At 38.1% G+C, this 144,179-nt stretch overlaps 1 protein-coding gene and 1 non-coding gene across 2 annotated transcripts; one reads left to right on the top strand and one right to left on the bottom strand.

Moving 5' to 3' along the window:
* Positions 1-34,684: 34,684 nt before the first annotated feature.
* Positions 34,685-131,631, bottom strand: Dkk2 (dickkopf WNT signaling pathway inhibitor 2). The gene is made up of 4 exons (XM_042701890.1): positions 131,402-131,631; positions 38,822-38,972; positions 37,586-37,741; positions 34,685-36,644 (listed from the first exon to the last, which is right to left on the bottom strand). The coding sequence occupies exons 1-4, from the start codon at positions 131,621-131,623 to the stop codon at positions 36,394-36,396; spliced, it is 780 nt and encodes a 259-aa protein (XP_042557824.1). The 5' UTR covers positions 131,624-131,631; the 3' UTR covers positions 34,685-36,393.
* On the top strand, positions 43,393-43,589 carry LOC122127275. Its single transcript, XR_006151111.1, has one exon. It is a non-coding gene; the product is annotated as a U2 spliceosomal RNA (small nuclear RNA).
* Positions 131,632-144,179: the final 12,548 nt, after the last annotated feature.

Genomic DNA, 144,179 nt, shown 5'->3' with positions numbered 1-144,179 from the left:
GAATACCAGCTAACCACGGAGACATTATTTTTTAATTAGCAAGAGATCCAACTACTGAAGTTGGAAAAAAAAATATTCGGTAGATCCAAGTAAAAGACTGTTCAGAGTTCAACGAGAAAGAAAGAGGAAATTTGTAATTTCATAAATGATCACTTTCCTCCTCTTTTTTTGGGGGGGGGGGCTAAAAATCTTATACCATGAGATCACACTAAGATATTTACATGTGGTATTCATTTAAATTAATATGAACTCCCTAAAATGACCAAGACATGACACTCTTTTGCTTAGCCTCTTCCTACTTAGTCAGAAAATAGTTAAGCAGCTAGAAGAAGATGGCTAGAGAAAATTTGGGGTCCAAAAGGATAGCAGATGTCCTGGGGTTTTTCCCCCAAAACTATATCATTTGCCTTCGTTTGACTCCATTTAATTAGTTTAACTTTCCTAAGAGAAAAATCTGCCAAATGTCCTGAAATCAAGTGAAAACCATATGTGAGAAAGAAGCAGGTTATACTAAGTGGGCCTGGAATGTAGAAGTGGGAAGGAAGCTCTTACAAAAAGGCTAAGAAGATAATGAAAAACACAGAGAAATTATTTCAAATATTGCATGCTTATGAAAGAGATTTTCCTGGAGAGGGAAAAGGATTATCAACCAGTATTATTTGGAGGAGACAAATATCTATGATCATCTGTGGTTATTTTTCGTAATGTAATTCATATTATGTGACAGTCATTAAGACCACATCTGTACTTCTCATGCAGTTATTTCTTTCATTAAAATTAACATTTGAGGCATAAGCATGAAAAGACCTTTTTTCTCCTTATTAGCTTAACAAATAACATGATAGATAAATATCAAGTTATTATATATTTTAGAGAACAAAACGCAAGAAAATATATTTTTTAAATCTTGGTGAAACAGAGTAATAGTCAATTCTGAAAATGACCTCCTATAAAATCCAGAAGAAAAAAAAATTGAAAGAAAAACATTTTCAAGTGTTTCATGCTGTATCTGAAGAGAGCAGAAAACCTGGAATCTAGTCCTATAGGAGAAAAGAAGTGAAAAGATAATAGGTTGACTAACCTTCTCCCTTTTTCTGACCTTTTCAAAGTTACGGCTTATTTTCTGATCAGTAAAAGGAGGGCATAGGGTAGAAAATGAGACAATGAAGCTGAACTTAATGCTCAACATGGCCTGGCATTCTCAGAGATAAAGAAAATTCTGGAAGAAGCTGAAGTGTTTGAGTTTTTTGTGTATGCATTGCACTTTTTCATTCTCTTTGAAGTTTCTTTGAAAGTCTACCCCTTGCAACTGTTCAAAGAAAATCAAGGCACTTTTATTGAAGTACTTGAAAGAGCCGTAATTTCTCAATTCAAAACACATTTTACAAATCACTTTTTAAAAAACTGCATTATACATGTTACAATGGGAAATTACGTTGTGGCACGGCTGCCATTCTGACAGCTTAGCTCTATAGAGATATCCACTTGAGCACATTATAGGACAGTCATCTCTCTTGCTTTATTTGTATTTGCTAGTATGAAATACTAATTAATTTATTGTATTTCCTCAATTCAAAAATTACCACTAAACCAAAGAAACATAGGCCCTATGGTTTCCCTTATTTGCAATAACTAGTATACGTCTAGGATAATCTTACCAGACAAGCAAAAAAGGTCAAAAGCTATGTACATATGACCTTATAAGATGATGCTAAGCAAAGTGAACCCCAAGAAGTTTTCTCTTTGTTGCTGTTGTTTTTAATGTACTATGTAATTTTTTGTTTCTTTTGTATGTTCTTCCCCTATGGTATAACCCCTGTTGTCACTGTATTTGATTCCCGTGCCCAGCACCTTGTATATACATTTTTCTAATTTGGGGAGGCGAACGGAAATAGCAAAATGCTGAAACAAGGATACAGGCTGACCTATTGTAACAATGAGATGTACAAGACACTATGTTGAAAACGAACTTTACAACTTCTTGGTGGGGAGGGTGAGGGAGTTGGGGAGGTGGGGAGGGAAGGGATAGTAGGGAAAAAACAAAGGAGGGGGTAACAATGCTGGGTAGGAAATGGACTCATTACCTTACTCATGTGACTGTAACACCTCTGTGCACTATCATTACAATAATTTTTTAATTGATGAAAATCACTAATTAAAAAAAAAAAATCACCTCTGAAGGGGACCATGGACACGAACAGTGACCAGGGTTCCACTGGAAAAAACAAACCTCTTCCCCAACCCCTACACACAAGGATAGAGCAGCTAACAATGTTCATACTGGGCTAAAAATGATACTCCAGCCTTCCAGAATTCTAACCACCAGCTATTCGTTCGCTACTTTACTCTCCATAGCTTAAATTTGAAGCTATACCACTAATTCAGGAATAGTCCTTCAAAGAAAAAAAGAAAAGAAACAATTCTAGAAATGTGGCTTTCACTTAAGATATACAAGCTGAAAAGAACCCTTCCTTACAGCAAAAGCAGATGACCAAATAAAACCCACACAGGTCATCTGAAAAATAACAATAACAAATTCTAAACAAACATAGAAAAATCAACCAAACAAACAAAAAACCCAAACATTTGTCCTGTACTCATCATAAAGTTAAGTTACAAGGCAATCAAATTGCTTTGTACATAAAGAAGGCTGTTACCTCAGAAAACAAATATTGCCCTATCAATTGCTTAACTTGGACAGATGCTAGGAGTCAAGTATGCCAGGGAGAAGAGTCAAGAAAGCACGAGAAATTGTCAAAGACCAAATTTGAATATCCCGAGCAAACAAAGTCAGCTCCCTCTGAGCTGCAGGAACACAGAGACTTTCCAGATACTCACAGACTTTCTTCCACATAACTCAGAGAGTATTCACAAGAAATACCTAATACAGATGAGGATCCAGAAGAAACCCTCCCTAGTGATCTGGGGTGGCTGGGTGGGAGGGGGGGTGGAGGGGGGATTAGTAGCAGTACTTCCAAGAAGAAATCCTTGACTATCAAACAAGGACATCGCTATGTGACAAACACCTTCAGAACTGAGGAGAAGAGCAACTAAACTGACAGGAAAAGTGAAAAGATCAATCTATTACCAAGAAACAAGAGGCCAGCCTTGAAAGCATAATAATGTTTAATTTTAGCTGTGGAACTTGATATTTTAAAAGCTGAAAAATGTCATAGAGTTTAAGGTAATTTTTGCAATGACACCACAGCTTGGTATGAAACTTAACTTCCTCACCGAGAGCTGACTTGCCAAATGACTCACAAGCTACTCTGTCATTGTTTCAATACTCAGTCTTTAAAATCTAGCCACAACACATTTGTGAAAGGAATCTTCCAAGATGACTCCATGTTAAAAAGTAAAAGAACTTAATTCAGGGAATGAAGCAACTTAGCTCTCTAAGGAAATCTGACCAATTAGAAGAGAATAAAAGCTTTAAAAAAAATTTAATGACTACAGTGATGAGCATATCCATTGATGCTATGCCTTTGATTCATTTTTGCTTGCTTTCTTTATTTCTTTCTTCTTTCATTCCTTTCTCCTCCTTCTTTCTTTTCTTTTCCTTCCTTCCTTCCTCCTTCCTTTCTCTCTCTCTCTCTCTCTTTCTTTCTTTTCTTTTCTTTTTTTTTGGGTCAGGTCGTGGGGCCTGAACTCTGGGCCTGGGCGCTGTCCCTCAGCTCTTCACCTCAAGGCTAGCGCTCTACCACTTGAGCCACAGCGCCACTTCTGACTTTTTTCTTTTTGCTTATGTGGTGCTGAGGAATTGAACCCAGGGCCTCATGCATGCAAAGCAAGCACTCTACCACTGAGCCAACTTCCCAGCCCTTCTCTTTCTTTCTTGCTGACACTTTTTTCTTTCTTTCTCTCTATCCTTCCTTCCTTTATCTTGTTTTCATTCTTTCTCTCTCTTAATCATTATGGGGAAATGATAACTTAGAAACATTTAAGAGGAATCTGGACAGCAGAGCACCATGCCCTATCATCTGTGTCTTCTACTTAGTGATGGGAAAGCCACAGTGACCTACCTGACCTACCTGCTAATGGTCAGAGGTTAGACCAGCTCCTTCTTTGCCCCTCCCCTTTGGCTTGCTCAACTTTTTTACTCCTGATGGTCACCAGAGAGCCCTAAAATTTCTGGGTAAGTTATACAACATTATCTGAAATTTCTCCTCCAATAGTATTCCTCAAATTTACCAAAAAATACTTTGAGGAAACCATGTTTGATGGTTCTTTTGGGGGGGCAGTTTGGACTAAAAACAAGGTATATTAAATAGCCTTCAAGGCTTGGTTTATAGATAGATAGATAGATAGATAGATAGATAGATAGATAGATAGATAGATAGATAGATAGACAGATATAAGATACTGTACAGAGGGGTTTCAGTTACATGAGTAAGGTAATGAGTACATTTCCTCTTGAGCATTGTTACACCCTCCTTTGTCCCCAGCCATCCCTTTGCTCTACACCTTTCCATTTCCTCCCTCCCCCCAAGTTGTAAAGTTTGTTTTTAACATAGTGTCTTGTATATCTCATTGTTGCAATGGGTCAACCTGTATCCTTGTTTCAGCATTTTGTTATTTCCCTTCCCCTCCCCAAATTAAAAATAATGTATATACAAGATGCAGGGCACTGGAGTCAAATACAGTGACAACAGGGGTTATACCATGAGGAGGAAGAACATACAAAAGAAACAAAAAAAAATTCACATAGTACATTAATACCAACAGCAACAAAGGAAAAAACCTCTCGTGTCTCTGTCCTGGGGTTCATTTAGCTTAGCAACATCTTATATGGTCATATGTGCATAGCTTTTGACCTTTTCTACTTGTCTGGTAAAGTTATCCCAATTTATTGAAACCTTTGTTAAATGATACGATCTCAGAAGTCCAGTTCCCTCATCTGTAACATTGGCGCGACGCTTTCCTTTGTAAGTTCTTAGGGTGACTGTAAGATGCTGTGTATCCTCTGTGGGGAGGGCTTTGTGTTTGTGTTCTTTGCTGTAGCTCCAGCATGTATTGGCAGATGATTAATTCCTATTTGTTGAATGAGTGAAATAGAAGACAACCAAGTATTTGAGCATGACTCAGAACTTAAAATTTTATGCAAGTGCTAATTGTTGTCAATACTTCAACCAAAACTATCATACAAAATCACAGTGACATTTTTTTCACCACGCTAAATTGATTTTCGACACTTTTACACATGAGAGGATTATTTTGAAAAGCTGTACAACATTTTCGTGTAAATTTCAGTCATCACTCTAGAAAGAAAAATACAAAGACTGTCAGTTCCCCTCGTTGGAGTGATGGTTTGGTCAGATGAAGACAGGGAGATATTTTTCTCTCATGGCTTATTGTACAACTGAATGTACCATAATGATTTCCTCCAAAGAATGTGGCATTGGCCTAACTCCAAATTTTGAAAAGTTCTAAAAGTCTAGACATACTTTCTGTTAATGGCAGTATTTTTTATTGTTGTTCTCAAAGATGGGTGCTAGGGGCTCTTGCCTATAATCCTAGCTGCTTGAGAGGCTAAAATCTCAAGGATTATGTCTTAAAACCAACCTGGATATAAAAGTCTGCAGGCTTCATTTTCAAAATAACCAGACAAAAAAAAATTGGTAGGGGTTTATCTCGAGTGGTAGAGCACCAGCTGAGCAAGAAATCACGTGGGTGTGAAGCATGGAGTCCAAACCCTAGCACCACCAAAAATAAAATAAAACAATAGTGAAGGTAAGACATGACAAGGGAAAGAAGTCAATCTAGTGATCAGAGGAAGAAATGTAGGAAAATGCTATAGAGTGGAAAGAAATGGAGGGAAAGGAAGTGGCGCTGTAGCTCAAGTGGTAGAGCGCTCGCCTTGAGCTGAAGAGCTGAGGGACAGTGCCCAAGCCCAGAGTTCAAGCCCCACAACCGACCAAAAAAAAAAAAAAGAAGTGGAGGGAAAGAATAAGACGTGTCACAATTCAACCCATGACTGAGGAATGATTGCTGATCATCCTTACATTAGCCACTGATTCAGCTCAGGGTCTTGATATCCCTAGAAATTAAAAATCCATGAGACCAGGCTTACCTTTCCCCAGAGAGAAAATACTTGAGGCCAGAGAAATGAAAGAAATTCTATGGAGAGACAAGACTTCCACACGGCAATGTGTACCTAAAGATGAGTTTACCAGTTGTGCACCTCAGGAGGGAGAGTTTCGTATTTATGGTGATGCAGCTGGCGGCACAAATATCTGGGGATTGAGCGGGTTTTAAGAATGGAAGCTCCCACTGAAAATAAATTGGCTTGAAACTGCACTTATCTTAAAGTTAATCCAAACTGTCACAGACTTATCATACGGGAATGAAATGGCAAAGCCAATTGAATGTGAAGAAGACCTGAGGAATGCCATATACCCTTAGTATTCCATGGCACAAGCCTTCAATTCCACCAGTCTCTCTAATGTCCAAAGCCACTTTGTGGTAACTCCACATGCCAGAGGTCTCCAGCTCTACCGGAGCTTTCCTGAACTTAATAGCCAGGAATGAGCTATTAACTTAGGATCATAACTAAAATTAATATGGAGTACGGAGAAGCAAAACTCTGGGGGAGTCATTATCTGTCTTCCAGATGCAGGGGGTAAGGAGAGTATGGGAGTAAGTGTGCATCTTAGAGATATTCATATTCTTTTGGCCCCAGTCCAGATCCTGACTAATAATTTTGAAATGCTGAGGACAGAAGTTAAACAGGCATCTAGATCCACGTCCACCAGGGAGCCCTTGATCAGCTAGCGGCAGCCAGCCGTGAGAAAAGCTTTGAATCTTGAAGCTAGGCCAAGAAAATAAAACCCAATGGGTCTGGGCCTGTTGTAGGTACTAATGGAAGGACAGCGTACATTCAGAGTAAAGGCCAACAACTGTGTATCTTCAATTGACTGAGAGGTGAGGCAAACTTAACTCATGCAGATTGTAGAAACCTCATGTCTTTGATTGGCCCAGGAACAAGGATAAAAAATGAACGAGGCCATAGCCTCATTTTTATTTCTGCTTTTCCTACCCAGATACTGGTAAGAGATGGACCTGCCGATATGTGGACTTTCCATCTTTTTGAAAACTGCTTTAATGCTCAAGTCATTGCTGCGTTCTCGTATTTTATTCAATAAAATCCATGTCATAGTAGTTAAGGTATGACAAGAATAAATTGCTGGACATATGTTAAATGAACTGATAAATTATGAAAAGTCTTGAGCATAAGGAAGTTAAATGGTTAAAAGCTCTGGACGAAAGTGATAAATAAAAGATGATAGATTACATCTTGATGCTCCAACAATAAAGGGATAATGAACGGGCAATGGAAGTATAGAGGTTATTACATTGCTACTTTCTTGATACCTTTTTTGGGGGCGTGGGAGGGAAATACTGGGATTTGAACTTAGTCCTTTTGCTTGTGAGACACACATTCCAACATTTGAGGCCCTAACATTTCAGTTATTTTTGAAATAGGATCTTGTGTTTATGCCCAGGCTGGTCTATACTGCAATCTTACATATTCTTCCAGACTAGGTGAAAAAATAGGCTCATGTCAACTTTTATTGGTTGAGATGGAGCTTCACCAACTTTTTGCTTACACTGCCTCCAATGTCTTCCTTTGGATGTTCACTTCCCAAATAGCTGCGATTATAGGGTTGAGCCATGACTCCTGGCTTCTTGACACTCCTTTATCATATTTTCTTCTTCTGAGAACTTTGGAATCCATATTTATTTTGTTTATGGTAACTTTTTTAGCATTAAGTTAGCAGAAGTATAGCTTTTTGAACTTTTCAATAATGAAAAGTGTACCTTGTGAATGTTTCATTTTGGAAATCAGACTACTACCTATTATGCATTCCGTCATGAATTTTGAGTGGTAAAATGTTTGAGTTGGTTTAATTTTTTATGTTTTATATAACATTTAAATTCTATAAAAAGTTAACACTATTAGGAGAGCTGTTCCTCTTTGGGCTTTTTTGTTATATTACAAATGATACACTTATTATGTAGTTAGTAAATGTTAGGCATTTGAGTTATTTCCTTCTTTCCATTCAGGATTTTTGAGGTTGATGCTATTGTTAGGCTCTATCTTCTGCCAAGGAGGAAAACGTGAAGTGACAAATTCATTGTTACAGAGTAAGAAAGTGGTAAAAACCACAGTGGAAATGAGGAGCTGTCTGCTTCAGGCCCCAAATCTGCTACTACATTGTACTCTGGTAGAAGAAACAAATTTTGCTTTTTTAAAAATAGATGTTTGTTAATTGTAAAAATACTGTACAAAGGGGTTACAGATACATGAGTAAGGTAATAAGTACATTTCCTATCAAGCATTGTTACTTCTTCCTTTGTTTTTCCCCTACCATCCTTTCCCTCCCCACCTCCCCAACTCCTCCCTCCCCCCACCAAGTTGTAATGTTCATTTTCAACATAGTGTCCTGTACATCTCATTGTTACAATGGGTCAACTTGTATCCTTATTTAACAAAATTCTTAAATGTTGCTTTTATCCTCTCTATTGCTGCTGCTTTTGACTTGTGCTAGCATCATTCTCTCATATTGTGCGATGGCTCTCTCTTTTGGAATGATAACAAACCCTATCCGGAGTTCTCAAGGTTCAAATTCACTGGAAGTTTGCTTCTAAGATGCACCGGTGAAATCCACACCTCTACTCTTTATTCTCAGGTCAGTGGTCCCAAAGGAGAATTCCATGTACCTTGTCAATTGTTTATCCCAGCTAACACATTCTGCTAACAGGACACCGTTGTTTCATTTATTTTGTTTCTCAATTCTGAAATGCTGGCGAGGTTGGGAAATGTGTAGCAAAGCTTTCTTCGTGGAGGATAGGTACATAAACCCAGCTACTCCAGCTAACCCATTGGTGTGTTTACTTTCTTAGAAATAGAGAGACATCCTAGGGAAATGTAAAACCCTATCAGTGTAAACCAGAATGATTTGAAGGGAGGGTGGAGACATATGTGGGATTAGAGTCTTATGTTATATCCAGGTAAGAATGTGAATTAACAGATAAATTGGGGATGCTGGGAGTCATTCTTGTACCATAAGGAAAATGATTCTCTGAAGAATAACTCAAGAGAGAAAAAGAAGATGGTAAGGGCATGAAGACAGCTGTTGTATTGTTAATATGGTAAAGCCTCTGGACACCCTTATGTTTGAGTAACTGCATTATTTGACAAATGCTCTAAATGGCCAGGTTGGTGAGAAGGGATCATCAACGATGATATAATTGATCAGCTTCAGTCAGGGTTTTAGGCCATGATGAGCTATGTAAAATTAATATTTAAAAATAAAGAGGACTAATTTGGGCATCATTCAATGGCTTATACTTGTAACCATGAACAGATGTGCAAGCCATCTCAGAAGATTTAAAAAATGGAGCATACATGACCGGATAACACAAAGAGCCATACCTTAGCACATAAAAATTGTACCTTATTTTAGTTTGCAATCAGTAGTACAGCAATACTCACAATTATTTGTACTTCCAGAACATATATGTGTCTTGATGTGGAAATCTAGTTGATTAGTGAGAATCACACTTACCTGGTTGAAATCTTTTAATCCCTACTACCTGTGTTATCCTATAACATGGAAGTGTGCTCTTTTCCTTTCCTTGGATCTATCATTAAAGCTGTTCACACCATCTTAAAAACATATTTGCAATCCAATTCTGTGTCACCACTTGCCCTACAGTAACCATGATGCAGTTCATCAGTGATTACTTGATTGTTTGCTCAGCGTTCCTCTGGCTTCCATTCTTGACCCTACAGTCTGCACTCATCACTCCACAAGCAGTGTTTAAGATACAAGGAAAGTCTTCATCTTCTTGGCTCTTTGAGAGTAAAAGCAGTATCTTTGCAATGATCCACATCTATCGCTGTGCATTTCTTGTAGAGTCTGAGACTTCTCCTATAAGAGAACATGGTGTGGCTGCCACTTCTTTTGCACGTAATGTCTTTTATTTTTTTCCCAATGCTTTCCTTTATAGCTGTGACCACCATTCTGTGCCACCACATCCAGCTTCTTGGTTGAATCTGAGTCTCATAAACTTAGGGATAATTTTCAGTTGTAATCCTTTAGCTCTCCTCTTTCTGAATAGCCTGGATTACAGACATAAGCCACCATTCCCAGGCCTCCTTTGCCTTTTCACTCATTTCACTTTTCGGTAATAGCCCACCTCAACCAATAGGCTTTATGTAAAAATGGAGTTCCAATCTTGTTTTGTATTGTTTCATTTTGTTCTGTTGTGCTAGTCCTGGGGTTATACGCCAGGCCTAGATACTGTCCTTGGGCTTCATTGTTCAGGATTAGCACTCTACCACTTGAGCCACAGATCTACATTTGGCTGGTTTAGTGCTTAATTGGAGATAAGAATCTCATGGACTTTCTTGCCTAGGCTGGCTTTGAATTGTGATCCTCAGATCTCAGCCTCTAGGATTACAGGCATAAGCCTTCAGTGCCTCACAAGAGTTCACATCTTTTGAGACCTAAAAGTGAAAAGTAAACCATAGACTAATAGACAAAAATTACTTTTTAAAAAGTGCTTTTATTTTTTAATTTAATGTTCTTGTAAAGATGCTGTACAGAGGGGTTACAGTTACATGAGTAAGGCAATGAGTACTACATGAGTAAGGCAATGAGTACTACATGAGTAAGGCAATGAGTACTACATGAGTAAGGCAATGAGCACATTACTTGTTGATCATTGTTACCCCTTCCCTTCTTGTTGTCCCACTATCCCTTCCCTACCCCACCTCTCGCACTCCTCCCTACCACCACTCCCCCCAAGTGGTAAAGTTTGTTTCCAATATACTGTCCTGTGGGTATCATTGTTGCAATGGGTCATCCTGTGGCCTTGTTTCAGCATTTTTGTTAACAAAAAGTGCTCTTTAAAAGTACTTTTTGTAACTTCAAGGTTACAGTAGTCTAATTAGAACTAAAAAAAAAAAAACCTAAATGACTCAATAACCCAATTAATAAATGGGCAAGGAGCTAAATAGATACTTCTCAGAAGATTTAAAAATAGCTAATAGACATATGAAGAAATACTCAACATCTCTGACCAAAAAGACCATGAAAATTTAAAAAAAAGAAAACACTGAAATTGTGTCTCACCTCAGTAAGACTGGCCATCATCAAGAATAACAACTTGTGCTGGTATGGATGTGGGAGAAAAGGGCCCCTAAGTCACTGTTGGTGGGAATGTAAACTTGTGCAATCATTCTGGAAAGCAGTTTGGAAATTTCTCAGAAAACTAAACATAGAACTATTCTGTGATGCAGTGATACCACTCTTGGGTAATCTTATTCAGAAGGTTACAAGTGAGGATGCAGTAAAGTCACTTGTACAACCATGTTCATTGCTGCACTAGTCTCCAAAACCAAGTTATGAAAACAGCCCAAATTGTAGTATGTCTGTGTGTGTGCATGCCTGAGTGTGTATGTATATTTTACTCATCTATCAGGAGGAATATTACGTCATTTCCAGAAAAATAATAGACTTGGAAAAAGCTATGTTAGGTAAAAATAAACCAGCCCCAGAAAGAAAAAGGATACATGTTTTTCTCTCCTATGTGAAAGCTACATTTAGTTTCTAAATATATATGTAAGCATACATAGTATCATGTGTATAATATACACAAATGTATTAACTCAAGTATGATATATGCAGGGGAGGATTCCAATGCTGTAACTCCTTTGAACAACATACAGTCTAATAAAAAGAATACCAAGAAGCTGGAACTGGAGGTGTTGGGGAGGGGGATTAAGGAGTGGGAGGAGAGGAATAAAGAGAGAATGCAGTCAAAATGTACATAGATGAAATGGAACTAGGAAAACTGAGCGGACAAATGAAATTGGAAGAGAGAGAAGGGAAAATGATGAAAGGTGCAAAATTGATCACAATACATTGTACTCAAGAACTGATGTTGAAATCCCTTTGTAAAACTATTTAAAGGTAACAAAAGTAATAAAAATAAAACTGAAGGTGAAATCTGTACCCATCAAAATTAATTAATTGGAATGGTACATGGGAAATTCAAATGGCTAACATAGCATAGCTAGCGAGACATGAGAAAAGTGCAAATTAAAGAACACATTTAACATATACATTCTAATATTTATGATTGAGAATATGATAAAGGAATAATTCCCTCTGTAACCTAGTATGGGCAGTCTAGGAGGAAACAGCTCTTAATGAAATTGAATACTGATATATTTTAGATTGAATAGACACATATGGACATGTAGTTCATAGTACATACTCTGAATAGGAAGAAAACCTGAGTAGGTTTGTTACAGTTGAAATTGCATAGTGAAAGATGGGAGACAATCTGTAACTCTATAGTAAAATAATATGTGCATGGAATGTATTGGAAGTACATTCCAAGGACCAGTAAATCCGATGCACAAAAGTTATTTAACCTCAATTTTTACCTATGAAAAGAAAATACTGTAATAGAGTTACTGAAATTATAAATACATTACTACAGTACATGTAAGGAGTTTACTATCTCATAAAACCATAGCTACTCAAGCAATAGTAGTTAGTGCCATTTTATCATAGCTTATAATACTATTTTATCATGTTAGGTGAAAAAGTTAGAAATGAAGTGAAAAGATTAAAAAGAAACAACAATTAAAAGCCAGACATCCCCACTTCGGTGAAGTTGGCTGATTGTGAAATCAATTTGAAGTTGGAGATTTTCAGGAGTTAATTCCACCCCTCCCCCTTTCTTCTTGGCCTCTTAACAACATCTCAAAAAAACCTTTGAAGGTCTTGAATGCCTTCTCTCCCATTATTCACAAATCTTGAAGATGTTGACAAGTTCTAAGTAGATTATGCTTTCCACGTTGTCCTCACAGATTCTTCTCCAAGTGGGGAACTGCACGACGGCAGTCAGAGCTGAGCGGTAAGCATGCACCACCGCCCTCTACTGGATGAACGTTGAGTGTCCTGTTACCCGCAGGGTCTGATTTTCCTGAGTTCTGAAGTTAAACTTAGCAGTATTATTACCTCAAAAGCAATGTCAACAATACATAATCTAAGCTCTCTAGAATTTGGATGCTAGAGTACACAGTTGACATCTTTTCGAATTTATTGTAGAGTAGGAGCTCTTCATGCATGCCATTGTAACAAGTTCATGCAGTTAAGCTAAGCCTGTTTGAGATGGGCATGTGTTTGCAGTGACTTTCACTTTGTTTTGTGATTGCTCTTTTCAATAAGAATGACAATAGATGCATTCATTCCAACGCTGAAATCTGAATTTACTCTTCCCATCTCAGATGCATTGATATTTTTAAAGTATTATGCTTTTTGTTTTCCCCCTACTTAAATCGGTTTCTAGAATTGACATTTGTCCAAAGACGGCATTTGGAAACCAGGAAATGGCAATTTTGGCCTTCATCACTCTATAACAACCTTAATCCTAAACTTTTTGTTTGAGTAAGGTGTATCAGCTTCCCACACAAGGCAGACAAGTTCTCTCTCTCATACTGAAGCAGCAAGTAATAAAAGATAAAGAATTTAAACTGTTATAAGGCTATGAATCTCATAATTAAAAAAAATATTTACAGTGAATATCCTTAATTGTTTCCCAACTATTTATTATAGGAAAAAATAAAAGCTTCAAGTTCACTGCTCAAATTTATCTCCCACCTTGGCACTGAATGCTCATGACTGTAATCCTAGTTACTCAGAGGCTGAGATCTGAGGATTGAAATGTTAAGCCAGCCAATGAAAAAGAAGTCTATGAGATTCTTATCTCCAATGAACCTCCAAAAGTTCAGAAGTAGAGCTGCAGCACATGTGGTAGAAAGTTAGCCTTGGATGAAAAACTGAAGGGCCATTGCCCAGTCCCTAAGTTCAAGCCTCAGAAATATGCACATATACACATACACAGAAAAATGTAGCATATGTCTGAGACAAGCAGAAAAGGTCAGATAAGTTGATGTTAGGTGAAATGAACCCCAAGATAAGTATTCAAATGTTTTTGCTTTCATGCAATTGTTTCTAACATATTTATAAGATGATTTCTATGTTGCTTTGTACGTCCCTCCTCCACGGTATAACCCCTGCTTTCACTGTATTTGATGTTGGTACAATTTGAGGAGGGGAAGGGAAAAAATCGTTTAACTAGGGATACAGGTGGATCCATTGCAACAATGAGATGTACAAATTGTTATGTCGAAAAACAAACTTTACAACTTTGGCCGGATTGGGGGGGGGGGGGGAGCGTGAGGAAGGGATGGGAAGGGGAAACAAAGGAGGAGGCAACAATGCTTGATAAGAAATGTACTCATTATCTTGCCCATGTCATTATAACCCTTCTGTATGGTATTTTCACAATAAAAAATGTAGCTCCCTAAAATGGGTTAACTTGGGTTAACTGGGTTAAAATGTATCTCTATACAGAACTTGCTAATCAGATTGCAGTTTTACCTTTAAATAGTTTTAAGTCTGTGGGGAGATTCTCTAATGTCTGCCTTGGAGAACAGACAAGCAGTCTTTCTTGGCACACACAGTTGGCAACATCACTGTCAGTGATGTATCTCAGCATGGTTGCTTTAGTTCTATTAAAAATTAATTACAGTAAAATAGTGTTAAGCTGCTAGGCTTGTTGATGAGTTGGGAGATAATTAATGATCCATGTTAGGGAAGATCTCTCCTCTCCAGAATCTTCCACTCTGACACTTAGACGTTCAGTGCCAGAATGCAAATCTCAAGGAAAAACTACAAGAAGGCAGAAAGAACAAGAAGGGATCTTACACAATGAAGTGAGAGGAATAGAGCCAGTTTGTTTGGAATGGTATAGGATTGCACAAGTGGGGGTCTCTTCAGGGTGAGATGTCGAGCCATGGTTGTGGAGATGAACTGGAGAAAACATTTAGCTTGCCATCCTTGTTTTGGAAAGAAGTGAGAGAGGTGAAATTTTCAACTCTTTGGGAAATATCTTCCTAGGTAATTTAGATGAAGTTCTACCTGGCAAAAGAAAAGAGATCAGTGGAAAACCTCCATGTAACTTCATTATGAGAATAACATTTCAATTTGATCATTTACCTATTACAGATTTCTGAGACTGTAACTAAATATAGCTTAAGTTTTATTGGCTGACTCTCAGGAAAAAATGACTTATAAAATTGCCCCAAATTGCCATTGCATAACTTTAAAGAGGGAGTGGTAGAAATTATAGTCAATATGACCTTCTTAGTTTTTTTAATGTGTATGTCTGTGTATGCACACGTGTGTGTGTGTGTGTGTGTGTGTGTGTGTGTGTGTGTGTGTGTGTGTGTGTGTGTACGTACTCATAGAGATACTAGGACTTGAATTCAGAGCCTGGAAGTTGTCCCTTGACCACTTAACCATTTGAACCACAGCTTCACTTCTGGATTTTTTTTTTCTGGTTAAGTAGAGATAAGAGACTCACAGACTTATCTGTCCAGGCTGATGTCAAACCATGATCCTCAGATCTCAGCCTTCTGATTACAGGCTAGGATTACAGGCATGAGCCATTACCTGGGCTTGGCAGTATGACCTTCTGACTGTTTTATTAGTGGTCCCCTTTGGTCAACTTGCTTGCTATTTTTTCGTGTTTTGAAAGACTAGGACCATGGAGACATTTGAAAATCCATACAAATGCTTGAGGCTGGGAGGCATAGTGTTGGTGAAGAGAGTATTTTGTGTTAGTGATCTTTCCAGTTTCTTCTAGCAAGAGGCCCCCTGAAGCTACAAGAGGCATTGAGGAACAAGAAAACAAGATCTTATTAGAAGTCAGGCAATGAGCTCAACTAGGAAGCTGGCTAGCAAAGACACAATGCTGTAGTTTCCTCATCAGCAACCGATGGAACAGATAGGGAAATTTTACTGACTTGTGTGAGACTTCAGTTAAACAGTTCATTGTAAAACAGTTTCAAATGTATTTGTTAACATATAGTAATTGTACAAAGAGGTTTCATTTAAAAGTTTACGTATATACATACATGCATACATACAACAGTTTTATGATTACGTTCACACACTCTATTAATATTTCTTATTCTTGCTCCTTCTTGTTAATACTTGTGATACTAGTATTTGAACTCTGAACTTCATGTTTTCTAGATAGGTGCTGTACCACTGAGGTACCACCTTCAGTCGGTCTATTTTATAACATTTTAATGGGATTCATTATTCCATTTTTCATATAAGTCAATACAAATTTTCTTACTTGAGTTGATGCAGCTCAGTGGTAGAACACTTGCCTACATTTCACAAGACACTTGGTTCAATCCACAGTATGTAAAAAAAATTCTAAGTATAAGTGAAATTCAGTCTAACCATTGTTTATTTCTTAGCAGCATGGTCTAAAACTAGATCACTAGCTGGGTGTCAGTGGCTCATGCCTATAAACCTGGCTACTCAGAAGGCTGAGATCTGAAGATTTTGGTTAAAAGGCAGCCCAAGAAGACAAAACTGGGAGTCTCTTAACTGCAATTAACCAGAAGAAAAAAAACTCAAGTGGTAGAAGCCTAGTGTCAGCGAAAAAGCTGAAAGAGAACCCAAGGCCCTGAGTTCAAGCATCAGAACTTGCATAAATAATAATAACAACAACAACAGCAACACAAACACACCCCGGATGTAGATCCCATATACCATGAGTTTATTTAAACTTCTCATTCTTTCCACCCACTGCATGGTTATGATTCCCCCTCCCCCTGCTATGACCACAAGGTGATCTGTCAAAAGATTCTTCTCTTTTTCCAGATGCAAGTTCAGTAGAAAGCAAAACCACACAAGTCTCCAGTATCTAAAGAAAGCCTTTGGCACTCACTGGCTGATACTGTCCAAACTTTTAGAGCTGGGAAATGTGTTTTCTACAGTCTCCTTTCCTGAATGGGTCCAGCTTAGAATAGCCTGAAAGAGAAACTTGACTAAACTGTAGACAGCAAAAACAAAGCAACCACCATCAAGGACGGTGAAGGTCAGATTCAAGGATGCACATCAGGTCAAGTTTATGCTCACTGTACTCACTCTGAATTCATTATCTATTCCACTTTGAGTCCTGCTGCCCAAAGTGGTCTCAGGTCACCACAATACAAACCCAAAGAGCTGTATTTGTAGACAGTAAAAAAAAAAAAAAAAACCTATCCCTGAATCTCCCAGTGCATGGTACCACTATGGCTGCTGGATTACTTGCCTTTTATTCCAACTTCATAGACTTTCATGGTTTCCCACAAGTGACTATAAGAAATCGCTATAATCAGTTACTCATAATCCTCATTGAATCCCTGAACCATAAAGAATAAAATGGGAATTTACCTATCATGATATTTTGGAAAAATTGACCCACATGATCATACCTCTTCTTTCATTTTCTCTTCTATTTCTTCAGAGTTTTAGATCAGTCTTTGAAATAACTCCTGTTTTCTAGAAAGAAACTCCATAATACTGAAACAAACAATCAAAAGTAACAAAACAGACTTTCCTGAAATGTGTGCTTGGTATGACCTAATTAAAGCTTCTAACTATGCAGAAGTTAAATGAGTGTCTTATTCATTGATTCATAGGACATATTGACTAGTATGACTAAATTCTTGAGAAAGAAGACAATGAACAATATTGTGTTCATTACTCTCATAAGATTTAAATCTAAATATTAATTACTTATAATGATTAATAGTATAATGTAAGCTGTGGTCAGGTGAGTTATAGAGAAGACCGTCCCAGACCAACAAAGATGAGATTCTCAAGTATTTCCTAAAAGAAGTAGAATCCATATTGACAGTTGAAGGATTGATAGGAGGAAGTCTGTTTTGCTAGTTTTGATTGTTTGGCTTTTAGTCAGTCCTCAGTAAAAAATTGTTAAATGAATAAATATGCAGAAGTTATTTATAGATTCTTCAGCTGTGTGAGCTGGAAAATTTTCTTTTTGTGTTTTGAGAAAAAAATCTTTCGCTTTAATTTGGATTTCTGAGGCTACATCTAACAGATTCCTAATAGAGTGAAAAGATATCATCAAGCACATGGAATAGAAAGCCAAAAGAGAGGAGATTCGTATAACAGAATTCAAGGCAGAAATACCACATCATATAATACCAAAGATTGCATAAGACACAAGTTGGAAGACCTGTCCATCATGTACCTGCTAATTCAAGGTGTGTGACTTTTTCTCATGACAGTTTTCTAGGGTATCTTTATATAATATGCTTAATTTATTATAGACTTCATTGTATCATAGGTTTTTATCTTGTGATTTGTTTTCACGTTTACTTGTATCCTTTTTCATAGTAGGATTGAATCCCACCCCAAAGAACTTCTGAGTAATTGTACTAAATGATATAACTTTATTCACCCAGATCGCCTCACCAGAACTGAGCATGATAGGTAGAAAGAGAGACAGAGACTTGTAGAGATAGGGGTAGAAAAAGATAAGGATACTTCAGGATATAGAGATAAAATCTCTTCTCATCTATGTTGAGAAAGTAAGCTTGATCTACAAGCAAAAGCCATTTACTTTAAACATTCACAGTGACTTCAGGGAGTTTCTTCTTTTAGTAATTTTAGAAACCATGGGGACCACGTAAGGCCTTTAGATGAATATCATGAATTAAAAGAAAGAAGAAAACCAGTATGCGTTGGGGAGGGGAGTATTTTATAATGACAAGTGTTAGTTTTTTAAAGATGAGCCGCTGGGATTTCCATATCAGACAAGCAGAATTAAACCCCCGTGTATTAACACACTAATGCATTCTAAAGGTTTCTAACAGTATTGTAGAGTGGGGGTGGGGGGTGTTGGTTGTGTATGATCTCTGTCTGGGAGCCTTCAGGTGCATAATTTCTAATAAAGATGACTGCGGCTCACTCTTCCTTATACCCAAAGGAATAGATCTGCTGAATAAAATTTCTCAGCTTATTCATCATATCTCCTTGAGGACTCTGATGTGAAGGCAGCCCATGCAATCATTCTATTTTTCTAAATGATAAATATTATGTGTCTTTATGTTCCCCCAAAGATATCATCAGGCCTTGAGAAGGACGCCTTCAAACCCTGAGCCCACCACGTCCTGGTCAAAGTGAGAAAAGGGTCCTGGCCACCACCTTTCCAGAGGTGACCACGAGAGTCCCTTCCACTCATCCAGAGATGAAGTCTGTCAGTAAGAAGGAAAAAATATGTCCCTGGGGCTCATTTCCACACTGAGTCCTTTTGTAAAAAAGATAGAACAAAGACTGTATTTGGACCAAAGTTGAGGTCCTTTACTTATAGGCTGGGAACTTGAATTCTCTGGGAATTATGCCAAGACCACCAGACACACTGAACTCATGACTCTTCACCATCACATCATCAGAACGTGTTTTAGTCCCTGTGGTCAGTCCTGGATTCTGACCAATACAAGTCAGGTGAAAGGTTACTAACTTACAATTTTATTTTGAGTTTTTTTTTTCTCCTCTCACTCTAGCCCCTTCTCATTGTACTATTAATTAAATTGTGTTTTATCACTCTTTAAGACAAGGTCATACGTTACTCTGTACTGGACTCTAGGCTACTGGCTGTTTGCTTATCTTTTATCCCTTCAGTATTTAACTTGAAATCGATACACTTTATTTAAGAGAATGGAGTGTATAGGAAACCTAATAAATAAGAAAATATGTGCAACTTTAAAATATGATTCTCACAATGAATACATATATGGAAAATTGAATATATATAAATGATTTTCACATTGAATATTTTGAATACATGTGTATGTCCATATATATACACATATATATTCAATATATACTGCAGATGAAAAATTTCTGATTCTTCCTCTGGTCTTATCTTTTTGAAAAACAAAAATTAAATGAACATGGTAGCTCCATTTTCCTTGGCTAATTAGAGAAACACCAGTAAGAAATCATTATACAAGATAAGAAACACAATCAAGTTTAGTGACACATTAAATTCAGTAATAACCCTCATATTTTTGCATGTACAATTTCAAATGTGCTGCAGATATTATCAAGTAGTTCTTCATTTCTTTCTGATGCTTCATTTCTCCTCCACAAAATGAGCTTAGAAAATGATGAGCCTTCATAGACATGGATTTGGACAGCATTTTTTATTATTAGAGTTAATAAATATTTATTAAGAACCCATTTTATGCTAGAAATACAGATGGAAAACAAATTAAGTTTTTTCTACCAATTGAGTATTTTTCCCTTTAGTGCTGTGAGGCTCAGCTGGCTGGTGAAGAATTGAAAGACATAGGAATAGTTTGTTAAAGCTTTTAGATTCTGTGGCCTTAAAAAGTTGAAAATCTTCCAGTTTTTTACATTTCCAACTTAATGTACAGCAACAAAATTTATCAACTACTAAAAGGTGAACATATTTTTGCCAGGTAGTGGTAGAAGTATATACGTGTTATTTTTTGTTGACTTGTTTATTTTTTATCTATTTTAGAGGACAAAGAGTAAGTAACTTTTGAGAATTTATGGACAGAGCAGCATTTCTCCAGTTTTTGGACATTCATTTGAAAATGTGAATACTGACCCCATACAATTATCAAACCTGGAGAGACATTGTCTTTGTGCTGATAAAAATACTAACAGGAGAGTAAGGGAAACGGTGACATTATCTAAAAAGAAATGTACTCTTTACCTGACTTATGCTACTATAAACCGTCTGTCCATCATCTTTAGGATAACAATTAAAATTTAAAAATAATGCTGATAGAGCAAAGTGACACCTGCCCAGGGGCTTCCCTGAATGTATCTGTAAGCATGCTCACTCAGAGCTCAAATGCCTTAACCATGTTTACCTCAGCCAAATCCTTGGTCTCTTCCCAAAGAATGCTTTTTTTTTCCCTGAAGAAAGAAGCTGAGAATTTTCTAGTTATCATACTTTAAAAAGACTTAGAACTTCTGGCATCTACTCCCAGCTATACCATCAGATCATGAAGCGATTTTTACTAAGCCAGCTTTTCTGTGGTATCATGAACATGGTTAACAATAATCAGTAAAGAGATGAGGGAAGGGATAACTTGTTGGAGAAGAAATGTACTTATTACCTAACTTATGTAACTGTAACCCCTCTGTACATCACCTTGACTATTTAAACAAAGAGCAAAAGAAAAAAAAAGAACTAGGATACATGGTTAACATTGTTCTAAGCATCTTGCCTGCAAGGTGTTGTACATTCTCGAGGGGGGACGGGGAGAGAAGGGTTAGTGCATGACGTCATTGTCTCCAACATATGCCCAAATGTCAAGAAAGGAGGGTGGGTGACTGAGGCAAGAGTACCTTCTTGGAGGGCGTCATCAGGGATTGAGGAAAGGGTGCACAGCGAAGTAGTGGCAGGTTATTCTCTTACCATACAACACCACTTTTGCATCATGTCATTCTGACAAGTGGAATTTAAAAACTATTTCCAGCAAGGTGTGAGATACACTGGAAATGTTGGGTGAAAGGACACGGGAAAGTGATTGGGGACCTGGAAATATGGACTTGATTTGAACCCTGGGATGAAAATCCTCTTGTCTGGGTTGTTTCCATGGCTTGTAATATTATAGTGTTGACATTTGCATTCTCCAGCTCCAGATTAGCTGGAGGGGAAGGAAGGGTTCAGGTCAATTGCTTCAGTGAACACATAAACCATGACATCGCCTATGAGATAACTCTGATTAAAAGACTAGAAACCCTAAGTCCATTTTGCCTCTCAACATGGGTAACAGAATTATCCACAATTGTGACATTTGCCTGAATACAAAGGAGAAATTTGTCTTCATCATCAACTGCCTCCTGGTTTGGGGTTGAGAGAAGTCATAATTTTCAGATGGTGATGTCAGATCCATTCCCACAACAGAGATCAGACAATACCACAGACACCGATTTATGATTGCATGGGAGAAATCTCATATTTTCAAATATTTATCTTTAACAATGGGCTACTGACAGGGAGAGAAAGCTACCAGTCACAAAGGGAAAGGCACGTTGCCAAAGGTGAGCAATGCATCGATGTAGGTGTTGGCTACTTGTGTCTCTCACTTTCTTTCGAAACCTCTACCTCTCTCATAAACTTAATACTAACCGTTATAAACTAACCTCAGACAAAATGGTGTTGTGGCTCACTGGAGTAGGAGAATTTACTGAAATGTTTATTGAGTTAACAATAAAAGAATGATAAAATGGCTTTATTTCTACCAATGTACTATCTATAACAAAGACTGAGTATTTGATATCTAACTATACCTAATAGTTGAATGAAATAAAACAAAAAAAAATGTCATTTTGCCCCTACTCTGTAAAAGTTGATCAAAGCAGCTCACTTTATAGTTATCGCATTATACAAGTGTTCGCATGCTGAAAGTCATGTGAAAATAATTTCTAATAATTTCATCACAATGCACTTAGAAAATCCAAAATACCATGCATCTTGATCATTGAATTCATAAACTTACATGTTGTATAACACTTTTGTATACTTAAAGATATGAAAAATAAATGATATTATTGAACATAAAACCAAAAAGGGGGAAAAGGGAAAAAGCACAAAAGAAATTCCAGACTAAATTAATTTAAGAAATATGCCTCAATCTCAGAATTTTATGGTGAGTCAAGGATTTTTATTATGGTTGTTAGTTATTGTTGCTTGAAATACTAAGTTCTATCTTACTCCTGAAAGTATTCATGGGGATTTGCAAATATACACACAATATAGTCGGATGAAGTAAACATGCAATAAAAGTCAAGAGAATGGAAACAAAGTATGGAATTAGGATGGGTAATACTTGGTTAACACTTTCATAGACTGTTTTCCAGAGGGATGTCTCATCTTTCCAAAGGACAAAAACAAATGGGAAAACAGTACCAATTACAAGATTTGAGTGTCTCTAAGGATTCATTCATAAAGACAAATAAAGTAACACTGAGTTTCTTGATTCAGCTAAAACACAGCTTTCAAAGATTATACCACTAGGTAAACTTAAGCAGTAAGAGAGATTATAATAAATGGTATTGCCTTCTTGTCTTCTCTCTCCTGGAACAAACTAATACATATCTCTCATTATTCTACAGCAGAAAGGATCATGCTGGCCTATGGAAGGTTTGGCTAGCTCCTCTTTTTTTTATTAGAGCCCCAAAGTAATCAACTCAATGGCATAACATAAATTCATTTCTGGGATACTCATAAGCTTGACATCTTCTGAATTCACTAATAGATATTTATTGAGTGTCTCTTAGAGATCTGGGTATTATAGTGGCTATTTGAATACAGTATGATATTTAGCTGAGGCTCAACTAACTTACGGGATATATTAGAAGTGAAAATATGCTACTAAGGCTTCTGGACTAATAATGGGGTTATGACCAATACACCATTGTGAGTTAAAAGCCTACTTTCCATCATAGTTCAGCAATACAGTAGCATATTGGTTGCCCCTCAACAATGATTATGCAGCTGACTGTGATCTACCACTGCTTGACATGAGCGCTAACATAATTAAATCTGTCTGTCTGTCTGTCTGTCTGGCTGTCTGTCTGGCTGTGTCTATCTGTCTATCAAAGTATGATACCAAATATCACTAGATGAGAAAAAAATCAAGGTTTCATAATGGAAGGCAAGTGGCTTTCTCACCATGGCAAAGTGGGAATTCTTTAATTCGAACAAGGATGCAATCACAAAATTACCCTAATGTTTGCAATCCAAAAGATTAGAAGTCAAGGCACAGTCAAGCACGGGTACATCCATTTTATTGCTGCACTATTCACCATAGCCAAGTTCTTGAAATAGCCCAGGTGCCCTACAATAAATGAATGGATAAAGGAAATAAATGTAAGTACATGCCTTGATGAACATTGTTACCCCCCCTCCCTCATTTTTCTCCCACTTTCCCTCAGGTACTCACTCCCTTACGTATGGAACTGTAGCCCCTCTGTACATCACCTTGACAATAAGATTAAATTTAAAAAAGAAAATAAATGTGAGATAGGAAGGTAGATAGATAGATTGATTGTAGATGATGGCTAGCTAGCTAGATATCCAGATGTAGATATATTTATATATATGTATATGTATGGGAGTTTTATTCATCCATGAGGAAGAATAATATGTCATATGCAGCAAAATGGATAGAGTTGGAAAAATATATTAAGAGAAGTAAGTCAGTCTCAGAGATACAAAGGGTTCTGTTTTCTCTCATATGTGGAAGTTGGTTCTAAATTATAATCATACATGAAAACATGCATAGGGTCATGTATGCCTGCATACACAAATAAATTGGATTGGTGTATCAGGAAGCCAAAACATGTTTTGTCAGTGGGTCATGGGAGGGCAGACAAAAGGAGAATGGAAGGGTAGGAAAACACAGTCACAATATTCATTGGACATATGTGAAAATAGAACCATGCTAACTTGAGAGGATGAATGGGATTGGGAGAGATGAAGGAAAATAATGGAAGGGTTGGCATTAAGATGTATTTTGCTAATAAACTGACATGCTGAATTGAAATCTTTTTGCATAACTAGTTAAGGATAATTGTACATTTTTTACATTAAATCAGTTCAAATTCAGAAGCTTAGAAAGGGGTTAACATTATTAAATATATAGCTTACAGAAACATTTAAATGTGTCTTCCCGTACCTTAAGCATAGAGTTACTGTGAGAATTCAGCAAGGACGCTTCTATAGAGTGTGTGTGTGTGTGTCATAGAACAAGTGTTCAGTACATGTTCTTATAGCAAAAATCTGTGGAGTATCATGCAGTAAAAAACTTCAATATGAATTTGGAGAAGGAAAGCTTCACTGGGGTCAGAAGAGGTCTGAGAAATGTTGGAGCGGGAGAGGAGGCAAGTCCTCAGCTGTGGGGCTACTAAATGGAATGGAGAGTTATAAAGTTCTTGGTGTACCATAAATTTAAAATCTAATGGAGGAGAGAAGAGCAGCCCCAATCTGTATACGCACAAAGCACAAGTGTCAGAAACATGGAAAGAATGCTTAGGTCTCTAGAGAGGTACATAGAAGTGCTAAAAACACAGGCGAGTGAAATGGATCAAGAGTGGGTGTGAGTTATTAAAATGACTGCAGTGGAGCTAAGTATATTGCACTACTTAGGGGACCAGACTGTTCCATTCATCCTTCCCAAATTAAATTTCACTTTTCTCCTAGGAATCTTTTGAGGGTAATGGTTCCAAAGGGAGGATTTGTCTTTTATTTATTTATTTCTGAGAAAAACACACCTTCTACACATAGAAAACACACACACACACACACACACACACACACACACACACACCAAAAATGAAGCATCAAGTGCCTATGTTTATGTACTTTTTTAAGACATAGCTGGGACAGTGTGCAGGCCCAGATTTCAGGCACCATGACCAATCAAAACAAACAAACAAACAAAAACAAAAAACAACCACAAATAAGACATAGCTACTTTTTGTCTTATCATTAAAAGAACTGAAAGAGTGTGAAAGAAATTTTGGAAAATGTTTACAAGTACACGGTAATGGAAAGATAATTTTCAACAACAAAAATTTAAGGCTATTCTAAAGTAACTGCTTGACAATTCCTTGTCAATATTTTTTTTCTTTCATGCGATTGTTTCTATCACATTTATAAGATTATTTCTTTGTTGCTTTGTATGTCCCTCCCCCACAGTATAACCCCTGCTTTCACTGTATTTCATGTCGGTATAAGTTATGGAGGGGAAGGGGAAAAACAAATCATTTAAATAGGGATACAGGTGGACCCATTGCAACAATGAGAAGTACAAGTCATTATGTCGAAAACGAACTTTACAACTTTGGTGGGGGGCGGCGGGGAGGATTGGGTGGGGGGAAGGATGGGAAGGGATGGGAAGGGGAAACAAAGGAGGAGGCTACAATGCTTGATAAGAAATGTACTCATTTCTTGCCCATGTAATTGTAACCCCTCTCTACAGTATTTTCACAATAAAAAATATTTTTTAATGATCACGATGATATATTTTGGCTATGTTAGTGCACTTTTCTCAATGAAGAACACCTATTACTCTAATTAAAATAACACCATCTGGTTTTCATACTGTGCAATAACTCTCGTACCTCTTAATCCTGGGATGAAGCAGCATTCACAATCTGAACCCTACAACAGTCATTCAGGAATCATTCACTTGCTGCTACAATGTACGGATTTACTGATCAATGAGGCTGGTGCTGGAGTTTAAAGAAAAGAAAGAGAAACTAGAGGAAAGAAAGATGAGACAAGACAATAGATTTTCCCCTTAGAAAGGAGCCTTCAGGTTCTAGAGGACGGATATTTTTTTAAGGTAACACTCGATAAGCCTCTCTGTAATGAGGAGAACAGGCTGTGTAATTCTTGTAAGGATGTGTATGTGGAATTTATAATTAAGACTGGAAACGGCATGGGTTTGATGAAACAAAGTGGGTGAGTTCAAGGAACCAGAAATACAATAATCGTGGTGGAATAGAGAAAGCAAGAGATAGGAAGCCAGGTCAAGAAACTGAACTTCAAGAAAGGTCTATCTGGGCTGGGCAGGTGGCTCAGTGGTACAGTGCTTGCCTTGCATGCCTGAGGCCCTGGGTTCGATTCCTCAGCACCACATAAGCAAAAAGAAAAAAACCGAAAGTGGCGCTGTGGCTCAAGTGGTAGAGCGCTAGCCTTGAGCTGAAGAGCTGAGGAACAGTGCCCAGGCCCAGAGTTCAGGCCCCATGACCGGACCAAAAAAAAAAAGAAAGAAAGAAAAAGAAAAGAAAAAGAAAGGTCTATCTTCACCAAAGACTGAGAGACCTTAGAGTATTTGTAAATGAAGAATGGTGTGATAACCCCCCCCCCATAATGAATAACATAGTTTTATGAAGCAAAAAGGATACTCAAAACATTAAGGAATGATGGGAAATCAAGTGAGAGAACTCTTGTATTTATCAGACAGAAGTCAGGCTCACAATTTTCCTGTAGCTCAGATTTTTTTTTTGCTCTGCTTTGCTTTCCAAGAGAATATAAAAATCCATACTTTGTAGAATAATTTTTCAATTTTCTAAATGTTGGCAAATAATGCCCATTTTCCTAGAAGCACTTGTAGACCAAACTAAACATGTTAGGAAACCCAATGAAGCTCTGGTTTTGTTGATTTACCATTCTTACAATGTTACCATATTGACTTTCATAGATTATAGAAGAGGACAATGAGAAGGAATGACAGACTAACAGATCAGGTCAGATTAGGGCAGTAAACAAATGAAAGATCAGGATTGCATGGCTGAGGAGCCACAGATAGAGAGGACAAAGAGAATTATTTTTTTGTATGATGATGTGAGCAGGGTTAGGAAAAAGCAATGGTCTGTTGAAGATCCATGCTTAAGACTCATAGGCATCACTACTGGGCCTAGAGGAAAAATCCATCTAGGTGTTTGAAAAAGCCACTTTCTAAGTATATCAATTAGATTAGGGCAAGAGCCAAGAGGATGTATTCTTTGAACCCTTCATTCTCATCATTAGAACTTTTGCAACTGTTTTCCTATGGCCCACCTCAGAAAGAAGCTCAAGATGCAGTAAAACCTCAGATCCTGAAGCAGTTTCTCAATCAATCTCCTACACTATTCAAACAATCAGGTTACTTTCATTGTTTTCACACATATACTTAATTTTAGTAATTTCAGCAATTATAACCTTTAATAGAGGTCTTTCCAACTTGAACTACTTTTACGGAAACCAGTTAAAATTGATTAGCTTATAAGCTGTGAGAGTGTCGGTTTAAACGTGCATATGGCTAGGAAAGGAAAGCAAATATGTAAATTTTGGTTTTTCTGAAGTGGATTCTTCACATTGTTGCTTTCCTTTAAGGAAAGAAACACTTTTTTTGTTAGCATATATTAATTATGCAAAAGGGTAGCCCTATGATATTTCAGTGTGCTCATATAGTATACATTAGTCAAATTCACCCACTCTATTGCTCTTTCTTCCCCTCTTTTTAAATAGTCTAACAGTTCCATGTTTCTATTTTCAAATGTGTGCATCAGGCCTCTCTTAAAATGAATGCCATAGTGATAGTATATTGGGGAGTTTTCTCCTCAAAGAAAATTTTTAAATCCCTTAAAAGATGTAAAGCAAGAGTCTCTGTGCTTTGCACTGTAGCATTATAAAAGGCAGTGTCACTGTATTTGCAGCTTGTGGGCTTTGAAGACATCAGTGTGTGTTTAACAACTTCAATGTTGCTCCGTCTTACTGCAGCCTAAATCAGCTTTAAGTATGGCATACAATTGGGCACACAATCAAGGGCTGTTGGGACAGACAAGATCACAGCTGGAAGAAATGATAGACGGTGGGTTGAAACTGTAATGGAAGAAGACAAAATGATCTTCATTTCCAGTTCTGTCTGAAAAGCTTAAATAGATCTTAGAATATCTTACATGTGCTAGCTGATCTGATGTTCTCCATCTGTTAAAGGGCCCTGGAGGCTGACTGGCCATTAAACACACAATGATGACTGGTGTAGCAGGTGCAGTGAAGTGGGAAGGTGTGGAACAAATAAAACAAGTCCATGGCATCTATAAGAGACGTTGACCCTCCAGGAAATTTTAAAAGGTTGTGTGCTGTGGTATTCATGACGTATGTGTGAGAGGTATAATGGCAAGTGTGTTTCTCCTGAAAGTACTTCAATTACTTGCATATTGTTATTCCTTTAGAATTCCCAGGCCCTGCACTCTACGATTACTTAATACTCAAAGAGAACTCTTGAGTTACTTTGACAAATTGGCCTTTCATGCAATTCACTGGCCTGATGTCAGTGGAAGTGTTGCCTGAGCTACACCCTTTGTTGAAGTAATTTTCTAAACCTACTGCTGTGAGTCAACTATTTTCTTCCTGTAAGTTTTCTTTGACACCCTTTGACATATGTATCACATTGAAGCTTCCTATTAGCACCTTTTAGGATTTCCATCGCTTGACTAGATGCACCTTTCCCGCACTCTCACTTTTAACTGCCCAGTCCTTGTGCCCTGACCTCAGGCTTACCAGCTCTATATCATCCTGGCCTCCCTGCGTGTCCTCAACCACTCCCTTAGTGCCTCCAACAAACCTTTCTGTTGATGCAGTATCTCCTTCCTTCAGAGAGGCCTATGAAGGACTGCTTTCAAAAGTCTTGTCAAGCAATTCTTTTATATATCCTAAATACAAGGGCCCCATATAGAAGAGAGGCATTTTCAAACTTTTCTTATCAGCTATTTCTTTCTGTGCTCCTAATTGTTCTGCTAGACTTAAAGAGATTTTCTTTCTTTTTTGCTTCTTTCTTCCTCCCTCCCTTCCCCTTCTTTCTTTCTTTCTTTCTTGCTTGCTTTCTTTCTCTCTCTCTCTCTCTCTCTCTCTCTCGTTCTTTCTTTCTCTCTTTCTTTCTTTCTTTTCTTTACTGGGGCTTGAACTCAGGGACTGGGTGCTGTTCCTCAGATTTTTCTCAAGGCTGGTGCTCTACCACTTGAGTCACAATTTCACTTCCAGCTTTCCTGTTGGTTAATTGAGCATAATAGTCTCATGGAGTTTTCTGCCCTGACTGGCTTGGAATCATGATCCTTAGATCCCAGCCTCCTGAGTAACTAGGATTACAGCAAGAGAGCTTTTCTTTTTTTCTTTTGGGTCTGGTCATGGGGCCTGAACTCTGGGCCTGGGCGCTGTCCCTCAGCTCTTCAGCTCAAGGCTAGCACTCTACCAGTTGAGCCACAGCGCCACTTCCGGCTTTTTTCTTACGTGGTGCTGAGGAATCGAACCCAGGGCCTCGAGCATGCAAGGCAAGTGCTCTACCACTGAGCTACCTTCCCAGCCCAACAAGAGAGCTTTTCTTTAGCAACCTTCATCTAGTTAGTAGCCAATGCCATGGTGCTGCCGCTTACATAACTTAAGTCCAGCTAGTTCTAAAGGCCATCCACAAATCAGCCTGGGCAATCCTTGGAAAATATAAATTGACTTATGCTGCTTCTCTTCTCCAAAGCTCTGTATCTTTTTAACATAAAATATATGATCACTGATAAATATATGATCACTGATAAGGTTAAACACAGTCTTCCCTAGTTCCTTCTCCAGCCTTGTCTTCTGTCTTTTTTTTTTTTTTTTTTTTTTTTTTGCTTTTCCTACCATCACCTTCTTCCAATTCTCAGTGCTTCCATTTTTTTTCTTTCTCTGACTAGCTCAGTGTTTCTCAAGACTTTTTCATTACCAATCCTTTGGCTGACTGGTTTCCGCTCAAAGGCTGCCTTCCCTAAGATTACCTTCCCTGACTAGAGACTCTAAGACAACACTAATCAATTTTCCCTTCTCCTTTTTTCACTTGGCTTCAGTTTTCTTCCTGCTTAACTTTCTCTCTTGTAATGTCAAGGTGTTTAGTTTTTCTTTCTTTCTATTCCTGGTACTAAAACAACAACTGAAATGACAAGGTGAGAGTGTAGACATGATTGCTTTGATTCTTGGCCTTAATTGACTAGCCCACAGAACTGCTGAGCTCTTGCAGAATATGGTTGGAGTTGTATTAGTCATCTTTGCATTACTACAGTGAAATTGAGCAGGATCGATCTTTGAAAAGGGAAAATGTTTAGTGTGAAGTTTGGGCTCTTCAAGAGCATTGTGCTTGAATTTGGTAAAAGTTTGGTAAAGACTTTGTGGCAAATGGCAGATGGCAGGAGAGCTTGACAGAATGAGTGCTCACATTTTGATACAGAAATGAATGAGGAGGGCTAGGAGGGCTGGGAATGTGCTTGCCTAGCATACATGAAGCCCTGGGTTCGACTCTTCAGTACCACATAAACAGAAAAAGCCAGAAGTGATGCTGGGGCTCAAGTGGTAGAGTGCTGGCCTTGAGCAAAAGAAGCTCAGGGACAGTACCCAAGCCCTGAGTTCAAGGCCCAGGACTGGAAAACATAAAAAAGAAAGAAATGACCCACAGTCTCTTCTGGAGGCATGCCCACACCATGACCTAAGGCTCTCCCACCAATCTCCACTCCTGAAAGTCCATACCACCATTTTTGAGACTAAGTTCCCAACAATGGGACACAACCATAGCAGAACTATCTGCTAGGATCTTAAGGATTGAACCTTGTGCTAAGATAATTTCCCAAGCATCAATAGCAATTTGATTTCAGTCATCTGTGGATATGTTCCCACAATTTAAGCCCTTGCAAGGATGAAGCATAAAACAATAAAACCTCAATGTGACACAACTCTTAAAAGAGATTTTGGGGTCCTTAGACAGAGTCAATTCTGCAATAGGCACTGGTGTGCTTTGGATATGCTATATGGATAAGAAAGGAGTCCTATGAGGCTCTACCATGACAAATCTCTAACGCTGACCAGCTTTACATGTGGAGGACAATGCCCCAAACACCACTTACTCTGTAAAAGAAGACTGAATAGCACAGGTGCTGCTTCTCCTACCTGTCTATGCATTCAAATACGCTGTCATATTGATGGGATATTTTTTCCCAAGGAAGTTTAACCTCATTAACTCATTATGAGTTCCAGATACCAGGTATAGATTGACTGGCATTTTTTTAAGTAAAGATAAAGATTTTTCTCATCTCTTCATTCCTTCCTTCATGTGCCTAAGGTATCGGCTCTAAGAACTAGAGATTGACTTGTTTTTCTAAATGCCATAGCACTTTTGGCTTAACCCTTTTGTGCTCTGCAAGTTTACTGTCCTTCAACACAAGTAAGGTTTATCAGAGACTACTGTTGAATTAATTACATCTTCTGAGGTCCCAACAAAGGCCCACTCCTTCTTGTGACTATTTAAACCACCATTGCTGAAGGAGTTCTAGTTCACACCTGCACCAAGGAACCCTCTGGCAAAGGCAGGGGTAAATACATAGTAATAGAGAAAATAGAATTTGAAGAAGTTGAACCCTAATTTTTTTGTTTTCTCCCTAAAAGAAAATAATGATTACAAACATTACTTAGGACTTCAACTTGTTTAACTTTAACATACAAGAAGACTTAATTTTTGTAGTTTAATTTCTCCCCAGGGAATACATCTCAAACCAAAACAGAGAGGCTGTGAATTCCTTCTGAGGACAATCCTCAGGGTACTACTGACTTATCAATAAGCCACATCTCTTACAAGTCTATACCATCTTTCAATATTGTCACCCAAGAGACTCATTTCCCTACATATGAACCTTTGAGGGGACAGGCAATATTCAAGTCAGAAGTCAGAACACTGCCCTGCTGATCAGGTTTTTGCTGTTGTTGGTGTTGTTATTTGTTTGTTTTGTTTTTTGTCAGTTGTGGGGCTTAAACTTGGCCTGGGTGCTGTCCCTGAGCTTTTACACTCAAGGCCAGTGCTCTACCACTTTGAGCCACAGTTCCACTTCCAGTTTTCTGGTGGTTAATTGGAGATAAGAGTCTCCTGGACATTCCTGTCCAGGCTGGCTTTAAACCATGATCCTAAGATCTCAGCCTCTGACTAGCTAAGATTACAGGTGTGATCCACAAGTGCTCAGCTCAGGGTTTGTTTTAAGCCAGTGTCTTCACCATATAATAATCTGAGGAACAATGTCTTCAGGGATTATGTTAAGGTTAACAGAATCACAATATTTCTCTCTCTACTTCCCTCACTCATTCCTGTTATATGATATGAATTGTCTAGTTTGAGACTATTGTTGAATAACATTTTTGAAGAAAGCTGGGTACTGTGGTTAACATCTGTAATCCTAACTACTCACAAGGCTGAGAACTGAGATCTTCTCACTTCAATCCACCCTCTTTGGTGCCAATCTACTACAAAAGAAATATGTTATTCTGTTCTGTCACTATCAGAACTTATTTGTGGTGTTCAGTATCAGGATTGGCCTTGTCCATAGATCCATGTTATATTCTTTAATATTAGTTTCATCTGCAACAGAGTAATCTACCATCTGGCCTTTTAAAAAGCCCCTTTTCCTTAAATGGCCTGAAGTCAAATAAAAAGAAAAGTAAAAGTAAAAGACTATGGAGACAATTAGGTATTTGATTTCTTTGGCTTAAGAGGGAAGTAAGGACAATGTGTCACTTCTCAGATTGTGTCACTGTGTGTATTGGAAAAGAGAACCATCTGGTTGCTACATTGTTAAATAAACATATCAAACAGGAGATACAAACATTTCAATTGAAGGGAATAGCTAACTAGGCATTTCCCCATATGACTAACAAAATTAATGTGAAACTTCTTCAGCAGGACTAGAGGCATCTGCAGCTCTTACCTCCAGCTCTGGGACTGTCCTGGCTTCATTAAATTACCCTGCCTACACTTAATCCATCCTATATGTCATAGGATAAGTACTTTCTATATTCCAGCCCATTCACATCTTAACACAATGTGAACTTTTACAACCATCCGTAGTCTCATGGCTGGTGAGTATACTTGTTCAAATACATAACTCAGAAAGCAGAGGAAAGATGTGCTTCTTTGAAAGTAGATTTGAGATCACAGCACCCTGGTAATGTGCTCCATTAACATCTATAGATAGACATCTTTAGTTTTGTGCCATATGGAGCTGTAACACTTCCAGAAGCATGCTGGTACATCTGTGTTGGCAAATTTCCACCAAGAGGGAAGACTGTGGGGATATACTACCAGTCATCAAGTATTTGGAAGAAATTTAAAATGTCCTTTTCCTAAGACTTTCCAAAAGGCAAAGGAAGAATAAATTGCTGGCACTTGCAAGCCAGACTACTTTGGTTTAATAAAAAAAATAACTTTTAACAATTATAGCTGTCCTACCATGAAATGAGCTGCCTCATTAGTAGGAAGAAGGCTTGGAACTTATGGAGCTATCATTTGAAGGACTCCAACCCAACCTGAAAAATTCAGACCAAATCCAGTTGCACTCTGTGATTCTACAAATGCCTTTCCCATAAGCAAAACACATGGAAATTTGAATTCAATTTTTGGAAGAGAAACATTTAATATATTTTATCTTATTATACATTTCCCCTAAATTACAAAGTCAACAGCTGCAAATATATTCTGCTACAAAGCTTTCTGTAAGAAATATATCTATAAGAAAATACATCTCATTAACATTTCCTGTAAATAAATTACTTCAAATAATAACTTTTGAAAAAGACGTATATAAGGGAAATAATGTGGAAAACAGATTGCAAATGTAATTGTCCTAGAGGAAATATTTCACTGAAATGTTGCATTTTCATCTCAACAAACTTACACCACTTGCTTGCACAAATCGTGGCTCTTGGATTAACCAAATTGTAATTTTGGTTTTGCAGGTATGAAAACTGTAAAATCCTACTTATCTTGGTGAATGTGGGGTGGGGGGGGGGGGGAAGCTGAAATTCTGAATAGATACATAGACCCAGATTCAATGTCTAACTGGGAGAATGTGAATTTGAGACCTCAGAGAGGGCTTAAGTAGAAGAGTAGTGACTTGTGATCTACAAAAATGAAAAAGGAACAGCAACTAGATAATCTCTTTCCCTTTTTATGTTCTAGGCATAATAAGCACTGAGATATTTTTAAGTCAAGTGAGTTTTGTTTTAATTTAGAACATGTGGCATCCATAGAGTAGCAATACCTAGATTTAACGAATTATTATCTTTTTAACCTTAATGGCTACAGAAAATGTTAATTATATCTTTGACAATCAAACAGCTGCTTGCCAGGAAAGATTAGTGAAGAAAAGTTAGATGATACCACTGGTCACTTAAATGCTTAAGGAGGATTTCCTTCTTTGTGAAGAACATCTATAACTAAGTTGTTTATTCATAACTGAATTTAAGAAGAAATAGCTTCTCTTCCTGCAACACTCCTGGCAAATTCCTTAAATTACAGCAAAATATTCAAATTTATGTACAGGATGGGACACTCTACTCCAATTTCTAGATTTCTTTCCCTTAGCTATGTTTTCACATGTTTTTTACATGATAGAATATCTTAATAATTTGTACTTATTTGTAACATGTAAAGAATCAATGTCAAACATCAATAAGATAGGTGCATTTTGCCTTTACTTTGATCATTTGGTTGGTATTGACAGACCTCCTGTGTCTGTAGTTTTATTAATTGCACTAAATCTTTTAATTACTTGCACAGTATTTTTAAAGATAAAAATACATTTTATTTAGCAGAAAAAAAATACTAAAGGAGGGCAGTGGAATATCCTATTTCTCCCAACTTTCAAGTCCCATTTGCCAAATCTCCTATGTTATTTTACAACCGTAAAAATATAAAATAAGTATTTTGGGGATAGAAGGGGCAAGTAACCTCACAGTGATCTCCTCTGGATAGTCAATATTCCAGTAGCAATCTCCATGGAGAACTTCCATTTTAGTTTGTGTTGCCTCTGGCCTCAAAGCTGATAAGTCAGCGTGTGCTTCCGACAAAGGATCTGAGGGCAACTTCCCTTCTTTCCTTACTGTCCTTCTTCATGGTTCAGCTATCTATTGCCCAAGTGTCTGTCATCTGTTTCATTCTACTCTGCTGGGAAGCATGTAAAACTTAAATGTATTTACCAGTCAACTTCTATAAAATGTAGGTTACATCAAAGCTGTTTAAAAATAGCTTTCCTTCCCACTCATTTTGGACATCTTTAATATTTTTTTTTGCAATCTCTGAAAATTCTGCACTGTGCATGTATTGCACTAGTCACAATTAATATGTAAGGTTTGGAAAAGAAAACATACATATTCACAGTAGGAATCGCATCCAATCAGCATAAATACAATGTTATTGCTTCAGAATTAAGGATCTGTTTTTGTCTTAAAGGGATTCTTATGAAATACAGGTGACATTTTAAAAAATTAAAAATGGAAACAAGCAATTTGAGGATAAGCAAGTCTGATTTCCTTTAAAGGCCTTGAAAAACTTCTGTCATGATCTTAACATTACATGGAAAAATACTGATTGCTTTTTAAAATCTTGTCTCCAAAGACCTTTAATTGAGTGGTCAGAGTTTCAAATTAACTACACAAATTAATTATGTTGTATGTTTTCACTTCCTGTTTATTAGCTCATCATGTTTTAGCTTATCTGATATCAAGGAATCATGGAGTTATTTTGTGAAACTCTAACTCTGAATGGGAATATAGCTTTAGATTATTTGCGTAAGTAATCAGCAATTTAAAGGAACTTTCTTAGCTTCTGGAAAGGCACATGGTATTTGTCAGTAATTTCCACTGTGTGCTTTTTATTTTTTTTAATAACAGCATTTTCACAAATGTGTACATTATTTACAGAAAGAAATTGCATAATGGAAAGACGCCCATTCTGATCCAGTTAGTTCTCCTTTCCTTTATCTGTCTGTGATCTCTCTTCTTACCCTATCCCTCCCTCCAGCCATTCCTCTGCATTCCAAGCCTTATTTTCCACCATGCCATAATGCATTAAATACACAGATTCACAGTCTGTTACTGCGGATTTTTTTCCCCCAGTGGTGATCAGATTTTCTGACACACATGGAGTCTGGCTTTGGAAGAGTAAGTGGCATCTTTCCATACTTTGCAAGTCAGACCCTTCGCACAGTCACACCGCTGGAAGATTTCCAGCCCATGAGAGCCTTTCTTGCGCTGTTTGGTGCAGACTTCCCCTTGGTGCAGCACTGGTTTGCAGATTTTGGTCCAGAAATGACGAGCACAGCAAAACCCTTCAATGCAGTCTGATGATCGCAGGCAGGGGTCCCCTTCATGCCCTATGGAGAACATGGCCAAAGACACTTGAGAAATTATTACCCTTTTGTGACCAGTAGTATGGCTGATACTATCACTCACACTATCTTATGGGCTTCTACCATTTATAATGAAAAGTCTGGTGTACCATTTGGCTCTCCTGTTAGTCAGGAAAATGCATTTGTGGTAAGTTTCCACTTGGTACCATCTGACTGTCAAGTTTCTTCTTAAAATTGCTATTTTTGTTTTCTTCCAAGAATTGTACAAAGGGATCACTCTGTCAGTTTATAAATACAATGCATCCTGGCCAGTAACACCCTTTCCATTCCTCATCCCCCAATTTCTCCCAGACCTACCTATTCCCTCCATTTCCCTGGTTCCTTTTTCACATATGTACACTGAATATTATGATTGCATTCTCCCTGGCTTCCTCTCTTCTGAATATCAAGTTGAATAAAAACCAAGTCTGTGCTTCATCTAATTTTTACCTTCTCATGCTAGTTCCCTAATCATTGTCCTTTTCTCTATTGCATGAATGAACAACAACAACAAAAAAAAACCTTAAACTAAAAGTTGGACTTAAAACTAATCAATTTGTTCCCTTTGGGAGCAGATCTAAGAAAACCTCAGATTCAAAGAGAAAGTAGAATTTCTCAGGGACATCTAACACCAGCTATCAGAGTCCAGCCAGGACACTTTTGAGTCCTTGAAACAGAAAGTCTTTGGCTTTATGGGTAGAGGGTGAATGAAGAATTACCAGAGAATGAGGCAAAGCCACTATTGCATTTAGGCTGGAGGACCAGAACAGCAGGTGGTATTCACATCCAAGGATGGAGTCCCTATCCAAGGCTGGAATTCATTCCAGGCCTATCTGGAAGGAGCTAAAGCTTCACAGAGACTCAACCCTGCTATACCACTAACGGAAAGAAAAGAAAAAGAAACCTGGAAACATAAAGAGTCATACCTTTGATGTGTGATATTTTGGTGTGTGGTCTCCCTAGATTCTGCCATCCCAGGTCATGGTTGGAGAAATGGCCATGGCTTCGATCTCTGTGCCGGGTACCATCCAGAGCTGGGATGTGAGGGGTAAGGATGCTCTCTGTGACTGGAATGCAGATTCCTAGAGATGGGGATATAAGCAATGAAATCACTTCACTTCCATGTCCTGATGTAAGATAGGAAACCATTTATCTATTTGTGTCTTTGTTGGCCTACTGTTTCTCTCTAACACACACTCTCTCATACTCTTTCTCCATCCATTTATTCTTTGAATTACTTACTGAGAGCATAAAATACTCTTGCTCTGAAGCCTGCCCTCCTTCATCTAAATCTGGTTTCTTTCAAAAATCAAAGAACTTTGGGCAAAAGGATAAAAATGGGAATGAAGACAGAATTAACCACATTGAGTTATGGTAACTGTAAATGAAGTGCTTAGAATAGTAATTTGATAGTAGAAGTTATGTTAGCTCTTGAGTTTTAAAATCATGTGACCAGACATCTAGTCTTTGGATCTGGGGTTCTGGGTTCACAAACAGCACCTTCTTAGTCTATACTGCATCCCTCCCTAACAGTGTGAAGTCATTTTTCCTTCACATCTTGTCCAAGGCACTTACAGTTGGCATGAATATGAGCCTCATTAAATTCTTTTATATGACTCAGTAATATGTGTTCATTATCACCTTCTGCAAGTAAAATTTCTATTGTATATTGCTTGTAATGCTCCATTTCATCATGAATGCTGAGTTGACTTCCTGCACTTACTGACATTCGTGAAGCCAGTCTGGGGGCTAAAACCAAGAACCAATCACCCCATCACCAGATGAGCATGCCACAGGCCATCTTAAACATAAACCTGCTATGGGACTGGGAAAAGGACTCAGGGCTTCATTATTGAGTCACAGCTGGTTCCTCTTTGGCTCTTTTGCATGCCTTCACTTATGTATTCTGCACTTGTGGGTAGTTTGCAGTGTTTGTAGATGAGAGTACAGCATAAAACACAGAAGGTGGGCAGAGCCCAGGAAAACTAAAGTTCGGGAGGCGATCCAGGTGACCTCATGCTACATAAATCATGATCCCATTCCTTCCCAACTCTAAAGAGGGACTTGTACTTCAAGAGCCTGAGACAGAAGTTAGACTACACTTGTGGACAGGCTTCCTGCATGGGAAAGGCAGCCTGTGGCCATGCAGCGGTGTCTCTCACCGTTGTTACAGCGGTTACCAGGGCAACACATGCCATCTCTGTGACAGCGCTTCTTTTTCCTCCGGCACACCATGCAGGCCGACGATCCTTGGTGGGGACTGTGACAGTATCTTCCCACTTCACATTCCTTGTCGCTGCTACAAGGATAGGCCTGTGAGGGAGCAGGACAAGACAAAAAGCAAGGGATGAGGTCCTGTTACACTTCCAAGAGACAGAAGACTCCAGCAAATCACGATGGACACGAAGAAACAGATGCCCTTCCTCAAAGAAGCTACACCATGACAACAATGCTCTGAGGTTAGACGTTTCACAGTGGCACTTTGCTGAGGAGTTTAGAGATAGTGATTGTAGATGATGATAAACATGCAGTCAACACTGTTCATGAACTTTGTTGTTGATGACTAACGAAACCTTAAGGGTGACTTTTAATCCAAGGGCTGGTAGCCCACACTGGTAACTCTAGCTGTTCAGGAGACAGAGATCTGAGTTCTTGTCAGTCCAGGTAGGAAAATCTGTGAGACTTTTTTTTAATGCCAGTCATGGGCTTGAATTCAGGGCCTGGGCACTGTCCCTAAGGTTCTCTTGCTCAAGGCTAGCACTCTACCACTTGAGCCACAACACAATTTCTGGCTTTTTCTATCTATATGGTACTGAGGAATTAAACCCAGGGCTTCATGCATGTTAGGCAAGCACTCTGCCACTGAGCCACATTCCCAGCCCTCTGTGAAACTCTCATCTCCAATTCACTACCAAAAAGCCAGAAGTGGAGTCTTGCTCAAGTGGTAGAGCACTTGCCTTGAGCACAAACACTCGGGGAAAGTGCCTAGGCCCTGAGTTCGAGCCTCAGTACTCTCTCTCTCTCTTTCTCTCTCTCTCTCTCTCTCTCTCACACACACACATACACACACTCACAAAGTGACTTCGAGGGCTCAGAAACAGTTGCACCTGTTGTATTGTCACTATTCAAAAAACACTATTCATAAACAGACATCCTAGGCACTGGAGTTTCCATGAACCAGAGCTATGCCAGAACTTAAAACGTATCTCCTTGACATTGACCATAAACTGACATGTTGAAGGGAAGCCCCTTTGTACAATGACTTAAAGATAATTAAAAGACCTCCCCCTCAAAAAAACTCTTATCTCCTGTCCAATTATGAAATAAGTATTTTAAGAGCAATTCCAAAACTTCTTGCCTGCACAAAAGCAAAGAGGAGAAACTTTTCCAGAAGAGAAAGGAATGAAATATTTGGCACAAATAAACCCAACGAACAGACACTTCCTTTCTCTTCCTGCTTTGGTGAGCCCTTAGCACGGCTCTAAGCAACCTGGATTCCAATTACACCAGCCATTCTAATTACAATAGTCCAGCAGCGACTACACTTTCAATTAATAAAGACAGTGCTCTTCACATGTTTCTCTACTAAGTGCCATGTTTGGAAAGCTACCTAAGGAGTATCAGATATTATCTCAAAATACACATATAAAGAATACAAACCCCAGTTAGGTATTTCTTGCCCCTAGGAAGTTTCTGAAACATTTAAAATGTCCTTGGTTTTAGGAGACTGAGCCCTTTTACCACATATCAAATGGATTAATATTTTGAGACTGGGAGACTTATTTACAAATCTTTTATTACTTGTTCCAATATTTCTATAGTAACAGAATTATTTTTAAATTGATAGCAATTGATAGCAGCATAGTATATATACATATATATATATATATATATACATATATATATATATATATATACATATATATATATATATATATATCTGTATTTGTTTACTGGGGCTTGAATTTGATGCCTGGATGATGTCCCTGAGTTATTTTTTTTTAATTTTAATTTAATTTTATTTTTTATCTCAAAGCTAGTAAGCTAGAGCTCCATTTCCAGCTTTTTGGGTGCTTACTTAGAGAAAAAAGTCTCATGGAATTTCCTGCCTGGGCTGGCTTGGAACTGTGAGCCTCAGATCTCAGATCTTAGTCTCTTGGATAGCTAGAATTATAAATATAGCCCTAGGTAGTTGGCTGTTTGTAGATATTTTATGCACTCTGCATAATTAAGCTTGAATGAGAATGAGTTTGCTTTTAAGTTGGATCAGATGGCCTAACTGTGCATAAGATACTTATTCCTTTCCTCTTCTTCTTTTTCTCTCCCTTCCTTTTTTTTCCAATCCTCCAACATTTCCCCCCTTCCCATCCCAAGCATGTGTGTATATACACATTCAGCCTCACATGCTTTCATTTATATCTGATCATCTTCTGTTAGGGAGAAGATATATCGATGAAGTTTATCTGTAAATCTGGGGACAACAATATATTTGAGCAACACACACAATGTGTTGTTCACCCTTGAAAGAATGACATAGAAAACCACTAGCTTTAGATTGAAAGTGATTTTTAACGGGTTACACAGTGGCAATGTTTAATGCACCCATTATAATTGGAGCCAGATAAAGCTGTGAGGTAAATTTGCATGTTGTTGTCCCATTCTGCATTTCAATCCCTAGGCTACAGAGAATCTGGATGGGGTTGAATTCTGAGTAGTAAGCCATTTTTCAACAACCCGAGACTGATGAAAACAAAGCAAATGTCACTTCCGGCCTTACCACACTCCTTCCCCACAGCCAGTGTCCCTTTCATATTTCAACCCATTAATTTTCATTGAAATTCAATTCACATGTTTCTGATTCATTTACATCTATTTCACCAAATTGTTTCGCAAGAAGCATTTGATGTCTTACAAATTTCTTTCCCTTCTTCAAAAATAGGACATGTCCTTTCAGCGGAAATAAACATGTGTCACCTAAAACATCATGTGCTATTTACAACTCAAACAATAAGTCTCTAAATGATTCTGAATATAGAATAACCCTTACTTATGTCTCTAAAAATTAGCCTAGGTAACAGAGAGCAAGTCATTGACTAAAAGTGGGCATTGATATATGGGGAATAAAATGATAGAAGATACGTCATCCTTTCCCCATTCACACATTGTTGGGAAAATGGAAAATATTGAAATGGCAAATAATTAACTAAGGCAGGCAATATTAGAAGTGGTATACAGAATAGTCCATTATTTGAGTTCAATCATATTATGGCCTTGCAATTTAAATTTTAAAAAGGAAACTCCTTTTATGTAAGACAAAATCTATTCAAGAACGTGTCACTTTATTGTGGCCAATATAACTTTTAATTAGCTTGAAGTAGGAATGATACAAGCAAAGAAAATATGTAGGAACTTTTTAGCATCTACAAGTGATGACCATTGTGAACTCATACTTAGAGTTGTATCCCAGGACATAAAATGTAAGAGGAAGACTTTGGGAATTTAAAAAATATAACGTTAATAGGGTTAAGTGCAAATTTATATCACATAGCTTCTAGCTGGCTTATGAAACTCTTGGTTCCAATAAACAACCTTTACATATGAATGTAATCAAGTAGGGATAAAGTAAATTGACTGAAGCAAGTTTGAGGGAAGATAATGGGATTTGGAGGCAGACCCTGCCTGGGATTGCTGCTTCCTGCACTGTTGTATTCAGCCACAAAGCTTTTCACAGCCTCACCATCAGCCTGAAAACATAGAAGATGAGAAAATGTGTGTGTGTGTAATCCATTCATGACAATTCTCAGTTCTCTGTCTTCAGCAGTAATACATTTTTTTTCTCGGTAAAGAATTTTAAACAAAGCATTTTCAGCTTAAATAAGATGGCTTTGTAAGATGTCCTTTTCCCACCATTAATTTCTTTAAAGTGTTTGGGAATAATACTGCAATAGAAAAGACAGAGAGGGAGAGACGGACAGACCAAGCTAGAAATGGCAGACATGTGGCTCGTAGTACTTCTGAGAGCCTGAAGAAGAATTGATTATGGCAGTAAGTGGGTTGTTGGTGGGTGTTCTATACATTAATACAATTCCCATTCAGAAACTGTTTCTTAGAAATCTTTATTTCCAATTTACTTTAGCCTCCACATGCTGTTTCTTGTTCACATTTCACGATAACTTTGTGGCAAATAAAAAAATGATTTTTGAAGCCAAGAGTGGAAGTATATGCCCAATACTCTGGAGGCAGAAAAAGGAGGATTTTGAGTTAGAGGCCAGTTCTAGCCTGACTAGACATAGTCTGACTATGTCTCAAAATAAAGTAACAGAAAATGGATTAGGCTTGTAGCTTCCTGGTAGATCTCTTGTTTACCATGTGTAAGGAAGGTCCTGGGGGCTACCTCTAGCACCAGAAACACAAAGGAAAAGTAAGGTAAGTTTGAATACTTTAGGATACATTTCTATTTAACAAAATCAATCGTAGGCTTACGTGGCATACATTTTAAAAGTGAATTAAAGGGCTGGTTTTTAAAAGTCACATGGGGAATTATTAAAAATGAATTTTTTAATTAACTTTTTTATTGTGAAAATACTGTACAAAGGGGTTACAGTTTCATGAGCAAGGTAATGAGGACATTTCTTATCCAGCATTGTTGCCTCCTCCTTTGTTTATCCCCTACCATCCCATCCTTTCCCTCTCACCTCCTCTAGAGCTACACCCCCACCCCCCACCCCCCACCATTGCTTCTTGGCCTTTTGGCTAAGATCAAGTGTAGTATCTGTTCTTATCAGTTTAATAATGGATTTTTATTTTTATTTATTTATTTTTCTTGTTTTTTTTTTTTTCTGTGTGTGTGAAAATACCCTACAGAGGGGTTACAATTACATGGGCAAGGTAATGACTACATTTCTTATTAAGCATTGTTGCCTCCTCCTTTGTTTCCCCTTCCCATCCCTTCCCATCTCCCCCCCCCATCCCCCGTACCCCCTACCCCCACCCCAGCCAAAGTTATAAAGTTTGTTTTTCAACATAACGACTTGTACATCTCATTGTTGCAAATGGATTTTTATAGCTCCGTATTCTTTTAGCCTTCTGCTGAACAGACCAACTTCTCTCCTTTGTGTAGGCATCAGAGCCAGACTTTACAAAAGACTGAAAATCAAGTGAAGAAATTAAAGTAAGATCTTGTTAGTACATCTGTCTTACTAAAGTTTCCACGATTGATCCTGAAATTAGATTTTATAAGTACCAAGGGAATCTGAGCTTCATGGGGCAGCATTCACTACTCAGCTATGGCCACAATGAAATTAATATGGAACACCTAATTATCACAGATGACTCATTATAAATAAAGAATGTATCAGAGCTGTCCAAGATCAACCAAAAAACAAAACAAAACAAAAGACATTTGCTCAACACTTCTCCCCCACTCCCAGCTTTCTAAGCTAAAAATAGAGTGATTTCCAGAAGTAGTAATACTCATGATCATTACAACCAGGAACTAAATAAAGAGAGCAGGAATTGAGCATGGTGTAGAAATCATGGTGTGGAAATCATGTGTGTTATGAACAAGTTTCATTGTGGTATTTCCATACCATAGTGCACAAAGAACATTTCTAAATCTATTTTCTGTAGATTTAGAAATTCTGTGCTGGCTTGGAGTCCTTATTTACAGTTCTAGCAATCATATGAGGAAAAAGTAGCCTTTGAAAATACATAGTGTGCTCAGTGGCAGGGAATTTAGGGAATCTGGGACCTGCCCTGGTATTCGGGTCTCACAGTGATGTCTCATGACTGGAGCGTAAGTCATCCTGAGGTTGGATGCACACACACACAAGGTGATTCACTGGTGATCTATGTGTTGAATTCCGAGATTAGGAAAATAAAGTTGGCCACATTTCTTTTTAACACCAGCAACATGTCCTGCTGCAGCTGTTGGAAAGCCAGAGAGCTGGCAGGAAACACTGACAAAGCTGTAAACACATTTTCTCATTCCATTTCCCATTCCATCCCATCCCATTTTAACTCAATGTAAATCATTGTTATAAACAGAATCCCACCATGCAAATAAGGATAATTAAATGTATTCTAACGTGTCCAGTAAAATGAAACATTGTTGAACGAATTGAGTTTTATTCCCTCCCCTCCCCCAATTATTCTCAATACTGTAGGGATAAAAAGCTTATTATTTCAAGGCTTATGTTTAGGGTTGAGTGTATTGTTATTTTTAAAAAGCTGCCCATCCCTTGAAACATGAATAAATGCAATCCAATACAATCTGTTTGTTTCTAAGAATAACAGGTATTAAAACAACTTTAACCATTGACTAGACCTTTGGCTACAATCAAAACCTTAGTTTAATTCCCTAGGTTTTAAAGATAATAATACTGCTCCTGTGTAACAAGGAGGAAGGGAGAGAGAAAGAGGAAGAGAGAGAGAGAGGAAGGGAGAGAGAGAGAGGAAGAGAGAGAGAGGAAGGGAGAGAGAGAAAGGAAGGGAGAGTGACAGAGACAGACACAGAAAGACAGAGAAAGGGAGAGAGAGGAGAGAGAAAGGGAGAGAGAGAGAGAGAGAGAGAGAGAGAGAGAGAGAGAGAGAGAGATCACAGTGTTAATGTGGAATGACCACCCATCTGGATTCTTGCAAGAAATCGTCCTAGTTTTGTTGTTGTTGTTGTTGTTTCAATGGGGACTGTCCTTTGTCCCCGCAAGCACTGTTTGTAACAATCTCTCGGAAGTTTTCTGGAGCCAGGAAAACATCATCAGCTGGGCAGGCAGAAGAAAGCCTGCAGGGGAAGATCCAGCTGTGGGAATAAAAACATTTGAGTGGAGAGAGGGAGGAACTGAGAAGGGCCGGGAATCACAATACATCCCGGGTCAGAGTAGAAGGTTGGCAATTACTTTGGGGAAAACAGAGGAGAAGGAGGCCCTAAGACCTTAGAGAAAAGATTAATTTCCCTGAGTCGGACAATACAGAATAGATCTATATCACCACGAATGAACAGGCACACTACTCTTATGGCGGTCATTTCAGAATCAAACAGTGGGGGATCAGGAACCTGTAACTCTATCTGGCTGCGGGCAGTGTGCAAGCCTGGCCACAGGCTGTGTCTCCACAGCCTTTCTTTTGTCTACAATTAACTTGTAGGAGTTGGGGAGTGTGAGAAGCACGGCTGAAGATTCATGAAGGCCAGGCCTGGAGGACTGAGCCATGTAGGGGAGAAACTACAAATACGTCATGATCTGAAGGAGGTACAGCTCCAGGTTCATGAAGGCAGTGGCTTGGTCATTGTTTGACATTCAGCAAATGTTGATTCCGCCTCTGTTTACTGAACAGCAACTATGATTCAACTTTTGACGACCATTTCATTGGTCTGCAAATGTTTTGCCTGTTACCTTGAAGATAATTTTGGAAAAATATGCATCCTGCCACACATTTGGGATTGTTCAGTATTTGTTTGTTTTATTAATAGGATATGTCATGTTAAATATCCTATGAGAAGTTCTGAGTAATTTTTTTATTATTTTTATTATTTAGTTATTTATTGTTGGTCATGGGGCCTGAACTCTGGACCTGGGGACTGTCCTTCAGCCCTTCAGCTCTTCAGCACGAGCTGAGCACTCTACCACTTGAGCCACAGCACCACTTCCAGTTTTCTGAGTGGTTTATTGGAGATAAGAGTCTTGCAGACTTCCTTGTCCCAGCTGGCTTTGAACCACGATCTTCAGATATCAACCCCCTGAGTAGCTAGGATTACAGGTGTGAGCCTCTGGTGACCGGTTCAGAGTAATTTTAAATGATTCAGTGAAATCACTTTGGGACTACCTCCTGGTCAAGCATATTGATCTTAAAATTCATCACAATGTGCTTATGCATAATCATTTCCCTGAAAAATAGATAGCAAGAAACCTATTCGGTTAAATTTTGAAAGACATCACCTCTATTTTAGAGGTTTTTACATCGAGAATTTTCCATGAGTTATGCTTCACTTAAGAATTAAGGGTCAGAATTGAAAAGAGTTTTGAAGACATCATTGTCAATATCAAAATGTCAATTATTATTTTTCTTTGTCATCCATAAAGTTATTTTTTTTTAAGTTTTGCCCTTTTCCACCATTTATAAAGTGGCAAAAGAATGATCACAAGCACAGGCATATTAATAGATAATTTTAAGAAGAAAGAAAAAGGAAGTTGAGATCTTGCTGTGCACCCCATAGAAAAACTTTGAGCACAATTGACACTTATTCATTTTGACTGTAAGGTCATTAGAATGTAAGGTCATTTGAGTGTTTGTGTATGTGTGCATGCCAGTACTAGGGCTTGAACTAAGGTCTTCATACTCATACTGTATTAGGCTTATTTGTTCAAAGCTATGCCCTACCACTTGAGCCATATCTCCACTTCTGTTTTTTGGTGGCTAACTGGAAATAAGAGACTCATGAACTTTTTTTCTTTTTGAGGCCTGGGCTGGCTTCAAACCATGATCCTCAGATCTCAGTCTCCCAAGTAGCTAGTATTACAGATAGGAGCCTGTGTATTTTTTTTTCTTTGTCGGTCGTGGGGTCTGAACTCTGGGCCTGTGCACTGTCCCTCAGCTCTTCAGCTCAAGGCTAGCACTCTACCACTTGAGCCACAGCACAACTTCTGGCTTTTTCTGCTTATGTGGTGCTGAAGAATCGAACCCAGCGCTTCATACATGCAAGGCAAGCACTATACAACTGAGCTAACTTCCCAGCCCCCAGCCAATGTATTTTTTTGATACACATGTTCAAAGCCAAGCAGATATCCACTAACACAATCTGAATTATAATTAGTATTAATGAGTTTTTTCCAGTGGCCTATTAGCTTCCCTAATGTAGTTACAAAGCTTATCTTAAGCCTTAGAAAACAATAACTCTATGAAATATAGGCACCAGTACTCCCTGGCTTTGGCTGTTCTACCCTGTTCTCTGTATGTCATTAAGCAGAAAAAAGATTCTAGGGAATTCTCTACTTTGAACATGGCCCACATTCTCAACTCTGACCTGTACATTACTGCTATTGATCATGAAGTAAATGCAGACAGCTAACCTTTTCCATATGGTTGTAGTACATAGCAAAATCTACAGGATGTGGTTTACCTGCCTCTTGAATTTTGTTTTTTTTAACCCATCTCCCTAATTTAAAATACATAGGACAAAACACTACTCTACCAATGCTCAAAAAGAAGTAACTCAGGATTTACAGTATTGTTGGAAACCTTTATAATTCGTATGGAATCATGAAGTCATTTATAGTTTTGTGACTGGTTGAATATAACTGTTCTAATTTAAACAGCTGAAGAAACTGCCACAATTCTAAAGTTTCTTCTAACTCTAGGAATCTCTGTAACATCCAGTTTTCACTGTAGCATTGCAAATTTACCTGACCTCGTGACATTGACATTCAAAAATCTTCACATGCTAGGAAAAATTTGGATGTGATGCTATAATTTGAATTATACCTCCAAATTTACTTGGTTTTGTGATCCCAAGCTAAGTTAGCCTGTTTCCTTCTTGATAACATGGATATGTAATTTCTAACTTCAGCAACAGTTCCCTACTTAGCTAATCATAAAAATTCCACACCATGTCTTTTTTTTCTTCTTTCTTTTTTTATGTTTTTTTTTAAAATTTTTTTAAAATTTTTATTTATTTTTTATTGTGAAAATACTGTACAGAGGGGTTACAATTAGATGGCAAGATAATGGGTACATTTCTTATCAAGCATTGTAGCCTCAAAACTACTTATTTGCAAACTCTTTTCCTAGAGATTCTATTTTTATAAGTCTGGATGAGATCCAGGAATCTGTATTTTAATAACTTTTTTCCCCTGGTGAACAATCAGGTCAGATAAATACTGTTTTACATCACTGCTTCAAAGATGAATGATGTCTCTTACTCATGTGTCACACAGATTATGCTGCTTTATATAAGACAGAGACTCAATATTATCTCCAAATAGACGTGGGTCTAAGTGGGAGATTGGTTTCCTGATGATACAAGTCTAAGAGACTCAGAGACCACAACTATTTTCCAGGACGGTTCATCTTCATTCCTGCTAGCCACTAGGTTTAGGGTGGGCTTGAGAATTCCTAGAGCTGTATGAAAAAGTAAAATAACACATAACAAACAACCAGTGAACTTTGGGATGAATCCACTGTGGACTTTGAGCTGTTAGCACGTGCACGATGGCTGGCTGGCTTTCTCTCTGCATGTGGAATACACCTGTGTCATATTGGCAGTGCCTAATTTGCTGTTTTCTTTTTCTCTCACATCCCGTGAATCTTCTGAAACATACTTTTCTTCTTCATACCAAGTAGGAAAATACTTGATGTGCATTCTTTATTCATTTATACACCTTGCATAGCATCTTTTTTTTTCCAATGCAAATGCCATTTAAATTTAAAAAAACTGATATCCAGGGAGGTATGAAAGCTTTAACATTCTAAGCACTGCTTAAATAAAAACAAGCATCTTTATGTAATAGGCCTCAGTTGCTAAAAATGTCTGTGATCAAAATGTAAATGTTTGTTTTAAATGTTTTATAAGTTAGTAGATTTACAAATGAGCATGTGAGATCCCTCTATGCATGTATGTGTATGTGTGTATGTGTGTGTGTTTATGTTTAAAGATATTTCTGTAAACAAAGTGAAGAAATATGCAAGAGTTTTCCCATGGGAATATATACATTGTTATTGAGAATAGAAGAGAGAAAGTTCACTTACATATGATTTCTTATTGAAATTTGCACTGAATGCATGCATCATCAAAAAAAATACAAATTTTGAAAGAGCTAATTATGAGTCAATGTGAATTTTATTATTTCATGATAAATTGTGCCCTATGGTCTTGTGTTAAGAAAGCGTCGATGAACTTGGATTTCCTAGATTATTGTCTTTTCACAAGAAGTATCCACACCTAGCCTAAAGTCTCTCATTAAAAAAGAAGGAGGCAACAATACTCTATAAAAAATGTACTCATTGGGGCTGGGAAGGTGGCTCAGTGGTAGAGCGCTTGCCTTGCATGCATGAGGCCCTGGGTTCGATTCCTCAGCACCACATAGCAAAAAGAAAAAAGCCAGAAGTGGCACTGTGGCTCAAGTGGTAGAGTGCTAGCCTTGAGCTGAAGAGCTGAGGGACAGCGCCCAGGCCCAGAGTTCAGGCCCCACGACCGGACCCCCCCCCCAAAAAATGTACTCATTACCTTGCTCATGTAATTGTAACCCCTCTGTATGGTATTTTCCACGATAAAAAAAAAACTTGTTAGTAATAATATAAAAAATCTGATTTTTTTCATAAATGTAACCTTATTAGTGCAATAAGATTATTGCACAAAAGATAACTATACACACAAAAATATGAAAAGCTCACTTAACTGAGCTAATGTTTACTGTCTTGGCTGATTTCACATGGAATAGAACATTCACTGAAACAACTTTCTAATCTTGTTTAATTCTCTTTCATTTCCTTTAGGAATTAGGCTAGACTAATGGTCAAGTGGTCACTAGCCAGTTTTTATTCTGATTTTGAGGAAACAGATGATGGAAGTAGATAAAGTTTGAGACTGCTTCATTATAGTTAAGAAGATTGGCAGGAGACAAGCACAGCAAAATATAATTCTCAGTATTCATTCTTCAGTGACAGAGCTTTTATTTTCTCTTTAAGATATTTTAAGCCATAGGTAAACATTGCTTGAAAATTAGAAAATACTCTCATTTGATCTTAAAGGTAAACAAGAAACCAGGTAGTGTTTTATCCCTCCAGGTTGTCTCTACGGAGAAGAAGAGAATGGTTTGAAAGAAAGCTGGCCCTTAGGGCTGGGAAGATGGCTCAGTGGTAGAGTGCTTGCCTTGCATGCATGAGGCCCTGGGTTCGATTCCTCAGCACCACATAAGTAGAAAAAGCTAGAAGTGGCACTATGGCTCAAGTGGTAGAGCACTAGCCTTGAGCTGAAGAGCTCAGGGACAGCCTCTGGCCCCGTGACTGATAAAAACAAAACAACAAGAAGAAAGCTGGCCCCATCTGATTAGAGTTTTAAAGCAATCTGTTTTACTCAAAACAGATTGAACCAACTAAGAAACCTTTTGATTAACAATGTAGATCAAAAAGGTAGTTCACAGTTCCATCACAAGTAAGCTTGTGAGTACTTTGGGACCCTAATTATTACATCTCTAAGCTATAAAAGGAATCCAAATTATAACTGCAACAGTACAAAGACTTTAACCCTTAAGCATAAAAGAAACCACTGGTCAGGTAATAAGAGGACATTAGATGATCCATAATTTGATTGTCCTTAGTTTTTTCCCCATTCTTCAGTCTGATTCCTGAATTTCGAATCTCAAGTCTATGCTTATCTAACTTATAATCAGTTGGAAGTTGAGCTCAATTACTATGTTTTGTTCTCCAGTGTGTGGAACATGGTCAATAGTGAAGGGCGATCACATGTAGCAATGTGTGCAAAGAGCAGTGTAAGTATGATTCTATGGTCAAGTTAATCATTTCTAGGTTCCAAAAGTCAGGAAGCTCAGAAAATTTAAACCGATCCCAAAGCCTCGACCTAAGGATAGTGTCAAAGCATCCCAGTGAAGAGTTGCTTCACTTCCTGACAAATGAAATATTTACAATGGCCAAGGCTACTCATTTATTTTGGACATTTTCAAGATGGTTGAGTAGAAGAGCCTTAGCAAGGAGAATATTGTGAGTTTTAGTTTCAGATGAGAACAAAAACATGGCCATATGCTGTTTATTAAAATAAAAACATTTTTTCCAAAAGAAATCATTAGTATCTCAGTACACACATGAACAAGTTACTTCTCAGCCTCCTACTCCTATGAAGCCATTTAAATTCTTACTAGGAGAAGGAAGGCAAGGGAAGCAAACAAAATGAGTAAATCTGAGTCTGGTGAGCTGATATAAAGATATCACTCATTGGATTAAAACCAATTTTCATCAAAATATTCCCTGTAAATGTTTTCCTGGAGGATTGGAGGAGGAGGAAATTATGAGCCAGATGATAGATGCTTTGGTGTGTGGGACCCTTTTGTTCAAATATCAGCCTCAGAAATGCAGTCCATCTTGTGATGACATACTCAATGTGTTAGTAATCGCAAAGAAAACATATTGAAGAGGTTGGTTTGGTCCCCTACACCACCCACATCTCTCTCCATCTGCTTTGGTGTGGTGACCAGTACAGTCACATAAGTACAAGAGAGGTCAAATGATTTGGTACCAGATGGAGGGAAAAAAATGAAATCATGTCTCAGGGATGTTACTATTCTTTCCTCCCATTGGTCCTTCCTACTGGTGCAAAGATTATACTCTTCCATATTTCTGATGCTTCTTTTATGGACCCTCATACATTATCAGGGATCCCCAGATGTTAGGCATTGAACGTTTTTTTTAATACCTCCATGTCTGACCTCACGTTCCAGCAACCTTTGTAGTAAGGATGGGTCTTTAAAATGTGAGCTGAAAGAGGGAGAATGGGAAAAAGACATGAAGCATAGCCACAAAATGAAGCTTCCTTCTCAGAGATTAAGATTGAAATGGATGCTCTGACTCAACTCTTCATTAGGAGGGAGACTAGGCTGAGTGAACAAAACTTATTAGCAGCAAGAATCATTCTAAAGTCCTGTACTTTTCAAAAAGTCTTTCGTATACCATATCTAACATACATGTAACTACAAGAAGATTTTTTGCTGTATGAAATCTGTCCTTGTTTATTTTAACTAGAGGAAAAAGGTATATTATGAAAAAGATCCTCAGATCTCAGCCTCCTGAGAAGCTAGGATTACAGGTGTCAGCTACCAGTGCTCAGCTGAGTTAAATCTGTTATGAGTCAATTTTCACAAAAAATAATGTAGATGGTACTTCTGTTTTAACCAAAGTCATTTCAAGTAGTGTCCATGATTATTGTAGACATTTATGTAACACCCATAATTAAGCCCACATTTACTGGAATTTTAGAAAATTGTATACATTTTCATTCCCTGTGCCAAGGTGTAAGACTGAGGGTATATTTCAGTGCCTAAGGTCCTGGGTTCAATCTCCAGCACCAAAAAGTGAATTTTTAAGACATTAAATGAATTTTAAAAATCCACAGAAATTTGTCAAAACTCTTTCAGCCTAATCTGAGTTCACATTTGATCTCTGAAGAGATTATATGAGCTGATACACTGTGCAAACAGCAAGAATTAAGAACTTTGCTTTGTAGGTTAAATGATTTAAATTCCATGTTTGTTACATGTCACTGTGTGTGCATTTGAAAAGGTTAAGTCCTTGTAAGATCGCTGCTGAAAATAGAGACTTAGAGTTCTTAGATTCTCTTGTACCTTAGAAAGCAGAAAGACACAGCCACACCTGAGCACAGCAGGTATCAGACGGGATGGATCACAGTCTGACTGTACCATTTCCTGGGTTTAAATGAGATCACCAGAACTTTATGCACACAAACAAGTCAAGTTGTTTCCACATTAACATTAGGTGAAATGCTTTTCATTACAAAAACCAGGGCTAGCCAGGCTCCTGTCTAAGACCAGATCAAAAGCGTGACAGTCTGTTCATGTGCTGCTTTTCCTCTGCCTGCCAGGAGCACAGTACTGCTTAATACCTACAGATCAATTGCTGCCTGCGATTTTAAGTAGGATGGTTTCAATAGCCAAGAACGGGCCCTGGCAATAAGACTGCTCATCTGGTGGTAATGAAAATTGAAGCTGTACTGCTATCAATGGCATGCTGAAAACCATTTACAACTTGCAAATGATGCTTCCATAAAATAAAGATCAGCAGAGTCACTCCAAAGTCTAGTCCTTCTTAGAGAACCTTCCAAAAACAACAAACAAACAACAACAAAAACCACATGGGTTTTTCAAAACAGATTCACAGAATGATTCACTTGGAGGAAGAATCAATTACTAATTATATAATACTAATTATTAATATTTAACCACAACTGATAGAGACATTTGTGCCTTCAAAGCATTAACAAATGAACTCTGTCTCCAACAACCAACACATGTTTGGAGAGCTCTAAGAAGTTCTAAGAACTTCCAAATCTACATGACAGTCAGGTGTGCAGAAGCATCTTTCCGTGGGTAGATAGACATGCTTGGATATTCATGCATGCGGTAACAACACACATTCACAACTCAGTGTCTGGCTGGTTCACTGCTGATTCTTCAACCAATACCCAATCAAAGGCAAAAATATGTTCCAAATGATAGAACGGGGATGGTTTTCATTGAGGAGGACAAACTGTCTGGGAATTTGGATGCATAACCTGGGTGTGGTAAAGATGAGCTCCACATATTTCTCCCTGCAGTTCAGTACTGCTACATAGTCATAGATCCTGAAATTCACCATCACACCAGCCAAAAAAGACTCCTCCTACTGAGCAGATGCCCCTGTTTCCTGGGCTTTGCTACAGACTGCACAGATTTCCATGAGATCCTGGAAATAGTAGGCTCCTGGAAACTGCAGATATTTTGCAGCTGTGCCTGTTACAAAATGATTTCACAATGTGCCTAGGCATGTTACTTATTGGTTTATTTTGGCATTACATGACAGAGGAAGACAGATCAACCACTGGTCTTTTTGACAATGTACAAATTTTAATTGCAACTGCTTTTCCTTGGTGATTTCCAAACTTCTAAAAATTCAGGATTTCTCCTTCACTGGATATCTAATGATACAAAAGGGGTTATTGTTAATTGTTAAATTTAATGGTTTTGTTTCAGCTATCTTTTTATTTTAGTTAGCACAAATTAATTCTACATGGAATTTTCATTGGAGTATTTCTCAATGGATAATCAAGTTTACCCCTGCTATCACCTCCTTTTTAAACAACTTTGACAATGTTCATTATTACATTTTCTCATTCATTACCCTTCAATCTCTCCTTAATCCCTCTCCCCTCCCAATGGTCCTTCCCAGATCTACCACCATTTCATACTTATGTGCATGCACACGCATGCCTGCATGCACGTGAGCACCAGGCCTGAAGACTTAACTCATTCCCTGTCCAGTGTCCTTGAGCTAGTTTTGCTCAAGCCTAGCACTTGAGCCACAGCTCCACCTTCAGATTATTGGAGGCTCACAGACTTTCCTGCTCAGGCTGGCTTCCAACCACAATCTTCATATCTCAGCTTCATGTTACATGCATGAGCCATTGGCACCCAGCTATGATGTCTCTCCTGAATATGAGATCCTGAATATGAGAGAGAATATATATTTGTCCGCTGTAGTCTGGGTTATTCGATTTAACATGATTTCCAGTTCCCTCCATTTTCATGCAAACCACGTAATTTGTGGTTGAATGATTCTCCATTGTGGATATAGACACCACTTTTTATTCATAAATTCATGGATACATAGGCTGATTGCATGATTTGTCTATGGTGAATAATGTTTTTATAAAAATAGATTTGCCGGGAGAGGGGGAGTGCAGTCGTGGAGATGGGAGGGCAGGGATGGTAGGGGAAAAACAAAGGAAGCAACATTAGAAATGTACTCATTACCTTTCTCATGTAATTGTAACTCCTCTGTACAGTATTTTTACAATAAAAAACTTATTAAAATAGATTTGCAGGTATCATTTACATTCACTATGATGTTATGCTAGGGAGTGGTATAGCAGTATTTTGTTTTCTTTTTTTGCTTGTTTTTTGCCAGTCCTATGGCTTAAACTTAGGGCTTGGGCACTGTCCTTGAGCGCCTCTTTTTGCTCAAGGCTAGCACCCTACCATTTGAGCCACAGAACCATTTCCTACTTTTTCTGTTTATATGATACTGAGGAATTGAACCCAGGGCTTCATGTATGCTAAACACTCTATGACTAAGCCACATTCCCAGCCCTAGCAGTTAGTTATTTCTTTTCAGTTTTCTTTTAAGAAATGTGTGGCTAAAATAATGTAAAAATAAAGAATAAATAATAAAATAATGACAAATAAAACATGTATGCATTATAATGTTATCTAGAATTTATTTTACTATGCTCCCTGGGAGGTAAGGATCAGTTGGAAAATGTGGATAAAACAAGATGAGCTAAAGCTTCTTGAATCTTCAGACTATCAAAGAATTCACAGTATTATGCCTCTACTTTTGTGTCTGCTTAAAATTTCCATTAAAGAGGCAAAAGAATGTTTCCAAGACAGGTAGAACTTCAGGATTCGTTGTCAATGATCATCCATCTTCAGACATAATGTTTCTTCCAGCCCACAAGGTTTGGGTAGCATCCTGAGAAAGTAGCCTCAACATTTTCTCCTAGGTCCATCTTCTGCTTGAAAACACCAAGAAGCTGAAAAGATCTCTGATGGTCTATAAAACTTCTGTGCCTTCACAGACTGGAACATTCACAATCCATTGCTTGGTACTCTAGCTGGTGTTCTTCAAATCCCTAAAGGTGAAATTCTCCTGAGCATTAAGGGAGATATCCCTTCTAACCAAGAGGATCTGTTGACTATTTTTCTAAAAGACTAACTCATACAGTCTTCTTAGCAGAGATGAAAAAGGCATGATCAGCACCCTCGAGACTGATAGAATACAAGACATTACTACTCTAAGTGGTCACAAGCAAAGTGGTAATAGGAAGCCATCTTTCTAGGAGGTTACATCAGAACTACATTATGCTGCAGAGGGAAAACAAGGGTTGTAGAGGAGAATTGGTGTATCAGATTGAGCGAAATATTTCTAGGTATAAGTAGTGTCTTGATTTAAAGTGTGTGTGTGTGTGTGTGTGTGTGTGTGTGTGTGTGTGTGTGTGTGTGTGTTTGTCAGTCCTGGGGTTTGAATTAGGGCTTGGGCACTGTTCTTGAGTGTTTTTGCTCAAGGCTAGAACTCTATCACTTGAGCTACCTTTCTACCCTTTTTATTTGTGGGGAGGGGGTGTGGTGGGGGGTGATTAATTGGAGATAAGAGTCTCAGGACTTTCTTGCTGGCTTGGAACCAAAATCTCAGATCTCAGCCTCTTGAGTAGCTCAGATTACAGGCATGAGCCACTGGTGCCTGACTACATTTTTAATGACTCCACCATGAAACCTGTGATCACTAGGCAGCTGAGGTGGGCATTATGAACTTCCAGCTCGTAGGGGAAAAAAAACCATTCAATGACAAATTGTGAGTAAATGTTGGAGCTATACAGAGAACATAGGTTTCCCAATTCTAAATCCACTAACAGAGGATAGATTCTCAAACATTACCCCTCTGGTAGATATGTCAAACGCAGATTGCAGGGTTTCACCTTCAAAGCCTCTAATTCAGTTAGTATGTAATGAGACCTGAGCATCTATAGTTCTAGTAACTTCTCTAGGGGCAGCACTGTTGAGAACCATTATCGGAAGTTTACATACTCAACGTAAGCTTATGAGAGGCACTTTCTTTCTCTACGTCAAAAGTTTCCTTGGGCCAAATCACTAACAAAATGAGATCATGTATGTGAAAATACGTTTTCATATTAAAAATGATCATATAAATTAGAATTTTATTCTTTGAAAAAGATCAATCCTTCTTTTGGAAATGTCTGAAGAAACAGGTAGATGGTGAATATTTGTAGGCAAGAGATGGAGGTTATTTACTCTTATGGTATTGACGGTGTGACTGGCATATATTGATCATAAACTGCTTGTTGAATTGTGAAATAACAAGTAAAGGTAAAAGGACTTGTTTAGCATTATTTGAAATACTTCTTAAATACATGGTTGGAGAATGGATAGAATAGAGCCTGTCTGAAAAGCTCAAGTCCCTGAGTTCAAACCTCAGTACTGCCAAAAAACAAAGCAACCAAGTACATAGCTGGGAAACTACAAAACTCTACCTGTGCACAGAGCTTTTTCTGTTGGTTCAAGCGTATCTAAGGTTCCAGGCCAGATTCCTAGTCTAACTATACTAAAAAGTAGTTGTTGTTTGTTTTTTTTAATGCACAGACCACATTGCCTGGAACTCCCCTTCTCTCCCCTCCTCTCCTGTCCTCAATCTCTGTTGTATAAGTTGATGTTGATGTTTTAGCATCAACTCAAAACCATCCCCCTTCCTCTCATACATGTATATAGACAGCCCTGTGAAATAGCCAACATCTGCCCACCAGATCTGTGTGTGCCCTCCTGGCCATTGAGTTTGAGCTTGGGTGAGGTGGAGCATTACAGAAGAGTTAACAGTGGGATTGACAATGGTATACTTTCTAATGTGCTGGGATCCTTTAATCTTTCTACCTTTGAAGTCTGAGATTTCCTCCTGCAGGCAGTGACAGTGGGACTCAATGCCACACCAGGAAGCCATTCTCCAGTAAAGGCGTCTGTGTTACAAACACCTGCGACATCCTTGGAACCAGGTGACTTGAATTACTGACACATGGCTAGATCTTGGCTCTGTGTGTGGGTGGTGATTTTGATTTATCTTAACCTTCTGTAAAAAATATGATAGCTCTGGTCTCCCTGCTGTGATTTCTGCTATTTGATTCCCATATATCAAATAAAGGCAAAAATCATCTGGGGAAGACAACCTTCGTGACTCTTATGGATATATAAGCAGTTGTTTGCTAACAGAGAAGCTTTGTATAGGTGCTATAACATGGATTCAAGTAGAGAGATTTTGTGGTCAATTTGACTGTGTGCTAAGAGACAGGATGTTGGGTTCATGCTCTGACTGATAATTAGTGTGTTTACTTGGTACATTATCAGTTAACATTTGTATGTGTCTCATTTTTCATCTATAAAACAAAGATCTGGTTTGTTTGGTTTTTTACAAGCTATTTCATTTAATTAAAAAGATTCCATATTTCCTGGGATCTCATGATCATGAATCTATTTTCCTTTTGTATTATTGAAATCATATAAATTGGTACCCATCTGGGATCCAGGACTTCAGGAAAAACAACAACAACTTACTCAGCCCCATGAATATTTAAATGAGGCTAAATGCAAAGGATTGTCCTTGACTGGTTTGTTCTCAGTAATTTGCACCGACTTCCCTTTATGGGCAATCGTTTTCCCTCTTTTGGCACATGTCACTGGCTCTCACCTTTGTCATGAGGGACCCCTCACCTTCTCTCTCCTTCCTAATAACGATTCTCAAAAGCTCTGGGCTCCAGTTTCTTATGTTGCTATGCAACCCTTCACTCCAGAATTCTGTCTACTTCTATGGCTTTGTATAGCTGATACGGATGGCATTTGAAACAAGAATGATTGTAACTTGTCCTCTGAGACTCAAGAGCAATCCTATTGGCCACGGAAGTCCTCTGATATTCCAAATGCCACGTGCCTGCCATGCACACTTACTAGGATTCAGTCAAAGGCGACTCTTCCTCACGACTTTCCGGTGTCTCTCATTGTTGCAAAAGGTGGAAATATGGGAGGGTTTGGAAGATTTAAAAAGGTACCAACAACTGTGTCTCCAAGTGGTAGACTTCACAGTCTTATAATCTTATTAGTACAAAAGTTTATTATAACTGTCAATGAGTTAAATCTTTTAGGTTTATCTTAAACTAAAAGAAAATATCTTTTTAGTTCTGGTCAATTTCTCCATAAGAAAGTATTTCTAAGCTGGGTGCCAGTGGCTCACACCTGTAATCCTAGCTACTCAGGAGGCTGAGATCTGAGGATCACAGTTCAAAGCCAGCCTGGGCAGGAAAGTCGGTGAGACTCATCTCCAATAAACCACTAGAATGATTTGGAAGTGGCACTGTGGCTCAAGCGGTAGAGCATTCACCTTAAGCTGAAGAGCTGAGGGACAGCGCCCAAGCCCAGAGTTCAAGCCCCACGACTGACAAAAAAAAAATGTATTTCTATTTTAGTTATCATCTAGTTATCATTTACGGTGGAAATCAATAAATCAGGATTGTTTTTTAATGGTACTGGGTTTGAACATAGAACCACAAGCTTAATAAGCATGTACTCTCCCGCTTGAACCATGCCCACAGTCAGGAATGTTTTAGTTGCCCAAATTAATAAACGTTCCAACTTAAAAGAAATGAATACCAAGAACCTACACTGTGCCTCTATAAATTTTCACAACTGATAATAATTTCACATTCTTTTAAATGACAAGCAATAGCAAAGCCAAAAATTTTTTTGTATTAAGATAATGAATTCAAATGGGTGCTACTTCAGTGTGTATTTATTGAATCCATAAAAAGCTGAAACAAGGCCACAGGATGACCCATTGCAACAATGATACCCGCAAGACAGTATATTGGAAATGAACTATACAACTTCGGGTGTGGAGCAGTGAGGGAGGTGGGGGATGGAAAGGATAGGAAAACAACAGGGGAGAGGGTAACAATGCTGGACAAGAAATATATTCATTACATTACTCATGTAACTAACCCCTCTGTGCAGCATCTTTACAATAAAATAAAATTAAAAACATAAAAACCACCTTCTCAAAAATAAAACAAGCCTAAAATATTTAAAAGTATAGGCATACTATCTTTAAGTTAATGAGTAGAAAATAAAAGTCAATCACTTTTCTTTTCCTTCTTTCCTTCCTTCCTTCCTTCCCTCCCCTCCTCCCTCCCTCCCTCTCTCCTTCCTTCCTTCCTTCCTTCTTTCCTTTCTCTCTTTCTTTCTTTCTTTCTTTTTCCCTTTCCTTCCTTCCTTCCTTCCTTCCTTCTTTCCTTCCTTCCTTCCTTCTTTTTTCTTTCTTTCTTTTTCTGTGCTGGAGTTTGAATTCAAAATATTTCACTCTCCAGGCAGAGGCTTAAGCTAATTAATTCCCTACTCCTTGAATGCTTTAGTTATGTTTCAGGTACATTTGCATTTTTTGTCCCGGACCACCATTGTCTCAGCTTTAATTTTCTGTAGCTGGCATCACAGACACAGAACACCAACCATGGCTTTTTGTTGTTGTTGTTGTTGTTTAGATAAAGTCTCACTTTTTCCCTGTGCTGTCCTCACACCACAGTCTTTGTCTCCCCAGCTCCTGGAATTACTCAAAAGGCATGAGAAGTTTCTAATCTTCCAGCACATTCTCCTGAGTAGTTAACCATAACAGAACTACAAACACAGTTACCACTTCTGATAGAATTTGAAGAGACTCCAAAAACAAGTCTAATTTTACTAGTCTAAATTCTCCCAAACCGAATCTTTCCTTTCCTAACATGTGGTGGTTGACTTGCTTTTTAAAAAAATTAATAATAATGTAAAAACTTAAAGCACAGTCTTCATTGTATACTTTAGGACAGAGATCATCTTTTATCTATTTTTTAATCCCTGATATATTTCTGTCTTCTGCAAGTTGCATCTAATTTCCTGCTTTGGCATAGTTATTTCTCAGTGCTCTTCCTAGGTAACCACTTTTATTTTGTGGTATTCCCATTTGTGTTTCAACTCCTTGTTCGAATTTTCTGTAGACAACCAGCTGTTGAGCTTAAGAACACCAGATGTTAGTGGAAGATTTGAGATGCTGTTACTATGGCAACCCACATGAAGTTCTGGCCTTCCCCATCTCTGTGTTCCCAACTCCAAGGAGGAAATGGAACTTCACCTTTCTCTATGGAAATGAAACAGACAAACACACACATATAGCATACATTTTTAAATAGTCTGGAATGTCCTTCTTGTGCAAGTCTCTTCATACCGTCTTTTACTTTCTGTTCTATGTAAGAAGTGTTCAATGAGACTCTAGGCTAGAGAAGGCCTTAACCATTAGCACTCAGAAAATGGACTACATTTGAGTTACCCCACTCAGTGGAAGAAAGGGGAAAGCTTTGAAGACTTCCAATTTTTATTTCCCTTCTCTGTGAAGCCCACAAGCCACTAGAAGAGAGTTTTTCTGTGTCTATATAATTAATATAATCTGTGAGATTTGTTACAGGAACGAGAAACTATTAACATTCTAAAATCACACCATTCTAGGATATTGAGCTTATGGTAATGTAATATGTTTCAAAACATGTTCAGGTAACAAAATAAAATATCTGACCTCCAGATCTCTACTGTCTTACTTTCTGATTCTAAACAACTATAAGCTCTTCATATATAGTTCTTGAGATAACCCTGTTATGTGTTGTGGAAAAGAAAATAAAGGTTTTCAAAAACACTGAGTTCTGTCTCTTACAAATGACCAGAATCACCTTCATTTTTCACAAATATATAATAATAATAATCACTACTCTTCTATGTACTACACCATGTAATGATGTAATTTTCAATGTGCATTTACTATTTTCATTGTTTTGCACAAAGCCCTGGAAAAATTGTCTCCTCTCATATTGTTGTTTCTGTGTGGTGCGGCTAAATTTTCACACAGAAGGTTCTGAAGGCCTTTGAGCTATCGGCTATGCGTATGGATTTCAAAGGTTTTGAGTTGTTTTATTTATTCATTCTTTCCTCATCTATTACTATTACTTACTTATGCTTTTACTTGAAGACTATCAAAAAGTTTATTTTCTCACAGAAAAGGAGAGGGAATTGATGGTTACATTTTTGATCGAGAGACAGTACATTCTCTACTCCATTATTCCATTACTTCAAAAGACAGCCTAAAACAGATGTCAGAAACTTCCCATTATTATGTGACAGAGAAAAGCAGGTTTGTGGCAATTTATGGTGTACAGAAATCACCTTCAGTGTCACAGAAGGCAATGGTTGCTGGGCCCACAATAGAAATTTTTCTGGATTAGAGGAGTTTCCCCATTGTAGACTATGACCTTGCAAGTTCATAATTAATAACACGGCTTCAATTAAGAGCCTTGAGAAATTGTTCAGTGGGTCAACTTCACACGTCTTCTCAATGGAAATTTGTTTTATTCATGAATCAAGTAAAAAGAACAAGACATATTGTGCTAGATTTTCATGGTAATAATCTTAAAAACAGCAACTTACTGGAAATATAATTGGCTGTTATTTTCTCTTTTAAATTTTACTGATACCCTTTTCCAAAGCTAAAGGCCTAAAGGCTGGTAGCTTTTTATTTTATTTATTATTTTTTGTGCTGTTCGTGGGGGTTGAATTAAAAGCCTAGAATCTGCCTCTGAGCAATTTTGCTCAAGGCTGATGCTCTACCACTTGAGCCACTGCGCTCCACTTCTGGCTTTTCTTTGGTGCCTAACTGAAGATAAGAGTCTCATAAACTTTCCTGCCTGAGTGACTTATAACCATAGTCCTCAGATCTTGGCCTCCCGAATAGGATTATAAATGTGAGCCACTGGTGCCTGGCTGGTAGCTTTTTCATACTTTTTGCCTATATTTTCTTCTCTATCCATCTGAAGTCAAAAAAAAAATAATGTCTTACAGCCCAAACTCTCTGTAACCCAGATAAAGTAATGTTCTAGGAATGGGAGTCACTGGGCTTGGCAATTACCTCCACTCCATGGAGGTCTGTGAGATAACCATTTTCCTCACAGGGACACACCCCCAAATATACTTTAGAACTTCATCTTTGGAGTCCCCACACGTGGTCTTTTCATACCTCACAATACAAAGGTAAAATCAACTCAGCCCTGTTTTCTCGGGGCCAACAAAGGTACTATGTCATGAAAACCTTTGGCAAAATTGCAGCTACAGCTGGATCTACCAAATGGTTTTAGTTGCCATCATAAATATATAAGGAGAGCAAATGGAAAGCAGGTCTTTATAGGGAGCTATTTTTTGCTAGAATCCTGATAGAAATGGAAACACTACATTTAAGCCATAATATAGCCCGGTAGAGAATTCAGTGAATATTACTATTCTCTAGAATCCTCTCTTCTGTGCTGTCCTTCTGTACCCCAACTCCGGAAAGAGATCTTTCACTTCTGTATTCATTGAACAATGGCTTTCTCCTTCCTGTAACACTTATCAGATTCTATTAGTGACATTGACCATATTCCCTAACTACACCTAAGGTATCTAGCTCATCTCTGCAAGTGAATATGAACTGGTTTCGGCCATGCGGAGGAGAATAATAGGTGAATTACTATTAATTGCACACATGAATTCTGTATTCCAACAATAATTTAATCAAAGGATTAAGAAAACACAGTTCGTCTTAAGATGATGCTCAAGTCTAATCTTAAAAGATACTATGAGTTCTTCCAAAGTTGACCTAGCCACCTTTATTGAGGTAAGAAAACTATTTAGAATTGCCTCCATTGTGAATTACTTTTGCCATGTCTATGCCCTACAAGAGACACTGTTAGTGGGAAAATACTATATATTTAAAGCTCTGTTATGTAGAGATTGTTTTATAGAGTCTTAAGATGGTACGTTTTTCTGTCTTTTTTTGGCGCGGAGGGGGGGAGTGGGGGGGGTAGGGGTTGGGGGGAAGGGGGGGAGAGGACCGTGGGGTCGGTCTTGGGGCCTGAACTCTGGCCCTGGGCGCTGTCCCTCAGCTCTTCAGCTCAAAGCTAGCGCTCTACCACTTGAGCCCCAATGCCACTTCTGGCCTTTTCTGCTTATTGGTGCTGAGGAATCGAACCCATGGCCTCATGCATGCAAGGCAAGCGCTCTACCACTGAGCCACCTTCCCAGTCCCCGTTTTCTTTTCTTCGTTGAGTGTTTCATTAACTACCTACTAACTATCCCTAATTCAAGTATGAGTCCTTGGCACAATCTTTTCTAAAATAATCACTCAAAAATAGATGCTGGAATCCATAAGAATATGCCTGAATGAAACATTTCTTATAATCTACACTATTTGCATCTGTTTCTAAGAAACAAGGATAAAACTGTTATAATTACTCTCTACCCCATAGAAACTAAATAATAGTAATAAAAACCTACCTGTAGTGAATACATGGTAGGCACTGAGAGACAAGTCTAAACTCATGGTCACATACCTGTCTCTCCACATTTTCAATGGGATATAGTTGTTAAAATCTTAATCAAGGAAGATAAAACCTGCACGTCAGAGCACCTGCGTGTCATACCTTAGTATCCAGTTCAACAACCTGCCCTCATTCCAAACACATCCAATTTCCTAGTTTTTCCTCCATACTTAAATAAAATAAAATAATGTATAATATACAATGAGTTACATATGATAAATATTATACAATGAGTTATAATTAAGAGCTTAATATATAAAAGAACACTAAGCACAGACTTGTTTACATTTCTTTTCTTAGTAGTTGTTCAAATCCAGGACATCATATTTTGGAAAATAAAAAATAGAAGCTCTATTGCTATGTTTGATTTTCTGAAATCATAGCATGTCTTTAAAAACACTTTTTTTTGCCTGCATTGGAAAATATTCCAAATATATAAAAAGATATTCCTAGTGGATTAGGAATGAGATTTCCCAAGTTACTACATCACATGAAAAAGAAATATCTTGAGTCGGTGCCAATGGCACAAACTTGTAATCCTAGCTACTACTCAGTAAGCTGCGATGTGAGGCTTACCGTTCAAAACTAGTCTGGATACAAAAGTCCATGAGACGCTAATCTCCATTTAACCAGCAAAAAGACTGAGGTAGAGCTGTACACATAGTAAAGCATCAGTCTTGAGTTAAAAATCTAAGACACAGTGCCCAGCCCCTGAATTCAAGCCCTCTTATTAGCATACAGCTCCCCAAATTATTGTTGTTTCCAGTGGAAGGAAATTACCTCTTTGCCTTCCATGTAAATATTTTCATTTACTTGGGAAGTTGACTAGATTCTTCATGCCTTTTTTAAAATTTTATTTATTTGTTTATTTTTGGTACCAGTGGTCTTGGTGCTTGGACCTGAACTTTTTTTTCACCCAAGACTAGCATTCCACCTGTTAAGCCACATCTCCACTTCCAGCTATATTTTGTCAATTGAAGGTAAGAGTCTCATGGACTTTCCTGCCTGGGCTTACTTTAAACACAATCTTCAGATCTCCAGATCTCAGCCTTCTGAATATTTAGGATTACAGATGTGAGCCACTGATGCTCAGCTTCTTTATGTCTTGTTAAAATATATTTTTTCCTAAGAAGACAGACATTAACTGACTCTTAAATTATCAATTTGTAAAATTCCCACAATAACTCCACTTCTGAAACAAAATAGTCAGACATTCAAGACAACTTCAATGTGTATGATAAAGGAATATAATAAAAACCAAAAATATGAGCAAGTCCACAATTACAAATCTCACACAGTAAAGTATAATTTAAAAAGTTAAGGCTCATGGTCTCCCTGATAAGTGGATGTTAAATCCAAAATGTTAGGTGATATGACAAAATTAACAGAACTTAAGAAACAAAGAACTTCCACTCATCTGGTCGAACCACTACTGAATAACCCCATGCTGCTGATCACATGTATGGTATATATGTGTACATCGTTATATGTTATAAACCATGATAGACAATTTGCTCCAGGAAAGTTAGAATGAGTTTGTGACTTTAAATGAGCATCATTATCCCACAATTCTGTGAAATTTGGGAAATTATGTAATCACTTAATCACAAAAAAAAAAAAAAAAAAGCCACCAGAAAACTAGAAGTGGTGCTATGGCTCAAGTGGTACAGCATGAGCCTTGAGCTGAATTGCTCAGGGACAGCTCCCAGGCCGAGAGCTCAAGCCCCAGGACTGACGAGAGAGAGAGAGAGAGAGAGAGAGAGAGAGAGAGAGAGAGAGAGAGAGAGAGAGAGAGAGAGAGAGAGAGATCTTTCATGTGATTGTTTCTAACATATTTATAAGATTCTGTCTTTGTTGCTTTGTATGTCCTTCCCCCACAGTGTAACTCCTGCTTTCACTATATATGATGTTGGTGTATGTGAAGGGGAAGGGAAAAAAACAAATCATTAAAACAGGGATACAGGAGGACCCATTGCAACAATGAGATGTACAAGTCCTTATGTCGAAAACGAACTTTACGACTTTGGTGGGGGGGACGGTGGGGAGGATACGAAGGGATGGGAAGGGGAAACAGAGGAGGAGGCAACAATGCTTGATAAGAAATGTACTCATTATCTTACCCATGTAATTGTAACCCCTCTGTACAGTATTTTCACAATAAAAAAAGAAGAAAAAGTTGAGTGACAAATTTCACTCTTCTATGTCACTCATTCATTCATGTCTGCATTCCTTCAGCAACTACAGTTTCCGATTGTGAAACATATTTCAACATCCATCCTTCCAGAAAATGTATACATCTTTAACTGACCTTGTATAAATTGAAATTCAAGATTTGTTAAATACGATTTCGAAGTTAACAACATATCATCAATTTCTGATATAATTTTCTCAGTGTCATGAAAACTAAACTGGGGTTGCTAGCTTAAACAAACAAAAAAACATAAAATTACTTTTGCAAAGAATGAAAACCCAGGATGTCTAGATATATATTATAAATATTCATTATATATTCACTTGTATATATTCATTTTATGAAAAATGGTTTACATCTCAAAAAATTACATAGCTTTAAAACACACAGCATGGAATTTCAGAATGTTTCATGTTTGATTCATATTGTCAATAGTGTACATTTTTCTTTGTATTAGTTATAATTTATAATTTGGAGAAATGTTTATATAGCTGAATTATCTGTTTTTCTAAAAAGTTAATCTTCAACAATAGCAGTATCTATAAGAGAATAATAAAGTTGATTTTCTTATTTTCCTATATTTTTCTTTCTCTTCGGTTTATTACTATAAGTTTTTTTCTATGTAAAGAACAGGGTTGGATGACATGAACATTGTATATTTATGATTCATTACAATTATACATATTTAGGGAAATCTAACCACTTGAGTTTCACTTTCCCCTTTATAACTTTATACATGACTAACTTAACTTTCAAGAATTTATCTTAATAAATATTTAAGACTTTTCTTTGAAGGTTAACTAATACTTTCAACAAGGAGGGTGCTTACATGAATGTTAAAAACTCATTTTGACCTTAATTCCATGTACACATTGCTCGTGACTTTCCTCTTTTTTCTCTGGAAACTCCAAGGGTTGGCTATACTGCCTGCTCTAAAATAACAATTCAAAACTCACTCCATCTTTCAGGGAGGAGAAAGTGTTTTGGCTGTTGAAAAGTTGCTACATGTTGTGGATTAGCTCTTTTGCAAAATTTTCAGAGCCGGAAAATAGTTAATAGATGTTCTCAGCAAGCACGTTTTATGGGCTTTCTCTTTCTAATGCCACAATTTAATTGCCATCAGTTGTAAGTTAGGTAGACAAAAATAAACACCTTTTGCAGATTTATCGACACTCAAAATAGTCTTCCTGAATTTTTTTCCTCCTAAATACATCATTTATATAACCCTGTTATTCCCTAATTTATATTTACTTTTTATTTTTTGGCGCAATTCAAGGAGACAAAGAAATCAGCAGTCTATTACACAACGACATATGTGCTATGTGCATTCCGATGCCAGGCCTTGTGAAGCTGTGTGACTGAGCAAGTTGTATCACCTCTCTGTGCCTCTGTGAAATCTGACCATGGGGAGTTTCTGTGAGATCAATGATATACAACACACTAAGCATTAGCTCGTGCTCTTATTAGTCTTGTCATCAGAGCATGGCTTAAGAAAATAAGTCTACAGAGAATCTTAAAGTCTCTGTCACTCAAACTCTCATTTATTTTCTCATCGAACATTAGACTAAGTCTCAACCTGAAATCCTTTTTCTTGACTGGACATGATATCCTTATTTTTCTTTTACTGTAAGTACATGTCCTCCAACTGGGAATGAACGCAGTGTGGTCACAGTATTAGCTGTATCTGTGATATTGTCAACAAGAGATACATCCGCGTGTCATTCAGATTCCTTCTGAATCTCAGAATATTGTTTCCACTCATCACTATCTTAAAGTTATGGTTGCTATTAAAGCTATGGCTCATTCTCAGTATTTGGGACACGAATAAATATATTCATGTCTTGCTACATCACAAAGTTGGCTAGCTGTATTTCAATGGAAATGGAAATGCTTTTAGTTTTATTCATGTATGCAGGTATTATTTATGACAACCAGAAGCCTAAGCTATATCACACTGCCAACATGTCCTATTGTACTTGACCTAATGACTTTTTTTTCCAGGATAGGATTTGAATTTAGCACCTTCTACTTGTTAATTAAACTCTCTACAATTGCAGCTATTGCTTTACTTTTATTTTTAGTAGAGGTTCTACTTTTTTCTCAAGCTGGCCTTGGACCATGATCCTTCTACTTCTATCTCCCCAGCAACTGAGATTGCAGACCTGTACTACCATACCCAGTTTGTTTGACAAGATGAAGTCTTCCTAAGTTTCTGTCCCATTGAGTCTGGAACTGAGATCCTCCTGATTTCCTCCTGAGGATCTGGGATTACAGGTGTGAGCTATCTATCCTAGTAGGTATAGGTACTGATTTTTATTACTGTATGACTTCTGAGTGCTAGGTGGATGTGCTAGGATACAAGAAAATGATCAAGATAATAAACTAAGTAAAGAAGGATAAAATTATCACAGGTACCAGAGTTTTCTAAGTTGCTATATTGTAGACGTTTAATAAAGAATGTGACTTGAATGGCTGAAAAGGAATAGAAGATTAATAAAGTCTGAGACAGCTGAACACGGAGGTGTAATCCCAGCTATTCCAGGGGTAGGCTCAGGGGGTGCTGAGTTATAGGCCAGCCTGGCAAAGTTATTGAGACTTATCTTTAAAAAAACATATAAAAACAGAAGGGTTGAAAATGCAGCTTAAATGGTAGAGTATTTGCCTAGGAAACTGGAAGACTTGGCTTTAGTTTTTAGTACAAGAATTAGGTGTAGTTATAAACTAGTAGATTTTTAAGTAAAGGTAAAAGACAAATAAACTTATCTTCCTGCATTTTATTGTACCATTACATTTTTTATATTGCATGCGTACGCTTTGATAGCAATTTTGAAGACATAAAATAGAAGTACCCTTGTTCTGCTAATACCCAGAGAATCAACATATCATATTTCTTCAAATAGTTAATAGCAACCATTGTGTTAAAACTATGGCCACATCATCTGTTCTGAACTTGATGAGTTATTTTGAAATGTTTGGCAGAAATGCTTCCCCCAAAATTTCAAGGCCAAGAGCTATACAGTTCTTCCCAATTAGAAAGCAGTAATACCTGCAATGTCCCACCAATAAGATTTAACATGTGTAACCCACCTCAATCATTTTTAATCTTTTATAGAATTCTTCTAGTCTCATCCCAATTGCTCTTCTGAGATGTTTTTGATTGTATTTAAATTCCAGTGAAAATTCAGGAGGACACTGAGTAATTTAAGAGTTAAATTATACTTTGGGTACATTTTTAATACATTTTTTTCTTTTCAAACGATCTCGGGTCTCAGTGTTTGCAATAAGTCAAAGACAATTAATTATTAGAGTATAACTGACCAGTAGCCAGTAGCCAGTAGCAAAACAGGAGCTTGGCGATGTAACCAACCTCACTAAAGGAGAGTGACACATATTTCTCACTTTGGAACCAGACTGTGTTTAGGGAAGAGCATTCAGTACCTTTTACATAACAGAGTTCACATATAAATTTGTCCCAGAGGCCAACATTTATGGATTTCAACCCTCAAAGCTGCAGCTAAACACCAACTTCATCCATTTCCTTCAGGTTCTCTTTAGTAGCCATCCTTCATCCTTCCTAATTTTTAACCATTGTCATTTTTCCCAAGAATATCGCTGTGTTATTTATTTATTTACGTCTCATTTGTGAGGAAGCAAACAAAATGTCTTGACCATTGTTCATAAATAGGCATGTTTGAAAGAGCATGTTGTGAGCCTCTGGGCTCTTTCTTTCTTTAAACAATATGCATCTTAATGAAGAGCCTGGAAGTCCTAATTCCTCAGAGCAACATCCCCGCATCCCAGCTTTGTGGTGGAACTTTCTGGCTTATGAAAGAGTACAACTAGAAACTCCCCTCAGAGAATTATCTTTATTATTACGGGAGCCCACAATATATTTTTTAAGTTTTTAATTTGAAGGGAAGAACTACTTTATTGAAAGCTTCTTAACTACTAATAGGAAAAAGAATTGGTGGCAATAAGTTTCCTCAGTAGTTGAATTCATCTATCTATCCATCCATCCATCTACTCGGGCATCCATCCATTGATCCATCACTCAGCTACTCAGCCATTCATCCATCCATTCATCCATCCAATTAGCCATTCATTCATTCATTCATTCAATGTTCATTCTGTCAGTCTAGTAAACATGGTGCATTTATTCTGGGTGAGTCAGGCCTGGTGTCAGACAATAGCTATATTATGATGAGAGAAGAGAGACACAACATCTGGTCTTACCCGTTTGAGGAATAAATGGAAATAAAATATAAATAAATAAAATGTACAGAGAATGTCTCTGTGTCAACGTGGCTCGGGGCTGTGGACACCCAGAGCAAAAGAATCTAATGTAGCTTAAGGTTCACAGACAGATTTTTTTCTGAAGAAGTAACATCTGAGCTGAGACTTGAAGGAAGGCCTAGGAGCTGACCAGCTGAAGGGGGAAAGCCATGCTGAGGACAAGCTTCAGAAAGTGGAAATGGCTCGTGGATGGAGAAAGGAAAAGTACCAGAGGGAGGAGGGCGAGGAGGGACTTGAGTGAGAGCAGCCTTACTTAGCCACGTCCCAACTCGTCTATCCTGGAGGAAAGTGGAAGTTACAGGATTACAAGGAAGGCAGGGACAGGATCCTAGACTCTGTGTGTGTGTGTGTGTGTGTGTGTGTGTGTGTGTGTGTGTGTGTGTGTGTGATCAGAAAAGAGGTGATTAATACTTTACAAAGGAAAAACAATGAGAAGGAAAAGAAGCAGGAGAGGAAGATGAGAGAAGACAGCAATGGAAGGAAGCAAACTTCACCATGTAGACACAGATATATAAGTAAGCTCTGGAGTTTTCTAAATTAAATAAAGCCTATGTCTCTTGCTTGGCTCCACAAACATTTTCCAGACATTCACCAGGAAACTTACTTTGGTTGCCAGTACTATTTTTATAGACAGGGGTAATAAACCCCAGTGAATTAAGAAACTTGCCTTAAATGATATAACCAGCTCGCACACCACACCTCTCTCTAGCATATTAGCATATGTGTATACACACATCAGATAGATGAAAGCGAGACATATAGACAGAAAGACAGACAGTTAACAGATTTTCTCTCATAGATATTTTGTGATCAATATAATTGGAATGAGAGTCTCATATACTTTCTCACTGAGATTGGCTTTGAACTGCAAACCTCTGATCTCAGCCTCCTGAGTAGCTGGGAAAACAGGTATGAGCCACTGGCACCTGGCGCTTCATATCTATTTTTTTTAATTTTATTGTAAAGATGCTGTACCAGCGGGGTTACAGTTACATGAGTAAGGTAATGAGTACATTTCTTGTCAAGCCTTGTTATTTACCCCCTCTTTTTTCTCCTACTATCCCTTTTCTCCCCTACCCCCACCTCCTACCCCCCAAAGTTGTAAAGTTCATTTCCAATATAGTGAGTCTCATTGTTGCAATGGGTCATCCTGTGTCCTTATTTCAGCATTTTGTGATTTCCTTTCCCCTCCCCAAATTAGATACATATATATACAAGATGCAAGGTAGCAAAATCAAATACAGTGACAACAGAGGATATACCATAGGGGGAAGAACATACAAGAGAAAACCTCGTGTCCATATCTTGGGGTTCATTTCAGTTAGCATCACCTTATATGTACATAGCTTTTGAGTTTTCTGCTCATCTGATAAGATTGTCCTAGACATATACTAATTATTGTATTATAAGGGAAACAATGGGACCTATATTTCTTTGGATCTCAAGAAAATGTGGCACACACACACACACAATGGAATTCTATGACACCACCCCATTTGTTAGGAAATGGGAAGACTTGGAAAAAAAATCACATCTCTTTTTAAATGAATGCAATTATCACTTTTATTTTTACTTAAAGTTACTCTGAAAGCATACCCAATACAGAATAGATATTTTATTTATGTCTAAAATGTCCTGGATAATGAAATTCTGGAGTATTCTGGGCAGTTTGGCTTTTGAATGTGTTGGCACATTTCTGAGCTGTTGTCACAAAAGGAGCTTCCAGTAAACGGAACCTCTGGGTCTGTCAAAGATCCTTCAAGGTAGAAGGAGAGGAGTTACCATCACACATGCACCCTCACAAGAGAGGATAAAAAGAAACTCCCTCCAGGAGCATGCCCAGATTCACCCCTTCTCATTACCCATTTGCATTTCACAGAAGCATAACTGGTTAAGTTAAACGCTCTCAGACTCAAAAGTACTCAGAAAGACATGTTAGCATTTAACCTCAACTAAATCTTCATTCCTTTCTGGAATTAAGCTGAATGCTGGGTTCCTGGAGAAAAAGACTGATTTATATTTCTTGTTTTGTTGTGCTTTTAATTTTGGAGTCAATTGCCTCCAAGAAGCAGTTTTATGATCTTTGCTCAGAATTGAAACTGGATTTCCTTGGCTCTGCTTTTATTCAACTTTTTAAGACTCCAGTTGAAGACCTTTCACCCCTCTCCTGTCGCATATAGCTCAGTGTTCTTCCTCACATGTTTAGTGTTCCACAATTATTTTTCTAGGCTCTCCTCTCAAGACCAACTCTTGCCTGGTGTTGGTGGATCATGCCTGTGATCATAGCCATTTGAGAAGGTGAGATCTGCAGGATTATTGTTTAAAACCAGTGCGAGCATAAAAGTTCAAGAGACTCCACCTCCAACATAAATAGCGGGAACAGAGTTGGATGCATGGTTCAAGTGGTAGAGCATCAGCAAAGCAAGCCAAATCTTTCAGGAGAGCTTAAGCACTTTGTCCTGTTCTGTTAATACCATTATCATTATTTAACACTTTCTTTTTCCATAGCACAATGCAGATGAGTCTCCACTGGTAATGCCTTTGCTATTATAGAATCTCAGAAATGGTTTGCCCTAACAGGAGTTTCATGGCTTCTTGCTAAAATCCCACCTCACTGCTACTGATGTTGTCTAGTTTCTGAATACATCTATCTATAAAAGGCTTATTGGGCCTATAAAAATGAGCATTGTCAGGCTGGGAAGGTGGCTCAGTGGTAGAGTGCTTGCCCTGCATGCATGAGGCCCTGGGTTTGATTCCTCAGCACCACATAAGCAAAAAGAAAAAAAGCCAGAAGTGGCACTGTGGCTCAAGTGGTAGAGTACTAGTCTTGAGCTGAAGAGCTGAGGGACAGCGCCAAGGCCCAGAGTTCAGGCCCCACGACCGGACACCCCCCCCCAAAAAAAATAGAGCATTGTGGCAAAATTGGCTAACTATTGGGAAAATTTTGGAAATAGTAACATGGAATCAAACAACTGCTGTTATGTTTTACTTCTAAAGTATGCTAAATTAGATTTTGTTTAGTTTGTCTTAGCTTTGCTTTACTGAAGTAAACATATTTTGGGATATTCATCTTAGAATCCAGCATAACAATGACTTCTGTCACAATGTACAAATACTCTCTTGCTTTGTATTCTCTCTGGGTAAATATATACAGAATGTGATTTTCATTATGTCCTGTCATTTGCCTTGCTATAGGAATTTGATTAGCCTGAAATATATACAGGTCCATGAGTCAGACTAAACTCAAGACACTAACTTTCCAAATGATACTAAACTATTCCCTAAAAATGTAATTTCTCTATGTCTCCTAAAAGAAAAGTATGCTATGTTCTTTGCCAAGCAAACAGGATTATATGTTTTTCGTGCCAGTTTTGGAGCTTGAACTCAGAGCCTGGTGTTATCCCTGAGCTTTTGTGTTCAAGGTTAACATTCTACCACTTGAGCCAAAGCTCTACTTCTAGCTTTTTTGATATTTAATTGGCTTTACTGCCCAGACTGGCTTTGAACTGTGATGCTCAGTTCTCCTGAGTATCTGGGATTACAGACATGAACCACCAGCACCCAGCAAGAATTATATTTATTATTCAGAATTCAGAATTATACTATTCAGAATATCTTAAGAATTCAGTAGCTCTGACTCTTGATGTCTCTCTGATAATATTTCAAATATGTTAGATAATATATTTGAAAACTTATATAATATAGTTCAAAATTTAGTGTTAAGCCTCACACACTCTGCTCAATACTGAAAGGGAAAAAGACTATAAGATTAAGAGCACTCTACTGGAATAAAGCAGAGAAATATTTCTCCCCCTCCCCCAGTAACATCAAACCAAAGACAAGCATGCAGCTACCTATAATGTAGACCAGACCACAAAAGTACTAAGCAAAGCTTTCATGTCTTCTGAACAAACAACAACAAACACTTTAACTAAACAAAATCACTGCACCACCAGAGCATGAGTGAAACTGTTATTGCTTATTTCTACTGTCTTCCATCTATTTTATAGCATTCTGTGATCTATGCTTGGCATTCTTTTTGTCTGAAAACAATCTTCTTGATATGTTTAATAAGGAGACCTCTCCTGTGTTCCTAGATGCCTTGGCTACTGATCAACAAAAGCCATGGGCAGACTTAATCTTCTAAGCTTGGCAACACATCAGTCTGGAAGTAGTTTACACATAAGGATCTTGGGAGTAAATACTCGTTAGAGATGCTGTTGGCTCTCTTGGTCACCCACATCTTGCAGTGGGTGGCCCAGTTGGCACCATTGGTATTTGATTTTTCCACCACTGAAAATAGCCCAGATGTGGCCATGTGAAACCACTTTCTGTACTACTTGTGGTCCATTGTAGCAGACATCTATTTCTTTATGAAACTAATAGGTCCACATAAGGAAAGGTCTTGGGTTGCTAATATTGTGATACATTTTTCCTAACATTTCTTTTCCAGTACAACTGACTGAAACTCAGTCTGATCTTTTGAATGATCCTATCTCACATCTGATTCTGTCTTTTTTTTCTCTTTCCTTTCCTTCTTCCTTTCTTGTATTTCTTCCTATGGCTTTATACAAATAAGTAATCCATCCACAGAAATTAATTTATCTAGGTTATTCACATGCCACAAAGCTACACTCTTGCTTCTGTATTTTTACCTAGATAGGTGTTTACTGTTGGGTTTGATGAATGCTTAGATCAAAGCAGTCTCAAGAATATCATTACAAAATTTAGTGTTTTCCTGAGGAAAATCTCAAGAAAAAAATCTGCCATTGATGTTTCTTTTTTATTTCTCCTTCCTTCCTTGCTTGCTTCCTTCTTTCCTTCATTTACTTCTGTTTGTTATCTAGTACTGCTGAGATTTTAACCTAAGGCTTTTCACTAGGTAGACCAAAGCTCTAGCATTTAAGCCACACCTCCAGCTCTTTTTGCTTTAGTTATTTTTTAGATATGGTGCCACATTTTTACTTGGATCAGCCTGGGTCATGAACTTCCCACCTGTCTCTTGATGGCTGTGAAAACATATACCTCCATGACAGTCTTGTTCTTTGAGATAATATACTAGATTTTGGCCCAGGTTAGCCTTGAACTATGATCCTCCTAACTCTGCCTTTCTAAATAGATGAGACTAAAGGCATGAGCTACTATACTCTGCAAAAGAAAAGAAAAAAACTGTGCAAATATTTCTCAACTACTTATTAAGTGCAAAATAAAGTACTGTAAGGACACTAAGATATCTTATTACAGGGTTTACATTCTTACTGTAAAGCCAATATAAGCAAGCCAATAACTAGGAAATACATCGCAAAATGCTTATAATAATATCTACCAAAGAGGATTCTTATTAAACTCCCCCATGTAAACTTCTTAGAACAGTAGCAAGCTTTTTTTCCCTATAGTTACTGATATATAAGAGAAAATTATTATATTCGTACCAGGTGAATTAGCATCAACCTTCCATAAGAAAGCATTCAAAGTTTCCATTTTTATCTTATTTTTCACTTTTGTTGTTGTTATTGGTGGTCCTGGGGCTTGAACTCTGGGCCAGGGAGCTGTCCCTAGCTTCCTTTTGCTCAAGGCCAGTCACAGCTCCACTTCCAGCTTGTTCTGTGATTGATTGTGAATAACAGTCTACATTGATTTTCCTGCTCTGACTGGTTTTGAACTATAATCCTCATATCTCAGCCTCCTGAATAGCTAGTATACAGATATGGACCACTATTGCCCAGTTTATTTTTTTTTTTACATTTTAATAGCATCAATTAGATGTACATGGGGGGAGGTATAGGGAGCTCCATGTTGATGTATCTCTATATGCCTATGGTGTACCTTGATCAAACTCAACTCTACATCACTGCCTTCCACCCCCTGTTCCCAACCATTCTCACCAAATGTCAATGATTTGTTTTCACACATACACATAAAGTATTTTTAACACATTTCTTATTTTAGAATTTACAAACCCTCTGAAATTCTTTTGTTGATATCTCTATGGAAGAAGGGAATTGGGCGTAAAGCATGGAATTGGAGGGCGAGGGAATGCGGACTCACCTGATAGACCTGAAGTGTTCCACAAGCACAAGTGCAGCCATCATACCATTCAATACTCTGAATGGTCATGTGAGGCACAAATGTTTTTGTCTATTAGGAAAATGATACACCAACTTTTTAAAAAGTACACTAACAGAGCTTCAAACAAGGAGCTGGGCTTGGCAGACAAATGCATTCAAAATTCACTTTTTTTTTCCTTGCCCCGACTTCTAATCAGGCCCCTTAATTTTTTTTCCAACAGGAAGCTTATAGGAAGCATTTTGTCATTTTGCACAAAGTCATACTGTATCTTGGATTTTAACTGCCGCTAAGATTTACTAACTTTGAGGAGAAAGCAGCAAGGTATCCTCCAGTGTCTCATAAATAGGCCCCTCCATGGTAAATTACGTACTTGTAAGTTAACCTAGAAGGAGCCTCATATCACTGTTGGACAGCTTTGCTGACCAAAGCCAAAACCATGAGGGCCTGCACGTGTTCCAGATTGCTCTCTAAGTGTGCAGATGCAGTGCTCCATGGGCTAACAGACTAACTACCAGCTTCCCCAGATCCCGGCTCTCAGGCACAGGTACAATTCTGTTCTATCCATGCACCACAGTTTCCACGTGTTTGCTTGTTCAACCTTGACCTTATCCATAGAAAACCTTTACAAACAACCAGATGTGGGGACAATTCACAATGCGAGTCACTTCAAATACCCTACTGCCATAAGTGTGAACTTACTCATCCACAAATCTACATATAAAATTCCATTTTGGCATAATCATTTGCGTTCTATTGGTCTATATTCTTTTGTGTAACCTTGATATGCAAAAGAACTGGAAGGTCTTAAACTTTAATCAGATATTTGTTGTATGGCTAGACAATGGTTTTTTTCTATCAGATCCTGTTTTTTTTTCTACCAATGTTATTTGAAACAACAAATTCTGAAGCATTGGTATGATGCATTTCAATTTAGACTGTGTTTATTTGTTTATTTATTATACATCTGTAGGTCTATATACATTGGTACAGATCCTATATGTGATTATACCTTTGGTATCATGATGCATTTGGTGGAAAGCACACGTGGAGTTTTAACCTTTCCTTGGACTGTTCGAGGGACAATTGTTTTCGCAGTGGTGGGTGGCAATGTCAAACACCGGATCATAATCAGCTAGGAGATCACAAGGGGGAAATAACTGATATTCTCAAATACTATTTTGCTAAGCTAGGATGCTGGTAGGCAAGCTCTATAAATGCATTTTCTGATTTTATATGTTAATACACAATGGGTTGATCGGGATGTAACCCTAGAGTGAGTCCCTGAGCATCTGTAATAGCCTCTTTTTAAAATTTTTAAGTGGTTGTAGGAGAGGGTTTCAATTCAACAAGTCAGATTGTAAGAACAGTGCAGTATGATCAATGCCAGCCCTATTCTCCCCCATATCTTCCAGCCCCACCTGCCCCTCCAGTTACCTGGGTCCATTACCACATATGGTCCTTGGATAAAATGATTGTAATTGCCCACCCTTGTTCTCACCATTCTTGGGCCCCTTCCCTTAATAGTCTTAAAATCATTTTAAGTCTTATTTTCCTTTGTTATTTAATTATCAGAGGCCAGCCTACATGAGATCAACAGATCAAATGAGACTTGAAAGAGTGGTTAAATGCAGGAGAATGAAGAAATGTCCGTTACGATGTCCAATTTCATGATTACACACTACAAATAAACATTTCTAAGCTGCTGAGAACAGTGTTTTTCCTATAAAACATTACATATTAGATATTGATCAGCCTAAATTTTTTAAGGAACTGCACAAATCAGCATCATTATTGGGGGGGTACTGTGATTTAAACTACAGGGACATGTCAAGACACACATACAACAATGGCGACACCAAATACTGGTGAAACACATCCCTGGACCCCTTGTATGTTGCCATTAGGAATGTGACTTGGCACCAGCACACTGATAAACAGTGGTTTCTCTGAAAACTGGCTATGCTGGAAGCATAGCTGAAGTGGTAGGGCACTTGCCTAGCAAACAGCAAGGCCCTGAGTTCAATCCCTAGTCCTGACATCTAACAGCTAAAATGCTGCAAGGATGTGATCCAGAATTTAACTTCTGGGATTTACCCCTAAAGAAATGAAGAAATGTACTCATTATCTTGCCCATCTAATTGTAACCCCTCTGTATAGTATTTTCACAATAAAAAATAAATAAAAATTGAAAAAAAAAGAAATGAAGCCTATGTTCACACAAAATTCTCAGCCCAAATGTTTGTAGCAACTTCATCTCTTTTCTAATTATTGCAATAAAAAACATCATAGTATTTGTCATTTTAACCATTTTTCTTGTGTCTGTACTGGGGCTTGAACTCAGGGCTTAGGCACTGTCATTGTCCCCTAGCTTTTTTCACTCAAGGGTGGCACTCTACCATTTGAATCACAGCCCATTTCATCTTTTTCCTGGTGTTAAGTAGAGATGAGTCTAACAGACTTCCCTAACTAGGTTGGCTTTGAACCTTTGTCCTCAGATCCTAGTTTCCCAAGGAGCTAAGATTACAAGTGTGAACCATAGGTACCCAGCATTCATTTTTTGGGTGTACAATCCAATGACTCTGATCATCTTCATGATGTTGAATACTCCTCCTGATATTTCCTAAACATTACCATCATCCCAAACACAACTATGTACTCAGTAACATTTCCCTCTCTCCCCCAGTGTCAGTTAATTTCTATTATGCTTCATGAGTCTAAAAATTCCTTGTTCTGAGTATGTCATATGACTGAATGGAATCATATAAAATATGTTTGGGTATGCCTGGCTTGTTCTACTTAACACAATGTTTGTGAGATTCATCCATATTATACCATATGTCAGACTTTCAGGTCTGAGTAGTAGTTTAAATAGATTCTAAATGCATATATAAATATATAAGTATTATATATAATATTTTAGAATACACATATACATTTATCCACATGTAGTTATATTGTTTGTATATTCATCTGCCAAGAGATATTTTGTTTGATGTGCCTTTTGGATCGTATAGATATCACTATTGTGAACCCAGGCATGGTGATACATGTCTGTCATCCAGGCACTGATGCGAGAAGATTGTGAGGTAGAGGCCAGCCTTGGCTACAAATTGAGGGTCCTTGTCTTAAAAACACAAAGAAACATACTATTTGAACATTGATGCCCAATTGTCTATAGCAGTTTTATTTTCGATGGACCAAAATAAAAATAAAAATAAACCTGATGTCCTTGAACATGTAAGTGATTAAACAAACTGTCACATCCACCACATGAAATGTTACTTTGCAATTTAAAGCAATACACAATTGACACTCTTCTGCCTATATAATCTCCAGGAAAATTCTGAGAAAAGATAATCCCAAAAAATCACACGATTCCATTTGTATGACACTCAAAATGACAAGACAAGGGTAGGAGAGAAGGGAGTGATGACGAATGGCAGTGTAAGAAATGCGATTGGTATTTCCACTATGTAAATAAAGTTTAAAACTTAACATAAAGGAGGCATTCAACCCAGACAGCAGGCAAATGATGTCATGAGACCACTTGCAGAAATAAATTCCACAACATAACATTGCCAATTTCCTAGGTGGAATACTGTCCCATATCCTATATTTTTGCAAGATGTTACTACTGGGTAAAACTGGCATATCAGATCTCCGTATTAATTTACCATTAATTTACATTTAAATCAAAATAAAACATCTAATTAAAACTAGGAAACATTGGAGAAAGGACAGGAGGGAACAAAAGGAAGAAGGAAGGAAGGAAGGAAGGAAGGAAGGAAGGAAGGAAGGAAGGAAGGAAGGAAGGAAGGAAGGAAGGAAGGAAGGAAAGAAGAAAGGCAGGAAGGAAGGAAGGAAGGAAAGAAGAAAGGCAGGAAGGAAGGAAGGAAAGAAGGAAGGAAGGAAGGAAAAGAGGAAGGGAGGGAGGGAGGGAGGGAGGGAGGGAGGGAGGAAGGAAGGAAGGAAGGAAGGAAGGAAGGAAGGAAGGAAGGAAGGAAGGGAAGAATACTGTTAGATCCCAGTCATCAGGTAAACCCTATCCATCTCAGCCCTGCTGGTGGTCCCAATCCATGGTTTAAATACTAAGGTATTTCTGAGGTAGAAAGAGTATGACAGAGATGGGCCGGAATGCTTACGGTGTACTGCACATGGGACAATTATATCATAGCATAATTTTCAATTTCCTTCAACCAATAATCATTTAACAATCCTCTGAAAGATTTTATAGCCATGGTATTTTCAGGTCAACTGCCCGCCTTGGGTGCTTGGAGTTTCTTTGAGTTGAGATACATTATGGAAGCATAAGCATCCTCCAGATCCTTTTATATTGTATAATTATGCTTTTTACTAAAAATTTCTGAGGAAGCAAATAACTTGGAATATGACTTTAATTGTTTAAGGCCTGGCTTTGAGAAGGCTAATTGTTTCGTTTTAATGAAAGACATTGCTGTGAAGGAACAGCAGAAGTTTGCTGTTGTTGTTGTTGTTCATATGTTTGGTTTTTAAATACAGAGTTGGCTCATTTCTAGTTCCAGTTGTTGTCATGCAGTCTATAAGCAACTTCAGATCAAGCACTTAATGGCAGTCTCTCTTCGTGTTCCTTGAAAAATCATGCATTTCAATGTAGATTGGCAATCTTAGTGGAGAACAACAGTTCAGTAGATGATATATTCCTGTATAAACTAATTGTTCAGGGAACTGTTCTAGATTCCTGTTTATATACAATAGTAATAACATTAGACACAAAGTATCATCATCATCAATGAACTTGTGTCAGAAGACTATAGTCTCTCCATTTTGCAGAAGTTGGTACCTTCTAAATATGGAGAGCTCAGGGCTTCTAAAAATAATCATTAAAAAAAATCAAAATCCTTGATTTGAAGGTTCCTTATAATTTTCTCTGTATGGGGATTTATATTGCATAGCTAGCTCTCCTCCTATTATTCCAAGGCTGCCATGCACAAAATGTCACCAAGAACATATTTCATTCACAGTCTAAAATTAAACTCTCTGTCCCACAATTAAACATAATCATGACCACATATGACTATGATTTACCATAACTAAAATAGATGGTGTGAGATTTATTGTTGGCTTATGTTAGAAATAGCAAAGGCAGATTTTTGAATTGAATATTTGCATGCTAACTATTTGGGACATAATTATTGCTCATTTTGTTTTCCATCTATCTTTGTCTAGTTAGACAGCAAATAGTTGAAATGCTTTCTTCGTAAATTTTTAAGTGAAATCTATGAAGATGCTCTGAAAATAAGTAGTTTTTGTACATATGCGTGGGCATAAAACAACCTCTTTGAAGAGATAATCATTGTGAGAAGACACTAGCAGTACAAGTATGAGCTCTTGTTAATGATGTTTTTAAATTATCTTTATCGGTAACTTGAAAGTATGCGTATGTTGATATCTCATTTAAACATCATACTGACTGTCAGGAATCTGTAAAATACTTTCATTTCTCTGGTTTGTACTGGAATCCATGTTTCAGAAGGTCTTAGACAAGGAGATAGAATCAGCCCAACAGTAGCTACCCACAGGAAACACCCACAGCTTCAGTGCCCCTATGTTCTACCCACATCCTGGTTTAACACCTTTGTGCCACATCCTGTCACTTGTTAGTTCTGTACATCCACCACCCTGTGGTTTTTGTTTCATTTCTGTTAAGTATCTGCACAAGACTGTACAAAATTCAGCTAGAAATTTCATTAACATATAATTAAGGCTGTGGTTTTATGTGCGTACTGCCTTATAAATCACCATGTTGGCTCAAACCAGACTTTAAAGAGCAATCTCTTCCCTAGCCAATACTTTCCAGGGAAAATTCTTTACATTTCTCAGAGTATTTCACAATTATGTGAGTAAATTCAAGATGTCTAATCAACTAACACCCTAAGGTTGCCTAATGCACTCAACAGCTTGGTCAATCTGCCTGCCATCAATTTCCTCTGCTTTTAACTTGGTTTCTAATAAATCTTGCTTTAGAAAAGTCCTTTGTAGGTCTGCCCCTGAATACTTTCTTTGTCAATACTATGAATCCATCAGTTCCTGGCAATCTCTCAACCAGAAACATCTTTCTTTGGTTATACCACTTCATGTTTTATTTGAAACCTTGGTCACCAGACCTAACTTCATTTTGATTGGAGTCATCAATAGAGATACTGCCTTGTCCCCACTTTCCATGACCAAGAGAACCTTGAAACCTTGAAGGTCCTCAATTAGCCAATGAGACTCTCCCTGCCAAATTTGCATTTTGAGTAGAGTCACAGGGATACAATTGGATCAGTATTATATTTGTGCTGCCTTAACAATGCTAAAACATTCTTGTTCTCTACAATCCTATAGCTCTATCCCCTCATATCTTTCTAAGGTCAGTTCTATTCTTTATTTGATTTCTTTATCCAATATGCTTATAACAATTACTCTTTAAAAATATTCATTGCTACTGGGCACTGGTGGCTCATATCTATAACCCTAGTTACTTAGGAGGCTGAGATCTGAGGATTGCAGTTAGAAGCCAGCCTGAGCAGGAAAGTCAGAGACTCTTATATCCAATTGACTACCAAAAAGGTGGAACTAAAAACATGGCTCAAGAACCAAGACTAGGAGAGCACTAGCGTTGAGCACAAAAGCTCAGGGACAGTGCTTTAGAACCAGCTCACAACAAACACAAAAACATATTCATTGTTTAAGTATTTCTTTCTATTGCCCTCACTTGAGAAACCCTAATTCGTGTGTTAGTTTGTTCTTGCAGATGAGGAATCTGAGGTGCAACAAGATAAAGAAACCAACACACAGTGATAGAACTGAGTTGACACAGCTAAACTCAAATCTAATTTCACACTTTTCTTTCAAACTCCAAGTAACAGTGACTCTGTTTCTAGTATCAAGAGTTCCAATGATAGCATATCAAGCTAGCCACAGAGCAATATTTTTTAAATGGGTAGAGTAGACACACTGCTTGCTTTGTTTTTTGTTTATGTTTTTGTTTTTTGTCAGTTGTGGGTCTTGAACTCTGGGCTTGGGTGCTGTCCCTCAGCTCTTCAGCTCAAGGCTAGTGCTCTACCATTGAGCCACATAGCCACTTCCAGTTTTCTGGTGGTTAATTGGAGATAAAAGTCTCATGGAATTTCTTGCCCTGGCTGACTTTCAACTGCAATCCTCAGATCTCCGCCTCCTGAGTAGCTAGGATTACAGGCGTGAGCCTCCAGAGCTGACTTACCGCTTGCTTTGTTACATTTAGTCAGTACCTCTTAGGGACTCAAAAGATTAATACTAAGGAGTCCAAAACCAGGGTCAGTTTTGCAGTGACCCCTAAGGTTTCTATCTTTTTCATTTAGTATTTAGTGTTATAAAGTATGAACAACTCCAAGAATTAAGGGTTTAAGTACAGAGCGCACCTACATTAAAAAAAAATAATAAATATTCCCATTTCCCACCCATGCAGTAAAGGAAAATATGCAAAGCCCAGTTAAAGAATGCTAAAATGCACGCAGAAATCATTTTTAAACTCTCATGAGGGACTATAGTGGTAAGGCAGAATCAAATGTAGAAGGGTCAAATTATGTCTAGATTCAAAATAAAAACACAAGGTGAAGCACAAGGTGAAATCTTCCATCTTAAGGTCAAGAACTTTGACCTCATTTGTTACTTGAGTACAGTTTATATTTCTGAAAATCTGTTTTCATCCCTGATTAATGATCTACGCAGCACTGAGTTTAGACTTAGAGCCCAAGGTGGGATAAGGCTGGACCTGGGGTTGGGACTAGCCTGGCTCACGACAGAATGTGCATGCTCTCTAGGCTGAGTCTAAGCTTGTAGTTTTCCTGTAAATGACCTAACTTGCCTGCCCTGGAAGGAACTTCTCACAGTGTGTGAGCTCTGCACTTTCCTAGGTGTATTTCAGACAAAGGAAGAAGTGGAATGTGAACTGAGGCACTGGTGTGAAGGGAGAAGGGTTAAAGACCATGTACATATCAAGAAAAGTTTTAGAATCAATGTCCAATAAATTCAATGACTTTCTCAATAAAATTTGTTTCAAATGCCTGGAAGTAAGGCATACTAGATGTGTGGTATTCCAGAAATATCCCAGACAGTAAAGCCAAGAAAACCTGGTCTTGATTTGGACCTCTCTCTATGTCCATTAGCTGTTTGAGTCAACTAATGTCTAAGGGACTTAATTCTCTAGTTTGTAAAATGAAGATATCCAGCATACCAACCTGGCCTTTGGGATTATTGGGGGAGTTGAATGGGATATTCAAAAATTCTTTGATATATGATAGCTACTTCATAATGTTAACATTTCCTTCCATCCCACGTTTATTTTTGGCAGTGCTGGGGTTTGAACATATATGCTTGGCACACTACCACTGGAACCATGCTTCTAGCCTGCTTTTGCTTTAACCACTTTTTAGGTAGATTATTGTGGTTTTTTCCAAGGCCTGTCTAAGATCACAATCCTTCTGTGACTTTTAGCTTGGACAACAGGTATATGCTATTACATATAGTTTATGGCTTTTTGCGCAGGCTTGGTAGGTACTGTGATCCTCTGGATTTCTGCTTTCTTGAAAGTTTAGATTACAGGCATGTATCACCAGCCTAACCCATTCAGGAAATCTTTTTGAGGATTTTTTTTCCCTAGCAATTGTTTGAAAATGCCATTAGAAAATGCTTAGCCAATAGTCTGCATTCAGTGAACCCCACAAAATATGTCTGTTTCCCTTCTCTTTAAAAATAGCATACAAAGAGTGAAATGAATTAGTCACAGTAAAATGTTCCATTTGGCTTTGGTTTTGATGGTCTCAGAAGGGTATTGATAGCTTAGTCTCACTGGGTATTTGAGGAGAGTGTAATAAAGGGTTCTTAAGAGGAGCCTGGATAGAGTTTAAAGCTGGACTCTCTAATACAAGGAAACACATAGTAATTTAAATTTGTCTGGTTTAAAGAAATAAGTTAAATTAATCTTAATAATACATTTAGTATAACCCAACATATCCAAAATACTATTTAGCAGGAAATGAATATTAAAAAGTTATAAATGAGAATTTTTTCTTTTTATTTACATGAAGACCTGAAATTTGGAATACATTTTATATTTAGAGCTCAAATACTTTATTCAATTTATAAACTCAAATATTGTATATATTCCAATAATAAGTCTTGAAGTAAAATGTAGTGCTATCTGAGCAATAGAGTTGTGTTTAGTGAAGACATAGTTGATGCTTTTAGTACAGCAAAATGACTTTTTAAATTTAAAAATTTTATTAATTAATCTTATATAAATAAAATATAAATTTCTTGAGTCATGCTATTATGATAGTCACATCATCAATAGCTACTGGCAGCTAGTGGCTGCAGTATTAGAAGGCACAGGATAAAGCAACAAACAGAGGGCGTTGTAGACTGATACAGCTGGGCAGGAAACCAGGACCTCCTGCCCCTGGTTACAGAAGTCCAAAGAGTGTTATATGGAAAGACTCTCCCCACCCCTACATCTTAGGCTAAGAAACCCAGCCAACCTAGATGGCCAAGAACAAAGAGAACAAAAAATGAAGTGCCTGGAGCTAGGATCCTCCAGTGGCTTCCTGGTACTATGACTTTACAAAAATGAAAAAAATCCTGATTTGTAGCAGTTGTTTTTGTCCACAGTATACTTTCTCCTGAAGTGGCTGATTATAATCAAACATGTCGCTGAAAACAGACTGTTGGAAAGATATTAAGAAATGGCTTTCTGAACAGCATTACTACCTCTCCTGATGCCAGTCTCCTGCTAGAAGCTTCTGTTATTAATGGGTTCTGTTACTAAAGGCATGGGAACCCGTGAGATTCTTCCTACAAGTCAGCCCCCTGGGGCACCAAACAGGATGGAGAGGGGTTCACAAGGGCAAGAGAAAAATTACTCAGGGTTCAAGATAGGAAGGACCACTTCAGAATTTGTGCCTTCTACATCTATAGAAGAAAATGGCCACTATGGTAAAACTAAATTGATTGTGTCAGCCCTGAAGGCAGGAAGAGGAAAGCAGCTGACATCAGATTGCTTATTTCTGAAACAAGGAAAAAAATCATCTGTTCTCTGTGTGGAGAATTTATTCCATGATTGTGGACTGATGATCTTGCTTTCATCTTGCTTTTCTATGAGTGAGAAGAGTTTCCATTAGGCAATTTTATTTTACAGTAGCTGAGCCTACAAATCTGTAAAATTTGAATAATTAGATGTCCATCCATTGGTTGTTATAGGAATGAAAGAGATAATTTGGGGAAGTACTAAATCCTCATGCCTGGGTATGTAGTAAAAATGTTCAATAAATACAGGTTCCTGGCTGTCGCTGGGTTATTCAAATTGTGAAACACCAAGTGATATTACCCATAAAACTATCATCTCAGGGGCTGGGAAGGTGGCTCAGTGGTAGAGTGCTTGCCTTGCATGCCTGAGGCCCTGGGTTCGATTCCTCAGCACCACATAAGCAAAAAGAAAAGAGCCAGAAGTGGTGCTGTGACTCAAGGGGTAAAGCGCTAGCCTTGAGCTGAAGAGCTGAGGGACAGCGCCCAGGCCCAGAGTTCAGGCCCCATGACAGGACCCAAAAAAACAAAAACAAAAAACTATCATCTCAGTATCCGTGAGGACAAATGAGCTTCCTGCCCGTGGATATTTAGTAAATAGGTTGGCAGCTTGGAGAGCTGGATTTAGCCCCTTGGGTCTTCATGGGCAATTCCAGGCCACGAGGGACCAGTGGGTAAACCACATGAGCTCCTAGAAATCAGTGCACTGGGCATTCCAAGTAAAAAAGTAAATTCCACAGTATTAGAAAGCCGCCTGATGCTCTGGTACTCTCTTCTTTGATAAAAACCTTTAAGTAGTTTCTAATATAATGGATAGTCTAATATAAGTGAGATCTAGGTCCTACTGGAAATAAAAAGCCTTTTCGAAATTCATTGCTTGGAATATGAACACTGTAAATTATACTGAAGTTATTCACAATGCAGTTGTCGGAAGCTGTGGGAAAAGTGATTTTAATGTTATCTGTCCTAGCTGGGTGGGGAGAAAGCTGGCAGGAGTTGTGAGATAAGGAATTTATGTGAGTTAATGGAAATGTTGTGACTGACCAACAAAAGAACTTTCCCAGCCAAAATCCAAACAAAGATATTAACTTGGAGTTGGGGGGAGGGAGCCTACTGCAGAATACTATCATGCACTGTAACCTTATCTAGTGGTTGAAGTAATTTAGTGTGAAGAATTTGAAGAGCATTTTGTGATGCATGTAAATTGCCAACAGATACTGTATGTGGTAGGGTCTCAGTGAGTTCACCTGTATCTTCTCTTTTAGCCAACTAGGTCCACTGAGCTCATGTCTCTTTAACTTTCTCACTCTCTCACGCTCTTGCTCTCTAGCTCTCACTCTAGTTCTCTTATTCTCTCTACTCTCTCTCTTTTTGTCGGCCCCTCTTCTGAGTTTTTAGACAATCTGACAATGACTCGAAGACAAATCCAAGCTCTCAGAGCTAGTATCTTATGTTCATGAAAGTCTAATTCTGAAAAACAAAATGTATCCAAAAATTTGCTCATCTGCATTTGATCATTTTTTTACAGTTTACTTATGTAATGTTAGTCCGTGATTTTGACAGAACCGTCCTTCTTTCCTACAAAAGAAGTCCAACAGAACAATGATGTGCATATGTTCACACAGACACACACACACACACACACACACACACACACACAAATAGATCCTTGGGACAAGTTCAAACTTTAACTTTATAATGATTGTTATAATTAAAGAATCAAGATGCTAAAAATCCCCAAATGTTGGGGGGGCACTTTTCAAGTGGTAGACCACCTGCCTAGCAAGCATAAGGCCCCAATTTCAAACCCCAGTACTTCTCTCACTGCCTCATCCCCAAAAAAGTCAAAGAATGGGTTATTGAAGAAAAAAGTTTGTGGGAGAGTTTTGTAATCTGATACCATGACAAGTAACAGGACAGTAACTGGGGTTACTAGAACAACTAGGCACTAGGAAGAAACTTGCCTATTAACCCTTTCACTACCCATACTGGCCTATCTGGTCCCGAGTGGCTCTTCCTGGGGGTCTGGCACACCTGGAGTGGTAGACACCTGAGACTAAAGAAGCACCCCAAGCTTCCCATAAGATCACAATCTGGGACACAGGCAGCTAACACCACTCCAATACTTTCAGGGACTTGGTAAGACTCATGTCCTATGTATTTTGGTAGTAAAATAAACCACAACAAAATCTTTCCATGGCAGTCACATAGTTTTATAAATACATGGTTGCCCAGGTTATAGACAACGAGACTAATACTAATTATAGAACTATTACTTGCCATACTAATTTCCCATAATCGAATTTGTTTCCTTTGAAATATTTCTAGAACTTTGTAATATTAAATATTGTATTAAGAGTAAGATGCCTATGTCTATAATCCCAGTATTTTCAAGACTGAGGCAGGAAGATAGTGAGTTTGAGACCAGCTTAGGATACATATGAAATCTGTCTCAAATAGACATAATGAGTAAGTTAGGCACTGGTGGCTCAGGCCTGTCATACTGACTACTCAGGAGGCTGAAATCTACCTGGCAAGTAAGTAATGAGACACTTATCTCCAATTAACCACCAGGAAACCCAGAAATGGAGCTGTGGCCCAAAGTGATACAGCATTAGCCATTGATCAAAGAGATCAGAGACAAGGCCCAGACCCTGAGGTCTGCCAGCCCTATGACTGCCAAAAAAAAGAAGTGATATTCCTAGTGTCATTTCCAAGAATACCTTCTTCTAGAATGGAGTCAGTCACTAAATGTATACCCTCCCAGTCACATTTTTCATGTCTTCTTTTGCCTTAGCTGCAGTCATTACTGAAGCAGCATTGAGTGGAGCTCTGAAGTTCTTTTTTTTTTTTTTTGTCGGTCGTGGGGCTTGAACTGTGGGCCTGGGCGCTGACCCTCAGCTCTTCAGCTCAAGGCGAGCGCTCTACCACTTGAGCTACAGCGCCACTTCAGGTTTTCTGGTGGTTTATTGGAGATAGGAGTCTCACCGTCTCTCCTGCCCAGGCTGGCTTTGAACCGCGATCCTCAGATCTCAGCCTCCTGAGTAGCTAGGATTACAGGCGTGAGCCACCAGCCCCTGGCTGAAGTTCTTCTTATTTGGGCTCTCCATTTTACAAAAGAAGATATTAGTTGACATCTAAAACTTGTTTCAGAATTTTCACCAATGTCCCATTTATTTATTGTCTCTTCTTTTTGTCATTTTCAGACTAACATTTCAATGGAAGTTTTATCGTGTGTCAAGAAATAAGAATTCCACACATGAGCTCACCAGTGTGAATTTATACCATTTTTCCTAATGTAATTTACAAAACAAACCATGCTCAGATTTAGAATAAGATCCTGAGATGTAGAAGTCAATATACCTTTCCAAATAATTCAAGAGAAATTTTGTTTTCATATTTTCAATTAATCAGCCAGGTGAATATTTATCCCAAATTCTAATTGTATGATATTGAGAAATTTTAAGGAGTAAAAAATTAATTATGAAAAAATAATCAAAATCTGCTTTGGAAATCTTTTATTTGTTATGAGAACCAAAGAGAATGTACATTGACAACATCTGTTGGTTTTTCTGGCTTTTTCCTCAGGGCCAAAACATCTCTTAAATGATATGTGTTCAGATACACATCTGTCTGTACTTACAATGATTATTGATCACAATGTAAAAATGATGTAAGTTCAATTTGTGGAAGACAGAGAATATGCAATCCAAAACAAAAAAAAATCACTATACATACTTGGAGATATTTTGTTTTATGTGTTCTGATCAGAATTTCCTTCTGTGTCCTGGAATGAATGACAATAAAATGTGCCTAGTTGATAGCACACTATAATATTAGTACGTAACCAAGAAGTGTTTTGGATGAAATTCTTTTGAGCCCAGAGTTCTAAGGTAAACTCTACAAAAGCAGTTAGAATCCGAAGCTAATGGGACACAGATGCCACTGCTACTCTTGTGCCCTAAAACATCAAAGAAAAGGTAACACCTGGATATTAACATCATGCACCAAATTACAAGGTAATGGGATGGACACAGGTTTTCATGGTTGCCTTGGAGACCCGTTGTTCTAGTCTAAAAATTAACAGGACAAGGAAAAGACCGCTGCATAAAATCTCCTTCTCCTTCCTAAGGCAATGTAACATGAATTAGACCAGAGTTGTAGTTTTCCTGCTTCTCTGAAAAAAGGTCTTACACCTAGTTTAGCCTCTCTCAGAAGTCTGAGGTTCATCATTAAAAACCTAAGCTTAATTTGGATAGAAGTACATTAGACTATGTTGCAAATAAGTGGAGATGTGACTAAATAACCTCACCATATTGATAAAGCTTGTTCTGTATCCTCAGCATCTAACGTAGGGCCCAACATAGAGTAAATTCTGAATAAGTGATTAAGCAATGAGTAGGAGAAGGAAAGAGGAAGTGAGGAAGGAAGGAAAGAAGGAAGGAAGAAGGAAGGAAGGAAGAAAGAAGGAAGGAAGGAAGGAAGGAAGGAAGGAAGGAAGGAAGGAAGGAAGGAAGGAAGAAGGAGGAAGGAAGGAAGGAAGATTTCATATCAGTGCTTAGAATGTTGCTTTTCTTTCCTTGTTAACAAGTTTGAATTTTCTGAAAAGAAATTCATTCTATGAAATTATTGTTTCATCAAGCAAGTGCTGTGTGAAATGTATAGATTGTATGCCTGAAAGATATCAATCATATAAGTACTTCTGCCTTTATTTCGATATGAAAATGGATTAAATTCTTCCCAAAATGCAGGAGGGCATCTATACTATTAACAAGATAATGTACAGTCAACAACTCTTTAGGCACTCAACTTTTTTTCCCAAAAATGTTTTATAGTTCAAGTCTTCTTTTACCATACCAACTGAAAAATGTCCTTGCAATTTCATTTTTTAAAAAGTGATCTGGGATAGGAACACAGTAAGATTACAAACAAAAACATCACCAGAAAGATCTTGGTAATTTAAATTCTGAATTTTCTTCTTAATCATCTCCAAATTTTCTGGTATATCAAAATCAATGTTCAGATCTATAATTGTGCATGTGTTTGGAATCAGTTACTCAGAAAAGTTTTTACTAGGCTTACACTTGCCTTCTTCATTTTAAATAGCTTCTTTTTTTCTCTTTTATGGTTTACCAAATTACAACTGACTAAATGTACCTATTTAGTGAAAATGGATTCCATTAGAGTGTAATCTTACCCAAGTATTGTTTTCTTCTGGTGGAAAATAATGGAGACCATGTGCAGATGCTTAACATCAGGCTCCTGTTTCTAGAATTACAGTTTTAAAGCTGTCAAAACTACTCAAGAGCAAGGATGATCCAGAACTCGCTGGGCATATGAAACGCCCCTTCTATGAACATCAAAACAGGTGAGGGATCAGGAGGCTGAAAAACTGTCCTGGAGAGCTTACAAAGCCCAAGCAAAAAGCCCTTTTCCATCTTTTTCTGTTGCCAGGACATCCTGTTTTCGACAAAGTAAATGAATCATATTTTTCTAATCTATCTTGAATGTACTGGGTTTTCCCGCCTCAAATCCTCTCTGTTTCTGCCTTAAAATGTGGTATTCGTCATTCTGGCTCCCAAACAAGTTATGTTGCTTAAATTCCTGCTAGAAAAAAAAAAGTCCATAAGTACATCCACATTTCTTGGTCAAATTGTTATAATCACTTAAGTCACTCAAAGCCATGAATGTATATTTGTATACAAGAAGGACCACCTATTAAAGTCCCTCCTAAAAGCAGCCTCTGAAATGAGCATCAGTGGTTGAAGTGGTTGATAGCCAGGTATTATTGTTTCATACTTGTATTCCTACCTAAGCAGGAGACCATAGTTCAAAGCCTGTCCAGAAAAAAATGGTTTGTAAGGCATCACCACAACCAATAATGGGGCACACAACTGTCATCACAGCTATGTGGGAGAATAAGACCGGAAGGATCAAAGTTTTGAGCTAGTCTGGGTAAAAATGTTTTCAGGACCTCATCTCCATGGAAAAAGCTGGGCATGATGACACATGCCTATCATCACAGGTAGGCGAAGAAGCATAAATAGAAGAATGCAAGTCCAGCCCTATGAAAGGATACTCTACCTCAAAAATAAATACATAAAAAATAACAAAGCAAAAAGGATGGGAAACATGGATCAGGTTGTAGAGTACCTACCTATTAGCACAAATCCCTGAGTTCAAATCCTAATATCATCAAAGAGGAAAAAAAAAAGAATAAGAAAGAAAAGAAGGGAAAAAAGAAAGAAGGAAAGAAGAAAGGGGCATAGCTATCATCGAAAACTAGTGCTGACTTTTAAAATTATAATAATTTCAAATAAAAATCTCTCATGTGAAGGAATCATTCCATAAATAATAATAATTCCTCAAAGTACATTTTTAATACATCTCCTGTCAGATCTTTTTTAACAAGAGCTATTACCAACATAGCTGCAGCTATTCAGAATAAAAAAGGGTTTTTTTTTTTTGTTTTGGCTAAAATAGGGGGGTATTTTTGTTTTGTTTTGTTTATTAGTGCCAATTCCAGAAAATATAAAATACTACTTCCTGATAAAGATCATATTAGAAACCTTATATTTGAGGCAAAAGATTAGTCTGTAGATATATAATTTTACAGCTGATGAAGTTCATTTATGAATACTATGTGAAAATTCTGAGGGAAACTGAGGCACTAAACTTGGGGAGTCATTGGCTTAACCAGTAAGTACGTAAAATAGTTTCCTAAAGTCATCAGCATTGTTCCTTTAAAACATAAATATACAAAAAAGGATTTGCTTCAAGGAAATCAGACAAATCTAAGAGTCGACCTGGCTTCATGTGGTCACCCTAAAGCTTAGTGTTTTGGTCACATACAAGGTCCTTTATTGTTTGATGATAACTTTGGCCTTTGTTCTAGAATTGCTGTGAGTATGTAACTCAAGTATATAACTCACTCTACAGAAGGCCTGGGCCATTGCAGATTATACCATTTTAAGAATGCACTAGTAGTAACTTTATAAAGAAAACTCTCCCCATTGCAACAATGAAATGTACAAGATGCTATGTCGAAAAATGAACTTTACAACCTCGGGGAGTGGGAAGTGTAGTGTAGTAATGGAGATTGGAGGGAAGGGATGGTAAGGGAAAAACAAAGGAGGAGGCAATAATGCTTGATAAGAAATGTACTCATTACTTTGCTCATGTAATTGTAACTCCTCCATATGGTATTTTCACAATAAAAAACTTATTAATAGAAAAAGAAAACTCCCATTAAAAAAAAATAGCTGGGTGCTATAATCCTGGCTACTCAGGAGGCTAAGATCTGAGGATTGTGGTTCAAAGCCAGCCAGGGTAGGAAAGTCCATGAGACTCTTATCTCCAATTAGCTACCAGAAAATCAGAAGTGGTGCTGTGGTTCAAGTGGTAGAGTTCTAGCTTTGAGCTAAAGAGCTCAGGGACAGGGCCCAGGCCCAGAGTTCAAGCCCCACAACTGACAAAAAGAAATAAACATTTATGTACACATATACATATATATATATATGTATATATATATATATATGTATATATCTATCATTTTTAGTGATTTTTTTTGCAGCCCTGGAGCTTGAAGTCAGGTCTTCATGCTTGCTAGGCAAGAACTCTATCCCTTGAAGGATGCTTCTAGACTTTTCTTGCTTTGGGTTTGTGTTCAGACTTTACCAAGTGGCCCCAAACTCCAATCCTTCTATCTCTTCTTCCTTGAGTAGCTTGGATTATAGATACACATATGCATAAGCAGTCCAAGTACATTTTCTTTTGTAATTCAAGTTTTGATTCTTTGGTTAGAAGGAGCAAAACTACACAGGAACAAAAATCACCAATTTTAATTATCAAAATTTTCTGGGTTTTTTATTGCTTTAATTTTTTATGTATCTATGGCCGTATTGAATATAAATTTCCAGAACAAACTAGGATATTTAAAATTTAAGATTCTAATATTTCAGGAATTGTAGCAGCAAGAACTGTGCCTGTAAAAGTAAGAAGACAGAAATCTTATCACCATAAAAATGAAAAAATGGGATAATCAAGTATGTCCTGTGTCAAGAAATTTTGAATGGAGTGATAAGGGAGGGAGTAGTTGGAGGAAGTGTGTAAAGGAATGATAAAATAGAAGCATAAACAGCAGTAGGCCAATGTATTTGAAGCAATGCATAGGTTTATCAGCAGTGTATGATTTTTAAAAAAGAAGCACGAAAACTATTCACTGGAATTAAGATCTGCTACAAATCGAATACATTCTTACATTTGATCAGCTTTTTTCCTTGATTGATGTCATTTTTTGTTTTGACTATGGCTACCTTGTTGCTGGTGTGAACCATTGAAAAACTAGACTTTGTCATTTGGAAATGATGTTAAGACTGGAGATTAAATTGCTATGTTTCTGTTGACTTCATCCCCAGCCTAGCACTTACTCCAGTTAGAATAAAGAAGGCTGTTTACGACATTTGGCCCACGTTTGTGAGCTCTCAAGATAAGCACAATTTGTAGCATCCCTGTGTCCTGCTCACCACTGAACTTTCAGCATCTGAAACATTCTTTATTCATTATGGAAGTTTCTACCTCAAGAACAGGAGGACAATTTAAACCTGTACATCTCAGTGTGTTATAAGCATTTAGTAACTGTTCAGTATTGTTCTTTGCCAATCCTTTTTTCCACCTTTTACTGTTTCTCCTATCCTATCTGTGAATCAAAGATGCTTCCTCAGGCTTGTAAACTATAACCGCTTCCACCGCAGGGTACCCACATAGGTCAGAAGGCAGAGAAAGGAAACAAGCTATCTGCCCTTTATGTGTTGGGGCTGATGGCAAACTATTCAATGCATCGTCTCAGAAAATTTCATGCAAGGGATTTTGTCTCCATCTTTCGGATGAAGAGCCTGCAATGGGCAGTTCTCCTGTTTGCAGTCGTAAATGGCAACTTCAAAGTTTACTACCTTCAAAACCCCTAAGAGTTGGGGTAAATATTCTCAAATTTGCAACCCTGTGAACTGCACTAACTGCTCCTGGTTCTGATGTCCCTGGGAGGGAAATGCTAGGTGTGGCTGGCCTGGGGACTGACCTTTACTCACTGCTCATCACATTACAAGGATAGAGCTTAGCTCAGTTACACACTCACACACACACACACACACACACAATTCTCTCTCACCTCCCCCCCCACCCCCCCACCAACACATAGAAAGCCCCAGTGACACCAGGCACTATACCTTTCCAGAATCTCAAATGTACAAACATACAAAGGAACATGAAATTCCCAGCAATGTCAGCTTCACTGTTAACTCTCAGAGGCCGGAAAGAAGCAAGACAAGAGCCCTTCCGGTTGGGCCCTCAGGGGTTATACAATTCTACAGACACCCTGGTTTCAGATTTCTCTCCCCCAAACCCATGGGAGAAACATTTCTATTGCTTCAGCTACTTGGTTTGTGCTTCTTTCTTTGCGTATCCCTAGGAATTTCAATAATCCTACAGCCTTTTCTATGAATTTGCTTGTGCTACGCTGGGGTTTATTATCAGGGCTTTGCCCTGGTTCAGCAAGCACTCTACCACTACGGCCACACACCCAACCTTTTTTGTTTTAATTTGTCCTTCCAATCGGATCTAATGCTTTTTGTCAGGGGAGAGCTTCAGACCTTGATTCTTCCATGTGTGTCTCTGGGTCCAGCTTGATGTTGATATAGGGTCTCACTAATTTTCTTGCCAGGGCTGGTCTTGAACTGTGATTTTCCTATCTTTACTTCCCAAGCAGCTGGGATGAAAGGCATACACCATGATGCCAAGCCCTTAAGACTTGTCTAAGTAAACAATCTCAACTTCATATGATAATATTCCTACTTCCAAGAGTCAATTAAGGAAAGTTTTTTGAGGTGACAGAACTAGAGTTTAGCTCAACTAAGATCTAGTATATTAAATAAAGGATAATATATTTAAAGCCCTTAGCCCTCAGACTGCGAAGTATATGGTAACCAGTAGAGTTAATCCTCTTTCTATTTTTTCACCTCATTATCCAGCTTATTTGAAGTTCTGAAAGTCCTAGAGCAAAGCCCAGGATCTATCTCTCACCTGTGGAGTACATTTTCTGACTCATACATACTGACATCTGTATAAAACAATGAAGAGTCTGGGCACTGTCCCTGAGATCTTTTGCTCAAGGCTAGTGCTCTACGACATTGAGCCACAGTGCCACTTCCAGATTTCTGGTGGTTTATTGTAGCTAAGAGTCTCATGGACTTTCCTGCCTTGCCTGGTTTTGAACCACTATCCTCAGATCTCAGCCTCCTGAGTAGGTAGAATTACAGGGTGTGAGCCACCAGCACCTGACAACAACTATTTCTTTACCAATTAGAAAACAAACATATTTAGAATTCACAACAGGCACAAATCATCATTCTAGGTCATGTGAGAGTTACATTTCCATCATCCAACAACTAAACACCTCAACCCTCTCCTTTGCTGACAAGAAATACATTCACCTAATCAAAGCTATGGAGGAAGTGACATATTAAATTCCATAACAAACTTACTCTGAACTTAATTTTTTGCACTTGGAACATAATGATTTTTCCATCTTCCTTCAAAGAAAAGAAAAGAAATTTTCTATTTTAAAACCATGTGTTAGAAGTGGGGGGGAAAATCTGTCCTGAATTATATCATTCTGAACTCCCTGCGAGATGGGTCCTTCATAATGCCTAGTTTCACAGTGCATAGATATGCGAACAAATTGCACAAATCTTTGCAAGTCTTCCTTTCAGTATTGCTGAATTCCTAAGTATTAGTATGAGGCTATATAGTTAGCAGACCTACTGATTGTCTCTCCCCTTTACTTGTTTTTTCCATAAGCAGAAGCTGGATCTAATTTCCAAATGAAAGACCTCTTCACCAAAAATTTATTTTTATGAAGGAATGGCTTTGCAGTGTTTGCCATTTGGGTTCTTTTATTTGGCTTTTTTATTCTCTTCAAAATATGAATGGAAAATGTTTATCAAAGCAGGGCTTCACATGCCTTTGCTTTGCTGGCTCCATGAATCCTTCAGCCAGAAGAAAAGAGAGAGAGGAGGAGGGGGAGTGAAAGGAGGGAAGAGGAGGAGGAGGAAGAGGAGGAGGAGGAGGAGGAGGAGGAGGAGGAGGAGGAGGAGGAGGAGGAGGAGGAGGAGGAGGAGGAGGAGGAGGAGGAGGAGGAGGAGGAGGAGGAGGAGGAGGAGGAGGAGGAGGAGGAGGAGGAGGAGGAGGAGGAATGAAAACCACTAGTCATTGAGTAAATGTTGAGTGAAAGTCAAATGTAGTATAGGCTAAAAATGACAGAAAAAGAATTTAAAACAATCTGAATCCAACATTATGTCTGCTGACCTAAGATTCTGGGTCTACTTAATTTTCTAGTGATTGACAGTCCTAGTCCTGAAGTACTAAAGGTATTTGTGAATTTAGCTGTGCCCCTTAGGAATTGTGTGCCCTTGGATACATCATGTGTGTGTGTGTGTGTGTGTGTGTGTGTGGTTATTCATTTCCTGTTATGTAAAATTGGGGTAAGACTCTCCTTTGTTAAGGGGATGAAATTAGTTAATATATATATAAAAAAAGCACTTGGCATGGCATCAAATAAGCAACCATACATAGTTAATAGTACTTAACTCATGGTAGCTAGTACAGAATTATGAGTAGATTGAAATTGTGGCTCTTTTTTGGCGCAAACTTGCAAGGACATTTTTAATCAAAATAGAAAACTGAGGTTAGTGCTTTCCCCTAGTTCCTGTGTTTTGCTAGCAATCTTTGGTGGCCCTGTCCTGTAGATCTCTGCCTTCATTTTATATAACATTCTTTCTCTGCACTCCAGTTCTCCTGAGGGAAGCGATGGCTAGATGATCCAGCCTTTCAATTCACACCCAACATAAATTATAGAAAGTGCAGTACACAAAACAGTTGCCTGAGGTCACATATATTATAGAAGGCAGAATGATAGCCCCTGAAGACGGTTCATATCCCAATTTAGGAATCCTGCAAACGCATGACCATATGTGGCAAAAGACACTTTGCAGATGTGATTAAGTTAAATACATTATAGTGCGAAGATTGTTCTGGAATATGTGAGTAGAGTCATCCTAACTATGAGTCATTAAAACAGGCAACATTTCCCAAGCTATCGTCAAAAAGAGATGTTACTAAGGAAGGTTAGAGAGATGGAATTTGAAAAGGATTCAACCTGCTGTTGCTGGCTTCAAAGGTGAAGAAATGGGGGCTGGGAGCCCAGAACTGTAGGCAGCCTGGGAAAAGCATAAAATAGATTCTCTCAGCGGACACTGAACAAGGAACTCTGTCCTATTAACTCATGCTGTTAGCAGGTGAGACTGGTTTCAAACTTCAGACCTATGGAACAGTGAGATAATTCATCTTGACTTAAACTAAATTTGGAGTCATTTGTTTTAACAGAAATAGAAAAAAGAGTAGAAAAAAAATTTTAATCCAAAAACCAAAAAGATCTAAATCTTCTTCCTTACCGATGCCTTTAATACAATCTTCTAAAGTACCTGGAGCCACCTGATGGTTCCCATTCCCTACGGACCATTTTAACTCTTCCCTGCCTGGGTATTTCTTGGTTTTTTTGTATTTTAAATTTAGTCTGGTACTTCATTAGCTACATTATTCTTAACTTGCAATTAAAGATCTCGTCAAGAATCTTTTTTTAAACTGTAAGGGAGATATAAAATGTTTTATCTTCTTTTAAGTTTCTGATGTTCTCATCTACTTACTATTTTACAAATTGTATTCTGATCATACAATTAGCAGAAGAGCTGCATGAAGTTTTTTGTTTTATTCTTTATTTTTTGTTTTATTTGATTTAGTGACCCTGGTGAGAAGTTGCTCAATTTCACTTAATAAACACTTCTGTCTCTAGATCAGTCGATTTCCTCATCTGGTAACAGCACATAGAATCATTAGAGATACATCTTAGAGAAGACTATTGTTTCTGTCTGAAAGCAGCTTAATTACACTAAGGCTGGGATTGTTACGACATTTAAGTTTAAAATAACTAGCACCCTTCTGGGTATAAATCTGCCATGATTTCAGAGACCAACTCCAACCTTTGAGGAAATAGCAAAAGTAAAACTAAAGTGTGAACTGATCATCAAAGAGCCAAATGTAACTAATACATTCGAAGATAAAGTTGGAAACTCCAAATTAAGGATATAAATGATTACGGTTTGGAGGGCTCATTTTATAAATGACTTTGAAAAACAGCTTCTCCTGTGTTATTAATGATAATCATGCTTTAATATATCATTTTGGTAATGTGGATTCAAGTATTATAGAATGATTCAGAAGGAAAAATGTCAATATCTCCAAGGAAAGTTCAAAGTAGCTTATTTTTCTATATACCTAACTAAACCCCAAGGAGGAAGTCTTCCCAGGCATCTGATCCTCTTTTCATATTTAGCAGCACATGGCTTGTTGGGGGAGGAAAAAAAGAGTAGCTTTAGTAAACAATCTTTGGTAACTGAGAAAGTTTATATCATTTAAACTTCTCAGATCTGGTTGAAATCTTTAGGGACTTCAAAATCATGTCCGTTGCATGTGTCTGTCGAGTATTGTTAATACATGATTCATTAACAGTTAAGTTGGGTGCTGGTGTGTGATTTTTCTTTTTATTTTGTGCTCTCCTCTTACAACCACATGTAAATGTGACAGCTGGACTCAGGCAAAGGTCAAGGGAAAGGACAGTTGAAGAGCTCTGCCTTGTGTCCTTCATTCATGCAAATGAAATAGAAGAACTGCATATCTGTTAAATAAGAACCAGTGTCATTCTCAAAGTTCAAGTGGGAAGTACGTGGGAAATGAAAGCTTGATTATAAATTGTAGCCGTTTGAGAGAGGCAGAGTGAAGTAAAATAATGAGTATGACTATGATAAATGATTATATCATATAATATAAAAATTTTATATCATCCATAAAACTGAGAAAAGTATTCCAAACGACAATGTTTCAGATGTAAAGCCAGAGGACATTCTTCAAAATAAGATTTCAAATTTGCACCTACATCTCAAAAGAACAACTATATCATAGCAAGTTTGCTTTTCTTAGACTAGTGACTTTTTTTCACATTGGCTTTTAAATGTGTGCTTATGTTGAATCTTCCTGAATGGAAATTTTATGCACAACCTGTACAGACAGATTTGAGAATCTGATAAGTTGTTTCCTTTCTTAACATCATCATGAGAATTTTAAATTCTTTGTCATCTTGACTTAAAATAGTGGCATTAGGAAACAGTGTGTATTAAGATATAAATATATATTTAAGTTATGTCATTAGAAAATGAGAAGATATCAAACAATAGGTGTGATGGTGCCATGGGTCAAACTAGAAGTTATATGAATTGCCACAGTGACAAGGTAGCTGTGAAATCTGGATTTTTACACCAAACCACATGAGGTATGGCTGGGTGTCAGGTGGTTCTGTGTAGTTAGGTCTAGGAGCTAGAGTCTTATTGGATGAAGCCAGTCTATGGATAAATGTATGCACTTAGTGATGTGCTTGCATTGCTGGGACTTAAGACTGATGTTGGAGATGATTCCCATTGCTTCTCCTTGTACAGTTTTGCTGACTCGCCGGGCTATATAAATTCTTAGAATGAGAAAGGAAAAGGATGAGCTTCCCTAACGACACCGTGTCCTCTGCTCTGTTCCTCGTGAGAAGCTGTTGGCCTCAATTCCAGTCCTCTCTACTAGTTATGTCTCTATGGTATTTCAACTTCTATACAAACAGGGTCAAAAGAAAATAGATATATCACCATCACTAAACATTATGCATAACACTCTGTGACTATTTCAGAGTTCTGAGAGAAAAGATTAACAGCTAACTATTCATTGCCTCCTTTAGTCAACTAGTATTTCAGATATAATAGTCTGTGTCTGTTGTGAGCATACAAAGTGTACACCAAGGTGTCGTTGAGTCTCTGCTGGTACAGAAGATATGAGGAATGATACTAATCAAAAGAAATCAGCATAGATTCAAGGTGCAGTAGAAAGAAAGCTAGAATTATAGACTGTAAGATAAAAGAGTTAATAAAAATCTGTACTGGGGAAACAAAATCTATCGTGGTACTAGGCAAAGACAATGAGTCGTGGAAATCATGTAAAGCAGTGCTAAAGTGGCTCACTTTCATGTGAAAGGGTAAAGACACACACATTTGAATTTTCTCTATACATAAAGTGATTTATTTGGCACCTAGTTAGGCTTACATGTGTTTCCAAGTTTTTGGTGCTTAATAGTATAAAAAAACTTGTAAATCAAATAACATTACTTTAGCAGTAGTGTTAACATGGAAGATTTTCTTAGATTTGCATTTCAGTACACAGAAATCTATATACAAGAATATATAGAAAGATGAAAATTACATATAACCCAAACTGCAAAATTATTAATTTCTCAGTCTACAATCAGAAATATTTGGTGATTCATAATGTCTTCTCATAAACTGCAAAGTAGCTAGGAAATTTTCTGTCTGCAACTCTGATAAGCAAATGAAAACAGCATGAAGAATTATAATCAGAACAAGGTCTATCTTCCCAACAATGGTAGTGTCTTTCTAAACTTCCATGTTTAAAATGAAGAAATTACTACAGATTATCCAAAAGGCAGAATGTCCTGTCATCTTCAAGGATAGAAAAAGAAAATTCTCCTTAATTTCAACCCTAGAAAATTAGTTATATTCTTCCTTGGATAATGCTCTTTTTGTATTTTTTTCCTTCATACTGGTACGGGGATTTGAACTCTAGACCTGGGTGCCTGTCCCTGAGCTTTTGAGCTCAAGGCTATCTCTCTACCACTTGAGCACAGCTCTACTTCCATCTTTTTGGTAGCTAATTAGAGATCAGAGTCTCACAGACTTTCCTGCCTGCGCTGATTTTGAACTGATATTTTTCAGATCTCACCCTCCTGAGTAGCTAGGATTACAAGTGTGAGCCACAGGAGCTCATCTTCATTTTGTATGTCTTGAAAAATAAAATAATGGGATTTGAAAGTAATGTGGCAACTGAGGAAGGCCCTGAGCTTCTTCCCCTGGCAGCTAGCAGAGCCACTAAGAACAGTGTAGGCATGAAAGTAAGAGAGAGAAGAATCAGAACTTCTTTGTAGTTTTTGAAGTTATCACAAACAAAAATCTTAGAAACTACCAGTCTCCGGTAGCTTACACCTGTAACCTAGCTACTCAGGAGGCTGAGATCTGAGGATCATGATTTAAAGCCAGCCTGGACAGAAAAGTCTCTGAGACTCCATCTCCAATTAACCAGTAAAATACAAGGCTGTAGATATGTCTCAAGTGGTAGAGAGCCAGTGGATAAAGCAGGCACAAGGCTTTGAGTTCCAACACTAGTCTGGCATCTAGTTCGGATTCCACTCAACTGTGAAAGAGTAAATTAGCTAAGACACAGGGATCTTAGATAGAATCTTGGCATAGCAAGCTGAAATCAGATGCAAAAGAGACATTATTTTGGAATATCTTGCCTCGGTCCATCTATAACGCATTCTACTTTTGTTTTTGGTTTTTCTTTTTATTATAATTATTTTTGCAGGGTACTGGTGGCTCATGCCTGTAATCCTAGCTACTCAAGAGGCTGAGATATGAGGACCACAGTTCAAAGCCAGCCTGGGTAGGAAAGTCCGTGAGACTCTTTTCTCCAATTAACTACCAGAAAACCAGAAGTGGTACTGTGGCTCAAAGCAGTAGAGTGCTAGTCTTGAGGGTAAAAGCTCAGGGACAGCACTCAAGCTCTGAGTTCAAGCCCCACAATCAACCAAAAAAAAAAAAAAAAGAATCTTGCAAACCACACAAAAGTGCCAGAAATCTGCAGGTGGGAGGAAAAAGAGGGGAAAGATGAGCTTTGATTCTATGTATGTATTAATTATTGCACGAAGCCGGATAGGACTGCAGCTGGGAAGGGTAGAGCAAAGGAAAAATAGCATTTTTATTTCAGAATAAATTCATGAAATCATATTTCAACAAAGGGAACTTGCAGCTGGGGGAGGGCAAAGGGACAGCAATATTTTTTAAGGAAGTCACTTTAATAAAGCACACAAAGCTTCACTTTGACACAGCAGTGGAATGGACATTCTTGAATCAATATCAAAGTCGAATCAGGCATTTTGGTTATGCAAAAGGCAATTTTTGGCATCTTAGCTAAGCAGAGATTTTTCCTTTAAGTGAGTACTTGCTAACAAGTTGCTAAAATGTCTGTAATGTTGTGGAGATTCTCCTCAAATTACACAGGATCAGAATGTGGTCCCAGGTGACTCTTCCTTAATTTCACAAATTGTACTTCAAAAGAATTTATTTTCCTCTAGGGACTCCAAAGTGTTTTGCCATCTGTGAAATTTACCATCACTTATTGGCTGTTTTTTTTTTTATTCTTTACCAAAAAAACCCATGGACTTTTCCCCCTTTTGTTTAAATGAGTTGAATTACCTACCAGTAGTCTGCCTTGAAAGGTAGGAAACCAGTAAAGCTGTAATGTCTATATTCAGGGAGTTTGCTTTTAGTTAAATGACAAGTTTGATTCTTGGGCAAAACCTTTGTCAACTGAAAACTCTAAAATGTCCAGGGATTCTCTTTCAAAATTAGGTTTGCCTTTTATAAAAACCACTAAGCATTAGAGCCATTAAAAATAGATAAATACTTCTGTGGTTGTTTTGAACATTGAAATAATTGGAGGACACTTTATTGTTTTCATAGACTTGTTTATGGGTTTAAATGTAAGCTAAATCCAATTCTTAACTTCAGTACCCCTTATTCTAAGAGAGACATTCATTTCCCATAGTCCTGGCTCTAGGACAATCCTGAACATACAAAGTGTTCTCAAGAAATACCAAAGAACAAATGTGGGATCCAACCTTTAAGAAGAGGTAAATCACAAAAGCTAAAATATGAAACTAAGAAGAATGGATCAAGTTGTACTATTTATACTCAAGTTCTGAAATTCCTGCAAGTTTTTTTTATTTACTTTGTCTCTAATCACTTAAAGAAAGAGAATAACAAGTTTCCTAAGAAAAATTGTTCTTGACTACTCAGTATATGGCTCAGTGGTAAAGTGCTTGCCTAGCATACATGACGTCCTGGGTTCGATTCCTTAGTACCAAATAAACAGAAAAGGCTGGAAGTGGTGCTGTGGCTCAAGTGCTAGAATGCTAGCCTTGAGCAAAAGAAGCTCAGGGACAGTGCCCAGACCCTGAGTTCAAGCCCCAGGAATGGCAAAAAAATAAATAATAATAATAAAATAAAAATTAAAACTCTACTGGGGCTACAGTGAGCTTTGTTTGTTTGTTGTCTATCTACAGTGCTTCTATTTGAAGTCAAAACTGGAAAAAAATAAAAATTATGTATTAATTCCTTAAAAACAATAATAATCATATTGCATGTTGACATAAACACTTTTATGAAAACCATTTTTCAAAAACAAAACAGTACTAAAAAGAGCATTTTTCATACATGTTTGAAAAACTATTTATGTAATATCTAACTTCATAGAAGAGAAGTATATGCTATTTCCTGATTTAGGCTCTTTTACTTATTTATTTATTTACTTATATATATATATTATTTATTTATTTATTTTTTATTTGCCGGTTGTGGGGCCTGAACTCTGGGGCTGGGCACTGTCCCTCAGCCCTTCAGCTCAAGGCTAGCACCCTACCACTTGAGCCACAGCGCCACTTCAAGCTTTTTCTGCTTATGTGGAGCTAAGGAATCAAACCCAGGGCCTCATGCCTGCAAGGCACTCTACCACTGAGCCACCTTCCCAGCCCCAGGCTCTTTTAATATGTTGCTGTTTTGGTTTAAATAAAACTGATTTCACACAGATACATAGTTTGAAAAAGAGGTCTTATTCTTCTCTTGTATTTTGTCCTTCCTTTCTATCACTTTTTTTTTTTTTGAAACTGTGCTAGGGATTGAACTCAGAGCTTTCTATCATTTAAACTGGCCATTTTTATTTTGTTTTTGTTGTTTTGAGTTAGCATGATTTGAGATAGCTGGTTTTGAACTCATAATCCTACTGCCCCCTCCTCCCAAGTAACTGAGATTATAGGCATGTACTTCCATACTTGGTTCTCCGAAGAGCCTTTGAGTAGCTTTTTTTTAATATAGTTGTAGATACACTTTTTCAACTAACACGAAAACTTGACAGAAAGTTATTTCTTTAGGATTGGTTGCAATATGAAATCCTAAACCAATGAGCATTTCTTACTCTGGTGGGTTTCCACCAGCCTACTGCATACTATCCATTTGTAGCATCTTTCATGGATCAGCTCAAAAATGTTTGTTGTCTTAGGACAAGATGACAACAAATGCTGTACGTTGTTTTCCTCAAAGCAATGGGTGGATTCACTTTGCTCATTTCTGAAAAAAAATAAAAATAAAAAACCAACCACGCTACCTCAGTCTGGCAGCCAAAGCTTGTTTGCTAGTCATTCTTTCATATAAAAATGGTGTTAATGGAAAAAAGTACCAATTTGGCTTAGTGCTCAGTTCTTACACAATCATATTTTGGTTTGCAGCCAAAAAAAGTGCTTCGTGCATGAAAAAAAATGCTTCCCATTCATCATACCAAACAGTTAAAAGATGTGTACTCAAGGGTCAAGATGTGATATACTTGCTTCAACAAAGATATTTCTTAAGAGTAATTAGTGAGAGAGGGCGCATGAATGAGTATCAAATGTTATGAGCCCGTGTAAAGAATGCAACATATTGAATGTAGAATTGGTGCCATGGTCTTTTATGACTAAGGCTTTAACAATTTAACCTAACGCTGTTTTGTGCCATCTAGGTCAATATCAAGAGTGAGAAAAGGCAGCAACTAACTACTTAACGTTAGTGAAAAGTTTTGATCTTTTCGTTTTCCTGAAAAAAAAATCCATGAAACACCCAGATTGTGAGCTAAACTTTGAAAACCATTTGGTCTAAGACAGCTGTGCACTCAATACTAGAAAACATGATTTTTTTAAACTTTTCTCTTAAAGAATAACAATATGATCTTTATAAGAGGAAGCATTTAACCAGATATAACAGCATTTAACAAAAATAATCTTAGCCACAACATCTCAGGGAAAGTAACCAAAAGCTAAACTTATATTTCATGTACACAATGTTATTGAGAGAAAGTTTTAACATAGGTTTTAAGGAGATTTCAACTTGTCTCATCACATCTGAAGATGTACCATACAATCTCATATAAGAAAGGAACCCAGGGAACAATTAGCTTCCCCAACATTTGCAGCAGAAAAATTCTATAATATCATTTCTAAATATGATTAAAATAAATGTTATCACTATATGTGTCAGTGCCTGTATTGGGAACTCAGAATTCATTGTTCTCATGCATTTCAAATAATTTCGGGTTTATATAATTTCCAAGGATGTCAGAGCAACAGGATAGAGACATACTGTTCAGAAATAGGGGTTTCTGAGAGCATGAAGGTTTTTTCCTACAATGAAATTCTTTCTGGGATAGGTAGAAAATGCTCCAAACATGACCACCCAGAGCTGGAGAACCAAGGGGAAACGTTTTGAAAATTATAGAAGGATGCACTATTTAAAGGATGTGTTCACGAAGAAATATTCATTTCTCAACTCTCAAAGAATGCACCTGGATGGAGATAAAAATTCATCCAGAGGGTTTTGGGCATTTCTTTTTTATCATTGTCATGTTTTTAAAAGTTTAAATAGTTTGGCTTATTAAATGCAATCATGTACCAGTATGCAATCCAAGAAGTAGGAAAGTATCAATACTTAATCTTTATTTAGTACATCTGCCTTATCCTCACTCCAAAATAACATGACTCCCCCCCAATATTATTTACCTTATCCTTGCTTGAGTAACTTAAATAATCTAAAAGAGAATTGTATTTCAACTATTCATTCACGTTCCCTTCTAGCCACTGTTCATTTATTTACCTTTGTTCCCCCTTGACACTCTGTTTGCTAATCTGCCACGATTTGTCATTGGTCTCTTGTTATTCACAAGCAGCACTGTTATCGTCCTTATCCTATATCTATTTTTATTTTTTTAATTTTTTAATTTTTGGGGGGGGGTCCAGTCGTGGGGCCTGAACTCTGGGCCTGGGCGCTGTCCCTCAGTTCTTCAGCTCAAAGCTAGCGCTCTACTACTTGAGTCACAGCGCCACTTCCGGCTTTTTTTTTTCTTTTTGCTTATGTGGTGCTGAGGAATCAAACCCAGGGCCTCAGGCATGCAAGGCAAGCGCTCTACCACTGAGCCACCTTCCCAGCCCCCCTATATGTCTATTTTTTAAATGATCTTTAAGTAGTTGTACAAAGGAAATTCAATTCAGCACATCAAGTTCTGAGTCATCAATTTATGAGTACAACATACCTTTATCAGTGGCACCTTTCCATCATTCTTCTGCTTCTTAGGTGTCTTTAAGTGTGCATGCTCAATTGCTCCTCTAGGGTATACTCTTAGAAGAACTGATAGGTTACAGTATTTGCCCGTTTAGGCATACAAGACATTGGCAAGTTGGTTGTAGTGACTCAACTCCCAAGAACCATAGGCTAAAATTGCTCATGTGTACCCATATACTTGTTATTGTCAACACTTATAGTTATAATTTAATGTAATGCATTGGCAGATCAATGTATTCCTTGCATTCTCTTTGCTACTGATAAGACCAGGTCTCTATTAAAAGATTTATTAGTCATGGTTTGTCTTCTGTTGAATGCCTGTACATGTACTATGCCCATTTTTACTGGATTATATGTCTCTCTGTCAATTCCTTATTGATTCCTAAAGGCTTGCTGCTTATTCTGAAGACTAATCTTTAGTCACACAAGATTTGGTTTGGCTATGCTCTTTGTACCTTACAGTTAGTGGCCTGTTTTCTACTCTCTTTATGGTTTCTTTATGGTGCATTGGATAAGCCAGTATTCTTACTTTCATTTGGAGTTGATAGTTAAATATTTTAAAGCATTGTTCCAATATCACTGACACGCACATAGGTACAAATTTCTAAAGCCTCATTTGTTAAGTAGTAGCTTCTTTCCTCTAAGATCTACATCACAATCCATACGTAGGTTCATAATCAATTCTATTAATGTTAATATAAGTGCCAATTAATAACCTTCCTACTTTTCATCTCTTTTAAGGCATAAATACTGATTCCTATAAATAGAACCACAGAATTGCCTGAGATTGGGACAAAAGAAGATGATTTTAGTTGATAAAATGAAATACAATTTTACCTAAATATCTATGTACCACTGTAATAGATAAATCATCATAGTGACTACATCAATGAAAATTAAAGAAGAAAAATTCAATACTTATGATAAAAACTGGAAACTATTGTAAATAATGTAATATAACAATATCCTCGCACACTTTGTGTGATATCATTTCCTTAACCCTAAACAACAGATAAGACTCACTCCAACCAAAAAAATTAGAACACAGTTATTTGAAAATCTGGGTTTAAGAATCTAAATAACATTTTACCATTAGACCATTAGAGAACACCATGAAAAAATCTGTTGAGTTTCCAATGGTACATATAATTACACCCAAGCACAGGGAAACTAAAAAAAAAAAAAACAAAAACAGAAAAACATAGGGAAAATGGAAATATAAAGAAAACTGTTCATATAGGTTTTGATGTAGTCTGTTCACACGAATGTGTTTGAGAATTCCCATTTTTACTAAAGCAAAGAACATACCCTACATTTTTTTCTTTTTGCAGGGTATGGTTAACAAATGCTATTTCAATCATGTTTTGCTCTCTGGCAGTGGCAGACTTGATGATTTAATTGGTTTCTAGAATACCAATTTTTAAAGTGTTCTAAATGTAGACAATAAAACAGATGCTAGCATAAACATTCTAAAGATGCTTCTTATGTTTATATGATGCTCTTTTCTTAGGAAGCTCTGCTTTGCCTTAGATGCATGCTATTCACCCTAATTTAAATTCCTATAACTTTCCTGCCTTTCTTTCTTATAAAGATAAGAAATCTTACATATATATATGGTTTAAAATAGGAGACTATATATCTGAGCTGGGAAGGTGGCTCAGTGGTAGTGTTTGCCTTGCATACATGAGGCCCTGGTTTTGATTCCTTAGCCAGAAGTGGCACTGTGGCTCAAGTAGTAGAGTGATAGCCTTGAGCTGAAGAGCAGAGGGACAGTGCCCAGGCTGAGTTCAGGCCCCCACAACCAACAAAAAAAAAAAGTAGGAGACTATTAAACCACAAAGAGAGTGATTATAGAACCCAATAAATACACAGCATACTGATGTCAGTCCCAGATTCAAGAAATGTAAGAGTTAGTTTGTCATGATTGAGTCTGGCCAACCTATGTTGTTTCTTTTGACTATTTTGTTTTGTTTATTTTACTGCATGGCACAGGCTGGACTTGAATTTGTGTTTCTCTTGCCCCATTGTCCTGAGTGCTGGGATTATAGGAGAACATTAAAACCTCAACTCTATGTAGAGACTTTAGGGATCTCTATTGCCCTGTGTATTTAATTTTATCATCTTCTTTGTATTATGCTGCAAAAGTGAGTTTGGCATTCTTCAGAACAAACCTGCATATTTCAAATATCAGAATCTCTCTTCAATGGTATCTGATTCCTTTTAAAGTAATCAAAATGATGGGATGCTTCAAGATGATAAATTTGTAGTTTTTTAGTCACTGAATGATTGTGACTGTTAATGTAAAGGCAGAGCAAATCCAATTGATGGGGCATACTTGAGGGAAGATGAGTAGGTTTTCCTAAATGAGACATAATTTTCAAATTTGTGTTCTTGTGAAAGCAGATCAACAATAGGGCAAAAACACAATGTCAAGTTCTGAACTGTGGTACAATCATTCTCCTTGAACATGTGGACAATTGCTTTTCTACTTGGCCATATTCATTATAAGCAGTTGTTAGAAGCAGCTGTTACTAAGATAGAAAGGAATGGGAAAGTTCTTAAATATTGCTTTCTGAAAAAAAAAAAGCCAAACTCCAAAACATCTGGGTTTTGCACTGGGAAATATTTTTGGTGAGACTAAAATGATTATGTAAAAGATTATGTAGAAGGAACAGCAACTAAGTCTCTTCCCTGTTGCCTACATTTAAAAAATCTTTTATTTTCACAGTAGTTGTTCTATAAGAAGCTTAATAAATTTGTCTCCATATTCTCATTTAAAAATGAGTTTTATAGCTGGGTACCAGTGGCTCAAGTCTGTAACCCAAGCTGCTCAAGAGGCAAAGACCTAAGAATTGTGGTTCTAAGCAGACAAATTTGAGAGACGTTTACCTCCAATTAAATAGCAAAAAGTTGGAACTAGAAGGTTGGCTCAAGTGGTAGAGCACCAGCCTTGAGCATAAAAGCTAATCAACAGTACAAGGTTCTCAGTTCAAGACCAAGTAATGGCGCGCACGCACACACACACACACACACACACACACACACACACACACACACATACCTTATTTTAAATCCTCTTTTGCCTCAGCAGGTGGTCACTCAATATAGCACCATTTTGAACTTTGCCCGTCTGCTTGTTGGTTTGACTGAATAGTGCCACATGGCTTTCCTTTGTGCAAAGTTCCCATTCTTCTTGAGCACTCCCCAAAATTCTCAGAGGTGAAGGGAGAAGCCGTGAATGGCAATACACCATATAAAAGCGGAAATCAAAACCAAAATGTTGGCCCAGACTCTTAGAGCAAACCATCTAACATTCCATCTGAGTCAGAAGGCTCTGTGAGCGCCTTAGGCAGAGCTGTGATGGTGAGGGCCATATATCTGTTGTCACTGCAGTTTAGTCTACCCAAGTCATACGTCCCAGTGGAGGAGAAGGTAGTGTCGGAATTTCAACAAGGTCCAACTTCAGACACCTGTGTGCCAGACCGTCACAGCTGCACACAAGGGCAGGCCCCTGTTGCCCAAAGCCCATCTGTTCAGCACATGACATGCCACTTTCTTTGCTGGAGATGGGTTTGAAAGATGGGATTCTTTAAAGAGAAAGCTCACACAGCTCGGCTGTGACATCCTTAAACTTTCTCACATTTTAAAATAAACAATTTTAGGAAGAGGGGATTAAAGGCTTATGTCTAAGAGATGACAAGCAGGATAGACTTGTGAGCTCCACAAGAATTGCCTCAGAAGTCCTCCTTCACACCAGCATTTGGCTTTTCACTCTAGTGATGGATGAAGTATGACTCTGACTCTGAAAAAAAAAATCCAGGTGTTGCGCATGTGCACATTCCAAAAATGCTCCATATTCCTGTTGCTGCTTTGCAACCATCAGCCAAGCAAGGGACTCTTTTCCTACCCAACCTCTATGAAGACACGGTAGGACATTGGACTCATGCCTTTACTTTTTAGTCAATGGAAATCTGGTCAGGATAAATCATAGAGGACAATCAAGCCTCCACAGATCAGTCTTCAGCGTCTTTTTCCTATCAACAAATAGATACCTAGAAAAGTAGAAATGAACACTTCTTCAAATGTTAGAGGGCTACGTTTTGCACAAACTGTCTTTAAATCTTTAGTAATTTGTCTTTCAGTGGTGATTAGAGATTTAAAATGCTTTTCATTGGTAGCATTGAGGGGGAGGGTTGTTTGTTGTTTTTTTTAATGGATACAACCTTTGCTTTTATAGATACAATCTGCACTCCTTTTAGAATCTACTACATAGAAAAGAACTTTAACAACACTTCCAAACTTTACAGGCATAGTTCTGTAAACTTGCTAATCACCTAAAACAAATAAAAATAAAAGCCCAAATAGAGGAAAAATAATCATATTTACATACACACACATCACACATACACACATCTACACACACACACACACACACACACACACACACACACACACCCCTTAAATGGTTTCTTAATTAACCCAGCAAGGCAAAACAGTCTCATGGTAAGAATGAATAAGAGGCCAAACCACCACAATACCAATTCTTGAGCTTGTTTGTAAACTCCAGGGTCACTTTTAAAAGCATCCTTCCTCCCTGGCTGACTTCCTGAAATACACGTAGTAAGTGTTCTGCATATGAGAAGCTCATAGGGCCTCAAGAAATTGAGTTTTATTTTTTAGATCTTGGCATAAAGTCAGTCTCTAAGAAATGCTATCTGTCTCTATCTACTAGAAGACAGCACAGTTACATAGGGACAGTAATGCTAGATGCTGGATATTCTTAGGGAGGAATACAGTGAAGCTATGTTTAATATCCATGGGTAAACAATTACTATGGCTTCTATTTATTATATTCTTGGGTATATGATTGAGTCCCTACTCCCTATTGGTTCTTTCTTCCTTCACTTCACAAGCATCTGAACTGAAGCATATCATTCCTTGAATCCAGATATCACTGGCACTTTTGACCCTGAAATCCTGATAGCATGGATTTGAAACCAATCCTTTGTTCATTGTTACTTTGCCCATTCTCCCTGGGTTCCCTAAGATATTTTAAATAGAAATCTAACACACTTCCATCCCACCAACAGAGCAATCTCTCCAGTTAGTCTCTGACTTTTTACCAGATATGGACTTGATAGAAAGCCAGGAACTTGTGGCTCACACCTGTAATCTAGTTACTCAGGAGGCTGAGATCATCAGATCTCCAACTGATCAGCAAGAAAACTGGAAGTGGAGCTGTAGCCCAAGTGGTAGAGTAATAGCCTTGAGCAAAAAAAAAAAAAAGCTTAGGGATAGTATCCAGGGCTTGAGTTCAGGCCCCAGGGCCAACACATACACACACACACACACACACACACACACACACACACACACACACAAGAATTTCTGGTGTACTTAGTCTACATTATTTATTATTGAACCCTTCAGAGAAACCATATTTTTGGTTTTAATTTTGTAAGCTACAGGCCATCAAGTAGAGTTGTTCCCTTTGCATTGAAAGCTTGTTTTCTCTAACAAGAAAACCCACAGCACACTCCAGTTCCATTTATCATTAATCACTGGAGTGGCTGTGCCCTAAAACCTGAGCCCAGGTCAATTGTGCTTCCAACAATAACCAACCAAGACTAAATTCCAATTATAATGCCTGGCAAAGGCCGTAGCCAGAAACCCCTTGTTAAGGACTTTTCTTGTTAAAAAGCCACTTCCTTCTAAAGAGTGTGAGAAAGATAAGAATAGTGCAAGTAGGCAAGCAAGGAAATTGATCCATTTTTCCAAGCAGCATTTTGGAAACATTGTATTAATATGAACAATTGCATTTTTAAACATTTTTATTGAGTTAAGAAGTTCAGTCTTTTCTCTAAAATTCAAGGACTCTTTGCCGTCCTTTTGATGGGTATTTTTCTTTTTCTGATCTCTACGCACACATTTTAATTAACAAGTCACACATGAGGTACTGTACATCACCAGACTGGACCGCAGGGAGTTGCACTGAACATGGATTTGTTCTTGCTTCTTCTTTCAAGAAAAGAGCGGGTTTGGGGTGGGGAACACATTGCTGGCCCATGCTTATTAATAGCTTCTAGAATATGGCAAGTTTCTCAGAAACAGGAACTGTGTCATATAAATTCTGACTGGGTTCTTCCAATGGAAAAAATAAAACCAGATTAACAAACGACAAATAGAAATTTTCCTTTTTTTTTTTTTTCATTTTAAGACTATCATCCCAACTGAGTATTTCCACCATAAAGTAATAGACATCAAAAGTGTACAATTATAAAATTATAATCAGCACAGTGCTTTGACTCAGAATGGAGTTTAGATTTTTTTTTTGCTATTTTTGGAGCTGTTTTAAGAAACTACATCATATTTCTTTTATATCCTCATCTTCTGTGGAATATTTGGTTTATGAAAACAACAAAAAGCATCTCCAAACCAAGTATTTTGAATATGGCATGTTAATCAGTAGGTATCATGTTGTTTTGGTCATAGGCTTAGGAGAAATAAATGTTTGAATTATTTCTGAAGTTAGTTTCAAATCAAAAGTCTAGAATGATGGAAAATGTTACATTGATCAAGATGCATACTTAAAAACTGGCATGCTGAATTGAAACTGACATTATAATTGAAAATTTTACCTAGCTTTGTATTATTCACATCTTATTGAAGTCTTACAGCAATCAGAGCATTCTTAATGTTAATTTATCTAGGTAAGTAATGTGCAATAAGTGCTCATCTTTAACTGTTGTACAACTCTTTAAAGATAATTTTTTTTTTTTTTTTTTTTGGTCGGTCGTGGGGCTTGAACTCTGGGCCTGGGCGCTGTCCCTCAGCTCTTCAGCTCAAGGCGAGCGCTCTACCACTTGAGCTACAGCACCACTTCCGGTTTTCTGGTGGTTTATTGGAGATAGGAGTCTCACGGTCTCTCCTGCCCGGGCTGGCTTTGAACTGCGATTCTCAGGTCTCAGCCTCCTGAGTAGCTAGGATTACAGGCGTGAGCCACCAGCGCCCGGCCTTTAAGGATAATTTTTAAAGTCATATAAATTAAATAAGCAGAAAACAGCCCCAAAGGTCTGTATTACACTATAGCAGCGACTAATTGGGAAAGTATGATGTGAAGGTACTTACTTGGAAATCTGTGATGTTTTAAGCTTGTGTCTCTATTAAATTTTTCTTTGTTATATTCAGGACACATGCCGTTTCTGAGCCTTCCAGTGGTGAGATGTCTTCTTCACTGCCCTTGACTCTCAGTTATCCACAGTGAGGCTGCTGTGACTGCTATACACCCTCTTTGTTATTCCTTCCCATACTTCTCATTCCTTAAAAGCCTACCTCTTTCCCTCTGGTGTTTCTTTAGTGTTTTGTAAGCAATAAAATTAAAAGCCAACTTCCCCGGGGAGCAATATGTTATTTAAAAATGAAAAACAATTTTTTTTTAATTCCTGCTAGAATATTTGAATAAGAAAAGGCAGACAAGGATACTTTTCCTTCCTTCCTTCCTTCCTTCTTTCTTTCTTTCTTTCTTTCTTTCTTTCTTTCTTTCTTTCTTTCTTTCTTTCTTTCTTTCTTTCTTTCTTTCTTTCTTTCTTTCTTTCTTTCTTTCTTTCCCCTGTCTCTCCCCCTCCCTTTCTCCCTCTTCCCCTCCTCTTCCTCCTCCTCCTCCTCCTTTTCCTCCTCCTCCTCTTACTCTTTCTCCTCCTCTTCTTTGTTCTTCTTCCTCCAGAACCTGGCTTCATTATCACCATAATATCCACCACAACCAGATCTTTTCATGATTATGTATGGAGATAATCTTATTCCTACAGGTGGTCCTAACCATCCATCAATGTCCAGCCAGACTATAACCTGGGTAGTGTAGTTTAAATAACTTTGATTGCATTTTCTCTTCATGAAAAAGGAAAGGCTTTGACAAGGAGATTTGCATCTAGCTTTGTGTTAATCATCTTTAATTTATTTATCAGTGTGGGATAGCAACCAGAACGCTCTTAATTTTAACAAAAAATAGCTAAATAAATAAGAAGTGCAGTGTTTTCATCTTTAAAAATTTTATAAACTTATGAACTTGTCAAACTTTAGTACTCTATAAGAATAGAAGCATGAACTAGACAATCTCTGGGCATCTCTTTCAACCTTTAAGTTTCAACTGGATTTCTCAAGTATACTATCTTTGTTTCATTGATTCATATACTAAGGACCCAGCATAAAATATGTGTCAAATGAGTGTTTGTTGAATGGAATTATATTTCCTAATATACCTAAGAAGTAAGCCATTAGCAAGTTGAATGACTTAGTGATCATTTTAATCATATCTGGATTCTAAAATGTACCAATGGAATGACTCTACATGGTTTTTCTGGCCTGGGACTTACATGGTACCATGTCATAAGGATGAATTATACAGGCGCAAGACTGCTTGGCTCTGCCTCTCAGGTACTGTGTCCCTTGAGGGGCAAAGTGAAGAAATAGTATAGTTTTGTAGCAGATTGGAAGGTTGAAACTTCACATCCTAAAAATAACATAGTGAGAGAGAATAGACTAACCAGATTTTTATCCTAGAAAGCTTACTTTAGAAGTATTATGGAAGATGATTTGCAGAAGTGCAAAACCTTTGTAACATTGTAGTATTCCATTGAGAAATAATAATGGTACTGTTAGAACAAAAGGAATGACAAAATAGACTGAGGGGCAGGGAAAGAAAACAGAGAAACTGAAATGCTTCTAGATTGGACAAATGGCTAGAAGATGAAGCTAACTTTTATAGGCAAGTTAATAGGGAAAGCAAGTTTTAGAGAAATTATGTGTTTTATTTTGAACATGCTTGGTTTGTCTTACACTTATTCAAGTGGCTATAACTCCTTAGAAGAAACACGTAAATCGTTCCTTGAGTATCTAACCACATAACAACATGTAATAGTTTGCTTTATTTTCCTCTGTAGGCTCCCCTATTGTAGTTTCCCCAGGAATTATAATCGTTTTCTTCATTTCATTAAAACATTTTATAAAATTCATGACTTTTTCTCATTGACCAAGGAAACTAGAAGTCAAGAAAACACACCCAGAGCTAGCTAAATTTGGATTCTTGATTTGTTTTGGGAAAATAATTTTAGCTTAAAAAAAGAGACACTCACAAAAAAAAGACATGGAGGAAAGTTAAATGTATATTGCTATGGGGGAGGTGGGACAACAATTAGAAAAGGCCACTAACTTTGTAATTCCAATTTTGTGACATCTCAGAGAAGAAAGAGATAGTAAAGAGACTGTTGAGGGAGAGGAAGAGATAAGTAGAAAAGCACAAAGGATTTTTAAGACCATGCAAATAATTTGTCATGGTAAACACACATCCAGAGAAACTTATCAAAACTCACACAAAACAGCTCGAAATGGGAATTCTAATGAAAATTGTGGACTTCAGTTCCTAATAATATGTCAATATTGGCCCATCAATTGTCATAATTATACTATACAAACCTAAGTTATAAACTTGGAGGGGCAAGTAAGTGGGGTTTGGGAAAACTCTAAACTTTTAACTTGATTTTTCTTTAACCCTAAAAGTGTCCTAAAGACAAAAGGCATTAACTTAGTGATAATAGAAAAGGATGGCACTAATTCTTTGAGTGTGATTTTACCCTGATGACTTCTGAACAGTTTCCACTATATTTTCTCCTCAGAGATTCGTATACATGTAACATGAAAATCAGTTATCACACGGCCACATAGGAAATTCTTACTTAGAAAGATACTGATATGTTTTTAATGGCTTTGGAAAATATCCATTCTTAGAACTTGATATGTTCTTGACATAGTCCACTTATTTCTTCTCTCCCACTTTTAAGGTTTCACACCAATGAATGTTGGCTTTACAAGCGAATGTTTCCAAAATACAATCCTCAAATTCAGTTTACAACCCTAAAATCACATTGATTCCTGTACTAAGTCCCTTACCATACTATTTTAGGGTTCTGTTTATTTGGAAAGTAACATATCCCAAACATAGTAGGGAAAAAAAAGCTTGATAGATATAGGCAAGAATATTTGTTCAAGAGTTCCGGGAAGATGGCGGAGGAGAAGCTGGAATCTGAACAAGCTCTTGCATAGAAAACAGTTTCAGAGTTCTAGTGAACAGTCCCAAGCCAAAGAATATTTGTTCAATCTTTTGGCAGCACAGATTTGAACTAAGAGTCTCAGACTTGCTACATAGGTGCTCTACCACTTTAGCCACTCTCACTAGTACTAAGAAACAGGGTATTCTAATAGCAAGAAGGTCAGTTGAAGACTGTAAGAATAAAAACAATTAAGTTTTCAGAAATATGAATATATTAGTGTGATATTAAAGTTTTTAAAGAAACTCAAGAAAATCAAAGTAAGCAAGAAAAAAGAAAAGAAATAAAAACTTCCACTTTCAATCTCTCTGCCTATAATTTTTCAAAAACATATATCTAAGTAGTGCTGTGGCTCAAGTGGTAGAGTACTTGCCTTCAGTTGAAGAGCCCAGGGACAGCACCCATGCCCAGAGTAAAAGGTCCACAACCAAGGGGGAAAAAAACCAGAAAAACATATATCTACCAAAATGCAAACCATTTTTACGATTGCAGCAGGATACATTATTCTTGGGTTGATTCTAGCTAGTTCAGATTTGATCCCATAAATTCAGAGTAAAAAGGTTTTATAAAATCTGGGGAATTTTTTGGGTAAAATAGCTTTCAAGGATGTTAATACAAAGAGATTTATAGTTTTATAAAAAAAAATTTATAGGCATAAAAAAGTTTTATAGATGGCAAAGAGGCCAAAAAGATGATTTTTCAAAACTTGTAAAATAAAAGTGTGCAGTGATTTTCTTAACGTCCAGTACACTTAAAATAGAGTGACTAAATCTGTTAAATCTATATCAAATACTCTCTCAGATTTATTTACTATTCTATGCCGAAATTGCAACTGTCTTCCATATAAAATTCTTAGAAACAAAGTAGAATGATACACATTGCATGTTCCCAGAGGAAATAGCACTAGTATTCAGATAAAACATGCCTGAAGCACCAAAAATAATTTTTTAAAGAAAAATGCACCATGTACTGCTTGGAGTGTAGAGAGAGGAAGAAGTTGAGCCAGTTATGGGGCAAAGCGATCAAGGCCAATGATAGACTTACAGTGGGAAATGGGAGGGTTCTGAGGATATAGATGTTTTTTTCCTTGAATAACTACTTGCCTCCAATATCCCTAGGATATTCCTAAAATCAAGGCTGGTCCCCAAACACAATACCCTGAGTTGTACAATGCCGTAGTCTTATGAGTCAATGCTATTCAAATAATAGATTTTGATAAAACAATTCATGGAGCCATGGCCAGCATTTTGGAGAAGGAAGAGAGAGAAAGAAATGCAAAGAGAATAGCCTAGAGCAGAATAGGCGATCTAAAGTTTTTCAATGACATACTGCATTGACTATCATCAGATCATTTATTTTTGGAACTCCTAACAGGAGTGTGAGAGGGAGTACTGGATTGCAATGTAAAACTTAGTTCTGACTCTGGCAGGAAAGTTTTAAAGCCATTGGCCTCTATCCTAGTAAAGCTTGGACCAAGGTCAAGCAATCTGTGTTTCCTTCTCAGAAGTCACCATTACTCTCTTCCCTTTCCTTGTGTCTCCAGCATTCCGGTGCATACTCTGTCCTACTCTTCCTTAATCACATCTTAAAGTATCAGGCCTGAGAAACTGAGCAAGGACAACCCAGTCAAAGTCACTTGCTTTCGCTAATTTTGTTTCAAACCTACTGACACAATTGTCATCATGACATTGTAATCTTAATAATATCATTGAACATGTACCAATTTACATTTGACAAAGAGCTCGGTGTGTTCATTTCCCTTCAGCTTTTTAATCTACTGAAAATAATTGAATTGAATTCTTGCACTATTACATATCTATTACTGCAGACTTCACAGGAAGTGTTGCATTGGGTATTTAAAGAGTCAGAGGATCCAAGCTCAAGGGAGATTTCCTTTTTCCTAAGAGTTAGGCCTGGCACAGTGGGTAGATCATGAAACATCTCTGAGCTCTCATGGCCCCAGGTCAAAAAAACAAGTGATATCCAATAGCCAGTTTTAGTTCATTTTATTGTAGAAGTCCTTGAAATATTTAGATGATATAATGGTGATCTGAGTCATTTATAAAGCTTTCCATTTGAACCATAATGGTTATACATATTTGGTGAACTCATTCGGTCACTAATATTCACACATTATACTTTATTTTCTTTTGGGCAGTACTAGAGATCAAACTTGGGGGCTCACAGCAAGCAGCCAATTCCTGAGCCACATCCTCTCACGCATTTTCTTTTAGCTCACTTTTAGTTTTCTTTTAGTTCATTTCCTTATTCATTAGTTCCGCTTTTGTTGAAGATGGCCTTAGACTGATCTGCCTTGAATAATTGATCCTCCTACCTCACCTGTGATTACAAGGGACTGCAGGTATGCACCACTACATTAGCCCTAAATATTCAAGCATTTTATTATTATTATTATTATTATTGATCCAGTCGTGGGACCTGAACTCTGGGCCTAGGTGCTGTCCCTCAGCTCTTCAGCTCAAGGCTAGCACTTTACCACTTGAGCCACAGCGCCACTTCCGGTTTTTTCTGCTTATGTGGTGCTGAGGAATCAAACCCAGGGCCTCATGCATGCGAGGCAAGCACTCTACCACTGAGCCAACTTCTCAGCCCATATTCAAGCATTTTAAGAGTCTATCGAGTTAAGAGTAAATGTTAAGAGGCTTGGTTACACTGAAAATTAATAAACAGCCATTTAAAAAGTGGCAAACAATAAGGCAGGTGACTCTTTAGTACATAATCCAAACTATAAACATAAATATTGTATATATTTAAAATGTGTAGATTATCTCAAAATTATGTATGCTACATATTTTATAATATGTAATGTTTATGAGCGTAAGTCGTAATTACTCTTACATTTTTTTGGGGGGGTCCCATCGTGGGGCCTGAGCTCTGGGCCTGGGCATTGTCCCTCAGCAATTCAGCTCAAGGCTAGCGCTCTACCACTTGAGCCACAGCACCACTTCCGGCTTTTTTTCTTTTTGCTTATGTGGTGCTGGGGAATTGAACCCAGGGCCTCAGGCATGCAAGGCAAGCACTCTACCACTGAGCCACCTTCCCAGCCCATGCATCTTTCCTTATTTCTGTGCCATATCCAGGTGCTGCAATATCTCACCTGGTTTCCCAACTCTTGTGAAAATACTTCTCTGTGATCACTGTTCAGTTCATACTTCCACAAGAGGAAAAGCACTAGAAAACTCCTACTGTGCAAGTTTGCCGATGTCCACCAAGAGTCAGTAGATTTTTTTTAAGTTTTTCATTTCCATCTATATCTTCAACTTCTTTGGGGTCCGGTCGTGGGGCCTGAGCTCTGGGCCTGGGCGCTGTCCCTCAGCAATTCAGCTCAAGGCTAGCGCTCTACCACTTGAGCCACAGCACCACTTCCGGCTTTTTTTCTTTTTGCTTATGTGGTGCTGAGGAATTGAACCCAGGGCCTCAAGCATGCAAGGCAAGCGCTCTACCACTGAGCCACCTTCCCAGCCCCCATTACTCTTACATTTTAATTATACGTAAATCTCTTGAATAACAAGTGTATCCTTGAGAAAAGTATTGAAGGTCTTTTAAACACCAAACTTTCTAAATAATTTGTTGAGGGGAAGGGGAAAACAAGTCGTTTAAATAAGGATACAGATGGACCCGTTGCAACAATGAGAAGTACAAGTTGTTATGTCGAAAACGAACTTTACAACTTTGGGGGAGGGGGCAGGGAGGGTTGGGTGGGGGGGGGTGGGGGGAGGATGGGAAAGGATGGGAAGGGGAAACAAAGGAGGAGGCTACAATGCTTGATAAGAAATGTACTCATTATCTTGCCCATGTAATTGTAACCCCTCTGTACAGTATTTTCACAATAAAAAATAAATAATAATTTAAAAAAATAAACAAATAAAAAGTACCTGTCTTGACAGAAAATGACCAACTTTTCTCTCATCATTAGTGAAACAGAACGTTGCATGGGAAAATCTAGTTTGATTCTTATAGCCTGCATGAATCTGTAGGGGATTTGATAGTTATAAAATCTTATTGCTTGGTTGTGACAATCTGACCTTAGGCATAAAGAAGCTTGCTTTTCCTTCTGGGAGGAATTTTGTTGTTGCTGCTGTTGTTTCCAGAAAAGAAATGCTTTATCAGGAGTTTATCAAGCTGAATGTAGATAGCTGCATATATGGCAAATGATTCCAGAAAAACGAAAGAAAAATCATTGAAGAAAAAAAAAACTAAATAAAACAGGACTTGAAGAAACACCAGTGTTTACCAGTGGATGGTTATAGGGGGATCTGTGGAGGAAAATGTACCAGAGAAGAAAATAGAAATAGCAGACTATTAAAGAAATAAAGTGATGAATTAAATATAAGAAATAGACCAAAGACTGCAGATGACAGAAAATTTCGAGTTTGAGACTAACATGAACCTTCATCAATCCAATTTTCAGAGGGTTCAAATGAAGTGGCGTTAGAATGAGCAAGAAGGTATGTGGAAGCCACTATTTGACCATAACTTGAGACGATTTTAGGGGACCATTTTCCCCTCTGCCTTCTGTTTAGATGAGGATTCTCATTCTCTTACCAGGTAGAAACACTTGTAGGAAAGGAATCTGTTTCTAACACATAAGAACTTTATCACACATTTCCAGGAGATGAATTTCACTCTCAGTACAACATTACTAAAAGATTTCCAAGGTGTGATGAGGACTATGAATAAAGACTCAAGATGAACATTTTAAAATAAAGAGTCAGATAGAAATAACAAGCCTCTAAGAGCAAAGTCCTTCTGGAAGAGATGGCTGACAAGCAAAAGACCACAGTCAGCCTTCCAAATTCCCAGCAAGCTGGGCAGGCCCAGATGCATCATAGGACGCCAGGGCTCGGCCTCTGCAGGCTATCTGACCTGGGACAGCATCCGAGTAATTTGCTGGCAGCAGTCTGTCCTATGTTGCTTAAGTATTTCGGTTCCTTGGGGTTGTTAGGACCGGACCTCTATTTCCTGTGGTATTTTTCAACATCTTACATCCATGTCTTTTGCCTAATTTCACCACTCCCTCACTCATATGCTACTTTGTTCATTTTCTATAAGAACACATTGAGACACCATCCCTTTCATGTGAACATACAGTAAGGGAGCTATGACAGCATGGGTGTGCTGGTGTTTATTTTGTCTTGTCTTGTTCTGTTTTGTAATTCTCAGCCTCAGTGTAATTGAGTTCATTTGTTTCCTTCACACACAGCATGTTCTAGTCTAGATTAAGCATCCACTTCAAACCAAGAGCCCTGAACTTTGCTTAGTTCTGTAATGGTAACAGCAATAAAGACATCACCATGATCAGTAGATGTCCTTTCTGCTTTAAGATTAGGTGGAGGGAAGGGTGAGGGTGTGTCCTTGTACTGAGGCTTCAACTCTAGGGCCTAGACACTGTCTCTTAGCTTCCTCCATTCCTAGGATAGCACTCTACCACTTGAGATCTACTTCTGGCTTTTTGGTAATTCAATGGAGAAAAGAATCTCACAGACTTTTCCTGCCCCAAGCTGGCTTCAAATTGTGACCCTCACATCTCAGCTTCCTGGGTAGCTAGGATTATAGGAGTGAGCCACCAGCACCTAGTACAGAAGAGTTTTATGTGTTATCTCATGTAGCCTCATTACTTCACAGTAAGTCAACTATTTTAACTGTTATAATGATTGGTATTCTTGTCATAATTACTTTATAAACCTTTATTTAAAAGGGGCTAGAGACACAAATTGACTTTTCCAAGGACATTACATTAGTCAGTGGTAAGCTAGTATTTAGGACCTAATAGGAAACTAGAGTGCCATGATGTTCACACTGACCATCTGGTTCTGGAAAGGCACAGCTGGAAAAAAAGCAAAAGCAAGAGCAAGGCATATAACGAGCCTGTGTCTCCACCCCCCTAACCCCCCATCAAATGACAGTATAAGAAAAACCAGTCAAGTCATATAGAGAAGATACTGAGAAGTCCTGAACACACCAGACTCATGACAGTGCTAGATTTGGGGAGATTGGAACAGGGGTGAGAGTCGCTGATATGAGAAAAATAAAGGAAAGACGAACCTTTCCAACAGGAGCCCTTTCTACAGGGGCTGCACAGTGTTTTATGTGAGAGAGCTGGGTGCATATTTTCCTAGACAACAGCAACCTTCCACAGCAGGGAGGTGAGAAGAGGCAGAGGTGGCGATAATATAGTGATACGCTGTCAGCCTGTGCATCTGTGGCACAATAATATACGCAGCATGTCAGCGTTGTTGGCAGCAATTGAGGGTTTTGTGTTTTGTTGTGAATTTTAAATAAAGCTCGAGAGTTAAACCCATGTTGCTACAACATATAAGAGAGAATGGTAAAAGAAAAGTCCTCGTTCCTTCTAAAACCCAGAACAATGTAGCATCCTAGCTTGGTGGTTAAATAGACAGGTTCAAACATTTGGACTTCCACTTTCTCCATTTACTATTAGGTGAACTGCACAAATTGCATAGGCTCTCTGTGTTTTCGTTATGACTGTTTCATCATTTATTAAATGTGTCATCATTTGTAAAAGTAAGGATGATATTAAGACTAGCTTCAAAAGGCCACCTGGAACATTAAGAGTTAATGCAAATGAAACATTTGGAGTCAAGCTTGATAGCAAGTATGCGATCAGTCAGTATTACCTCTTACTATTGTGCACCAGAACTCTTTGCAAGCCGATTAAAGGAAAGAATACATTAAAAGATCACTCAGTTCTTTCGATCTTCAGACGAGAGAACACGTGCTTTATCTTATTCCACATGATAAAGCTAATATCTTTTAAGATGAGTTTGACAGCTTGCTCATCTTGAGAAGATACTTTAATTATATGCTTTGATTCCTTTTTCCACTTAACGTACTCATTCATTCAATGTTTTTTATTTTCTATGTTAACAAAATATTCAAATTTAATCTATTAGGTATAACAAATGTCAATACATTTACAAGTAAATTAACTAAAAGAGATATTGCTAAATATTTTCAAGGATAACTCACGTACCATAATCACTTTATTTGGTAGTGAAGAGAAATCAGCAACACTCTTGAAAAAACAGTCTTTAAAAAATTCACTACTTTTGTGTTTTATTGATTTTTATATTTCTTCATCTATGATTTGTAGGTCATAGATAAACCAAATTAGTGATAAAAATCCCACAAATATAATCAGTTGTACAGGTGCAACAATGGCAGTTAAGAATGAGAATGGCAATTCTGTTTTCAGTGCTACCTACATTGAGTTAAAAATGGAACAATTTCAATAGGATGGTGAAATTTCTGGCTTGAAGTTTCTCTCATTCAGTTTACCATTATGCAAGAAACAATTCGTACGAAGGAGCGTTTATAGTGGTGTCATCCATGGCCTCCTTGTCATTGGTTTTAACCCAAAGTGGGCAATGACCCAAAGTCATCTGTATGAGACACACATTGGAAAGCCACTATTTGAAATATTTGGATGGTGACTTTTCTTCCTGTGTACAGATGTTCTTATTAAAAAAAAACAACTCCTATAATTTATATCAATTGACCTCTTTGTTTGAGAGAATGGTTTAGATTTGTCCCAACAAATCCAACAATTAGAGAAAAAATATGATGTCCTGTTCTAGTTCCTGGCAAGAGTGGATCCAGGAGAAAGAGACCAGTGACCTCCATTTACCTTAAAACAAAGTACTATATTTTCATTACACATTCCATACTTCATCTTTCTATGTCATCTTAATCCGATGCTACAGAATGTAAAAATAAATACGTACTAATTAATCTTTTTCTTATTTCTTTGTATCTCTCACTCAAATTTCTTTTTTAAAATGACCTAGCAAGATACTCATGCAGCCACACACATCACATAAATCTCTTCAGTGATCAGAAAAATAACTAAAAGCAGGTTTGTCTTGCTTAAATAACAAGCAAATTGAGGTTTAATGATGTAAAAATAACTTTAATAAACTGTCAGGGAGTAGCAGATAGAAATAAGATTGTAATGTATTTTGATCTTACCTCCATATCAAAGAATGACTAAAATGGTCAATATATTAAGTATTACAGGTTTCTACCGCAACTTTACAAATGATCCAATATTCAGCATTTAACATGTTTGTACAGAGAAGAGCAAGGGACAATATTTTCCTAAAATGGAATAGACCAAACACTGTTCTATGTCTTTGCAGTATCTTTAGAAATTGTGCACTTGAAATATGTTAAGAAGGAGGAGAAGGGCAAAAGTTTGTATCTGAGGGAATCCTAAAGACTACAAAAGGGTCAGAGCCACAGCTGGAGTGAGTTAAAGTCAACTTGTCCTCTTCCTCTTTCTAGTCTAGCACAAAAAATAAAATGATGGATGCACATACTGACATTATCGTTAAAATGTTTTTTTAAAACCTATATTGTAGGTAAACTTCCACTTGTATCAACGATCAATTCTTATGGTTTATAATGAAAGAAAAGGAATCTTAATGTAGACCATCTCAAAATCTTTTAAACTATTTTGGAAATTTTAATCTGAAAAGTTATTTGCCTTTCTGCTGTTACCCAGAAATAATTAATTTACTCTCTAATGCAGGAAAGATAGGCTGTTGTTTTCTTTTTTAAGTCATGGGCAATTGCAGAAAATGAAGCGATCAGCTACAAAACCAGAGTATATAATTTATTTCAGGGAGTTCGTTCGTGAACGCTTGTGTGTGCAGAGAGCCTCTTGTTAAAGAAAATACAATCCCGAAATATCAATGCTCTTTAACTGACTCTCGAGTTCAACTTCACTTTTAATCTCACGTGGAACTTCACTTCAGCCACTGGCCTTCCAGTCCAAGTTATAATAAAGACCCATGGAGTCAGAAATTATATTCCACTAGTTTCAGCTTCTCTTTGGAGACACATGCCAAGAAGCTTATCTACATTGAAAATATAATTATTTGTCACTGTTCTACTCATCACTTGGGAGAGAATTTCAAAATACTACCGCTTGCATTCAAATGAAATTCACATGCTAGATTCAGTAAGGCCCAGTGAAGAAATTCTCACAAATTCTTACAAACACACTACACATCTAAGCCTTTTATTCACATAAACAAAATTGTGAATTGTGAAGGTGGAAGTTGTTTGAATTGCTTGAGTATGATTTTTAATTTGGTTTGAAGATGGCCCATAAAATTCGATATGGCAAACTTCAGAACAAATGTCAAGCAACAGTGTGTCTAATCAAAATACGTTTGTCCACATGATAGTGAAGATTTTGTTTAAACCTGCTTTGACCTTAAACATGAAATATTCTCCTAAGAAGCTGAAATATATGAATCGCTATGAATTAAAATGTTTCTCTCCTATAAATATAGCCAATGCTATATATTAGTAACAGTCCTGAAACTTAATTTACCTCATATTTATCTACACATTTACTTCCTTATAAAATCCACTAGTAAATGCTTCAAATGAAAATGAACGTGAAAAGGGTGAATCAGGGAGGGCTGGGTGAGAATGTTGAAAGGGATGACATTGACCAAGATATATTGTATTCATAAACTGTTTTGTTAAATGGCAAGAAAGATTGTAAGTAATTGTTAATCCGGTACCAGTCATCTGAATATTCTCACTCTCAGTTTCTTTGACAGTTTTCACCGTTACCCATAGCTATGCCTTTGAAAGCAAATCTAAAGCTGAGAATCCTAACACTTCTGAGCACAGTGTGTTTTATTCTCTGCATCTTTTAAACTGTTCTTAAAAGTTAAGGGCGCATTTTCTAAACATAATTTACACATAAGCCACTTAGCCTATGGAACAATGAGAGTCACTATGAGTAAGAATGTTTCCCTCTGATAAAAACAAACCATAGTTCATCAAGTAAACCTTGGTACACATTTGAACTCATTTTTGCTTTTGTAGGTTAATAAATTTCTTCAATAACTTATTCTGCAATGACTATAAATTTTTACTTTAATTTTCCATCCTAGAAAATTAAAATTGGCAGTTGTTAAATTTTTATTTAAGACCAAGAAGATCCAAGATTGTTTCTAATCTGCCCATTTGAAATTGCACCCTAAAGTTGTTGGGGATTTTTTTAATCTTTGAAAGGCATATATTTCAACATTGTTGATCTTGGATAAAGGTAGGGGAAGAAACTCAAAGTTATTAGTCCTCAGGATGGCATTATATAAGTAGATGGTTTTATTTGCTTGGTGCTTGTGTTCGATCTGCTCATACTTTGCTGTTATGATAATAAAAATCCAGTGCAGCTACATGCCAATCATTGAGTGTTCTCTACAAAAGAAATGGCTTCTTCCCTCTTAACATGACTCTAATTTCTATCCTCGTTTGAAAAATAAGGATACTAAAATTTTGGTAACCATGTAATTGGTGGAGTAAAGAAAACAGATGAATCCATATTCAAAGATAAGATAAATTCTTTGAATATTCTCTGGGGATAGGTTAAGAGATACCAGAGAATTTCCTTTTGAATATTTACTAGAGAGAAAAATCTATTGGCTTCTTCATCCACTAGACAACTGAGAAAAGTAGAATATAGAAAACATTAGCTGTCCTCTTGTATAAAGAGGACAATCTAGCATTTGAACTTGCTTTACCATTAACTCCATATGTTACTATTTGCTGTGCTGTCAAAATTTTAGGATTTACCAATTATGGCCGAGTATAGTACATATTTCATATTTCTAGGCTAAATTATAGAGAGCATATCAGAAATTCAGCTTATTTGTCAAATAAACCTTGAAATCGAGGTGATGCAAGTAGAATTGTTATCTCTCTTTAGGGAGCATAATTACGTCAATATTTGGAGAAATAGCAAAATAGAAACCCATCCTTTGTAACTATTTATTCACAAGTATAATACCAAAATACAAAAGACAAGCTAGGGTTTTGGCTGGGACCTGCTGTGCACTCGCTGTGTAATGACATAGCTGGGCGACAGTGCTTCCTTCTCCCACTGATTCTTAGTAGAGGAACATCAGTTATCAGAGAGCAAACGTGTGTAACAGGATCAACAAGTGCTTTATGGAAAATCCCAGAAGAGTTAGTACCAAAGGAATTGCACAAGATTGGTAGGTCCCTCTGTCCTTAGAGGATCTCGACATTGAGTGCTTTTCAACAATGTAGAATTCAAAGTCAGGAGCATTAAAGAAGTCTTCCATTTGGATCAAAAATATACATCATTTCTACCCCTTGCACCAACTCAAGATGCATTGATAACACTTTGTTGGGCGCATCGCTGTGGAAACTGCCCAGGTACATTGGGAAAGGAGAAGGCGCCTGTGCGCAGAAGCTTTTTGTGCACACACCCATCGCTACGCATGTGTATAGTGTCTTATTTTCCTTGAGCATTTCATATAAAAAAAAAAAATCCTGCTATTGCATACTTTGTGATGCCTTGAGAGAAAAGCTGAAATGATGGACATTGCAAAGCATTTTCCAACTGCAAAACGAACACAACTATCCCTTGGGGCTCTCTCGGTCCGTTTAGGTCTGATCTGTCCACCTTCACCCTACCTCCTCTGCCCGCCTCTGCCCTGTTGGGTGGCGGACGCTCCGGGGCGCGCAAGGCCAGGCCCGCAGCAGCGACTCTGAGCAGACACGGAAATCGAGTCTGCTGGGCATGGACAGCCAGCAGGGGTTAACACTTAGGCGGAGTGAGCGTGGCGTTTGGCAAACAGGCCTTTGGTTTTGGCTGCCCATAAAAGGAGCAGAAGGTGGAGCTGCGGTGGTTCCTGGTGCCCACAGAGCCCCCTCTCCTGGCCGCTGGGCGCTGGCAGATGGCAGCTGGTGCCCAGCGTGAGCGCTCCAGTCTCGCTGTGTAGCTCTTTAAGCCTTCGCAAGTGACTGCCAAAACATCTGCCCGAAAGAGAGGCGCCAGCGGGAAGTTGCCTCTCTGGTGTCTTCTGCTGCGTCGCCCGCCGGCGCCTAGACAGTTGTCACCTCATTATTTTCATTCTCTCGGAAGATTGATTTACAGGTCTACCTGAATCAGAAGCGCAAGCGCGCGTCTACTGGAATTGATCTCTGCCTGTGAAAAGTGGTTGGGAGAGGAGAGTTGCGCAAGTTTGGGGGAGTCCTGCCTCCAGGTCGTAAAATGGAAAGGGCGCTCCAAGCCCGGGTTGCTCACTACCCCAGACTGAAATCTTACTTTGCCACTGGTTATGGGAGGGAGAAAGGGAGGGAGAGAGGGAGGGAGAGAAGGAGAGAGGGGGGGAGGAAGGGAAGGGAAGGGAAGGGAAGGAAGGAAGGAAGGAAGGAAGGAAGGAAGGAAGGAAGGAAGGAAGGAAGGAAGGAAGGAAGGAAGGAAGGCAGGCAGGAAGGAAGGAAGGAAGGAAGGAAGGAAGGAAAGAAAAGCTGTGCTCCTTTTTGCAAGATCACTGATCTCTGTGTCTCCTTACTTGGTTGAAGAGTGGGAACGCAACAGCACCAGTCTCACAAAGTGGTAAAGATTAAGCAAGTGAGCATGAAAAGCGCTTGGGGCAGTAGAGTCCATGCAACGCTTGCTGTGGACATCTTCATCCCTCGCATCCCTGGACTACGGCGCGGAAGGACCATTCTGGCCACTTTCTCCCACGGGGCCCGCACTAGGTCTCCATCCTCCGTGCTATGCCCACTTCCCACACAAAGGAGACATGGAAAAGCAGCCCGCCCACCCCAGGCATGCACTTACCGCCCCAGCCACCGCCCCGCAGCGGGTACCCGCGCAGCCCTTCCGCGCTGCGGAGCGAGCGGCGCCACACCTGACTGATCGCGCGCCGCCGCCCCGCGCCCAGGCAAACGGCGCGCGCAGGAGCGCTGCTGTCTAACTCAGAAGAGGATATGGGGGTGGGGGGGACAAATCGGAGGAGGATTCCTACCTGCCCCAGGTTTTTGCCCTTCTTGCTGCCGCCGAAAGCCAGTCCTTGGTATATGCCCGCAGATCGATTGGCAGCCTGGGCAGGCGTCTCCCCGCCCAGAGAGGACTTGATGGAGTTGAGTTTGGCCCGCGAGCTGCCGAGCTGCGAACTCTCCACCATCAGCACCGCGGCCAGGAGGAGTAGGCAGCGGGAGGAATCCTTGCCCCGCATCCTTACGGCCATCTCCTGGAGAGGGGATGGGGGGGGGGGGGGTCTCGCGGAGGCGCCAAGCCCCAAAGGGCGTGAATACGAGAGGAGAGAGAAGACCCCCACCCAGCAGCCCCTCAAGCGGGGCGCAAGGGATCCCGATACGGTTCCTCCAACCCGTCTGGGTGTTCGGGGGGGTCCCAGGACCTTTTGGGACTCAGTCTCAAGCGTCAACTCAGGAGCAAGCGCTACCCAAGCAGGGACCCGCTTCTGCCCCGGGGCAGGAAGTTCTGCAGGAACTAGTGGCAATCAAAGGCGAGGCGTCTGCTCGCCAAGGAGGCGTGACCCAAAGGTGCTGGCCGACCCAGTCCGGCCGCAGCTCGCGCACGGCCGGCGTCGGTGCTCCGTGCGCACCTCGGTGGTCACGGCCCGAATCTCTTCGCTTCAATCCTCCTCTTCAGATCAGGTCGTCTGTTCCAATGCCTCTTCCTTCGGGCTCGGTTACTTTTTTTCTCTTTTCCTACTTTGTTCCTATCCTTTATGCCTCCACTTATTTTCCAGGACACAAGTCCCTCTTTCTCAAGGTAGATGCTAGAATCTGGAGTTGCCTCCCGATGGGAGGCTGGAGATCCCAAGGCAAAGCGGAGCCCCGCTCACACGCGCGCGCCCGAAGCGTGGTCCCCGGGTTCACATGGGGCCATCCCACACTGCCCAAGTCGCAGCGATGCCCCGGGAGCGGGCTAGCGCTCGGCTCCCGCCAGCTCTGGCTCAGCTCTGCTCTCTCCCTGCGCCCTCTTGCCTTTTTATAGCTCTCCACAGTGGGGTTGTTTTTTTTTCCTCCGCCCCCAATTCAAGAGTGACAAAGAGTGAAAACGTTCCCCCCCCCCCACCCGGTGCCCCTCCCCCTCGCCGCTGCTCCTGCATCAGCTCCACTCCACCCCCTGGAACAACTGGGAGAAGGGGAACTCACCCCCAGAGGGACATGGGGACTCCTGGTGCCTGACCACAGCTCATTGGAAACCGGCAGGGAGCAAATGCCCCCAAAAGGCCAGGCCCACCAACCTTTCTTAGTCTCCCACCCATCCTCAGCCTGCGACTCCGGACGGGGCGAGGAAGGCTGGCAAAGCCCCGTGGATGCTTTAGAGAAAGGAACATCTGTGCTCCGTGTGCGCTCAAGCTTGATTTTAGGCTGTCCTCTCCATGAGCTTGTGTGGCTGGTGCCACAGAGGTGCGCCAGGGGGTGTCCCAAGGAACTCCGGAGCGGGGCTGGGGATTGCACAAGGCGAAGACCAAAGGAGAAAGAGGAGCTATGCTAGACCCTCCAGAGGTATTTAGTCTTCTCCATCCTCAACTCCGTCACAGACGCGCGCGCGCGCGCACACACACACACACACACACACTGAAAGTCTGTGTCTCTGACAGACAGGGAGGAAATGAGGAGCCCCTGAGTATGCTCCAAAGGTTTGGATCCCACAGCTCCACCGGGCATCTTTACCGTGTCAAGCAAATGCTTTCTTTGCAGCAAGGAGATCCCAGACGCGCGTGAACAGGGCGAGGGATGGAGAGAGCCTTTGAGATCCCGTCTTCCTTGGCTTTCTGCCTCCTAGCCCCTGAGGATTCCGAGGAAAGCCTTTTCCCGAGTGTGGTTTACTTCCAAGTTAGAGAGGGCAGCTTGGAGAGCGAATGGCAGGCGCGGGAGGCCGGCGCTGGGGGGCGCCATTGGCTCCCACCAGACCAGGCAAAGGAAATGTGGCAGGAGATAAGAGGCCCAGGAGACCTCTGCTTGGGGCCTTTGGCCTCCAAGCCACAGGCTTCCAAAGCGATGCAGGATTGCAGGCAGTGGTTTGAACGCTGGCGCCTTCTCTTTCTCAGCACTAATGTCACGCAGCCGAGAAATTGAGGCACGACTCGGGCTTAGACAATGATGGGAGGACTCTAGCTGGATACCCTGACAAATCTTCAGACTTACAATCTCAGCTTTCACACCTCATCTGCACTCATCGCAAGCTATCCAGGACGTTGCATACTCTGAGGTCTAAAGTGTGGATTCAGAGCTGGTATTTCACAAACATACAGAGTACCGAGAGAAAAAAGTAATATAGTTTACCCTTTAGAACTGATTGGAGGGTTAAATGTTCTTACCACAATCACACACACACACACACACACACACACACACACACACACACACATTCACATTTATGTATATTTAACTTATACAGGAAGTGGCATTGTAGCTCAAGTGGTAGAGCGCTAGCCCTGAGCTGAAGAGCTGAGGGACAGTGCTCAGGCCCAGAGTTCAAGCTCCACGACCAACAACAACAACAAAAAAATACAGATGCATGTACTTACATGCATGTCTGTACATATACACAGAAAGAATTTGCAAATTTGTGAGGATGAGCAAGGCAATGAATTTTCTAATAAAAAGAAAGAAACTGATCTGTATACTATAGATAAGGACTGGAGATTCAGCACTTAGATTTTACAAATGGGTTGCACGTTTTGCTTTTGTTTTGATTTGCCAATTAGAGAAAATTACAGAAATGGAGAAAAATAAGTTAGGAAGTTTTACAAGTTCAGATATTGTGTGTGTGTGTGTGTGTGTGTGTGCCTGTATCTGTGTGTGTGTGTGTGTGTGTGTATCAGCACTGGGTCCTAAATTCAGGGCCTGGTGCTTTCCCTTAGCTTTTTCACTCAGGGTTGGTGTTCTACCACTTGAGCCACAGTTCTACCTTCTGGCCTTTTGCCAGAAGTAATTTTTAATTGAGAGTTAATTAAGATGGCTGGGAATGTGACATAGTGATAGAGTGCTTGTCTAGCATGCATGAAGCCCTGGGTTCAATTCCTCAGTACCACATTAACAGAAAAAAGCCAGAAGGGGTGCTGTGCCTCAAGTGGTAGAATGCTGTCCTTGAGCAAAAGAAGCTCAGGGGCAGTGCTCAGGCCATAAGTTCAAACCTCAGGATAGCAGGACTGGCAACAAAAAAACAAACCAACCAGAATAAAAAGAGTTATGAGTATCATGTGCCCTTTCTGTTCAGGCTGGATTCAACCACAGTCTTTAGATCTCAGCCTCCTGAGTAACTAGGATTACAAGTGTGAACCATTGGTGCACAGCTTGCTTAGGTATAGATGAAGAATATTTTAGAGCAAAAGAAAAGAGACAAAGTATAGCTAAATATGTAAGCAAGAACTCACCAGGTACTCATTCGCTGAAAAAGAAAATGACTGCTTCTGCACTGAAGCAAAAAACTCAAGCAGTGAGAAAATTTGAAGATGCTTTGCGTAACTGGTTCTATCTTGTCTCTTTGAATACCTCCAACTCAAATTATGACCCACATGCAAGAATATCTAATAGGACAAATTATCTGTGTTGCTAATCAGAAAGTTAAAACAATCGTAGTGTATTTAGACACTGACATGATCTCAGAGGCTCCAAAAGCACATATTTATAAAATGTTTAAAATTAAAGTTCATATGAAATTTACTTGCATACTCTCCTATCTAGAACAAAATTACACACATGGGCTCAAATGCTACAGCATACACAGTTATGCTTTACACTAAAAAAGAGGTAAAAATCTAATTTCATTCCTGAGCTGCTTTTTATAAAACTTGACAGACAGCCACAAACACACATAACCAGTGTAGACAAGTCGATATGCATACAAAATTCACTAGCTGCAAATAAACATATTCCTTTAGGTTATTGTCATAACTCATTTGTTTTCTCCTTAATATAAGTACAGAAACAAGCTGTATACACTAGTTGAAATAACAGAACTTTATGCCATTTGTGATCATGTAATTCAAGAATAAATATATGAAAACTAGACTACACAGATGTAAGGACAAGACACTTCATTCTAGAAGAAAATGTGCCTACAGGCATTGTGTCTTTTGGCTCTTCTGTGTTCTTCCAGCCATGGGGTCATTTTAGTGCCACATAAAGACCGCCATTTCCTCAGCAGTTATTTTAACCCTAATGGTATGGGATGTGCACACACTGACATTTTTTTCTGTTTGTTTGCGTTTATTTTTAGTGCCAGTCCTAGGGTTTGAATTCAGGGCCTTGCACTCTTGTTTGGCATTTTTGGTTAAGGCAGGCACTCTACCACTTGAGTCATGACTCTACTCCAGCTTTTTGCTAGTTAATTAGAGTAGGCTCTCAGATTTGTCTGCCTAGGCTGGCTTTAAACCTCAATCTTCAGATATTAGTCTCCTAAGTTGCTAGGATTACAGGCATTCCTATCTTTCATCCCATCATTTCTCTCCCTGTGTCAGAGAGGACTGTGTTTGTTCGTTGGTTGGTTTTAATTAACGTCTAACTGCTCAAATTTGGAAACGACAGTGAGGTGGGTAAACCCTCAACATACCAGCCACAGAATGGGCTGATTTCTACCCTGTGATTATGACAGATATTTTCAAAACAAACATTATTGAAACGGGGAAACCATTCAAAGCCTGGAAAATTGTTCTGTCAGAAATTATTATGTCATTTGAAGTAGAGAATATTAGCAAAATGATGGACAGGGTAACTTACCCAGTCATGATATACTGTGTTGTCGCTGGTTAGCCTATGAACCTATAACTAATGAACTATACACATACCACACATAAAAATAAGTGCTAGAGACATGAAGCCATAATGAGGAAACGATTTTCAAAAATAACATAGGCTCTCAAGTTGGAGACTCAAAATCAGTGTTTGAAGCATGACTGAATTTAGGAATAGAACATGCAAAACCTGTTTAATTTCTCTTTGGAAAATCATTTTATAATTAAATTTTAACTTTTGATACTCAAGGAATAGGAATAAGGATACTCTAGGAATCTTTCCCACAGTTTTGAATATGAAAAAGTCAACTTAATAGATATCAATGAGCCTAAAGAATTTTCAAGCTAACTAGTCTGAAATATAAGCCAATACTACTACCACTAATAATAACAACAGTAATAGCTATCTTAAATACTTGCTACAGTAGGCACTAGGTCTAATACTTGACATGTATCATGGCTATTTTTTATCTCACAGTTCATACCTTTATTCTCAATGAGTGTGGTTCATGTTAAAAGAACCATTGACACAGAGTAGCTTGAAGCACCCTTGGTTTCCATTGGTAGCAATGGAATCACAGTTGTACTGCTAGTATAAAACATACGTAAGGAGAAGGCAACTCATCAAATATGCTGGTAGTGCCTTTGCAGTGGAATCCAACACAGGACCCTCTGCAGGAGGAGTAAACACCAAAACTTGACTACAGGTATTTTAGTTTAGTTAGTAAAGCTCTTAGAACTAAGTGACCATATGTAGTAAGGTTCTCTAAACGATCCTTTGCTTTAAGATTACAGTATTTGCTACCTAGGGCTGTTATTATGAAGTACTGTTATTCACTCTGTTGTTTAAACAATCGAATTTTGTTTTCTCAACCACTCTGGTAATTAGAAGTACAAGTTTGAGATCATCTGGGTTGGTTTCTTTTGGGTACTCTAACCCTTTTTCTTGTAAGAACACCAGTTATATTGGATTGACAACTATCTTTAAAAAAACTCATTTTAACTTAATTACCCATTTAAAGACCTTATCTCCAAAGATGGTTGTATTCTGAAGTACTAAGAGCTACAGCCTCAACACATACATTTTCAAGCAGAGGGCACAAGTTAGCTCCTAAACTGGCATGATAGATGCAGGAGAGAATAAAACTTTGGGGGGAAATGTAATATTTCTGTACAAAAGTCAAACAAGCAGTCTACCAGAATTCCAAACTTAATGGGAAATCCTGTACTTCATTCATCACTTCAGTCTTTCCTATTCAATATTGACCTTTGGCTAATTCTATTCTATGCATTAGTTCTATCATATGTATTAACATTAACTTCCTGAATTTCCCTTCGTATGTGACTTACAGCTAAATTTGAACTCAGCTTAGCTACCAGAGCGGTCATCAAGACTCCACTGGGAATCTTAAGAAAACAAATAATGTATGCTATTGGCTAGGAAGATAAGATCACTTCTACATCTTAAAAAAAAAGTACCTAGTTAATGAAAGATGGAAACAATAAAACACAGGAGTACATGGCTTAAAAATGAATCATCAGAGATCAAAGGAAAAGGAAGTGGTAATCAAAAATTGAGTGATCTAGCAATCAGCAAGTTGTTCTGTTACTAACTTAATTTGTCCAGTTATTTAATTTGATTTGTTCAATTTACTTAGTAAATTAATAGTTACTTGGAATCACAATACCTTTAATTAATTCAAGGCAGTGAAAAATATGTGAAAGCACGGGGAATATCTAATTTCATTGGAACTGCTCATGAAATCATTTTTTTAGCATATGCACACTTGACCGCTTACTCTTTCAGTTATCAAAAAAATCTCTGAATTGGAACAAGTTCAAATTTAGTTCAGGTTTTGTCATCGTTCATCCTGAGATCTAAAAGTGCATTTTGATTACTAGTATTGAGAATTTATGTGCAGATTTGTACATGCCAAAGATCAAATACTATCTCCCCAAATATAACAGCTGTTTATATGCTCCAGCTAAAACTGTGTTAGCTTTGTTCTGCAAAACCAGTGTCGTAATTGTTTTAATTAACAAGAAAGTGAAATTCTGAAATTTCAGTCAACTACCCTTAACTTTCAAAATGTAAAAATAGGGCCTCAACATACATAAAATTATAAACACACATAAAACTTTTTATAATCTTAAATATGTTTTTCTCCTATGTTTAACCTTGAGCTAGTTTGCATAAGGACCCAAGAAATGAAAAATATGACTCTTTTTTGAACATCAGAGGAAAAGATGTATTTTTTTCTCCTATATGTTAGCACAGTTTTAGGAGGTTATTCGTTTTAAAAAGCAGTCATGAGGGCGGGCGGGGGGGGGGGGGGGAGGATGGGAAGGGATGGGAAGGGGAAACAAAGGGGGAGGCTACAATGCTTAATAAGGAATGTACTCATTATCTTGTCCATGTAATTGTAACCCCTCTGTACAGTATTTTCACAATAAAAAAAAAAGAAAAGAAAAAAGCAGTCATGCCAAAAGCGGTGTTACAGCTCAACTTTATTCATTCTCTTTATCCAAGTATATATAGAGCCTGAGACTGCTAAACATGTTCATTAACAAAGCATTTGCTTGTGAAGTACTTCCTGAGTATGGCCTGATCATCTGCTTTTCTGTCTCACTGGACCTAAAATGTTGAAATGCCTCTAAAGAAACCATTCTAAATGATGACCCTAAATTAATCCATATATGCAGTGGGTGAAAAATGCAGCTTACTGTCATGTTATGCTGGCAACACAATAGTTTCTATGAATCCTCAGGAATGTATTAAAGACCAATCAGTGCTCTTAATCGACTGAAACACCATGAGAGGTCCAAATCCATGCAGCAGGGGGCAGTAGCGCACACTTCTCTAGGTAAAAAGAGATGAAGAGCTAGAACTTATTACGAAGTATTTTTTTTTTTCTGGAGGAAAGTGTTCAAAGGTTAATCGTGCACCCCAGTTATTAAGATAGCTGATAAATGAACTCCCCAATTATTACTTCCATAACAATATTGCAATACTCCTCAAATTATAGATCACAAATCCAAAAGGTTTCCTGTATCCAACCATATACAAGGGACCAACTTCTTTTGCTGGAGACTATGCATAGAATGTCCATCAGGCTACCCACAAACCAAGGAAGGGATAGGATGTTGTAAATGGTTAAATGAGTGTGTAGAAGTCCCTGGAAATAAACAATTACTTAGTCTCACCAAACATCTGATTCTCTGAATTTCATTGACTATCAAAAATAAATAAATAAAGCAACAAAGTCAGAGAACTTCAGTTCTTATTCTCCTCCAGTCCCTACAACATCTCTCATCTCCACAAGGTTTGTATCATTTGTCCTGGTTCTTTCAAAATCTACTTCATCAAGCTGTTTCTCTCCTCAATCACTGCATCCTGGCTTGACTGGCTTGAAATGAATGGTCAGATGCAGTACACAGAGGGAGACGGAAAAGCAGAGAATCTGCGAAGATATGATAATATAACTTTTTATATACACTTCCTGTAATGTTACATAAAACCAAAGAAAGAAGACAATAAGAAGAAAAGCTACAACTGCATACACAGAGGTATCTAGAGTATTTATCTTCGCTAAACTGGGTAAGAAGGTAAGGGGGAAAAAATCACCAAGTTTAAAGACTACATGGTATCTGATTTTGTTAAGGAAAACTATGAGGCTCCAAGAACAAGAGACTTCTTAGATCTCCAGCAGGTCTACACTGAAAGTCACACTGCTAAGCTGAGAACAATGGACAAAAACCGAGAGAGGCTGGTTCTTGCTGACCCTCACTGGGGGGATTGGGGAGATGGGAAGGGATGGGAAGGGGAAACGAAGGAGGAAGCAACAATACTCGATAAGAAATGTACTCATTACCTTGCTCGTGTAATTGTAACCCCTCTGTATGGTATTTCACAATAAATAAAAAAGAAAGAAAGCCCCTCAGAGAAGAGTAACTGTTAGAAGTAGCATCCAATTTGAGAAAGCTAAGAAGAATGTGATCAGTGGAAAATAAAGAAAAGGGAATGGATCTCAAAAACATATAGTCATTTATTTTTTGTATGCTTTTTATTGTAAAAATACTATACAGAGGAGTTACAGTTACATGAGCAAGGTAATGAGTATATTTCCTATGGGGCATTGTTGCCTCCTCCTTTGTTTTTCCCTACCATCCCTTCCCTCCCTCAAAAACCTATAGTCATTTAAAAAACACTTCACCCCTGTAATATTAGCTACTCAGGAGACTGAGATCTGAGGATCACGGTTCAAAGCCAGCCCAGGCAGGAAAGTCTGTGAGATTCTTATCTCCAATAAACCACTGGAAAACTGGAAGTGGCATTGTGGCTCAAGCAGTAGAGGGCTTGCCTTGGGCTGAAGGGCGCAAGGACAGCGCCCAGGCCCAGAGTTCAAGCCCCACGACCGACCAAAAAACAAAAACAAAAAAACATTTCACAAAAATAGTGATTCAAGAGGAAGTACCAACAGCAAGGAAGCTAGAAAAGTTGTTTTGACTCAAGCCTCTCTCTTCATTGTTTTCTTTTTTTGTCTTGTTTGTTTATCTGTCTTTTGGAGGGACAAAGGGTGAACTAAGGCAGCAGTGGCACTCATTAGACATTATATTGAAAAAGAACAACATAATATGTGGGTGGAGATGGGAGGGAAATACTGGGAGTAAGGGGAGGAGTGACATTGTCAAAAAATTCAGTTTTTACTTGACTTACGTAACCGTAGTCCCTCTGCACATCACCTTTTTAATAATAAAATATCATTTAAAAAAGGATAACCAGAAAGGTTATATTCTAAGCTTGTACAATTTAATGAGAAAAAAAACGAATAAGGACGAGGAAAGCATCACTACAAGCAAATAAAAAACTAATGTCCAGAAAACACATAGAGCAGTAGCCTAACATTCCATAGTCTGGAGTACAATAAAAACAATTTAAATTCTTTCTAGACATCATATATCAGAGGTAGAAAAGCTGAAGTGGTGTGCCTCAGTGAAGAAAGACTTGAAAAGGGATATAATGTAAAAACTATTTCAGAAATGAAGGTTTAGCTGGAAAGAACATAAAAGAGACTTCAAAAGATACATTAGAAAAGATGAAAATGAGAGAGTTCTCAAGAGATAAAATGATGGAAGAGTTCCAGAAAAAATAATTATAGAAGATCCAACACACTTATAATAGTTATTAAAACAATAATTTACGAAATTTCTCTAAAATAAAAGAACTTGAGTTAAAACTACTTGCTCCACAGATAAATGAAAGTTAACACTGTATCAGTATTCCATTTGTTACCTATGAGATGGTAAAATTCGGAATGTTTGAAAAACCTCTTCCACAAGACTGAGAGATAAGTGCTCATCACAGAAGTGTGTGATTTGAATGTATAACTGGCATTACCTTTATGATGACTTCCATGAATCTATTTCAAAGAGACGGTAGTAAAAAAAAATCTAGGACGTGGACATTTAATGCAACTTTATTCATAACATGGAACATCTGGAGACATTTATAGTTTGATCAAGTTGAACTATTGAATAGACTAAACATATAGCTATGGCATACAATAGAATAATGTGTATTCTTTTAAAAAATGAATTAGTAATATCCTGATATATTTGTATCTCTATACATAGTTTTGGTTTGGTTATTAAGGAATGAGAAAAAAAACCCACAGAAATAAAAGAAAAAAGGGATAGGCTAAACTGAACCATGGCTACAAGCTAGATTTTATTTCCTAGAGCTGCCTTTGTAGCCATTATACGAAATATATATACCAAACATACAAAGTGTCTTTGCTAAGGTGCAAAGAGGTAGGGTTATTTTGTTATCCTGTTTTGTGACTTCTGTGGGATTGCAATACATTTGTGTGATGGAGGAGCTGAATTTTTCATATTAGAGATAGAAAAATGTGTGTGTGATCTATGAGGCTAAGATAAACTCTGTATACTGAAACTGAAATCTTCAATGTTAGTTTCCTGATGGAAGGATCCAGGATTCTTTGTGGAAAGGGTAGCTTTAAGTCTGAGATAAGAACTATTAAAATTAGCCTATTATCTTGTCAAGTTAGTTAGCAGGAAAATTATAAAGGAATACTGAAGCTATGTCCTAAAGCTTTAGGAGCTGCATAAAGAATCTACACTAAAGAGACAGGTGTGGTAACAGATGTCCATGATCTCCGCTGTTCAGGAGGTGAAAGGAAAAGGATTATAGCTGCAAGTCAAAATGGTAAGACTCTACCAAACATACATATATTTGAAAATTGAGTACAATGTTTACCTAGGAAATGTTAGCTACTTAGTTCAATCTTTAGTATTACCAAATGTGTATTGCATACATCTATGTACATATTTGATATGTATATGTATTTTATACATACACATATATCCTCAACTTCTTGAGAAATTGAGAGCAATTGAATGACAGCTACAATATATTTAAAACCCCTTAAGTACATTTAGACCCATTCATTATCGATATCCACAATCATTGGTCATCTCTGAATGATGAAAATAACTGTTATTTTGAAAATTGACAGGAGAGGAAAGCAGATGGCTCTACATCAGGACAACTGAACGAACTTTTGAGAGGTTTCCCTGTGAAGGTAAATGACAGACTATGGCCATGCCTCTATCCCTAACAACTAATGGAATCCAGCTCATCACTGGCAGCATTGATGATGTCACAGAGACTGAGAGTGTTGTGCTGATACATCCCGGGTGTGTGTGTGTGTGTGTGTGTGTGTGTGTGTGTGTGTGTGTGTGTGTGTGTGTGTGTGTGTGTGTGTACCTTGGGCAGCCCTGCCACAGACTCCAATTGTGCTTGTTTGGGTTTTTATTATTTATTTATTTATACGTGTTTGGCAGGCATTCTACACCTCTAAGCTGGGATGTTTGCTAGTTATTTTGGAGATGGAGTCTCACTGACTATTCTTCCTAGGCTGACTTCAAACTACGATCCTCTAGATCTCAATTTGCTGAGTAGCTAGGATTGCAAGTGTGGGCCGCCAACACCCAGAGACAATTAATTTTAGTCTGACCAATCATCTAGATCAGAATATCAATTATCAGGTAGATAGGAAACTGAGGAGCTTGGTTAATACATTTCATTGTAAGGATAAAGTCAGAAAAATCTCGACCATGTGAGAGCAGTACATGATAATTAGAAACATGGAATGACTATTGTGTTTGTTTGTTTTTTGTTTATTTACTTATTTATATGATACTCAGGTTTTTTAACTCAAGATTTTGCTTTTGCAAGCATACCACTCGAGTCATGCCTCCAGAACTCTGACATTTTTGCAGGGACCAGCTTCAGACTGTGAATCTCCTGTGTAGCTTAGATTATAGCCATAAACTACCACATCCAACATATCGAAAGGCCTGGACTGTTCTTTAATAGTGATCTTCTCAACTTCAGACCTATGAGTCCCTGGGATTACAGACATTAGCCACCACACCCACTCTTTGAATTTTTTTTTTTTATTGTTGTTGTTCTAGAGGGTGGTTGTATTTTCTCTCATGGACAGAAAGGAAAGAAAAAATTGTTTTTATTGAGACAGAATGATGCAATTGAGTAGAAAGAGATAGAAGTTAATGATATAGACAGTGGCTAACAAGATTTTGTAAAGGGGAAGGTAGATGCAGGAATAGATGGGTTGATATGCAGGTAACTATAGGAGACAGAAATGTAGCGGTAGAGATAAGTAATGATCAAATACAATCATTTCCAAGTTGTAGAGTTAAGTAAGAAAAGAACACAATGAATAAGAGTATAGGCATGTACAGTTGCAGGTATGTGCACACGTCAAAGATCTGAATAAAAATCAAACTCTGAATGGGAGATAAAAGTAAAGAAATTAAGGTTAGAGAAGGGTACGTTTGAACTTTTATTATACACATTTCATATTATATCAATACTTTCAAGTACCAATAATCTGATGCCCATATAAGGAAAAATGTCTAACTTTAAAATACTAGTAAAAGAAGATCTAAGAATACCTATCACTAAACTTTAATATTTTTTCCACCAGTT

Source organism: Dipodomys spectabilis, unplaced genomic scaffold (assembly GCF_019054845.1).
Source record: "Dipodomys spectabilis isolate Male_0828 unplaced genomic scaffold, ASM1905484v1 ptg000297l, whole genome shotgun sequence".
Taxonomy (NCBI): domain Eukaryota; kingdom Metazoa; phylum Chordata; class Mammalia; order Rodentia; family Heteromyidae; genus Dipodomys; species Dipodomys spectabilis.
This window is presented reverse-complemented; position numbering and strand designations above follow the sequence as displayed.

Bases quoted from the DNA above. Each gene is read 5' to 3' on its own strand.
- Dkk2 (XM_042701890.1), bottom strand. From the start codon at position 131,623: ATGGCCGTAAGGATGCGGGGCAAGGATTCCTCCCGCTGCCTACTCCTC. The intron at 38,973-131,401 runs GTAGGAATCCTC...GCTCCCTCACAG, and splicing joins AGGGCAAAAACCTGGGGCAG to GCCTATCCTTGTAGCAGCGA. The intron at 37,742-38,821 runs GTGAGAGACACC...CCCCATCTCTAG, and splicing joins TGGTAACCGCTGTAACAACG to GAATCTGCATTCCAGTCACA.